Source organism: Syngnathus typhle, linkage group LG7 (assembly GCF_033458585.1).
Source record: "Syngnathus typhle isolate RoL2023-S1 ecotype Sweden linkage group LG7, RoL_Styp_1.0, whole genome shotgun sequence".
In the NCBI taxonomy this organism is placed as follows: domain Eukaryota; kingdom Metazoa; phylum Chordata; class Actinopteri; order Syngnathiformes; family Syngnathidae; genus Syngnathus; species Syngnathus typhle.
The window spans coordinates 4,683,033-4,819,589 of record NC_083744.1 but is presented as its reverse complement, the minus strand read 5'-3'; the positions used below and the strand labels follow the sequence as shown (position 1 = coordinate 4,819,589).

The 136,557-nt window shown below is 42.7% G+C and overlaps 3 protein-coding genes and 4 long non-coding RNA genes across 13 annotated transcripts; 5 read left to right on the top strand and 2 right to left on the bottom strand.

Moving 5' to 3' along the window:
- Window positions 1-2,852: 2,852 nt before the first annotated feature.
- LOC133157082 (uncharacterized) lies at window positions 2,853-7,577 on the top strand. Its single transcript, XR_009714936.1, has 2 exons — window positions 2,853-3,087; window positions 7,094-7,577. It is a non-coding gene; the product is annotated as an uncharacterized LOC133157082 (long non-coding RNA).
- An 18,593-nt stretch (window positions 7,578-26,170) lies between these two features.
- LOC133157084 (uncharacterized) lies at window positions 26,171-28,642 on the top strand. Its single transcript, XR_009714938.1, has 2 exons — window positions 26,171-26,288; window positions 27,001-28,642. It is a non-coding gene; the product is annotated as an uncharacterized LOC133157084 (long non-coding RNA).
- Window positions 28,643-30,125: 1,483 nt separating this feature from the next.
- LOC133157080 (early endosome antigen 1-like) lies at window positions 30,126-43,087 on the top strand. Of its 4 annotated transcripts, none has more exons than XM_061283334.1 (10): window positions 30,126-31,284; window positions 33,280-33,357; window positions 33,447-33,559; window positions 38,024-38,078; window positions 39,326-39,356; window positions 39,461-39,520; window positions 39,636-39,736; window positions 40,615-40,710; window positions 40,786-40,878; window positions 41,914-43,087. In XM_061283334.1, exons 1-10 carry the CDS (start codon window positions 31,261-31,263, stop codon window positions 42,034-42,036), a joined length of 774 nt encoding a protein of 257 aa, XP_061139318.1. In that variant the 5' UTR covers window positions 30,126-31,260; the 3' UTR covers window positions 42,037-43,087. The 4 variants fall into 4 exon arrangements, with proteins under 4 accessions (XP_061139318.1, XP_061139319.1, XP_061139317.1 ...); XM_061283335.1 differs by having other exon boundaries at window positions 30,127-31,284; window positions 40,789-40,878; XM_061283333.1 differs by having other exon boundaries at window positions 30,128-31,284; window positions 40,615-40,878.
- A 3,971-nt stretch (window positions 43,088-47,058) lies between these two features.
- Window positions 47,059-48,295, bottom strand: LOC133157553 (uncharacterized). Its single transcript, XR_009715030.1, has 3 exons — window positions 47,778-48,295; window positions 47,592-47,689; window positions 47,059-47,260 (listed from the first exon to the last, which is right to left on the bottom strand). It is a non-coding gene; the product is annotated as an uncharacterized LOC133157553 (long non-coding RNA).
- Window positions 48,296-49,053: 758 nt separating this feature from the next.
- Window positions 49,054-62,968, bottom strand: LOC133157549 (uncharacterized). 2 transcript variants are annotated; one of them, XM_061284171.1, is made up of 2 exons: window positions 54,290-62,968; window positions 49,054-52,541 (listed from the first exon to the last, which is right to left on the bottom strand). In XM_061284171.1, exon 1 carries the CDS (start codon window positions 62,825-62,827, stop codon window positions 59,735-59,737), a length of 3,093 nt encoding a protein of 1,030 aa, XP_061140155.1. In that variant the 5' UTR covers window positions 62,828-62,968; the 3' UTR covers window positions 49,054-52,541; window positions 54,290-59,734. The 2 variants fall into 2 exon arrangements, with proteins under 2 accessions (XP_061140155.1, XP_061140156.1); XM_061284172.1 differs by having other exon boundaries at window positions 54,569-62,968.
- Window positions 62,969-67,526: 4,558 nt separating this feature from the next.
- LOC133157552 (uncharacterized) lies at window positions 67,527-70,111 on the top strand. The gene is made up of 2 exons (XR_009715029.1): window positions 67,527-67,757; window positions 68,470-70,111. It is a non-coding gene; the product is annotated as an uncharacterized LOC133157552 (long non-coding RNA).
- A 1,475-nt stretch (window positions 70,112-71,586) lies between these two features.
- On the top strand, window positions 71,587-133,346 carry LOC133157551 (early endosome antigen 1-like). Of its 3 annotated transcripts, none has more exons than XM_061284176.1 (10): window positions 71,587-72,753; window positions 74,745-74,822; window positions 74,912-75,024; window positions 79,493-79,547; window positions 80,795-80,825; window positions 80,934-80,993; window positions 81,109-81,209; window positions 82,088-82,183; window positions 82,262-82,351; window positions 132,173-133,346. In XM_061284176.1, the coding sequence occupies exons 1-10, from the start codon at window positions 72,730-72,732 to the stop codon at window positions 132,293-132,295; spliced, it is 771 nt and encodes a 256-aa protein (XP_061140160.1). In that variant the 5' UTR covers window positions 71,587-72,729; the 3' UTR covers window positions 132,296-133,346. The 3 variants fall into 3 exon arrangements, with proteins under 3 accessions (XP_061140160.1, XP_061140159.1, XP_061140158.1); XM_061284175.1 differs by having other exon boundaries at window positions 82,259-82,351; XM_061284174.1 differs by having other exon boundaries at window positions 82,088-82,351.
- The last annotated feature ends 3,211 nt before the right edge of the window (window positions 133,347-136,557 follow it).

Here is a 136,557-nt window from a genome sequence, read left to right as displayed (position 1 = left end):
ACTGTCGCCTTGTGCGACTCCTATGCATGATTGTGTGAAAGTCAAAAATTTAACGTATCCAACTTTCTGACCACCCAAACTCCACTGTGGTGCAAGGAACTTACTATTTTATTGAGTAGGTACAGTGAGCAACCTAGCTTCCTCTTGACTGAATTCACTTTAGTCCAAATGTCCTATTCTAAAATGTATCTAACTCAATTTCTACTTCTTACGCCTGATGAGTCAAAACATCAGATCTCGCTCTTGTTTCTCACCGTTTTAGCCTATTTGTTTTGTCCAATCTGTTCAAACTCTGACCATGATGCTTCTCTCTGTAGCGCTACGCATTATTAAATTTTATCAAATCTCCTCAGTTCTGTCAAACTCAGTGCACAATGAAGCTCCTGTCCACTTTGACTCAAGCCCCACCAAGTTTAGCCACGCCACAGCAAGGAGCGCGATTTGGCCGTCGGCCACTTCATGTCCATATGTCTTCTGCTGCAATTTGGTGTTCTTTTGTTGTTGCTTCAGAGCCAACCCATCCATCACTCTCGACTGAGTCCATTATTCAAATGAGTCAATTTTCAACATTGTGAGTTCCTCCGCTTCTCACTGTCTTTTCTCGTCCCCGAGGATGTCGTCTTTCTTCCAGAGTGTACTTGTCCCCCTACAAGTACAACAACAGTCTTTCTTTGTCCTTGCCAAAGGTCAAAGGTGCCTCAAGGCCAGGCACCGTTTTGTAGACGTCCATGGCTGCAGGCAGAGTCTCGGGATCGAGTTTTCAGGGATCCTGGCACTGGAGAGTGACAAACTGGGACATCAAACTTGTAAGACTATCTCCAAATGTAGCTGCTGCCATCCATTCACTAGTAACGTTTGTTTACCAAACTTCAAATTCTCCTAGTAACAGCGATCTCGTCTTTATATTGTAAGTCCTGCAACTCATCCTATTTTCGAGCTACGTTCTGTCTATAGTTCCTATTTAATGAGACAGTACATTGTCTTCAATATCATTATTTGAAATTAACTCAATAGCTGGTGTATTTCCACCCACTGATATTCAAGCTGGCATTCCTCCGTAACGCTCTCCAGTGATCGCCCTTGACCTCAGTCCCAGCTCGGCCGGCCGGCGAGCAAGCGCTCGGAGTTTCCGGGAACCAACCATTGGGGTGAACTTCCAAATGTCCGACACCTCAAACTCCTCCCGCTGTGCGTCCTTCCTTCCGAAAAAGTGCTCAGTTAACGCGAAGCCGGTGCTCCTTCGCTTTAGCCGTGTTGGGTCCCCGTGGTGGTGGTGGTGGTGCATCAAGCGGTCAGGGCTTTACATTGGCAACCTGCGGATGAAAGAGTGGAGTCGTCCAATCTTTTTACAATCAATATTTGCTCGAAAGTACTGTTAGCAAAAGAATAACAAGAAGTCAAGTCGAGCTAGAGAAGCAGAAGCTAAACACAGCGTGTTCTGTCGTTTTTTTTTCTTCCAAATTTCTCATGAGGGCTCGACACTTAACATGCACTAGTGTGGATAAATTTCTGCTCGCAAACACATTTTTCTCTTTTCCTCTCATTTTTATCTTTCCAAGTCGTTTCTGTTCTGCGGTGCAAATTGTTTTTTTTTTTTTTTTTTTTTTTGTTTATTTAAAGGAAAGGTCGACATGTAACATCAAAGTTTCATGGACTGGCCTGACTCAGTTCAAGAACTGTTTTACAGCAGGTTCCTATAACATTACATACATTTCAATACAATATATACAATATATATATATATATATCTTATTGTTAATGGGTGCAAGTTTGATTTGTTATTAAGAAATATGTGTATAGCCGTTTAAATTGCATAATAGAGGTGGCGGATCTGATTTGAAGGGGTATCTTATTCCAGATTAAAATAGATGTGCGGATAAATGAGTTATGACCAAAATTGTTTTGGTATGCTGGGATTCGGATGAGGTCCTGTGTAACTGAGCGGGTGATGCGGGCCTGTCTTTCATTACGGCCTGGGATGAGTGAATTAACTATAGGTGGGAAAGAATTTATATGTAGTTGATGGAAGAGTTTTATTGCCATGAGAATTGTGTAATTCTGAAAGGTTAGTGCATTGGAGCGTGCAAGTGACTTGCAGTGATGGGTCCAGATTGATAGTCTGCCATGTATTTTGTATGCCCTATTGTATAGTCTGGCTATAGGATCCAGAGTTTCTTTTGTGGTTAGAGACCAAATGGGAAGACAGTATGATAGGTTAGACAGTATGATAGAATGTAGATAAATATTTGAGACATTATGGGTGAGATATGGCCTGATCTTGTTATAGACATACATTTTCTGTTTGAGCTTATTAGTGAGAGTGTTAACATGTTTTTTGTAGGTGAGGTGGGAGTCTAAGTGCACTCCAAGATATTTATATGTGTTTGTGACTACTAGAGTTTGATCGGATAGAGTAATGGGGACAGTTATGGAGATGTTTTTCCTAGGTGAGTGGAAATACATTATTTCAGTTTTTTTTATATTGATCGTCAGATGGTTTACTTTTAGCCAGTCATGTAGGAGCTGGAGATCAGAAGTAAGTTTGGAGTTTATGGTTTCGATGTTCGGATCTGAGATGAAAATAACTGTGTCGTCAGCATATAATATGATTTGAGTTTGTTTGCATATGTTAGGCATGTCATTGATGTACATGATGAATAATAATGGGCCCAGTATGCTGCCCTGGGGGACACCCGTGGGAGATGGTAACGGAGTAGATGTGGCCTGACCAATATTAACAACCTGGATTCTATCCGCGAGGTATGATGAGAGTATAGTTAACGCTGAGGGGGAGAGATGAAAGGAAGCTAGTTTGTTATGGAGTATTTGGTGATTAACTGTGTCAAAGGCTTTGGCCGGACGCCCTCTTCCTTCTCAGCCAGACTCCCAATACTTTTCAGGCTTGGACGATTTTGTTTTCTCCAGCGTGGAACTCATCTCCCTGACTCTAAAGTAAGTTTGAATCTTTTATTACACTGTCGATCTTTTTTTTTTTTTTCACAGTTGGAGTGCCTGGGAGAGCGGAGGCTTCGTGGCCGTTTGTCTGCCGTCGATCATCGGACACAAAGTATGGCTGCGGATCGAGAGGTTTGTGTGGCTTCGTGCACCAACTGCACCCTTCTCTTAGAGAGGTTGTCCCTGCTAGAGGGACGTGTCCGCCAGTTAGAGCAGAATTGCGCGATAACTGTAGATGTGGCGGATACAGACGCGGGCTGTAGTCAGCCCGCTAGCCCAGTTAGCATTAGCCCCAAGCGGCTTGCTAATCGCGATGAGCCAGGTAAGACGCATAGCCGTCCAAAGTCATCTCGGTCTACTGGCCCTCGCACTTTGGTCATAGGTGACTCCATTACCCGAAATATTACGCTTACAAATCCAGCCACGGTAATGTGTATTCCTGGGGGCAGAGCACCCGACATAGAAGCTAATCTTAGGGAGCTGACTCGCAATAGGTCTAGTCAACAGCGTAGTTCCATCAACACTAGCTACTCGGACATAGTGATACACGTCGGCTCCAATGATGTTAGGATGAGGCAGTCGGAGATCACAAAGAGAAACATAGCGAGGACTTGTGATCTCGCTAGAAAGATGAGTCGGCATCGAGTATTTGTCTCTGGCCCCCTGCCTGGGAGAGGCACTGATGAGAGGCTTAGTAGATTAGTCTCCCTTAATCGATGGATGGCTGGGTTCTGTAAGAAGCAGGGACTGTATTTCATAGATAACTGGCCTTCCTTCTGGGGCCGCCCCGACCTGCTGAGGAAGGACGGCCTTCACCCTAACCGTGAAGGCGCCTTCACTCTTTCTAGGAATATAGATTACTGTTTGAGCCACACATGACAGGTCACTTTAGAGCAGGCCGGGTCACAGGTGATTAGACCACCTGTCAGGATGGGTTTGGAGTCTGTTAAGATAAAGTTAACTAGCGCTAGGCTAGACTCCCAGCATGCACATAGCTCCTTGTGTAGACTAGAGCGTGATAGTTTGAATAGTGCGACAGTACACATAAACGCACTTTCTACTGGGGTAGTAGACAAATCCAATCACTCCACCCCGACCGGTTTTGCTGAGGAAACGGTGCCGGTTTCAGATAATTCTACACGTGTAACGAATATTTACTATCAGATTCCCACGGTCGTATCAGCCCACCGCGCTAACAAACATTTGAGAGGTGATGTCAGGCTTAGAGAACACAATCTTACTCGCATTTCGTATAAATATCCTTCGATAAATACGCACCCGGATCGACCAATTACACTTAAACTTGGTTTTATGAATATTAGATCGCTTCATACGAAAGCCATTCTCGTTAATGATCTCATCACAGAACATAATCTAAACGCTTTTGGTCTCTGCGAGACCTGGTTAAAACCTAATGAACTGATGCCGCTTAATGAGGCCTCGCCTCCAAATTTTGTGAGCTCGCATGTGGCGCGTCCTCGAAAAAAGGGTGGGGGTGTCGCCCTCATCTCGAATTCCGAGCTTAGTTTTAGGCCTCGTTCGATCAACGTATTTAAAACATTTGAGGTTCTCATTGTCCGATCCACCGCTTTACCGTCATTTTATCTTGTTGTTATTTACCGTCCACCCGGGGCTTACTCTGGCTTCCTGGATGAATTTTCAGAATTTGTGGCTGATCTAGTAACCAATGCGGATAATATAATTATCATGGGCGATTTCAACATCCACATGAATTTACCGTCAGAGCCACTTACTTCGGCGTTTCAGACTTTAACTGATACCTTTGGTTTTACGCAAGCTGTACAGGCAGCAACGCATAAGAATGGAAATACCATAGATCTGGTATTATCCCGAGGACTTGCAACCTCAAATATAGCAGTACTGCCATACACTACTGTTTTGTCTGATCATTACCTAATAAAGTTTGAAATTCTAGTTCCTTGTCAAAGACAAGAGAGCAATCAGCATTATAGGAGCCGTCATTTCAACTCTATGACTGCAACTGCGCTATCTGAAATACTGTCGCCGGCAACCACTAATTTTCTCACATACGCCGGCTCTATTGATAATCTTACGAATGAATTCAATGCGACATTGTTAAATGCCATTGACTCTGTGGCGCCGTTACGTCTGAAAACTCGCCGTAGAGTGCCTACTCCGTGGTTCACAGATGAAACGCGTACGCTTAAGCAATTATGTAGAAAGCATGAGCGCAGATGGCGTCTAACCAAACTTGAGGTTTTCCATCAGGCATGTCAGGATAGCCTCCTGAAATATAAAGATGCGCTTATCTTAGCAAAAACTCGATATTTTTCGCAAGTTATTAATCTCAATAAAAACAATCCGAAACACCTATTTGATACAGTGGCAAAGCTGACTCTGCGCCAGCCGACCTCCGATAGTTCCTTCCACTCAGCTGATGAGTTCATGAAATTTTTTGCTCAAAAGATTGAATCCATTAGGGATGAGATCAAGAATAGCATTCCAATCGCTCGGTCGAGCACGCCGTTTACCAACGCTGATGATCATGCAACAACCCTCTCAACTTTTAAAAGCGTGTCTCTTGAAAGGCTTACACAAATTGTTAGTGCGGCTAAACAAACAACATGTTTACTCGACCCTCTTCCAGCCAAACTACTTAAAGAATTATTTCAAATTTTAGGACTGTCCGTCTTAAATATAATCAATCTGTCTGTCTCCTCTGGGATAGTGCCAACAGCCTTTAAAACCGCTATCATTAAACCGTTACTTAAGCGACCAAATCTTGACCCGGACTGTCTCAGTAATTATAGGCCAGTTTCAAACCTCCCATTCATAGCAAAACTTCTTGAAAAAGTAGTAGCGCAGCAGCTTATTGATTACATGGTCGCCAATAATCGATACGACACTTTTCAGTCTGGTTTTAGAGCTAATCATTCCACTGAGACAGCACTTGCTAAAGTGACTAATGATCTCCTCGTAGCTATGGATTCAAACATTTCGTCTGTACTGTTACTACTCGATCTTAGTGCTGCCTTCGACACTGTAGACTTCGATATTTTATTAGGGCGTCTTAAAAGTTGTGTTGGTATTTCAGGGTCAGCACTAGGCTGGTTCCATTCCTATCTATCAAACAGGACGCACCGAGTGGTCCATGGCAATGCGTCCTCGGAGCTCTATAATGTTACATGTGGTGTCCCACAGGGATCGGTTCTCGGACCAATTCTTTTTAATATTTATATGATTCCGCTTGGGGACATAATACGTAAATATAATATTAGTTTTCAATGCTATGCGGATGACACCCAATTATATATGCCGTTATCGATGACAGATCCGCGGGATTGTTGTAATCTTGAGAAGTGCCTTGCGGAGATCAAGCAATGGATGTCTCTCAACTTCCTTCGTCTTAACCCAGATAAAACTGAGATGTTGATAATTGGTCCAGCTCGTTATCAACACTTATTCAAGGAAACCGCTATAACTATAGATAACCGTACTATCACTCAAAGCGATACTGTAACTAATCTCGGGGTAATATTTGACCAAACTCTCTCCTTTCAAAAGCACATTAAGAATATAACCAGAATTGCGTTTTTTCACCTTCGTAATATTGCAAAGATTCGTCCGATCCTCTCGACCGGTGATGCGGAAACTATTATACATGCGTTCGTCACGTCGCGCCTGGACTACTGTAATGTACTATTTTCGGGTCTTCCTAAGTCCCGCATCAAAAGTCTACAGTTAGTACAAAATGCCGCTGCAAGGCTGCTCTCTCGGACAAGAAAATTTGATCACATTACCCCAATACTAGCCAACTTACATTGGCTTCCGGTCCATTTAAGATGTGACTTCAAGGTTCTTCTATTAACCTATAAATCGCTGCATGGCTTAGCGCCTTCATATCTCGTCGACCTAGTTGTTCCTTATGTTCCGTCTCGTAACCTTCGTTCGCAAAACGCTACCCTTTTAGCGACACCGAGGGCTAAGAAAATGTCTGCAGGCTCTAGAGCATTTTCTATTCGGGCTCCAGAGCTTTGGAATGCCCTACCAATGGATATTAGGACTGCTACCTCAGTAGAAACATTTAAGACACGTTTAAAGACACATTTCTATGACATGGCCTTTAACTAACCTGTAGTGGCCGATTCGGCTGGAGTTTGTTTTCTCTCCCTCTCCACCCCCTCCCTCCCCCCTCCCCGGCCGGGGAGGTGGTTAGGTGGTACCCATGCTGACAGCGGCTATCTGGATTCTCGTGGCCAATTCAGGATAGGGGAACTGCAGCTCAACCTCCTCGAAGAGCACTGCCAGGACAATTGAGGGCTCCTTTCGGCAGCCCTCTGCTGTGACATGGAGATCCACTTTTTATTTAATTGATTTTCATGTTGTATCATTTGTGCCCTCTCTGCATCCATTTCAACCTGGTGATCCTGAAAGGGGGATCCTTCCATCTGTGGTCCCTTCTCAAGGTTTCTCATTTTCCCCCTGCTAGGGGTTTTTAAGTTTTTCCTTGCCCTTTTGGGAGCTTAAGATCAGGGGATGCTTTGAGAATAATTGTCAATTTCTGTCTATGTGAAGCCCTTTGAGACTGCTTGTGATTTAGGGCTATACAAATAAACTTGACTTGACTTGACTTGACTTTACGGAAATCGACAAAGACTGCTCCTGTGATGTGGCCTTTATTAAGAGAAGTGCGTATATATTCTGTGAGTAGTAGCTGTGCAGATAGTGTAGAACGAGCTGATCGGAAGCCAAATTGTGAGTTGTTGAGAAGGTTGTTTGTTTCAAGATGTTCTATAAGTTGTTTTGACAGGGTTTTTTCTAAAAGTTTTGATATAGGTGGGAGGATTGATATGGGACGGTAGTTGGATAGGGTTGTTCGGTCGTCTGATTTAAATATGGGGGTAATTTTTGCTTTTTTCCACGCAGTCGGAAATATGGAATGTCTTATGCAGAGATTGATTAAATGGAGGATTAGGGGTAGGAAGCTACTGGCATGGGTTTTGTAGAAGTCTGTGTTTAGTTCATATATGTCTTTGGCCTTTGAGTTATTGAGTGAGCTGAGAATACTGGATAACTCTGAGAGCGTAATCTCAGAAAAGGTTAGCTTGTCTGATGAGGGAGTTATAGGTGTGGGTGGAAACGGAGGATCAAAGTGTTCTGTTAGTTCTTTAATAGAGGTGATGAGGTAATTATTAAATGCATTTGCAATCTGTTCCTGATCAGTAGTGAGTGTATTTTGTAAAGATATTTGTATGTTGTTATTTGTATTTTCATAAATTTGCCCAGTGATGGATTTTAGTGTCTGCCAGAGGATTTTGGGGTTCGTGGCGGCCTGAGTGATTTGCTTCTGGAAGTAAGTGGTTTTAGCTTTACTTATCTCTAAGGTGCATTTATTTCTAAGATGTGTGAGAGCTGTTTTATTTTCAATAGTTTTTATTGACCTATACAATTTCAGTGCAGTGGTTTTCTGTGCGATTAGATTGAGAATATCTGAGTTTATCCATGGTAATTTATTCTGTCGTAGACTGAGTTTTCTGGTAGTAGTGTATTTTTTCCGTATGGCTTCTATAAGATTCTGGAAATCTGCTGAGATTTGTTCTGGGTCGGTGAGTCCTAGTTGATTGCTCCAATCAATATTCTTTATTTCGGTTTCATACTGTGGTAGCTTAGATCTTGGTATATTTGAAATAGTGCACTGTTGATGATTTTTCCGAGGTTTCGGGTTTTTCCTAACTGTGTATATGAGACAATGGTCTGATACAGCTACGTGGATGACTCCTGATATGCTATATTTTGCGGGTTGATTAGTGAAGATGAGATCAAGAATAGAGCTGCGAGTGTGACATATTCTAGTTGGTTCTTTTATCAGTTGGTGGAGTCCTAATTTTTCTGCCATGCTTTTTAGCGGTTTGGATGATTTGTCTTTGTAGTCTAGGTTCAAGTCGCCAATTATGATATATTCCTTTGTTTTTATATTTTTTATAATGTTGGATAGATTTTTAATATAATCTGTGGGGTTTGAGTTTGGCGGCCTGTAACTGGCAATAACTGTGATTGCATGTTGGTTGGTAAAGCAGATGACCAGTTGCATTGTTTCAGTTTCTGTTGTGATTGGGGTTACTGTGTGTGCATATAGTTTGTATACTAGTAATAGAATACCACCACCAGGTTTATTTGGCCGGTCTCTTCTGTGTAGTTGATAATTGTCTATGGAGATAAACGAGTCTGGTGTGATTGGAGAAAGCCACGATTCTGTAATAATGAGAAGATGTGGTTTGCCTTGTTCAGTGAGTATTTTTATTTCATCAAGCTTTGATGTGATGCTTCTTGCATTGAGATGGCATATTTTAAAACCTTTAATATTGCTTAATTGGGATATGGTTTGAATTTGTTTTATGTGATACTTATTTTTCCGTTTTGTCATTTGTACGTTATTATGGGTGCTAGATTGGGTGCCGGCATCTATTTGACTGGAATAAGATTGCGTGTTGGGCTGGGAGCGAACTCCAGAGGCATGTAGTTTTGGGCTAGGGTTTAGTGGGATATTTATGAGGTTATTATGATTGGTTAATTGTGCCTGAGATCGATAGCTGGTGGTGGATACTCTAAAGGAAGTGTGGACATGAATTTTTTGCAGTGGAAAGGTAGTGTGTGATAGTGGTGTGGATTTTCCTTTGGTGAAGGTTGGGGGGGTGGAATAAAGGGGCCATGTGTGAGGACTAGCGTGTGGGGAGGCTGAGGGATCTTGGTTAGTCCGAGGTCTGAGGGGAGGTGAACTGTTGTTGTGAGGGAGAGAATGGATCGGACTATCCTCGCGTCACGACTCATGGAGCCAGTCCAGGGATTCCAGAGTGAGCTCCATGGAGAGGTAGAGCAGCCGTGCCCCCGCCTGGTTGAGGTGTAAACCGTCCCTTGCAAAAAGATTGTGCTGTTTCCAGAAGGTTATGAAGTTATTGGTATAGGGGATCTTGTTGGCGGTGCAATGGGCCTGGAGCCAGATGTGTAGATCACGGATCCGACTGAACTGGGTGTCGGTGAATCGTGGGGATGGAAAGGGGCCGGAGATAATGAAGGCCTTACCAGTTGCAGAAACGGTGGAGATGAGTGTGCGAAAATGTTGTGTGAGCGTCTCTGACTGTTGGAGTTTGATGTCATTGGTCCCGATGTGTATGATGACAGTGGAGATCTGTGGACGGTGAGCTGTCAGTTGGGGGATGCGGGTGTTGATGTCGAGGACCTTGGCTCCAGAGAATGAGTGGGTCTCAGCTTTGGGGAGGGAAACGTGGCGTACCATTGAGGATCCAACCACCAGCACAGAGGGGACGCGCGTATGGGTGGGTGGACAGTTTGGTGCCGGCAGGGCTGCGGTCCGTGTCCTGTCAGATTGCTGGTGGCTATGGGCGTGGTGTGGTGGGAGGGGTCGGGGAAGTGAGGGCTTGAAAAGGGGGTGACGGGGAGGGGGTGGGAGGAAAGGTGGTGGGTAGCGGGAGGTTGGGAGGAGAGCTGGTCGACAGTGAGCTGGCCAGTGGCGTGTTGAGGCGTGCGGCAGAGAAGATGGTGGGTAGGGAGGGGTAGGGAGGAGAGCTGGTCTACAGTGAGCTGGCCAGTGGCTTGTTAGGGCACGCGGCAGAGAGGACAATGGGTAGGGAGGGGTAGGGAGGAGAGCTGGCCTGCGTTGAAATGGCCAGGAGTGTGGCTGGAATGGTGGTGGGTAGAAAAGGGTGGGGCGGGGGTTATGGCATCGCCGTGTCTGCCAAGGAGGTGGGTTGTGGATGGTGGATGCTCTGCTGGTTGTCCTGCCGTCAGCGGGCCAGGTTTTGGGGAAGGCTACAGTAGGGGGGACGGGGTTGGCATGGGTGATGGCGGTTGATGAGAGGAAAGGGAGAGTACTCTCGGTACTTCCCAGGGGGGCAGTGGCAGGGAGCGTGGAAGGGCGGAAGCTAAACACAGCGTGTTCTGTCGTTTTTTTTTCTTCCAAATTTCTCATGAGGGCTCGACACTTAACATGCACTAGTGTGGATAAATTTCTGCTCGCAAACACATTTTTCTCTTTTCCTCTCATTTTTATCTTTCCAAGTCGTTTCTGTTCTGCGGTGCAAATTGAATAGACCACAGTCTAGCAAATTTCTTTACACTAAAAGTTTAGCCAATCTTCATCATTTTAACACACATGCACAGCTCTCGCGCGCGTAGGGCAGGTCCCAGCACCAATGATTCGTCACAGGCTGGCCATTTCCTGTGGTCGATCATGAGCTAGTCCCTCCCACGCACACAAGGACAGTACATTCTAATTTTTTTTATTTATCTTCAAGTTGCATTCATTTACCACTTGATTTGCAAATTCTAACTTTAGTGTACACACACAATTTGATCCCTGGTAATTTGTCGTTGGGCATACAAACAGCATTGTCATACTTCTTGCATGGACAGGAGCTCTAATAATCCAAAAAATGTTCCAATAATCTGACAATGACATGTTTTGCTGTCATATGGGCATCTATTCTTTCTTTCTCTGTCTTAGCATGAGGGGTCAAAGGAGAGGAAGCTTGTCATGCTGTAAATATGACTTTTCCTCTGCCTCTTCCTCTGCCCCTTGACTGGCACCGTTTTTTTTTTTTTTCTTTTCTTCTAAAACACTCTCTTGACCAGTGTCCACGTTTCCCACAGTTCCAACAGTTGTCAGAATCTGATGGGGGTTTTGAATTACACGGTGGCCTTCGGCCTTGTTGGTCTCTAACTCTTCCTCTCCCCTTTGGGAACTTTGGAAGAAGATCGCTGTATCTTCATTTAGATCATTATCATCATCTAGATGAAATACATCAGAACATTTGCCTTTTTGGATCACTTTTTCAGCATGCCTGTCCCACTGCATAGTTGTTGTATACAAGTTTTGCACACGAGCGGAATGCCTCTCTTGCTCTTCTGCTTGAGCTGCGGCTGGAGCCGTGGCCGGGACAGTGCGCCTGCGCACTGTGGCCTCATTGTCTTCCGGCCTGACAAACATAGTTGCAGCACTTTTCAACTTTCTGTCTTGTGGATTTATTCTCTTCTCTCTTGTGAAGCTTTCAACCACAGTCTAGCACAATTCAACTCTCTCTCTTTTCTTTTTCCACTTCAGCATGTATTACATACAATCAAGAAATCTACTCGCCATGAACTCATCTCCTTCAAGAGCTAGAGATTTATCGTTCCTTTTTCTCATCTTAATTTTAATTTTCCCAGTGTTTTTTTTCAATCTCTTTTCATTTTCTTTGAGGATCCTCAATGCAGGTTTAAATTGACCTTCTAACAAATTACTAGCCTGTGTTATTGCCGTCGATCAATGCTAGAACTGCTTTTTAGTCAATTTATCCTACCAGTCACACATTCAACCACACAAATTTCTTATCCCTGCCTACGCGAAGTCCTCTTTTAAAAATAAAAGAGCTGCTTCATCCGGATGGGGGATTCTACAACACCCCTTCCTTCCACAAGACTTCTTATCTTCTGTCTTGCCTATTTTTATTCCTGTGCACTTTTACTTTTACGCGTTTCACAACCACACAATCCCACAACTTTAGGGCTTTAACTCACTTGACCCCTGGTTCGTTGCATTTCCGGGTCCCGTCAACCACCTCTGTCAGACGAAGGCAGACCTAAGATGCTGGCCCAGCGAAGAAGTTCTCTTCCCAGGACTTTCTTTTCCAGGTCCTCCTAATGGACGCTGGCTTGTCGACAATGCAGCACGTCTTCCTCCGTCAGTCAGATGGCGGGTATGAGGGTCCCGGGTTTCGGCACCAAAATGTTAGAGTGGTGCTCACTCTAACTTATTTTGCAAGAACCACACGGAGACAAGTTAGTCGTTTTGGGCACCTGCAGGTGGAGAGTTCACTCGTCGCTGTGTTTACAGCGATGCTCGAATGAAGTCTGACTCTCGCTTCCCACAAGAGCATCTTTATTAAGAGAAAAAGGGTGGGGGTGATAGTAGACTGAATAGACAAGTTAAAAAGCCCTTGACCTCTAGATTAGCAGAGCAGGGGATGTTTTACGACATTGTGTAGGATGGAACAAGCTAGGTTATTTATTACTGGTTACATACATTCCGACATAATCATAGATCAAGATAGTTTGGAAAACCCTGACACAGAGTGTAAAAAGAAAAAAGAAAAACGGCTTTTCAAATAAGGCTATGCGGTGAATGAGTGCCACAGTGCATTTTATAGTTGTAGAAATTTAAATAAATGATTTTGCAAACAAATGCCCTTTCTCAGTTTTACATTTGTAGTAGTACAAATTTCCTGAGCCATGTGTCAGTTTTCAAAGTCAAACGTGGCTCTTGGGCACAAAAGGGAGCTTGGGCACAAAAGGGAGCTTAAGATCAGGCGATGCTTTGAGAATAATTGTCAATTTCTGTCTATGTGAAGCCCTTTGAGACTGCTTGTGATTTAGGGCTATACAAATAAACTTGACTTGACTTGACTTGAAAAGGTGTCCCGCCCCTTCTTTGCCTTTCCTGCTGCACTTTGGTCCCATTTGGAAGCATTCTAAGCTTGTCCCAACACGTTGCCTGTCCAACATGGACGGACGGGTGTGACAGCATACTGATAGACTCGAGCCTACTGCGCTTGATAAAAGAAATGCACTTTAAAGGGCATTTTTATTCTTGATTAATAATACAGTATTTGATTGTTGTTGTTGCCACTGTTTGCTTGGTTTCCTGGTGCTCAGTACTGAGAAGTGCTACCTCTCAGAGGAAGTCATAATGCTCAAAGTGCCTTGGTGACAAATTAGCAGAGTATATCGTGTGCTTGAAAGAAAACCAAACTAGTTTTGTGAACTGCGAAGATACAGAGTGAATTAAAATAACCTAAAGTAAACTATAGCTATTAACATTAACATTAGAATCACATCTGAATTAAGTAAAAAATATTATCACTTCAAATGCTCCGTACAATGTATCCCAGAAAATGTGCATCATCTGAATTGGGAATATCTGAGTAACCAAATAAAAAAAGTATTTATCAAAATTGGGGAAAAAAGCTTCATGAATTGCTTGTGAATAAACTATGTACGAATTGCCAATTTTTGATTGTATATTTTTTCACTCATCTCATTCTCAATTATCTCCAAGATGGCAAAAAGAAAAAGTTTTCGGGCGTGCCGAATTGATTTTAAATTTCTCATTTGACATTCACATACAAATGTGTACTAAACGGATTATTTTGAGATGTATTTGGACACGGTTAAATTTGAACGAGATCAACCTTGAATTATATTGCAATTCAAAGTCAAAGTCAAAGTCAGCTTTATTGTCAATCTCTCCACATGTCACAACACACAAAGAGACCGAAATTACGTTTTTCTCTACCCCACGGTGACGAGACACATAACACGATAGACATACATGTACGCGACCCAATACAAAAACAAGAAAGCAAAAATTCCACCAATCAATTAACAGTAATGTACCTAAAAAGCATTTATATTATGGATTTTTTCGGGAAAATGCCTCTGCAATTATTTTACAGCATCAATGCAAACGTCGTCCTACTTTGTCACCCTAATTACATGTAACATTTTTCTTATGCATTGAAGAGCTTTGGATCTTCCGAGTAGTGGGGAATACATGTTGGTGGTGAAATGTGTTGCTGTGTACCAGGGCTGTGGACTCGGTTCGGACTCGGGGACTCGGACTCGGTCGGACTCGGTCATTTTTGCCGGACTCGGACACGGACTCGGACTCAGGGCTGATTTTGACCGAGTCCACCGAGTCCGACAATAAAAAAAAAAAAAAAAAAAAGAGGCAAGACGCAGCCAGAGAGTGTCAGGTTACAGTCAGCGCGGTAGGAGTTGTAAGAAGCAGTAAAAACTCCACCAAACTCGCCGTAATGACCCGTGATATATGTTATATCTGTGGTAGATTGGATCGAGCACTCGGTGCTCGACTGTGTTGGTCTGTCTGTATCGGGAGTCTGGGATGGGTTGACTGAGCGTGGAGTAATGATCGGCTGGTACTGCATCCTTGCCTCCGTGTATTATTGTTGAAACAACCAGTAAGCAACCCACGGGTAGTGACACCACTACAACAGTGTATCAGAGCATAAAGCCACAACATGGTGTCAGAAGACGGAGTCACGGAGTAAGTCAAGGACAGTATTCAACACGTGTTGACCGAACATTAGCGGCAAGCTAACGGGAGCTAACACAGCCGACATGGACCAGTTCAGGCCGCCGTCTCCGCTGATAATCACGGGGAACCTCGCTGAAAACTGGCGCAGGTGGGAGCAGCGTTTCCAGCTCTATATGGTTGCTTCTGGCGCGGTGGATAAAGGTGAGGGGGTTAAAATCGCCATCCTGCTCCACACTGTCGGCGAGGAGGCGCTGGAAGTGTATAATACACTTGCCATTACCCCAGAAGGGGAGGAAGCAACGATGGAGGAAGTTTTGGAGGCATTCAGAGGCTACTGCAGTCCACAAAAGAACGTTGTTTTTGAACGCCATCCGTTTTGGTCACACACGATGTCATCAGGAATATCGGTGGACAGATTCATCACAGAACTACGTCAAAAGAGCAAGGACTGTGAGTTTGGAAGACATGAAGATGACATGATAAGGGATAAATTGGTGTTCAGCATTAGTGATACACATCTGAAAGAGAGACTGTTACGTGATAATGCACTTACTTTACGCAGAGCAATGGAAACATGTAGATCAGCTGAACTCGCCAAGTGACAAATACAAGCGATGCAAGCGTCACCTGTTGTCCATGATGCCTCAGTGGATGCGTTAAATAGAGCAAGAGTGCAAACACGCAGCTGGGACAAGAACAAACCAAGCTACAAGAAGCAGGTAATGACTGTGTGCCGTAAATGCGGAAACAAGCATGAGCCTCGTCAATGCCCAGCTTACGGCGCTGTGTGTCATAGATGTGGAAAAAATAACCACTTTTCAAAGGTGTGTAGGGGTGGCTCTGAGAAAAATAGCCATTATAAGACGAAGACTGTTGTTAGGGAGGATAGTACGCTAGATCTGGGGTGTATATAGTGTACAAGATGGTGTATCGGTCAGAATACAGGAGGCCGCAAAGGACGTTTGGACACAGGGAATGGCCAAAAGGTAGATGGATGGATGGACAGGTTTATTGAGTTTTTTGGTCATGAACTCGGCTTTACGTCGCTTCGACTATGACTAGCGAACTTCAACACCACCATACCGTGAACTGCTCTCTTCCGGACTGCCCTGCTCATGCGCGGAGAAAGCCGCGTCACCCCATGGAGTCACGTGACATGTGGAGCGGGAACACAAGGCAGAGCCGCTGCCAACACAAACATGCACATAGAACAGCACAGCATGCAAACAATGTTACAGCCTTCTGTACAGCCGCCCCCAAATGTGCAGGGCACATTTGCTTCAAATGAAGGCCCATCAGTCTTTATGAGAGTCTTGAGTCACGTCCGATGGGAGGGCTGGTAGCACCACCAGTCGAGGTACTGGTCTGGTGTACACATGCCCTTTAATGTCGACATCAGCTGACCTTATGCGGCCATCGTCACTGCGATGGATCTTCGTCACATGACCAATAGGCCACATGGCACGGGGTAACTGTGGCTCGGTGATCATGACCACTGACTTCTCCAGGAGGTCGGGGGGGGAGGCTTGCCATTTCTGTCTTGTTTGCAATCCCGGTAGGTAATCCCTGATAAATCTTGACCAAAACTGGTCGGCAAGGACTTGAGAGTGCCGCCAGCGCCTTTGGCTCAGGATTTCGCTCTTCGGGTAGACAATCTGGGGGAGTGATCCATCAGGCCGCCCCAGTAGGAGGCTATTGGGGGTCACGGGGTCGACGTCAGACAGGTCAGCGGACACATAGCCCAAAGGTTTTGAGTTGAGAATGGCCTCCACTTCCAACAGGACGGTGGAGAGGACGTCCTCATGGATAGGCTCAGTACCTAGACAGGTGCGGAGTGCAGACTTGACTGCTCGTACTTCTCTCTCCCATACTCCACCAAAGTGAGGGGCTGCTGGGGGGTTGAAGTTGAATTTGATTTTACGTGGAGCGAGTTGACTTTGTAGGGTTGGACACATACTTGTGAAGGCTTCCCGAAGCTCCTTCTCTCCTCCCTTGAAATTGGTCCCGTGGTCTGACCACAGTTCCGAGGGGGTTCCTCTTCTGGCAATGAATCGCCTCAAAGCCATCAGGAAAGCATCAGTGTCCATATTTCGTATGAGGTCCAGATGTACCGCTCTGGTGGTCAAGCACTTGAAGATGAGACCCCAGCGTTTCTCATGGCGTCGTCCAACCTTTACTAACATGGGACCAAAACAGTCTATGCCAGTGGCGTGGAAGGCAGGTTTATGCAACTGGAGGCGTGCGGTTGGGAGGTCAGCCATTTTAGGTATGGAAGGCTTGGCCCGCCAGCGCTGACAATCTGCACAGGAACGTTGATAGCGGCGAACTTCTTCACGGCCGTGAATGATCCAATAGGTCCTCCGCAGCTCTGCAAAGACTCGCTCTGGCCCCGGGTGTTTAAGGTCCTGGTCATATTTCTTTATGAGCAGGCGGGTCACAGGGTGTGAGGCGTCGAGGACGATAGGGTGTGGGGTGACCTCGTTCTGGCCCTCTAGACGGCGTAACCGGCCTCCTACTCTGATTAGTTCGATGGAGGCGTCGATGACTGGCGCTGAGGTAAGGAGTCGACTCGAAGTTTTCACGGGCTTCCCTGCTGACAGCTGAGCACAGTCGTCTGGAAAGGATTGCTTCTGGGCTCGTTGAAGGATGAGTACCTCAGCTTGTCGGTATTCTTCAGCGGTAGGCGAGTAAACCGGAGGGGCCTGGCCATGAAGCTCCCTTGCAGTAGCGTCCATGAGTTCCTGCCAGGTGTTGCATGTCTTGTCTTGTAGAATGGCAATGTCAGGTGAGGTGACGGTGGACCCACAGAAAGCACCTTTCCTTAATTCAGCGGCATCATCAGGTGGAATACAGTTTGGCATTTCTGGCCAGGTGGTTGGACCCTGTAGAAGGAAGGCGGGTCCGTGTGACCATCAATTGGGCTCCAACAGGGATATCAATGTCTTCCCTCTTGTTAGTTCGTCGGCAGGGTTGTTGTCTGAGTCTACATAGCGCCAAACAAAGCCTTCCGTAAGCTCCTGGATCTCAGCTACTCTTGACCCTACAAACACCTTGTATCGACAGGATTGTGAAAGTAGCCAGGTGAGTACGGTGGTAGAGTCAGACCACAATACTGTGCTGTGTACTGGGAGAGCAAGCTCTTTCTTAAGGGTGGAAGCCAACTGCGCTGCTACAAGAGCCGCACACAGCTCAAGGCGAGGTACAGAATGCACACGCTTAGGGGCTATGCGGGAGCGAGCCAGAACAAAGGATAAATGTACCTTACCCTGGTTGTCTTCGGTTCGGAGGAAGGCTACAGCCCCGTAGGCCTTTTCTGAGGCGTCAGGAAAGATGTGCACTTGCCGAGTGGTCCCTTCGCGGGGGCTATCAGCAGGCGCATACGGACGTGGCATGGTAATGTCCGGCAGATGCTTGAGCTCCACCTCCCAACAGGACCAAGCCTGTAGCAGGTCAGGAGGGAGGTTAGGATCGTCCCAACCTCGCTGCTTGTCCCACAGCTGTCTTAGGATGAGCTTGGCGCGAGTGGAGAATGGCAGCAGGTATCCCAATGGATCGTACTGTGAGGCTAGGATTCTATAAATGTTCCTCAAGGTTGGTACATCGTAAGGGACTAACCGCTGCTTGTAGCCTAGGGAGTCTGCCTGCCAGTTCCAGCTGAGGCCCAGGGTCGACTCAAACGGGTTGGACTTATCTTGGGCTAGCCACAGGTCTAGACTGGTGGATCTGAGCTCTGAAGGTAGGTGGCTGAGAACATTTGGGTCGTTGCAAGCCCACTGTCGCAATTCGAAGCCGCCCGAGGCGAGGAGCTCCCTGAGCCGGTCCACCCGACCCTTTGCTTCGCTGGGTGTAGCCACACTCTGCAGGTAGTTGTCGACATAGAAACAGTGCTCCACGGAGAACCTCATGTCATCGTTTGACTTACTGGGATCCTTGACATGGCTTTGCAGGGCGTATGTCGCACAACATGGGCTACAGGTGGTCCCAAAGGGGAGGACCTGCCATTCAAAGATCTTGGGTGGTTGTTCTACCTCTAGGTCTCTCCATAAGAATCTCAGAAGGGGGCGATCCTCAGGGAGGAGACGGACCTGGTGGAACATCCCTTTAATGTCCCCACTGACTGCAATGGGACATTCTCGGAACCTTAATAGGACCGCTAGCAGGGAGGCACCTAGAGTTGGGCCCGGTAGGAGGAACTGATTAAGAGACTGGCCCGAAAATTGATGAGAACAGTTAAAGACGAGGCGGTTCTTCCCGTTATGGGTCACGAGGTGATGGGGGATAAACCAGCTCTCCGTTGATGAGGTGTCCTCGCTAACTTCCTGCACTGCGCCTGACTCGATGAGTTTCCGCATCTCTGCTTGGTATGCTTGTCCCTGCTCAGGGTTCTTAAGGAGGCGTCTCTCAGTGCTGCGCAGCTGGGCCATAACTGATTCTTTCGGTGCTTGCAATAGTGGCATAGCCGCATGGCGTAACAGGGGAGTAGCGTATCTAAGGATGCCACTCACCTCAGTACGTCCTGTCTTCGTCTCCAGCAGGGCTATGGCTTGCTGATCCTGCTTGGATCGTGTCACTTCCCTCTCTGGCCTGTAGGGGACTGTATCCACTTGCCAGAGTCTCTCCACATGCCTGTAGAGATCATCCATGGGTGGTGGAACAGAGGTGAACAGGCATTGAGCTGGGTGAGCCGGCCGCCCCGTCGACTGACACGGGCCCTGCAAGGTCCACCCCAGTCTAGTGTGGACAGCTGCTGGGCTACCATGAGGACCAAGCCTGACAGGCTCGATGGGGGTTATGAGGTGGGGCTGGTCTGAACCTATGAGAAGCAAGGGCTTTACTTCTCGGAAGGTAGGTATAGGGATTCCACGCAGGTGCTTGAACTTCCTCTGTAGGTGGCTAACTGGGTAGCTATGTGGGGCTAGATTAAGATGGCTGGCGGTAAAGGCATCAGTGATCTTAAACATGACATTAGGGTTGGTGGGGGAGGAGACCCGGAATGACACTGTATGGCCATGCAAAACTTGGATGTCCGAGCGCACTGTGCGCAGTGGGAGGTCTTCGGGAGCGCCGTTAAGGGCTAGTGACTTAGCAGCGGTGGGGAGCAGCATAGTCCTCTCAGACCCATCATCCAGTATAGCATAGGTGTCTAACTTCTGACTACCATAGTGCACGTGTACTCGCACCACCTTCAACATGACTCGGTTCCCCACATGTGGTCGGTCAAGGTAGAAGGACTCGGAGGCACAGGTAGTCAGGCAGCTTTCAGCCTTTGGAGGTGAGTCATCCTTAACTTTCTCAGGTCTTATGTTAATCTCGTGGAGAGAGAGAAGGTGCTTGCCTTGACAAAGGTTACAGGGTTTCTTGAGGTCGCACTGAGCGGCGAAGTGTTGACGGGCACAGCGCCAACACCGCTTGTGCTCTTGGATCCACCTTTTCAGCTCGTCTTTGGTGAGCTGGGCTACACCACTACACTGGCTGAGGTAGTGGTCTGTACTCTCACAATAGGCACAGTATACCTTGGACTTGTCTTTCCCTTTGACAGGTTTCTCTTTAACTAGTTTCACTGAGGGCTCCTGGCTACTATGCAGGACTGCTGTTTGCTTAGCCACAGGACGAATGTTCCATTTAGTGCTCTGCTTCTCCTTGGAGCTCCGGCTACTGGTAGGATCGTCAAAGTCCTGACACCATGACTCGTGGCGAAGCCACTCTGACAGGTCCCGCAAGGTGGATGTGGCTCCAGATCGAGTGGGCTGGGAACGGCGGAAATCGGCCCGCTGTTCAGAAGGAAGCTTACTCAGTAGGCGAGCTACGTGAGAGCCACAACTTAGTTCAACTTCTCCTTCGTGGCCCAAGGTCTGGAGGAGACCCACCAGTGATTGTATTTGAAGGGCAAATTTCTGGAACGCCATTGGATCACCCCGCCTGACCTCTGGGCCATCCAGGACGCTGGATATCTTCTTTAGGGCAAGCTGATGAGGTTGACCATATTTGTCATAGAGAGCTGTCATGGTGTCCGTGTAGGGGCTTGGGGAGTTTAGATAGGCGTCAGATATCAGTTTGGCTTCCTCTAACTCAGTGCTTCTCAATTATTTTCTGTTACGCCCCCCCCTAGCAAGAAGAAAACTATTCGCGCCCCCCCTCCCCACCGTGACTATCCTAACTTGTCTTGTAAGTCGTAAAATGTTGCACTGTCGCAAACGTGACAGAAGTAACAATGAGAGCGCCACTGCCCCCTGCTGTAGTAAACGCGCAATTACACTTTATTCTAGTACTGCCAAAAAAAAAGCCTGTTCCCCAGGGTCACACGCGCCCCCCCAGGAATAGCACCGCGCCCCCCAAGGGGGGCGCGCCCCACTATTTGAGAAGCACTGCTCTAACTTAAGATGGTCTACTAGTACCTGATACTTGAAGAGTTCTGTAGCATTGGAGGGGAGGAGGTTCTCCAATGCTATACGTAGCCGGGCAAACTCACTAGGGTCCGGGAAAGTGAACTTGGGAATGGTCGTTGGGGTCCTCTGTACACTGGCTCTGGGAATGGAGGTTGCATGTAAGGGGTGGTTCTGTGAGAGTGTGGCACTTGAAGATGTGATGGACCAGTTGGGGATTCAAGATTCAAGAGTTTTTTATTCGCCATGTTTGAGCGTGCCAAACAAGGAATTTGACTTCGGTAGAGACACACCCTCTGTTCAACATTTAGGTGACTAACAACATTCAGGACATGTGAATAATGGCAAAAACAGTGTAGACAAATTCAAAAAGGTGTGAGGAGCAGGATGTTATTGCACAGTAATGTCTCTGAGACTCTATGAGTGGTGTGAGTTCATCAGAGCAACAGCCTGGGGGAAGAAGCTGTCTCTGTGTCTGCTGGTTTTGGCGTACCGAGCTCTATAACGCCGTCCGGAGGGGAGTAGTTCAAACAGACTGCAACCCGGGTGAGAAGGGTCTGTAGAGATGTTCCTTGCCCGATTCCTGGTCCTGGACAGGTACAAGTCTTGGATAGATGGGAGGTTGATTCCAATGATCTTTTCTGCAGTTCTGATTGTCCGTTGTAGTCTGTGCTTGTCTTGTTTGGAGGCCGATCCAAACCAGACAGTGATGGAGGTGCAGAGGACAGACTGGATGATGGCAGTGTAGAAGGTCTTCAGAAGCTCTCGCGGCAGGTTGAACTTCTTGAGCTGTCTCAGGAAGTACAGCCTCTGCTGGGCCTTCTCCCGGACAGAGTCTATGTGGCCGGTCCATTTCAGGTCCCGAGAGATTGTGGTTCCCAAGAACTTGAAGGTGTCTGTGGAAAGAATAGTATTACTGCGGATAGTGAGGGGTAAAAGTGGTGAAGGGTCTCGCCTGAAATCCACTGTCATCTCCACGGTCTTGAGCGGGTTCAGCTCCAGATGGTTTTGACTGCACCAGTGGACCAGCCGCTCCACCTCCTGTCTGTACGCAGTCTCATCACCGTCCTGGATCAGTCCAATGAGAGTGGTGTCGTCTGCATACTTCAGGAGCTTCACAGGAGAGTCACCTGAGGAGAAATCATTGGTGTAGAGGGAGAAGAGCAGTGGGGAGAGGACGCACCCCTGAGGGGCTCCAGTGTTGGTGGTCCGGGTGTCAGATGTGATGCCCCCCAGCCTCACACGCTGTCTCCTGTTGGTCAGGAAGCTGGTGATCCACTGACAGGTGGAGGCAGGCACCGCAAGCTGGATGAGCTTCTGTTGGGAGGATGTCAGGGGCGATGGTGTTGAACGCCGAGCTGAAGTCCACGAACAGGATCCTGGCGTACGTTCCTGGGGTGTCCAGGTGGTGCAGGATGTAGTGATTCACGCATGCAGGAATGTACCCCTCTCCATCATGGATGCGCTGAAGGTGACAATCAAAGACTTACAACACAGAAAAGTGATAACACCGGTAAATGAACCAACAGAATGGGTGAACGGTCTTGTTGCCAATAAGAAAAAGAACGGGTCGCTGAGGGTGTGTTTGGATCCTTGCAACCTGAATGAGGCAGTCAAGCGCCAGCATTACTCAATTCCTACTCCTGAAGATGTGCGCAGCAGACTGGCTGGAAAATTCATCTTCTCCATCTTGGATGAGAAGGATGGGTACTGGCAGATCAAGCTAGATGAGCCATCATCTAAGCTTTGCACCTTCAACACGCCGTGGGGACGCTTCCGCTTCCTCAGGCTACCATTTGGGATTAAGTCGGCCAGTGAAGTCTTTCAACAGAAGAATTGTGAGACCTTCGGCGACATTCCAGGTGTGTACGTCATAGCAGACGACATCATTATAGCAGCATCATCAGAGCAAGAACATGATGAAATCCTGCAGAAAGTAATGGAGAGAGCAAAGTCTGCCAATGTGAAATTTAACAAAGACAAAATCCAGTTCAAAGTGAACACAGTAAAATATATGGGACACATCATCACGGCAGCAGGACAGAGGGCTGATGCAGGGCTCGAAACTAACGATTGCCCGATTGCCCGGGGCAAGTAGCGATGGCAGACGGGCAAGTAGAATTTTCCTCACTTGCCCGAACTTGCCCTGCCATAATACCATGTTTTCAAGCTGTAAAAAATAATTTCTCGCAACTTCTGCCGCTTCTGGTCCGACATTTTGTTTTCTAGGGAGCGGTTAGTTTCTCGTGTAAGTCTGCAATACATTGATAACGGCAAAGCGCTTCGTAATTAAATGCATGCTCCCTCACCCGTCCCTGGCTCTTCTGCGCCTGCGCACCAGCAGAGCTTGTTTCCGGTTGGCGGATACGAAGGCATATGAAGGCAAAACTTATAGTGTTGTCTTTTTTATTGCAAAAATGTGTCGGGCAAGTAAAAATCCACTCCAAAAAAATTCGGGCAAGTAAAATTTTGTTTCGGGCAAGTAAAATTTTCTCCAACTTGCTACACAGTTACTGGCCAATGAGGGACAATATCAGCATCGTGAATGACATTGTGATGGTCGGAGACAAAATCATAATACCCGAGTGCTTCAAGAGAGTGATTTTGGAGAAGCTGCACCTTGCACACCAAGGCGTGCAGCGTACTAAAGCTAAAGCAAGAAAGGTCCTTTACTGGCCTGGCATGGCACGAGACATAGAGACAATGGTGGAAAAATGTGTGCAGTGCCAGCAGCTACAGCCCAAACACCAGGCTGAGCCACTCATTCCACACCAGGTTCCTGAACTGCCATGGATGAAAGTTGGAGCTGACATCTTCGAGCTGCATGGTCAGTCATACCTGCTGTTGGTGGATTACCTGACAAAATATCCAGAAGTGCTCAACCTGACTGATAAAACAGCTCGCACGGTGATTCAGAAGATGAAGTCTGTCTTTGCCAGACATGGGATTCCTAAGGAGGTAGTGAGTGATCATGTCCCATTCGCCAGCTATGAGATGCAGTCATTTGCAGCTTCATGGGAGTTTAAGCTCACACACTCCAGCCCAGGTTTTCCCTCTTCAAATGGAATGGCGGAGCGGGCCATAAAGACAGTAAAACACGCGCTGAAGAAAGCAGTGCAGACTGGCACTGACCCACATCTAGTGTTGCTGTCGCTGAGAAACACACCGGTGACAGGACTACACCTGACACCTGCACAAATGTTGATGGGTAGAGTCCTGCGCAGCACACTTCCATGTTCCAGTGCTGTGCTGAAACAGTCATCCCCACAGCATATTCTCGAAAGAATACAGGATTTGCAGTCCCGGCAAAAGCAACGCTATGACCAGCGTGCAAAGCAACTGCCAGTGCTGACCCCAGGAGACACGGTACACATGCAGACGCGACGCGGCTGGGAGCCGGCGGTTGTCATCAGGCAGCGAGATGAACCACGCTCCTACACTGTACAGACACCGGCAGGGAGGACACGCAGGAGGAACAGGCGACATCTGAGAAAGATACACCCAAGCCTGTTCAAAGACTCTCACCCTGATAAACATTTGGACTCTGAGTTTCAACATACTCAGGCTACTGCAACAGTGGACTCACCACCACTGGAACCGGTACCACGCAACCCTTGTCCTGTGCCTGTGGACAGCATGCCCACATGCTATACCAGGAGTGGCAGAGCAGTTAGGCGCCCTGCCAGGTACACTGAATGACAAAGTGATGTTGTTACTCAGTGTTAAGAAAGAAAGAGATGGAGAAATTAAAGTGTGGATGTTTTGTGTTTATCGTGAAGTGTTATAAAATGTTATAGGTTTGAAGAAAGAAAAAAAGATTGTTGAAAGCCATTTGGGTTGTTGAAACATGATTTGTTTGTAATTGATATGTGCATGTCGAAATTATGATCAATGTTGATACCAAAGAGTTAAGGTAACCGATGCTAGATAAGCTACTTCTCAGTTGGAAAAGAGGGATGTGGTAGATTGGATCGAGCACTCGGTGCTCGACTGTGTTGGTCTGTCTGTATCGGGAGTCTGGGATGGGTTGACTGAGCATGGAGTAAAGATCGGCTGGTACTGCATCCTTGCCTCCGTGTATTATTGTTGAAACAACCAGTAAGCAACCCACGGGTAGTGACAACACTACAACAGTGTATCAGAGCATAAAGCCACAACAATATCCTTACTATTTTCCAGGTTCTTAGATAGCAAGAATAGGTCGGACAACGACGTGAACGATGACTGCTTTATTCCTTACTCACAGTGCGTTCACAGGGCGTACCACAACAACACAGAATGCGCCCATCCCACTTCGGGGGTTTTTCTACTACGGAATTTGAGTTAGCCCAAAACACACAACATCTCTTATGGAAGTTTATCTGTGCCATCGGATTTTGAATTCGAATTTGTAGCACTGAATTTTTTTACATCCAATTTTTAACACTGAATTTTCTTTTGCGTCTAAATCAGACTTTGAATTTTAAAAGCCATGGAATTTCTAGCACTGAAATTTTTTTTCCTAAGACACTTTTTTCAATGTCTCAAAAAATTCAGTGTAAAAAAATTCAATGTCTTAAAAAATTCAGTGTAAAAAAATTCGACATCTCAAAAAATCCAATGTAAAAAAATTCAATGTCTAAAAAAATTCAGTGTAAAAAAATTCGATGTCTCCAAAAATTCAGTGTAAAAATATTCAGCGCGGACATCCGGGGTAACCAAGGGAGAAGTAATCGATCCCTGTATCAAATCATCCAACGTTCAGCCAATCAAGTTACGCTCCATTGGTCATGTGACGTCGAAACAGGAACGTCGTGAAGTTCAAAAGTGAGCTCCGGTCAGAGCTCAGGATGGCCCAAAACACAAATAATAACGCTTCGGTGAGTGTACTCTTTATTTACCTTTTGTGTTCGTAAAAGTCAGTATTTTATTTACCGGACACCTTAACAGAATTTGTTGAACAATGTCTACACAGGGAACTTTTAATGAAGTGGTGTTCCTTAAAAGTTTGCTAGCTATGAGCTAGCGTTATGTTAGCATGGTTACCATGGTAACATGGCGCTCGGTACTGCGCTCGTTAGTACTCTGTTCCGATGTTATGATGTGGCTGGCAAGAAATATCTGACTCACCGTTTGTTTAACAGCAAACTACTACTAGGTGATTCACTTCACCCACAACATTAAAAGAAGGCACAAATAATTGCATTACAGTATTAACTGTTACTGGTAACAGCTTGGGTCGTGATTGCTCATAAGTTAGCAGCCCCATTCTGCCGTTTGCAAAGTTACATTTTCCGTCCCAATTTACATAATTGCCAGTACTGGACGCTGTCTGATTCTCTCACTCGTGGGGACAGAGGTTGTTTTCCAAGGTTAAGGACAAAGTCCTGATGCCCACTAAAAAATACATTTACAAATGAGCACTTTTCATATGAAAATAAATAATCTCAGCTCTGAACTCACTCCGATACTCATGAGATGTTAACTTACTTGAGACAATAAAAAGAGAACATAAAAATGTTAACAAATCCATGCTTAGTTTGAAATTTCCATAAAATGTGCTCACACAGTGATTTTGTTTTTCTCTCCTAGGAACTCCTGCTTTATCATCTTTTAGAAAGACTTCGCTCTCGATTGGAGCATATTCTGGGACGCATGCCTCTTGATCTGGACTTCTTAGAGTTCACTTGCACACAAGAACTTGTGTTATTAAATGCTGTATCCAGTCAAGTAACTGTTTGTCCAGCTATTCTAGACTCACTGACACAGCTACACAGTCTTATCAATCTGGAAAAAGACAAAAGGGAGCAACACATTGCAGTTGTGCAGTTTGAGCAAGGACCGGCTGGGCGACAAAGAATGGTCATATCCCCAGAGTACCTTAGCAAACCTTTGGAACTTAATCTGTCTGTTCCATGTATAGCTAAACTTTTGGGGATGTCCAGGCGCACAGTATACAGACGCATGGCTGAGTCTGATCTCTCAGTTAAGGCATTATACAGCACTATGACTGATGAAGAGTTAGATCAGTGTGTAAGAGAGATTAAGTCGAGGCAGCCTCACTCTGGATATCGGATGGTGAAGGCCCTTCTGCAAGCCAGAGGACTGAGGGTGCAGTATAACCGCGTCAGAGCCTCCATGCACCGTGTTGACACCACTGGTGTCATAAGCCGCATACAAACCATAAATTAATTCGGTAAATTCTTATCAAGCAATGTTTTTGGCAAAATGCATACATTCAAAGTGTGTTTGTAAAGTATTTGGTAGTTATCAGTATGCTCCATAACACATTTTTTATACTGCTGCTTTCATGTTACTGCATATATATTATTATATATATTATATATTTTAACATCCAATCTTGTCTTACAAGGCTACAGGCCAAATGTCTCACACAAGACCAAATCCTGTATGGCAACTGTAAATACAGGCCAGGATGTCACATTTAAAAGATGTGTAATCCTTGTAATGCCCTGGGATGCGCAGGGTCTCAAAGCAAGTGGAGGCTGTGGGGTATCTATGTATGTAGGAAAACAGAAATAACAAGATTGAAAACAGTTAACCTCAGGGCTGAAATTTCCTGCTCCCTCTTCAGGAAAAAGCAAAGCCACTGTGTCTGGTCTTTGGGTCAACAGTGTCCACATTGGCGTTTCTTTAAGACCTCGTCTCAGCTGCTTAATTTGCCTTGTGACACGTCCTATTACCTGTTAATATTAATAAGACAGAGAGGATAGAACACAAGATTCTTCATCTAAAAGCTTGAAGAGTAACATAGAAAAAGAATAATTCCATTTTAATACATTTATTATGCTTCAATCCTCGAGTGAATGTGGAAATAATACTTTTCTCTTGCAGACTGATACAATTCCTTGTATTTGCAGTATTACAGACCACCCACTATCTTTTATGTTTCAGAGAAAATAACTTGGTACAACTTGGTAAAGTAAATCACCTAGTAGTAGTTTGCTGTTAAACAAACGGTGAGTCAGATATTTCTTGCCAGCCACATCATAACATCGGAACAGAGTACTAATGAGCGCAGTACCGAGCGCCATGTTACCATGGTAACCATGCTAATATAACGCTAGCTCATAGCTAGCAAACTTTTAAGGAACACCACTTCATTAAAAGTTCCCTGTGTAGACATTGTTCAACAAATTCTGTTAAGGTGTCCGGTAAATAAAATACTGACTTTTACGAACACAAAAGGTAAATAAAGAGTACACTCACCGAAGCGTTATTATTTGTGTTTTGGGCCATCCTGAGCTCTGACCGGAGCTCACCTTTGAACTTCACGACGTTCCTGTTTCGACGTCACATGACCAATGGAGCGTAACTTGATTGGCTGAACGTTGGATGATTTGATACAGGGATCGATTACTTCTCCCTTGGTTACCCCGGATGTCCGCGCTGAATATTTTTACACTGAATTTTTGGAGACATCGAATTTTTTTACACTGAATTTTTTTAGACATTGAATTTTTTTACATTGAATTTTTTGAGATGTCGAATTTTTTTACACTGAATTTTTTAAGACATTCAGTCTAAAAAATGTCTTAGGAAAAAAAAATTCAGTGCTAGAAATTCGATGGCTTTTAAAATTCAAAGTCTGATTTAGATGCAAAAAAAATTCAGTGTTAAAAATTGGAGGTAAAAAAATTCAGTGCTACAAATTCGAATTCAAAATCCGATGGCACAGATAAAATGGTCCAGACAATTATGACAATAATATTCCCATGAAACCTTAACTTTGGGTGAGTTTGGACTACGTCAAATTATACCGAATTATAGCGAAAAACCGATGCCGTACGGCGTCGTACGGCGTCACCACTATGTTGTTTTCAATAAAAACATGAAGAACTCACGTTTGCGTCAGTCAATTTTAATTTTTATAAAGGATTCTTCTCATTTGATGTCTTTAAATTCATCCGCGTTCTGCCATTGAAGCGGGGTGCATTCAAAAACCAGTCGTACAGACGGAAACGTTTTGTGATCAAATCTTTCATAACGAGAATGATTTGAGTGAATTGATTTGAATGAATAATTGAGACGAAATTTCAGTTCTGAAGGCTCCTTTTGTCCCAAGCAAAATGACAGATGGTGGGGAGGGGGGATACAAATTGTAAAATCGATTCACTCAAATCATTCTCGTTATGAAAGATTTGATCACAAAACGTGTGTGGCTTTTTCTTAAATGAACACGTTTGACATTGCTATCGTGTCAGCTTTTAATTATATTGCGCTGTCATGTTAAAGCAAATTAATAAATACAACAATATTAATTTGCTTTGAAAATACCTGAGTAATAAAATAAAATGGATGGATGGATGGATGGATGGATGGATGGATGGATGGATGGATGGATGGATGGATGGATGGATGGATGAATGATGATCACAATTAAGTAGAAAGTCTCCTTTGTAATATATACTCCCTGTAGCCTGTACCCAAAAAGAGGAGTTTCTTTGCATCAATGTTTATGCAAAGAGCTCACGTGATTATATTGTTGCGTTTTGGTGAAGTGAATGAGTGTTCCGTCTGTACGACTGGTCTTTGAATGCACCCCGCTTCAATGGCAGAACGCGGATGGCATCAAATGAGAAGAATCCTTTATAAAAAATTAAAATTGACTAACGCAAACGTGAGTTCTTCATGTTTTTATTGAAAACAACATAGTGCTGACGCCTAAAGGGAAATGTACATTCGGCAGTTTGCAAACACATCCGTTAGACACATATAATCATATCAATTTAATTTCTAGTAGTAGTGTGGTCGCTTAATAAGTGGAAAGGAATGTGCAGGCTACATGAATTTGTTTTCTTCAAAGTATTGTGGAACAGGAGGTCCAGAAAGGGAGCATATCTCAAGGCCGATGGGAACGCGAAAAACAACTCGTCTTTGTGGTCCAGACACCTGTGCTGAGCAAGGGAAAACCCAAACGAGGAGGAGATGACCATCGACCATCGACCAATCAGCACACAACCTTTTGCATGTTTGAATATTCATATTGTGTTTCTTTAAAACTGGGCAACCCGGAAGACTGTGTCGTCTTTCTGGTCACGAAGCCACACGGGTTTTTGTGGTAAGGACCCAAGACCCAGGCGCCTGTATTAGCTTGCTTTGTCACGATTAAACAATTGGTAAATTCAGTCTGATTGATCTACTGGTCTTGTCTTTGACAGAACGAACTCGCAAAATTGTTAGGTGCGCCAGTGTGTGGATTAGAACATAGCAATTCTTGTGTTAAGTGTTGATCACAATTTGGAGTCAGATCAATAGCTAAAATCCGTATCCTAACACGCCGTACGACATGGGTTTTTCGCTTTCCAAATAAGGGGTCGTCACTAATTATTTGTGTTTAGATAAATGTCTGAGCTATAATGGTGTAATTAATGATTAAAACTTGAAAGTATCTGTTTATTGTATTCGTTTATATGTTTAATAAAGACAAAGCCATCACAAAACTGTTGTAATTATTTAGATTTTGATCTAAATTAGCCTTGAATAAAGACTAAGCAGTCACATGAATTAACAGAAAAAAATGGACAGCCGGACTCGGACTCATGGCCAAGAGGCCGGACTCGGACTCGGTGCAAAAATCCGACCGAGTCCTCAGCCCTGCTGTGTACTCTCATGTAGTTTGTAGTTCGCCACCAACCAACGATCCACTAGTTCGGTGCGTTTGTATTTCTAGACAGGACTTGTGTAGTCCACTGTACAGTCCCTCCAAGGACCCGCCCCTTCTCTGTTTTTCTCTGCCTGGTCTTGGTCAGGTGTCTGTGGTACAGCGACGCAAACGTTCCGTCTGGGAAACCGATTCAGGTTCGTGTTGGGACAAACGCTGAGAAGGCCATGCTCCGACGGATATTACAAATGGTAAGCTTCCACGACAACATTCCGCGCTATATGAGGTTTAGTGGAGCCAAATATGATTCTTTTTTTTTTATTTAAACGTAGGTCCATCCCTGGTTTATACAGGAGGCGCCCCTTTTAAATCACAACCTGTCGCGGATGGGCGGTGTCATGTGTTCGAGACGACGGTTTACTGACAATGGCGGAAAATAGCACATCCCGCCAAGTCGCGGTCAATATATCAAGCGCTTCTTATGATGGGCGGCAAAAGTTAGCATTTGATGCTAACCCGTTTAAATTGAGGAAGGCTACTTTATTCAGTGGCGTTATCGACAGAGAACGTAAATTTTACAATAAAAAAAACACCGCTGCATAGTTTGGCAGCCTGGAAAAACACGCGAGGGTGTTATATATCAAGATAACATTACTGGCCAGCAAATACACGCACTTTATCTGTTTCCGTTAGCTATACAATGTTGGGTTGATTCATCAACCATTCCTTAAATGCTAATGGCCATTAGCCGGATTCTAACTGATCTTCTTTTTTTTTTTTTTTTGCAGTTTAACCACTTATTTAGTCGTGAATTACCATGCGATAATTTAATACATCTCATTCATTGCAACAGACGACAGTGACGTGACCTTGTTTGTATGGGAGCCGTTTTTTCTTCATAACTCACTGTCGCGTTTATTTGCGAAACATCTGTATATGACACATTCCCATCCGAAACAGTGAAATGTGGCGAAATCTCTGCCCATTCAAGACAGCACCACTTTTACATTTGGCTTCATAAGAGATTAATGTCATCCTCACTGAATGGCATATGAAAGGTTTAAGGTTATTGGCTAAATGGAGCCTATTCTTGGAAAGAAATTTCTCGATCGTTATACAAAAGTAGCGTTCAAGTAACTCCTATATAGGTAAATGTAATGCTTATGTTTGGATGATCAATATTCTTCCCGCCCCCCGCCCCCCCCTTTGCTATGAAGTCAGACTGCAGTTCTGGTTAATGTTTGAAATGAGTGGAAGGGGTGTGTAATGATGCAGATTTACAGCCCTCCTCCACGCCTCCAAGTTCCTACCATATTATGGTCCCACAGTCCTGAGTCCTGACACAGATAAAGAGTTACCTCATGTATCAACTAAATAAAGTGAACGGGCCACATGATGGAGGCGAGACCTTTCTCCAGTAGAGCTGCAATGAGGTGACCCTCCCTGCTTCACAGTACTTCCGAGTGAAGGTGTTACACCGATTGGATCCTGGCCAATGTTCCAGCGCGCAGCCATTAGGAGCATTTGAATAACTGCACCACTTCGAGCTATCTGAACACGTCCTGTCCTGATTCGCGATGTGGGAAGATTTCTGCGCTGAAACCTGATGAGGCTGACGAGGCCATACAAATTAACACTGTTTCGTTTTGTTGTCCGGACCTTGGACTTTCACCCACAGTCTCCCCCCCACTTATGTTCCAATTGATTTGTTCCACAGTATATGCTAAAGCCTTCAAATAACTGTTGCAATATCCCAAATTCTTTAATCATTCCATTTGTCCTCATGTGGCAATCAGAACCGAACAGTTATAAGGACGGTATCTCACCTACCCAACATTAGTTGACAATAATAAGTTTAAAATGCACAAGAGATGAATGAAGAGCCACATTTCTCATCCGTACAACATACAGGACCCGTTGCTGCACCTATTTAATTACCTGCAGGCCAAGCACAGAAGGATAACAATGCAATAGTAGGTTGTAGCTTACAGGTAGGTTACAAATTGTGTTGAACTGCAATGTGCTGTATTAAATTTGTGTCCAATATTACAAACCTCTCAAGCTGGTTTATGTTTCTGCCCAGAAGTTTTTATATAGTTTTTGTACGTTTTTGTCGTTGGCACATGCAATTATACTTACTAGCTCATGCTATGGCAAGTCATAAAGGTCAATATTTAAAGTGATTTAGAAAGCTTACTCTTATTTTCAAGTTTAGCTGATCCCTTTCTGTTTCTCTTGTTTTCCAGATTCCTGGAATAGGAGGCGGTCAGAATGCAGAGTCGGAGCAGCCCACCACAGACGTTAGCCACGAGCAGACCTCTGAGGTAGTTAAATAAATTGTTAGGTTTGTTTTTTTTCCTAATTAGCAAGCCTGGCATAATTAACTTATTATTACATTGGCCTTTGTGTTTAGGGCTTCATCTGTCCTCAATGCATGAAGTCCCACAGCTCAGCAGAGGACTTGTCCAAGCATTATGAGCTGTTCCACGACACTGGAGACCTTCCTGCTCATGTGGCCCCCACTAGGTGGGATTGATTGCTATCCATTACTTCTATACCTCTTATTATATTGGGTGTTTGACTGAGGCCTGGTACACACATAATTGATCAAATCGTTAAAAAAAAAAAAAAAAAATTAAATCTGTGACAGACAACCAAAATAAAGGTAGAACAGCTGTCATTTTGCAATTTTGGTGATGTTGTGTGGTCTGCTGCGATAATCTCAACAGAGAGCACCAGAACCATTAAGATTCTCTATCGCCATTAATCCTGAAACTAAGTCCACTGAGGCGGACATTTTTCATGATGGGAATTGAGAACCAGTTCTTGTTGAGACCTGGTTTCCACTTTCCCAATTCCTTGGAATCGTTTGCTATTTTGCTAGAAATTCCCTTAGCGATTCTAGTCCGCACGAATTACGTCACTACGCACGCTATGCAACATGCATGGCAACGTAGACAATGATGGCACCTGTGAGGTTGAAGCGCTCCAAAGTTTGGTCATATTTTGCTAAGAAGGACAAAAATAGAGCGACGTGCAATACTTGCAATGTTGAAATTTCATCAAAGGGAGGTAATATCTCTAATATGCAAAAGCATTTGTACTAGCATGTCACTAGTGTAACACTATGCGTTTGATCCGCTGCGGAGGGTCAGTCAACAACCTAGCACCAGCAGCAACATTAGCCCGAGCCCGACGTGCAGTTTTACTGCAGGTAACTGACAAACACAGCTTTTCATGCTCGCTCTAGTTCTATAATTGTAAAATCTGTCATGCAAATTGCATCTCATGTTTTATTTTAGATGACGACAAGAGATGCTGACTGGTTCAGACGCCAACAGTACTGTACCTCTAGCTTGTCCGTTCACGGAGGCAGGGAGGATCAAAATGTCTAACGAAAGGACTGATGAATGTCATTGTGCAGCGACAAAGTTTGTAGTGAAAGGCTTGCACCGATTTGCCACTGTAGAAGCCCCTGATTTTCGGTAGGTGATGATTTCTATTGTAGGAGAATGTTTGCATTCTTTACTCTTAGGCTTGTAATGTCATATTTACACAAAGTTGGAATATATAAAACAAAATCATCATAATCATTTGTGCTCCTTTCAGCCCCCCCCCCCCCCCAAATGTGAATCGGTAAGAGAATTGAATCTTTAAACAGAATCGAAAATGAAATCGGAAAAAGCTTATCAATTGTGTGACCAGCTCGGTGGCCTAGCGGAAGAGTGTCCGCCCTGAGACTGGAAGGTTGTGGGTTCAAACCCCGGCCGGCTCATACCAAAGACTGTAAAAATGGGACCCATTGCCTCCCTGCTTGGCACTCAGCATTAAGGGTTGGAATTGGGGGGTTAGATCACCAACTGATTCCCGAGCGCGGCACCGCTGCTGCTCACTGCTCCCCTCTCCCCCAGGGGATGGATTAAAATCACACGGGGATGGGTTAAATGCAGAGGGCAAATTTCACCACACCCAGGTGTGTGTGTGTGTGTGTGTGTGTGTGTGACGATCATTGGGGCTTTAATCTTTAATTCCCATCCCTACTCATGATCTCACAAAAACGGTGGGACTTCTGGATATGCACGAGTATTGGGAACATTGTAAGATGGGGATGTCAATGAGAAAATACTTCTTTTGGGAAACACTTAATGGTGTCTGGGGAACCCACTTTTATTTATAAAAAATTAAAAGAAAAATGTTGCGTACATGTCACTGTTCATCGTCAAATACCCGGCCGGCCGGGGGAGACGTTGGCTTTCTCCACACTCATGTACATTTGTAGTCGTAAATATTGAACACTTTCATCAATTAAGATTGTTAGCCCCAACTTATTATTATTGAGATAAATCCACTGTAAACACATCCTAGACCAGGTGTGGGCAAACTACGGCCCGCGGGCCACATCCGGCCCACGGGACCGTTTAATCCGCCCCGCCAACCCTGAACAAATTGTATTATTAAACTTTTTTTTTTTGTGGTCATTTTGCCTGCAATGACTGCGTTTCCCCGGTAGATGGCGAAGCGCTCGCCTGTGCATTTACTACCGGAAGCCGTGTCAGAAAGCTCGGTGCACACTCACAAGTGCGTGTACGTACTCAGTAGTACGGACATGGCGCACTCTCGCTCTATTCGTATCAGTCCCGAATTTAGAGCGTGGGCTGTGACGACAGCATTCTTGTAATTCGCGCGCTGAGCTTTCAGATACAGTTTTACGCAAACCTTCCCCTGGAATCCTTCCATTAAAATGAGTCGCCCAAAGAAAAGCAAGGTGGACACAGTGCCGAGCGTTTAAAAGAGAGTGGCCAATTTGGCTCTACGTACGCGACGTGACGTTCAGCCACATGAACGCCAACATCAACCCGTCACAGATCGAGGTAAACGGACCAACACCTCGGTTCTCTCCTAAGAATTGCCACAACAAATTTTACTCCAGACTATGACGCACTAGCATAAAAGGGAGACCAACAACACTGTTCCCACTGAAAATGAAGGGGAGGCTCTCAAGTTTGTTGTAAAAAAAACAAAAAACATTTTGAATATGATTTGTACACATAGCAGGGATTGAAACTAGCGACCATTCTCATTTTCAAACAATGCAGGATGCTCAAGGACATTGATACACCACCTGTTTGCGACTAATCTTAACCTGTAAAGTTCTTAAGGCTTACTTTAAGGAAGTGTTTCCCGTTTCCTCACCTCTGTTACCAGGTGTTTGTGAGTTAAAACTCTGCTCTGATTTTCAGATACCCCTCACCGTGTTGCCGTTTTGATTACTTTATTTGGATGTATGCTTTCACCGATTCTTCAAGATCATGATATATTTGGTCAGAATGTTTGCCGTTTGATGTGATCTCATAAGATCTTTCATTAATCTGACCTGCAGGCACTGAAGTGATGGAGACTGTTATTCATAATAACATAAAATACGAGACTGTTATTCATAATAACAGTCTCGTATTTTATGAGAATCACTGATAGCAGGTTTTTAGTGGTTTTTTTTTTTTTTTTTAATGTTGTAAACGCATTTGTTTTCAAAAAGCTTGTTTGGAATATCCATGCTTTACTACCTACTAAAGGCCAAAATCTTTTATGCAATGACCTTTACAGGTCGCTTATATTACTTCACACAAACACTACGTCCATCTGCTCCTGGTTCGGCCCTCCGGTCCAAATTTAGAACCCAGTTCGGCCCGCGAGTCAAAAAGTTTGCCCACCCCTGTCCTAGACAGAAGGACAATCTTATAAAATAGTCAGGCATTTGACGTCCTTGGTCAGGAAGGGGATTAATCGGGACAGCCCGATTGTCTTTGTGTTTACCCAGAAGCCTATTTTATTTGATCGACACTTAGAGAAGTGAAAACCTTACTGTGGTACCTTCACGTAAGTGTGGCCCAAGTCACATAAAAGCTGTCACTCTGTCAATTCTTTTTTTGTGTACGATATGAATTTTTAGCCACAAGTCAGTTTCAGATCGGCCGCTTCCTCAATGAAGTGGGGAAAAATATTGAATTAAAGTGGCGCTTTGAGATACAAGTTTAATTCGCTCACACTTAGTTTGATTCGCTCACACTTGTACATCAAATCCCATTTCCTCATTGAAATGAATAGAACGTCACTCCAGACCAATGGAAAAAAAGTGCAATGTTTTTTGTATAGCACTCTATAATACTTTATTTGATAAACAAGATCGAGTAATCAGTTTGCGCATCATGAGTTAATGCTGCAATCCAACTCGTTCTGCAGCTCCTTCTGGTGTACCGCCTTGGCCACTAGGAGGGAGTATAATACTGTACTGTCATGCTGTATAAGAAGAAGAAGCACTATTCTTTGATTGTATTTACAAAGAACAGTGCTTCCTCATCCTTTACACTGCTATTGCTATAAGTGACTCATGCTGTAATATGAGTCATTTTTCGTACTAGTTGAAGGATTAATGTCTGTGAGTATTGCTATATTATTTGTGTATATGTGTCACTCCACTATTTGTGTTCAAGTATGTAAAGTAAAGAAAGCTTTTTTAAGGCAACGCCACGTGGTTGGTTGAAATGCGATATGTGGAACTTGCTTTGTTAGTCATGTTTACTTTGATTCTAAACTTCAACGGCAAGTAGCATTAATCAGCATGAAGCCTCATTTGTTTTCCAATAATCTTTTACTGTCTCCCAAATTACCTCAGATGACAATTCATAGCCTTGTTGCTCTTTAATCTGCGGATTTTTTGAGATTGGATCAATAGAACCTCTGCAATCCATATTTGGATCCTCATTTGTGTTAATACATGATGGAGCAAGAATCACTTTCACACCGTGGACTGAATTCTTAACAATACATTTACTGATTACCATGATCATCCCCATCAATTATCCTGGGGCTCAATTTGAAGGTACAACCATGACTAATCACAAGTTAATTGCAGCGAAGTTGGACATTTATAGAGCTATAACTATGCCTAGCAGGAATTCTAAACAAAAATGATTCCTGTCTTTAATTTAGGGAAGACCGATCAAGGTTGCGACAAGAGGTCCAGGACCTTCATACATCGGTTAAGGTATGTGCTTTCTTCACATTTCACTTCACTTCAAACTTCACTTTAAACTGCACAGTCATTTGTGTTCATTTAAATATTTATTTGATTCGCTTTTGTCAGGTCTAAATACCATCAGACATTTAACCACACGGTGGAAGGAAGAGGAGAAAAGAACCAGAACAGGTTTACTCGCGAGGAGAACGATAGAGAGAGGAAACTCGGTTACAATCTCAAAATCAAAGTCAAAGTCTGCTTTATTGTCAACATCGTCACATGCCGAGACACACAAAGACATCGAAATTACGTTTTCCCTATCCCCCGGTGACAAATCATATTACACGATATGTCTGAAGACGTATTACAAGTAAACAACGCAATATAAAAAACAAGAAGGCACAATCTCCATCAATTCTGAGTTCTCCCTCCACGTGCTCCTCTATTTAATGTTTTGGTTGCTCTGCTTACAGAGGCGTTGCTACACTAAAGGGAGGGAAGATTGTGTCTGTAGCAACGTTGATTAGCTAAGGAATGTAGTGTGGTGTGAATTAGCACTTCATTGACGGCCCGTGACCCCCGCAGAGTTTGTCCATCTGTTCTTCTCCAGCTGTTGGCCGAGTAGTCCGCGAGTGAGATCAGATAACTTCAATTGCCCCTTTCCTGTGGAACAATGCAACTCAACCTTGGCTAGACTTTATCTACTTAGTAAATTAACACGCAATAAGAATGAGTGACTTGTCCTAAACACTTGAACAAACATTGAGTAAATATGGGATAACTTGTAACAATCTATGAACCAAACCTACAGTTAACTAAAAGGAATGAAGTTTCTTTCAACCAAATAAGAACATTTCGCCTATGCAAATAAGCTCTGCTCATTGTTAGTGAAGGCCTCTTACAGGAACAAAAACACACAGATAACATAAGGACAGGAAGGATACATATATGGCTGACAGGGATCAAAAGACATCCCTGTCACTAAAGAGAAAGAACCTAGATAAAAGGAAAGCCATAAACTCGTAAATGACAAGGCTTTACTTCAATGATTCCAACAGCTTTCTATTTAGGAAGAAAGATGGTTTTCCGGGGAGCTGAAAAAAGAATTAGACAAAGTCCAAGGAGACCTGAAGCAAGTAATTCCTTCAAGATGTTTCACCTTGTGTTAAAGAGGCTTCACTCATTAGAAATGTTGTGAAATAGTTTGTTATCAACACTGTGGGGATGCTTTGTCTTGTGGTATGGTGTCACAATGTTTTCCCTCAATCCCACAGAATGACGGACAGATGAGCTCAGAGGATTCAGGTGGGGCCTGCAAAACACCCACATGTATGCATATGCAAGATGATAACAATGTCACTAATGTGTGTTTCTGCCCCCCCCCCCCCCCCACACACACACACACACAGTACTAGAAATGAAGTTAAAGGGATCTGAGACGGTGGCCCGGCTGGCCGCAGAGATAGTAGGTTAGTGTGTGCAAGGGAATAACGTCCCATCGATGCCCAGTCCATCCACTTGGCTGAGCTTTTATTATATCTTTGCTATATTGATGAACTAAGTTGGTCTTGTGTCAATCTCTAGATATAAAGTCCCGTTATGACAAAGAGAAGAGTTTAAGGGAAGCTGCTGACCAGAAGACTGAGCTGCTTCAGCAAGAGAATGAGAAACTCCAGACTGAACTGGTACAACAAACAATACATCGTTAATATTAGGCGACTCTGGGCATGTGAAAACATTTGAGACACATTTGTGATCAATTTGACTTGACAATAAGTTTGTGCCTATTCTCGATGGTATTAGAATACATGAGCATTGCCCTCATTGAAAAGATCAAGAAAAATGTTGAACGTCGTTGAGCACTTGTCCAAAAATGGCCAGCGCGCATGCACCTATGGATGAACTAGACATGCAGTCTTGTCGGCAAATTATGTCTCGCGCTTGTAAGAATTGAAATCTTTATTTAAGTTATGACTCCACTTGTCAATCATTCGTTAGTTCTTTTAAGCACTGAAGCAGGCTGCAAAAACGTATTACAAAAAAATATCTATTTTGGCATCACGCTCCAACTTAGAATGTTTCACAACCGGTTCCTTTTTGTCTACCTCAAATGGGTAGGGGAAGGGGAGCTTTATGTCAACCTTCAAGACGTCATGTCACACAGACTGCAGTACCTAATCCTATTCATAGCTCCCTTTCTCATTGTAGTGCTACTACAAGAGTCAGCATTTCTGTCCCTGAAAGGAAACGTAAAATTGAGTTGGTGCAGTATTAGTATTTTTTTTTAACCAAGCACCACCACAGACTTGTAGATTAGACACTCTGTCATTCTTTTCGTTCTTCCAGTCTGCTGTCAAACATGTTAAGCAGCAAAACAATGTCTCGTGGTATGAAGGGTTTGATTTGATGGTTGTGGGTGAAGGTTTATGCCTTCACGCACTGTTACCTTTGTAACACTACGATGACCTACGATTGTCAGGAGGATAGATTTGGGGCTAAAATCACGGCGATAATCCTGTCTTGTGGCTATTTTTGTCACCTCCTCTTGCACTCTTCCGAGAAGCAAGCCACAGATGAGCAGGTGGCCACCCTGAGGCGCAAAGTTGACGACACGACGGCAGCCATGCAGGAGCTGGGCCGAGAGAACCAGTCCCTCCGGGTTAGTGAGCCACAGAGCCTACCTTTTCAGAGAAGAGCTGCTTCATATTTGCTGCGTTTGGTTCTTACGATTAAGCAGTCCCAGAGTCTTGCCAGGAAATGGGCAGAGGATCACGAGGTGCGGAACTGCATGACGTGTCACAAAGGCTTCTCTGTCACTGTCAGGAAGGTAAGAAGGAAGTTCAGATAAGTCTGAAGGCCATTCACACGATAACAAGACTCCAACCGGCGGCATTATGACCGATCAGCAGAATAAAATCCAACGGCGTCTGTACTCTAAAAATGCTCCGATACCATGACACACAATCTCGCTCTTTTTTTCTCTTTGCCTTGTCCAAGTGTCAAGTAAACTGCGGTTACATATACGTAGCAACAGTGAAATAAAACTTACTGTTGACAAATTGACACAGATGAAGACAAAGCACATTTTTGGGTATCATTTTGTTAAGTAAATAGGTAAAGGTTTTGTTCGTTTACCAAATGGAGTATAATTTCAGTTCGTTTATTTTTATTTAAAAAAAACATTTTTGTTTTATCTTTCATTCATTGACAAAAATGTTTTGTCAACTTTTGTTTGAGTTATTTCATTTCTTTTCATTACCTATAATAACCTTGACTCTGACTGAAGAAAGGTTTTAGGTTACGAGTGCAATTTATGCAAATGATGTAATCTTGATCAAAGTCAAAAAGTCAAAGTCAGCTTTATTGTCAATCTCTCCACATGTCACAACACACACAGAGACCGAAATTACGTTTTTCTCTATCCCACGGTGACGAGACACATAACACGATAGACGTACAAGTACGCGACACAATATAAAAACAAGAAGGAAAAAATTCAAACAATCAATAGTAAGAGTGATGAATAAATAATAAATAAACAGATAACACAATAAATAAGAGGAGCAAAACGGAGCCAGCAAGCATAGCGCAAAAGTAAAAAACATCATAACATCACCACTCTGATAGATGTTAATTAAAACATGTTAATTTCTGTGGTTTTAATTGTAGTTTTAGGTGTACTCCATCATTCTGAGGAATAAGTATTTTTGATTCTCATGTCATGAGTAATTGAAAATATTCGCCACAGCTGGCATCCTAATGCACATTGTACGCCTCCGCAAACTTCAACCACAAAAATAAACTTGCCGTTATATGAACATTTTCACCCTCTTATTTTGTGTGCATTGTCATTTTCTTGCAGCATCACTGCAGACAGTGCGGAAAGATTTTCTGCGCCGAGTGTTCGTCAAGGAAGGCCTTGATGCCGTTCTCCACAAAACCCGTGCGGGTTTGCGAGACGTGTTTTGAGGAGCTGCAAGGCTGAGTCAACTCTCAAGGCAAAAACATGGGATTTCATGAATCGGTTCATTTTTGTGCAGCTTTTGACACCTTTGATGGCTGATCAGTTACTGCATGTTGCCTTTGTGTGGCAGCCCATTTGTGTGTGCGTGCGCACGTTTATCTGTTGACATTGTTGTATATGATGACCAAAGAATGTGAGGAGAGGAAAAACTCAAGTTTCATGTTTCAGTTAAATCATCTTGTCAAGTTCAGTTCTTAACACAGCACTGCACGCCGTGGCTGACATTCTTTTATCGTGCCACATTTCTATTGTGCGTGTTAATGTCTTTAAAAGAGGTGGTGCTTGTTTTTTTTCATGTTCTTTTGTTTGCGAGTGTGGGTTAAGTGTCAGGATGCACATTGCACGACCTGCAGACTTTAATGCTCAATTTATGTCTCGCGCTTGTAAGAATTGAAATCTTTATTTAAGTTATGACTCCACTTGTCAATCATTCGTTAGTTCTTTTAAGCACTGAAGCAGGCTGCAAAAACGTATTACAAAAAATGTATATTTTGGCATCACGCTCCAACTTAGAATATTTCACAACCGGTTCCTTTTTGTCTACCTCAAATGGGTAGGGGAAGGGGAGCTTTATGTCAACCTTCAAGACGTCATGTCATATAGACTGCAGTACCTAATCCTATTCATAGCTCCCTTTCTCATTGTAGTGCTACTACAAGAGTCAGCATTTCTGTCCCTGAAAGGAAACGTCAAATTGAGCTGGTGCAGTATTAGTATTTTTTTTTAACCAAGCACCACCACAGACTTGTAGATTAGACACTCTGTCATTCTTTTCGTTCTTCCAGTCTGCTGTCAAACATGTTAAGCAGCAAAACAATGTCTCGTGGTATGAAGGGTTTGATTTGATGGTTGTGGGTGAAGGTTTATGCCTTCACGCACTGTTACCTTTGTTTAGGTGGGCCAACATGTATTAAATAGTGATAAGAAATATTTTGTAATGCACACTCACTTGAATCAGTTCATTTTCTAATTCCTGGCAATGAAAAACGTAAATAAAACATTCATAATTCTGTCATGTTTCCACTCTGAATTCTTACATTGTGTTAGGAACGTCGTATAGTGTACATATTTTTTAACCTAAGATATTTTTCCCACATGAGGTAATTCCATAGTACACAAAGAAGTGGGAAGAGACATGTTTTATAACTCCCACCATTAACATGGTTTATACCTTGCACAACTCATTTGGGAGGGAAAAAGAGCGCACACCCACTTACTTTGTACAAAAGACATTGAGGTAAACTGAGAAGCATTCCTATTCATCCACACCAAGAATAATGACAAATTTACCAGGAATTGATCTGGTACTCATTGTTGTAAATCTGAATATTTTTCTGTTTTCACTGTCTTTGTAGTTGTATCATTGTTTTTCTTATACGTTAGCACTTTGTTGAAACAAACTGGTTGCATAAAGTTGTATTGTAAAATAAAGTCAATTATTAAATTCCATCCATCCATCCATCCATCCATCCATCCATCCATCCATCTTCTTCCGCTTATCCGGGGTCGGGTCGCGGAGGCAGCAGCTTCAGGAGGGACTCCCAGACTTCCCTCTCCCCAGCCACTTCATCTAACTCATCCCGGGGGATCCCAAGGCGTTCCCAGGCCAGCTGAGAGACATAGTCTCTCCAGCGCGTCCTGGGTCGTCCCCGGGGTCTCCTACCGGTGGGACATGCCCGGAACACCTCCCCAGGGAGGCGTCCAGGAGGCATCCTGATGAGATGCCCGAGCCACCTCATCTGGCTCCTCTCAACGTGGAGGAGTAGCGACTCTACTCCGAGTCTCTCCCGGATGACCGAAATTCTCACCCTATCTCTAAGGGAGAGCCCGGTCATCCTGCGGAGAAAACTCATTTCGGCCGCTTGTATCCGGGATCTCGTTCTTTCGGTCACGACCCATAGCTCGTGACCATAGGTGAGGGTAGGAGCGTAAATCGACCGCTAAATTGAGAGCTTTGCCTTTTGGCTCAGTTCTCTCTTTACCACGACGGATCGGTACAGAGTCCGCATTACTGCCGACGCTGCACTGATCCGCCTGTCGATCTCGCGCTCCATCCTCCCCTCACTCGTGAACAAGACCCCAAGATACTTAAACTCCTCCACTTGGGGCAGGATCTCATCCCCGATCCGGAGAGGGCATTCCACCCTTTTCCGATCGAGGACCATGGACTCGGATTTGGAGGTGCTGACCCTCATCCCAACCGCTTCGCACTCGGCTGCAAACCGCTCCAGTGAGAGCTGGAGATCACAGCCTGAAGAAGCCAACAGCACCACGTCGTCTGCAAAAAGCAGAGACGCGATGCTGAGGTCCCCAAACCGGACACCCTCAACGGCTTGGCTGCGCCTAGAAATTCTGTCCATAAAAATTATAAACAGAATCGGTGACAAAGGGCAGCCTTGGCGGAGTCCAACCCTCACTGGGAACGAATCCGACTTACTCCCGGAAATGCGGACCAAACTCTGGCATCGGTGATACAGGGACCGAACCGCCCTTATCAGTTGGCTCGGTACCCCGTACTCCCGAAGCACCCCCCACAGGACCTCCCGAGGGACACGGTCGAACGCCTTCTCCAAGTCCACAAAACACATGTGGACTGGTTGGGCGAACTCCCATGCACCCTCGAGGATCCTGCTGAGGGTGAAGAGCTGGTCCACTGTTCCACGGCCAGGACGAAAGCCACACTGTTCCTCCTGAATCCGAGGTTCGACCTCCCGACGGACCCTCCTCTCCAGCACCCCTGAATAGACCTTACCAGGGAGGCTGAGGAGTGTAATTCCCCTGTAATTGGAACACACCATCCGGTCCCCCTTCTTAAAGAGGGGAACCACCACCCCAGTCTGCCAATCCAGAGGCACTGTCCCCAATGTCCACGCGATGCTGTAGAGACGTGTCAGCCATGACAGCCCCACAGCATCCAGAGCCCTTAAGAAATCCGGGCGGATCTCATCCACCCCCGGGGCCTTGCCACCGAGGAGTTTTTTAACTACCTTAGTGACTTCAACCCCAGAGATTGGAGAGTCCGCCTCAGAGTCCCCAGGCCCTGCCTCCACAATGGAAGGCGTGTCGGTGGAATTGAGGAGGTCTTCGAAGTATTCTCCCCACCGACACACGACGTCCCGAGTCGAGGTCAGCAGCACGCCATCTCCACTGTAAACAGTGTTGACGTTGCACTGCTTCCCCCTCCTGAGACGCCGGATGGTGGACCAGAATTTCCTCGAAGCCGTCCGGAAGTCATTCTCCATGGCCTCGCCAAACTCCTCCCACGCCCGGGTTTTTGCCTCAGCAACCGCCGAAGCCGCGTTCCGCTTGGCCATCCGGTACCTGTCAGCTGCCTCGGGAGTCCCGCAGGCCAAAACGGCCCGATAGGACTCCTTCTTCAGCTTGACGGCATCCCTTACCGCCGGTGTCCACCAGCGGGTTCGGGGATTGCCGCCACGACAGGCACCAATGACCTTACGGCCACAGCTCCGGTCGGCCGCCTCAACAATGGAGGCGCGGAACAAGGTCCTCTCGGACTCAATGTCCCCCGCCTCCCCCGGGACGTGGGAAAAGTTCTGCCGGAGGTGGGAGTTGAAGCTCTTCCTGACAGGGGATTCCGCCAGACGTTCCCAGCAGACCCTCACAGAACGTTTGGGTCTGCCAGGTCGGACCGGCATCTTCCCCCACCATCGGAGCCAACCCACCACCAGGTGGTGATCAGTTGACAGCTCCGCCCCTCTCTTCGCCCGAGTGTCCAAAACATGCGGCCGCAAATCCGATGACACGACTACAAAGTCGATCATCGAACTGCGGCCTAGGGTGTCCTGGTGCCAAGTGCACACATGGACACCCTTATGTTTGAACATGGTGTTCATTATAGAAAATCCGTGTCGAGCACAGAAGTCCAATAATAGAACACCGCTCGGGTTCAGATCGGGGGGGCCGTTCCTCCCAATCACGCCCTTCCAGGTCTCACTGTCATTGCCCACGTGAGCATTGAAGTCACCCAGTAGAACGATGGAGTCCCCAGAAGGAGCGCTCTCCAGCACCTCCTCCAGGGACTCCAAAAAGGGTGGGTACTCTGAACTGCCGTTTGGTGCATAGACACAAACAACAGTCAGGACCCGTCCCCCCACCCGAAGGCGGAGGGAGGCTACCCTCTCGTTCACCGGGGTGAACCCCAATGTGCAGGCGCCCAGCCGGGGGGCAATAAGTATACCCACACCTGCTCGACGCCTCTCACCGTGGGCAACTCCAGAGTGGAAGAGAGTCCAGCCCCTCTCGAGAGGGCTTGTACCGGAACCCAAACTGTGCGTGGAGGCAAGTCCGACTATATCTAGTCGGAACTTTTCTGCCTCGCACACCAGCTCGGGTTCCTTTCCAGCCAGAGAGGTGACATTCCATGTCCCAAGAGCCAGCTTCTGCAGCCGGGGATCAGACCGCCAAGGTCCCTGCCTTTGGCCGCCGCCCAGCTTGCAATGCACCCGACCCCTTTGGCCCCTCCCACAGGTGGTGAGCCCATGGGAAGGGGAACCCATGTTTCTTTTTCGGGCTGGCCCCTTCCATGGGGCCCGGCCACCAGACGCTCGCCTTCGAGCCCCGCCTCCAGGCCTGGCTCCAGAGGGGGGCCCCGGTGACCCGCGTCCGGGCGAGGGAAAACGTGGTTCAATAATTGTTTGCATCATAAGGGGTAATGTGAGCCGTGCTTTGTCTGGCCCCTCACCTAGGACCCGTTTGCCATGGGCATGAAGCCCCAGACAACATGGCTCCTAGGATCATAGGGGCACGCAAACCCCTCCACCACGATAAGGTGACGACTCACGGAGGGGAAATTATTAAATTAACAAGTTAAGTTAAAAAGTTAAGTAAATTAATGAGTAAATTAGGTCAATTCAAAAACACCCAATGTGATCCCATACCTTTTTATATAAAGAGAAACACTGTACCAAAATGTATTACATGTCCAAAGTTTTATTGGTAGACTACTACAGCAGAGTATGAATGCTAGTGGAATCATAGTCATTGGTGACACGGAAGAGTGAAGTGCCGGCGCACAACTGGGCATGTGCAATGGCATCTCGTGTAGCGGGACATTTCAGATCTGAGAAGATTCCAACCACAGTGAATCGTTTTTTACTCGTGGCTGCCGAGAGTCCAGCTTAAGCAGGGCCGATACGGCCTCCTCTATCTTCGATAGCCATGCTCTCTGGAAAACAGACACACCCTAGTAGCACTCATACTTTTCCTTTTGAATACAAAGTCAGGAAGAATAAAGCTTTACTAAAGGGTACCGTCCAGTTTTACAGTAATTACTGAAACAAACATTCATCTATACTATCATCGGTGCAGTGACTGACAGCCAGGTAGCATAAATAGCACAGTAATTTATCCAAAGTATGCACAGATGAAGCTGAGCTGGCAAAGGGAGTCAAAACGATGTCAACAAATCTCCCGAAATAGTGTGTTGATGAATACAAATTGACAGAATGAAGAGAGTCTAGCTCGTAATTGGAATCAATAAATATAAAGAAATTTACCTTGGAAGACTCGGACACAGCCTGAAGGACAAACGCACCAATACACTGCTGGTAGCGGTTGTGGTGCGTGATTATAAAAGAATGAGGCAGCCCTGATGCTTTGGGAAAAAAAAAAAAAAAATTCAACAATGAAATTATGTAAACCTCACAAGAAGTGCAGATGCATATCAACACTCTTGTTATTACTTGAGGCATTGAGCTGATCGATGTTCCTGAGCCGGAGTCGGTCCAGAGAGATGGGCTGGTCAAGAACCGTGAAGGTGCACCCTTCCTGGAGGCACAGAGGAAGTTCACAAGGAGCAAAAGCGACAGCAGGAGTTGGAGAACAACTACAGGTTTGTATGGGGCAAAGGCCAAGAGGAGTCCCAGTCTTCCAGCGACTCGGATGACGTGGATTTGTGAGCTAGCATGGCTAGATAGATAGATAGATAGATAGATAGATAGATAGATAGATAGATAGATAGATAGATAGATAGATAGATAGATAGATAGATAGATAGATAGATAGATAGATAGATAGATAGATAGATAGATAGATAGATAGATAGATAGATAGATAGATAGATAGATAGATAGATAGATAGATAGATAGATAGATAGATAGATAGATAGATAGATAGATAGATAGATAGATAGATAGATAGATAGATAGATAGATAGATAGATAGATAGATAGATAGATAGATACGACAGCCGTCCGTTCGGCAGCACCAACCTCGGGAATGAAGGCCCGCTTGGCCCACTCCCACACAGGCAGCCACACCAGTGCGTCTCTCAGTTGCTTGACCTTCTGATAGTTGTCCAACCATTTCACCTTTCCCTCCAGGTCACCTTAGAGGGAAGACAATGTTACTATTCGTAGTACATAATTACCTTCTTCTACTAGTAACAGGGTTCCAATTACACGGGAGGTTCCCACAAAGGTTACTTGAGCTGTCGCAAAGAAAAAAAACCTCATCGATTTCTTGGCCTTTTGTGCAAGAATCTTTCGCCAAATGAAGGAGCAGCCGAAATGCAAAGGAGAAGAAAATGTATTAGAAGTGATGCGAAGCAAGGCTCCAGCAATAGCTTATGTCCCCTCGCCAAAGTTGCTCTTTTTAAACTTGTCATGATGGATTGTTTATGACTTTTCAAGCATGAGTAAGCAATGTAAGACAAGCAGGTGAATTTGAGATCCAGATTCCAGTAGATGGTGCTAATGCTGCGCTTCAAATTTAGATGAGTGGGTGAATTCTGCCTTGTCCCGTCGATTATGAAAGAAAGGAAATGCAACAAATCTGATACTAGGCCTCTCACACTCCAACAGACCATGTACTGAACAATGTATAGTACAAAGAGAGTATGAGATGCGGTAGTTAGCAGCCAGTGTGCTTTGTGATCCTAAGAGAATGAAATAATGACGAACAGAGTGTTAGAGTGGTGCTCACTCTAACTTATTTTGCAAGAACCACACGGAGACAAGTTAGTCGTTTTGGGCACCTGCAGGTGGAGAGTTCACTCGTCGCTGTGTTTACAGCGATGGTCGAATGAAGTCTGACTCTCGCTTCCCACAAGAGCATCTTTATTAAGAGAAAAAGGGTGGGGGTGATAGTAGACTGAATAGACAAGTTAAAAAGCCCTTGACCTCTCGATTAGCAGAGCAGGGGATGTTTTACGACATTGTGTAGGATGAAACAAGCTAGGTTATTTATTACTGGTTACATACATTCCAACATAATCATAGATCAAGATAGTTTGGAAAACACTGACATATCCCTCCTGTTTTATCATATGATTATGTGAACCCGATCAACCAAACACAAGGAAGAAAATATAAAGAAGAACAGTAAAAATAATAAAACTAATAACAAAAAAAAAGATCAATAAAAAACTGAGACGACAGCGGACGTGCTGGGGAACGTGTAGGGTGAAACATGACAAAAACAACCAATGATAGCAATAACTTCCAGCGAAGAAGAGGTTTTCCCTCAATACTCCAGTTCAAACTTATTGTGTGATCTAAAAACCTGCTGGCCGATGTTAAATCGCAGGAAAAGTCTCACACGGTCCCTCTGCCTTAGGCGACCAGAATGCTATCAATAAGAAAATATAAATAAAGCCACGATCCGTTCCGAATGAAGTAGGACCCGTCCAATGGTACAGCCATGTTGGCAGGAGAGCCCTTACACCTTGAAATGGCTCTCCCATCCTGGCACACAGCGGTGATGTCCAAAGCTCCCATCCAGTTCCCTCCTGGAGAGCAGTTGTCGTGAATGCATCCGTGGGTCTTGTTTTCTTGGATGAAACACGTGTAGTCCATTCCAGGTAGCGTCCTGGTTTAGGCCACTTGTGGCATCTGTCGTCCTCCAACAGTCACATTGGGATTAATCCAAAATAGTTTGATCACAGATTCATTCCTGCGAGTCCAGGGCGGTAGGAGTAGCGTCACTGACCGACAGTACGGTGTTGATATCAATCTCCTCCCATGGATGCCATACATTTCGCTTCAGTGACATTCATTGCTCTGGCCTCCAAGTGAACTTGTGTGGAGCAAGGGGAGTTTTTGAACACACATATAACATCCCACCTGTGTGTGCGCTCTCACAGTGACCTTCACATACCGGTACCAAACGTTGGTTTCGTATGGGTTTCTGGGGTCTCATGACCAGTCCTCAAAGTTCTCATCGTGTGACCATCGTTTCCCACGGTCAACATTATCACTTGGTCTGTTCAGATGTGTCCATAGACCATAGCATGCTCCAACCACAACGCAGCAGAGGATCCACCTGGCATGTGGAGCCCCGTTGCTACTAAGATGACAGGAACACCGAGACATACCCCCGCCTAGCGGAGTTGGGATCGTTGTTCGCAGACTTTGCCACCGTCCCGAAATGAGGGGTCCAGCACTCCTTGTAGCTTGCAGTGGCTAAGGTGAATCCAGCTGGGTCGTTCAGCGATCTTCACTGCGGTGGGGGTAGTCAGCAAGACTTGGAATGGTCCCTCCCACCATGGCTGGCCCAGTTCTTTCCTTTGATGACCCTGATGTAGACCCAGTCTCCTGGATTGATGGGGTTGTCGACCTGTGAGGAGGAAAGATCAGGCGGCAGTAAATTTGCATTGGACATATCTTTCGGTTTGAGGGACCTGATCATATAATCTGCCAAGGACTGTTCTTCATCTGCCCTTTGCAACTCTTGTAGTCAATTGTAATGCCCTTTTTAACGAGGCAGATAGGAGTGTTTGAAAGAAGAGTTTGAGCACTTCCTAATGATTCCTCCTAACCAAAGACCGTTTATGACAGGGGCTTTCCCATTTATTGCCTCCTGTCTTAAAGGAGATTCCCTTATCCATGCCGTCTTCTTCCTAACACGTTCGCACCCACACAGGTTGTGTACATAAACGCACACACACCGAGCGCGCACCCAAGGCTCAGACAAACGACAACAGCCTGACACAACTTTACAGAGATTACGCACGAACACAGACCACAGACAAAGGGATTCTATACATCTCTCATGTAGCTTCTTTTGATAGAACCTCCTATTGGTAACTGTATAGCGGACTGTTCTGCATATAATCCCTTACTCAACTCCCTTGCTTCTACTTTTCCATGTCGGTGCAGTCGTAAGTGATCCCTATGACAGTCATTGTCTTGTTAACTGTCGCCTTGTGCGACTCCTATGCATGATTGTGTGAAAGTCAAAAATTTAACGTATCCAACTTTCTGACCACCCAAACTCCACTGTGGTGCAACGAACTTACTATTTTATTGAGTAGGTACAGTGAGCAACCTAGCTTCCTCTTGACTGAATTCACTTTAGTCCAAATGTCCTATTCTAAAATGTATCTAACTCAATTTCTACTTCTTACGCCTGATGAGTCAATCCATCAGATCTCGCTCTTGTTTCTCACCGTTTTAGCCTATTTGTTTTGTCCAATCTGTTCAAACTCTGACCATGATGCTTCTCTCTGTAGCGCTACGCATTATTAAATTTTATCAAATCTCCTCAGTTCTGTCAAACTCAGTGCACAATGAAGCTCCTGTCCACTTTGACTCAAGCCCCACCAAGTTTAGCCACGCCACAGCAAGGAGCGCGATTTGGCCGTCGGCCACTTCATGTCCATATGTCTTCTGCTGCAATTTGGTGTTCTTTTGTTGTTGCTTCAGAGCCAACCCATCCATCACTCTCGACTGAGTCCATTATTCAAATGAGTCCATTTTCAACATTGTGAGTTCCTCCGCTTCTCACTGTCTTTTCTCGTCCCCGAGGATGTCGTCTTTCTTCCAGAGTGTACTTGTCCCCCTACAAGTACAACAACAGTCTTTCTTTGTCCTTGCCAAAGGTCAAAGGTGCCTCAAGGCCAGGCACCGTTTTGTAGACGTCCATGGCTGCAGGCAGAGTCTCGGGATCGAGTTTTCAGGGATCCTGGCACTGGAGAGTGACAAACTGGGACATCAAACTTGTAAGACTATCTCCAAATGTAGCTGCTGCCATCCATTCACTAGTAACGTTTGTTTACCAAACTTCAAATTCTCCTAGTAACAGCGATCTCGTCTTTATATTGTAAGTCCTGCAACTCATCCTATTTTCGAGCTACGTTCTGTCTATAGTTCCTATTTAATGAGACAGTACATTGTCTTCAGTATCATTATTTGAAATTAACTCAATAGCTGGTGTATTTCCACCCACTGATATTCAAGCTGGCATTCCTCCGTAACGCTCTCCAGTGATCGCCCTTGACCTCAGTCCCAGCTCGGCCGGCCGGCGAGCAAGCGCTCGGAGTTTCCGGGAACCAACCATTGGGGTGAACTTCCAAATGTCCGACACCTCAAACTCCTCCCGCTGTGCGTCCTTCCTTCCGAAAAAGTGCTCAGTTAACGCGAAGCCGGTGCTCCTTCGCTTTAGCCGTGTTGGGTCCCCGTGGTGGTGGTGGTGGTGCATCAAGCGGTCAGGGCTTTACATGGGCAACCTGCGGATGAAAGAGTGGAGTCGTCCAATCTTTTTACAATCAATATTTGCTCGAAAGTACTGTTAGCAAAAGAATAACAAGAAGTCAAGTCGAGCTAGAGAAGCAGAAGCTAAACACAGCGTGTTCTGTCGTTTTTTTTTCTTCCAAATTTCTCATGAGGGCTCGACACTTAACATGCACTAGTGTGGCTGCTCGCAAACACATTTTTCTCTTTTCCTCTCATTTTTATCTTTCCAAGTCGTTTCTGTTCTGCGGTGCAAATTGAATAGACCACAGTCTAGCAAATTTCTTTACACTAAAGGTTTAGCCAATCTTCATCATTTTAACACACATGCACAGCTCTCGCGCGCGTAGGGCAGGTCCCAGCACCAATGATTCGTCACAGGCTGGCCATTTCCTGTGGTCGATCATGAGCTAGTCCCTCCCACGCACACAAGGACAGTACATTCTAATTTTTTTTATTTATCTTCAAGTTGCATTCATTTACCACTTGATTTGCAAATTCTAACTTTAGTGTACACACACAATTTGATCCCTGGTAATTTGTCGTTGGGCATACAAACAGCATTGTCATACTTCTTGCATGGACAGGAGCTCTAATAATCCAAAAAATGTTCCAATAATCTGACAATGACATGTTTTGCTGTCATATGGGCATCTATTCTTTCTTTCTCTGTCTTAGCATGAGGGGTCAAAGGAGAGGAAGCTTGTCATGCTGTAAATATGACTTTTCCTCTGCCTCTTCCTCTGCCCCTTGACTGGCACCGTTTTTTTTTCTTTTCTTCTAAAACACTCTCTTGACCAGTGTCCACGTTTCCCACAGTTCCAACAGTTGTCAGAATCTGATGGGGGTTTTGAATTACACGGTGGCCTTCGGCCTTGTTGGTCTCTAACTCTTCCTCTCCCCTTTGGGAACTTTGGAAGAAGATCGCTGTATCTTCATTGAGATCATTATCATCATCTAGATGAAATACATCAGAACATTTGCCTTTTTGGATCACTTTTTCAGCATGCCTGTCCCACTGCATAGTTGTTGTATACAAGTTTTGCACACGAGCGGAATGCCTCTCTTGCTCTTCTGCTTGAGCTGCGGCTGGAGCCGTGGCCGGGACAGTGCGCCTGCGCACTGTGGCCTCATTGTCTTCCGGCCTGACAAACATAGTCGCAGCACTTTTCAACTTTCTGTCTTGTGGATTTATTCTCTTCTCTCTTGTGAAGCTTTCAACCACAGTCTAGCACAATTCAACTCTCTCTCTTTTCTTTTTCCACTTCAGCATGTATTACATACAATCAAGAAATCTACTCGCCATGAACTCATCTCCTTCAAGTGAACTCATCTCCTTCAAGAGCTAGAGATTTATCGTTCCTTTTTCTCATCTTAATTTTAATTTTCCCAGTGTTTTTTTTCAATCTCTTTTCATTTTCTTTGAGGATCCTCAATGCAGGTTTAAATTGACCTTCTAACAAATTACTAGCCTGTGTTATTGCCGTCGATCAATGCTAGAACTGCTTTTTAGTCAATTTATCCTACCAGTCACACATTCAACCACACAAATTTCTTATCCCTGCCTACGCGAAGTCCTCTTTTAAAAATAAAAGAGCTGCTTCATCCGGATGGGGGATTCTACAACACCCCTTCCTTCCACAAGACTTCTTATCTTCTGTCTTGCCTATTTTTATTCCTGTGCACTTTTACTTTTACGCGTTTCACAACCACACAATCCCACAACTTTAGGGCTTTAACTCACTTGACCCCTGGTTCGTTGCATTTCCGGGTCCCGTCAACCACCTCTGTCAGACGAAGGCAGACCTAAGATGCTGGCCCAGCGAAGAAGTTCTCTTCCCAGGACTTTCTTTTCCAGGTCCTCCTAATGGACGCTGGCTTGTCGACAATGCAGCACGTCTTCCTCCGTCAGTCAGATGGCGGGTATGAGGGTCCCGGGTTTCGGCACCAAAATGTTAGAGTGGTGCTCACTCTAACTTATTTTGCAAGAACCACACGGAGACAAGTTAGTCGTTTTGGGCACCTGCAGGTGGAGAGTTCACTCGTCGCTGTGTTTACAGCGATGCTCGAATGAAGTCTGACTCTCGCTTCCCACAAGAGCATCTTTATTAAGAGAAAAAGGGTGGGGGTGATAGTAGACTGAATAGACAAGTTAAAAAGCCCTTGACCTCTAGATTAGCAGAGCAGGGGATGTTTTACGACATTGTGTAGGATGGAACAAGCTAGGTTATTTATTACTGGTTACATACATTCCGACATAATCATAGATCAAGATAGTTTGGAAAACCCTGACACAGAGTGTAAAAAGAAAAAAGAAAAACGGCTTTTCAAATAAGGCTATGCGGTGAATGAGTGCCACAGTGCATTTTATAGTTGTAGAAATTTAAATAAATGATTTTGCAAACAAATGCCCTTTCTCAGTTTTACATTTGTAGTAGTACAAATTTCCTGAGCCATGTGTCAGTTTTCAAAGTCAAACGTGGCTCTTGGGCACAAAAGGGAGCTTGGGCACAAAAGGGAGCTTAAGATCAGGCGATGCTTTGAGAATAATTGTCAATTTCTGTCTATGTGAAGCCCTTTGAGACTGCTTGTGATTTAGGGCTATACAAATAAACTTGACTTGACTTGACTTGAAAAGGTGTCCCGCCCCTTCTTTGCCTTTCCTGCTGCACTTTGGTCCCATTTGGAAGCATTCTAAGCTTGTCCCAACACGTTGCCTGTCCAACATGGACGGACGGGTGTGACAGCATACTGATAGACTCGAGCCTACTGCGCTTGATAAAAGAAATGCACTTTAAAGGGCATTTTTATTCTTGATTAATAATACAGTATTTGATTGTTGTTGTTGCCACTGTTTGCTTGGTTTCCTGGTGCTCAGTACTGAGAAGTGCTACCTCTCAGAGGAAGTCATAATGCTCAAAGTGCCTTGGTGACAAATTAGCAGAGTATATCGTGTGCTTGAAAGAAAACCAAACTAGTTTTGTGAACTGCGAAGATACAGAGTGAATTAAAATAACCTAAAGTAAACTATAGCTATTAACATTAACATTAGAATCACATCTGAATTAAGTAAAAAATATTATCACTTCAAATGCTCCGTACAATGTATCCCAGAAAATGTGCATCATCTGAATTGGGAATATCTGAGTAACCAAATAAAAAAAGTATTTATCAAAATTGGGGAAAAAAGCTTCATGAATTGCTTGTGAATAAACTATGTACGAATTGCCAATTTTTGATTGTATATTTTTTCACTCATCTCATTCTCAATTATCTCCAAGATGGCAAAAAGAAAAAGTTTTCGGGCGTGCCGAATTGATTTTAAATTTCTCATTTGACATTCACATACAAATGTGTACTAAACGGATTATTTTGAGATGTATTTGGACACGGTTAAATTTGAACGAGATCAACCTTGAATTATATTGCAATTCAAAGTCAAAGTCAAAGTCAGCTTTATTGTCAATCTCTCCACATGTCACAACACACAAAGAGACCGAAATTACGTTTTTCTCTACCCCACGGTGACGAGACACATAACACGATAGACATACATGTACGCGACCCAATACAAAAACAAGAAAGCAAAAATTCCACCAATCAATTAACAGTAATGTACCTAAAAAGCATTTATTTTATGGATTTTTTCGGGAAAATGCCTCTGCAATTATTTTACAGCATCAATGCAAACGTCGTCCTACTTTGTCACCCTAATTACATGTAACATTTTTCTTATGCATTGAAGAGCTTTGGATCTTCCGAGTAGTGGGGAATACATGTTGGTGGTGAAATGTGTTGCTGTGTACCAGGGCTGTGGACTCGGTTCGGACTCGGGGACTCGGACTCGGTCGGACTCGGTCATTTTTGCCGGACTCGGACACGGACTCGGACTCAGGGCTGATTTTGACCGAGTCCACCGAGTCCGACAATAAAAAAAAAAAAAAAAAAAAGAGGCAAGACGCAGCCAGAGAGTGTCAGGTTACAGTCAGCGCGGTAGGAGTTGTAAGAAGCAGTAAAAACTCCACCAAACTCGCCGTAATGACCCGTGATATATGTTATATCTGTGGTAGATTGGATCGAGCACTCGGTGCTCGACTGTGTTGGTCTGTCTGTATCGGGAGTCTGGGATGGGTTGACTGAGCGTGGAGTAAAGATCGGCTGGTACTGCATCCTTGCCTCCGTGTATTATTGTTGAAACAACCAGTAAGCAACCCACGGGTAGTGACACCACTACAACAGTGTATCAGAGCATAAAGCCACAACATGGTGTCAGAAGACGGAGTCACGGAGTAAGTCAAGGACAGTATTCAACACGTGTTGACCGAACATTAGCGGCAAGCTAACGGGAGCTAACACAGCCGACATGGACCAGTTCAGGCCGCCGTCTCCGCTGATAATCACGGGGAACCTCGCTGAAAACTGGCGCAGGTGGGAGCAGCGTTTCCAGCTCTATATGGTTGCTTCTGGCGCAGTGGATAAAGGTGAGGGGGTTAAAATCGCCATCCTGCTCCACACTGTCGGCGAGGAGGCGCTGGAAGTGTATAATACACTTGCCATTACCCCAGAAGGGGAGGAAGCAACGATGGAGGAAGTTTTGGAGGCATTCAGAGGCTACTGCAGTCCACAAAAGAACGTTGTTTTTGAACGCCATCCGTTTTGGTCACACACGATGTCATCAGGAATATCGGTGGACAGATTCATCACAGAACTACGTCAAAAGAGCAAGGACTGTGAGTTTGGAAGACATGAAGATGACATGATAAGGGATAAATTGGTGTTCAGCATTAGTGATACACATCTGAAAGAGAGACTGTTACGTGATAATGCACTTACTTTACGCAGAGCAATGGAAACATGTAGATCAGCTGAACTCGCCAAGTGACAAATACAAGCGATGCAAGCGTCACCTGTTGTCCATGATGCCTCAGTGGATGCGTTAAATAGAGCAAGAGTGCAAACACGCAGCTGGGACAAGAACAAACCAAGCTACAAGAAGCAGGTAATGACTGTGTGCCGTAAATGCGGAAACAAGCATGAGCCTCGTCAATGCCCAGCTTACGGCGCTGTGTGTCATAGATGTGGAAAAAATAACCACTTTTCAAAGGTGTGTAGGGGTGGCTCTGAGAAAAATAGCCATTATAAGACGAAGACTGTTGTTAGGGAGGATAGTACGCTAGATCTGGGGTGTATATAGTGTACAAGATGGTGTATCGGTCAGAATACAGGAGGCCGCAAAGGACGTTTGGACACAGGGAATGGCCAAAAGGTAGATGGATGGATGGACAGGTTTATTGAGTTTTTTGGTCATGAACTCGGCTTTACGTCGCTTCGACTATGACTAGCGAACTTCAACACCACCATACCGTGAACTGCTCTCTTCCGGACTGCCCTGCTCATGCGCGGAGAATGCCGCGTCACCCCATGGAGTCACGTGACATGTGGAGCGGGAACACAAGGCAGAGCCGCTGCCAACACAAACATGCACATAGAACAGCACAGCATGCAAACAATGTTACAGCCTTCTGTACAGCCGCCCCCAAATGTGCAGGGCACATTTGCTTCAAATGAAGGCCCATCAGTCTTTATGAGAGTCTTGAGTCACGTCCGATGGGAGGGCTGGTAGCACCACCAGTCGAGGTACTGGTCTGGTGTACACATGCCCTTTAATGTCGACATCAGCTGACCTTATGCGGCCATCGTCACTGCGATGGATCTTCGTCACATGACCAATAGGCCACATGGCACGGGGTAACTGTGGCTCGGTGATCATGACCACTGACTTCTCCAGGAGGTCGGGGGGGGAGGCTTGCCATTTCTGTCTTGTTTGCAATCCCGGTAGGTAATCCCTGATAAATCTTGACCAAAACTGGTCGGCAAGGACTTGAGAGTGCCGCCAGCGCCTTTGGCTCAGGATTTCGCTCTTCGGGTAGACAATCTGGGGGAGTGATCCATCAGGCCGCCCCAGTAGGAGGCTATTGGGGGTCACGGGGTCGACGTCAGACAGGTCAGCGGACACATAGCCCAAAGGTTTTGAGTTGAGAATGGCCTCCACTTCCAACAGGACGGTGGAGAGGACGTCCTCATGGATAGGCTCAGTACCTAGACAGGTGCGGAGTGCAGACTTGACTGCTCGTACTTCTCTCTCCCATACTCCACCAAAGTGAGGGGCTGCTGGGGGGTTGAAGTTGAATTTGATTTTACGTGGAGCGAGTTGACTTTGTAGGGTTGGACACATACTTGTGAAGGCTTCCCGAAGCTCCTTCTCTCCTCCCTTGAAATTGGTCCCGTGGTCTGACCACAGTTCCGAGGGGGTTCCTCTTCTGGCAATGAATCGCCTCAAAGCCATCAGGAAAGCATCAGTGTCCATATTTCGTATGAGGTCCAGATGTACCGCTCTGGTGGTCAAGCACTTGAAGATGAGACCCCAGCGTTTCTCATGGCGTCGTCCAACCTTTACTAACATGGGACCGAAACAGTCTATGCCAGTGGCGTGGAAGGCAGGTTTATGCAACTGGAGGCGTGCGGTTGGGAGGTCAGCCATTTTAGGTATGGTATTGGCCCGCCAGCGCTGACAATCTGCACAGGAACGTTGATAGCGGCGAACTGCTTCACGGCCGTGAATGATCCAATAGGTCCTCCGCAGCTCTGCAAAGACTCGCTCTGGCCCCGGGTGTTTAAGGTCCTGGTCATATTTCTTTATGAGCAGGCGGGTCACAGGGTGTGAGGCGTCGAGGACGATAGGGTGTGGGGTGACCTCGTTCTGGCCCTCTAGACGGCGTAACCGGCCTCCTACTCTGATTAGTTCGATGGAGGCGTCGATGACTGGCGCTGAGATAAGGAGTCGACTCGAAGTTTTCACGGGCTTCCCTGCTGACAGCTGAGCACAGTCGTCTGGAAAGGATTGCTTCTGGGCTCGTTGAAGGATGAGTACCTCAGCTTGTCGGTATTCTTCAGCGGTAGGCGAGTAAACCGGAGGGGCCTGGCCATGAAGCTCCCTTGCAGTAGCGTCCATGAGTTCCTGCCAGGTGTTGCATGTCTTGTCTTGTAGAATGGCAATGTCAGGTGAGGTGACGGTGGACCCACAGAAAGCACCTTCCCTTAATTCAGCGGCATCATCAGGTGGAATACAGTTTGGCATTTCTGGCCAGGTGGTTGGACCCTGTAGAAGGAAGGCGGGTCCGTGTGACCATCAATTGGGCTCCAACAGGGATATCAATGTCTTCCCTCTTGTTAGTTCGTCGGCAGGGTTGTTGTCTGAGTCTACATAGCGCCAAACAAAGCCTTCCGTAAGCTCCTGGATCTCAGCTACTCTTGACCCTACAAACACCTTGTATCGACAGGATTGTGAAAGTAGCCAGGTGAGTACGGTGGTAGAGTCAGACCACAATACTGTGCTGTGTACTGGGAGAGCAAGCTCTTTCTTAAGGGTGGAAGCCAACTGCGCTGCTACAAGAGCCGCACACAGCTCAAGGCGAGGTACAGAATGCACACGCTTAGGGGCTATGCGGGAGCGAGCCAGAACAAAGGATAAATGTACCTTACCCTGGTTGTCTTCGGTTCGGAGGAAGGCTACAGCCCCGTAGGCCTTTTCTGAGGCGTCAGGAAAGATGTGCACTTGCCGAGTGGTCCCTTCGCGGGGGCTATCAGCAGGCGCATACGGACGTGGCATGGTAATGTCCGGCAGATGCTTGAGCTCCACCTCCCAACAGGACCAAGCCTGTAGCAGGTCAGGAGGGAGGTTAGGATCGTCCCAACCTCGCTGCTTGTCCCACAGCTGTCTTAGGATGAGCTTGGCGCGAGTGGAGAATGGCAGCAGGTATCCCAATGGATCGTACTGTGAGGCTAGGATTCTATAAATGTTCCTCAAGGTTGGTACATCGTAAGGGACTAACCGCTGCTTGTAGCCTAGGGAGTCTGCCTGCCAGTTCCAGCTGAGGCCCAGGGTCGACTCAAACGGGTTGGACTTATCTTGGGCTAGCCACAGGTCTAGACTGGTGGATCTGAGCTCTGAAGGTAGGTGGCTGAGAACATTTGGGTCGTTGCAAGCCCACTGTCGCAATTCGAAGCCGCCCGAGGCGAGGAGCTCCCTGAGCCGGTCCACCCGACCCTTTGCTTCGCTGGGTGTAGCCACACTCTGCAGGTAGTTGTCGACATAGAAACAGTGCTCCACGGAGAACCTCATGTCATCGTTTGACTTACTGGGATCCTTGACATGGCTTTGCAGGGCGTATGTCGCACAACATGGGCTACAGGTGGTCCCAAAGGGGAGGACCTGCCATTCAAAGATCTTGGGTGGTTGTTCTACCTCTAGGTCTCTCCATAAGAATCTCAGAAGGGGGCGATCCTCAGGGAGGAGACGGACCTGGTGGAACATCCCTTTAATGTCCCCACTGACTGCAATGGGACATTCTCGGAACCTTAATAGGACCGCTAGCAGGGAGGCACCTAGAGTTGGGCCCGGTAGGAGGAACTGATTAAGAGACTGGCCCGAAAATTGATGAGAACAGTTAAAGACGAGGCGGTTCTTCCCGTTATGGGTCACGAGGTGATGGGGGATAAACCAGCTCTCCGTTGATGAGGTGTCCTCGCTAACTTCCTGCACTGCGCCTGACTCGATGAGTTTCCGCATCTCTGCTTGGTATGCTTGTCCCTGCTCAGGGTTCTTAAGGAGGCGTCTCTCAGTGCTGCGCAGCTGGGCCATAACTGATTCTTTCGGTGCTTGCAATAGTGGCATAGCCGCATGGCGTAACAGGGGAGTAGCGTATCTAAGGATGCCACTCACCTCGGTACGTCCTGTCTTCGTCTCCAGCAGGGCTATGGCTTGCTGATCCTGCTTGGATCGTGTCACTTCCCTCTCTGGCCTGTAGGGGACTGTATCCACTTGCCAGAGTCTCTCCACATGCCTGTAGAGATCATCCATGGGTGGTGGAACAGAGGTGAACAGGCATTGAGCTGGGTGAGCCGGCCGCCCCGTCGACTGACACGGGCCCTGCAAGGTCCACCCCAGTCTAGTGTGGACAGCTGCTGGGCTACCATGAGGACCAAGCCTGACAGGCTCGATGGGGGTTATGAGGTGGGGCTGGTCTGAACCTATGAGAAGCAAGGGCTTTACTTCTCGGAAGGTAGGTATAGGGATTCCACGCAGGTGCTTGAACTTCCTCTGTAGGTGGCTAACTGGGTAGCTATGTGGGGCTAGATTAAGATGGCTGGCGGTAAAGGCATCAGTGATCTTAAACATGACATTAGGGTTGGTGGGGGAGGAGACCCGGAATGACACTGTATGGCCATGCAAAACTTGGATGTCCGAGCGCACTGTGCGCAGTGGGAGGTCTTCGGGAGCGCCGTTAAGGGCTAGTGACTTAGCAGCGGTGGGGAGCAGCATAGTCCTCTCAGACCCATCATCCAGTATAGCATAGGTGTCTAACTTCTGACTACCATAGTGCACGTGTACTCGCACCACCTTCAACATGACTCGGTTCCCCACATGTGGTCGGTCAAGGTAGAAGGACTCGGAGGCACAGGTAGTCAGGCAGCTTTCAGCCTTTGGAGGTGAGTCATCCTTAACTTTCTCAGGTCTTATGTTAATCTCGTGGAGAGAGAGAAGGTGCTTGCCTTGACAAAGGTTACAGGGTTTCTTGAGGTCGCACTGAGCGGCGAAGTGTTGACGGGCACAGCGCCAACACCGCTTGTGCTCTTGGATCCACCTTTTCAGCTCGTCTTTGGTGAGCTGGGCTACACCACTACACTGGCTGAGGTAGTGGTCTGTACTCTCACAATAGGCACAGTATACCTTGGACTTGTCTTTCCCTTTGACAGGTTTCTCTTTAACTAGTTTCACTGAGGGCTCCTGGCTACTATGCAGGACTGCTGTTTGCTTAGCCACAGGACGAATGTTCCATTTAGTGCTCTGCTTCTCCTTGGAGCTCCGGCTACTGGTAGGATCGTCAAAGTCCTGACACCATGACTCGTGGCGAAGCCACTCTGACAGGTCCCGCAAGGTGGATGTGGCTCCAGATCGAGTGGGCTGGGAACGGCGGAAATCGGCCCGCTGTTCAGAAGGAAGCTTACTCAGTAGGCGAGCTACGTGAGAGCCAATACTTAGTTCAACTTCTCCTTCGTGGCCCAAGGTCTGGAGGAGACCCACCAGTGATTGTATTTGAAGGGCAAATTTCTGGAACGCCATTGGATCACCCCGCCTGACCTCTGGGCCATCCAGGACGCTGGATATCTTCTTTAGGGCAAGCTGATGAGGTTGACCATATTTGTCATAGAGAGCTGTCATGGTGTCCGTGTAGGGGCTTGGGGAGTTTAGATAGGTGTCAGATATCAGTTTGGCTTCCTCTAACTTAAGATGGTCTACTAGTACCTGATACTTGAAGAGTTCTGTAGCATTGGAGGGGAGGAGGTTCTCCAATGCTATACGTAGCCGGGCAAACTCACTAGGGTCCGGGAAAGTGAACTTGGGAATGGTCGTTGGGGTCCTCTGTACACTGGCTCTGGGAATGGAGGTTGCATGTAAGGGGTGGTTCTGTGAGAGTGTGGCACTTGAAGATGTGATGGACCAGTTGGGGATTCAAGATTCAAGAGTTTTTTATTCGCCATGTTTGAGCGTGCCAAACAAGGAATTTGACTTCGGTAGAGACACACCCTCTGTTCAACATTTAGGTGACTAACAACATTCAGGACATGTGAATAATGGCAAAAACAGTGTAGACAAATTCAAAAAGGTGTGAGGAGCAGGATGTTATTGCACAGTAATGTCTCTGAGACTCTATGAGTGGTGTGAGTTCATCAGAGCAACAGCCTGGGGGAAGAAGCTGTCTCTGTGTCTGCTGGTTTTGGCGTACCGAGCTCTATAACGCCGTCCGGAGGGGAGTAGTTCAAACAGACTGCAACCCGGGTGAGAAGGGTCTGTAGAGATGTTCCTTGCCCGATTCCTGGTCCTGGACAGGTACAAGTCTTGGATAGATGGGAGGTTGATTCCAATGATCTTTTCTGCAGTTCTGATTGTCCGTTGTAGTCTGTGCTTGTCTTGTTTGGAGGCCGATCCAAACCAGACAGTGATGGAGGTGCAGAGGACAGACTGGATGATGGCAGTGTAGAAGGTCTTCAGAAGCTCTCGCGGCAGGTTGAACTTCTTGAGCTGTCTCAGGAAGTACAGCCTCTGCTGGGCCTTCTCCCGGACAGAGTCTATGTGGCCGGTCCATTTCAGGTCCCGAGAGATTGTGGTTCCCAAGAACTTGAAGGTGTCTGTGGAAAGAATAGTATTACTGCGGATAGTGAGGGGTAAAAGTGGTGAAGGGTCTCGCCTGAAATCCACTGTCATCTCCACGGTCTTGAGCGGGTTCAGCTCCAGATGGTTTTGACTGCACCAGTGGACCAGCCGCTCCACCTCCTGTCTGTACGCAGTCTCATCACCGTCCTGGATCAGTCCAATGAGAGTGGTGTCGTCTGCATACTTCAGGAGCTTCACAGGAGAGTCACCTGAGGAGAAATCATTGGTGTAGAGGGAGAAGAGCAGTGGGGAGAGGACGCACCCCTGAGGGGCTCCAGTGTTGGTGGTCCGGGTGTCAGATGTGATGCCCCCCAGCCTCACACGCTGTCTCCTGTTGGTCAGGAAGCTGGTGATCCACTGACAGGTGGAGGCAGGCACCGCAAGCTGGATGAGCTTCTGTTGGGAGGATGTCAGGGGCGATGGTGTTGAACGCCGAGCTGAAGTCCACGAACAGGATCCTGGCGTACGTTCCTGGGGTGTCCAGGTGGTGCAGGATGTAGTGATTCACGCATGCAGGAATGTACCCCTCTCCATCATGGATGCGCTGAAGGTGACAATCAAAGACTTACAACACAGAAAAGTGATAACACCGGTAAATGAACCAACAGAATGGGTGAACGGTCTTGTTGCCAATAAGAAAAAGAACGGGTCGCTGAGGGTGTGTTTGGATCCTTGCAACCTGAATGAGGCAGTCAAGCGCCAGCATTACTCAATTCCTACTCCTGAAGATGTGCGCAGCAGACTGGCTGGAAAATCCATCTTCTCCATCTTGGATGAGAAGGATGGGTACTGGCAGATCAAGCTAGATGAGCCATCATCTAAGCTTTGCACCTTCAACACGCCGTGGGGACGCTTCCGCTTCCTCAGGCTACCATTTGGGATTAAGTCGGCCAGTGAAGTCTTTCAACAGAAGAATTGTGAGACCTTCGGCGACATTCCAGGTGTGTACGTCATAGCAGACGACATCATTATAGCAGCATCATCAGAGCAAGAACATGATGAAATCCTGCAGAAAGTAATGGAGAGAGCAAAGTCTGCCAATGTGAAATTTAACAAAGACAAAATCCAGTTCAAAGTGAACACAGTAAAATATATGGGACACATCATCACGGCAGCAGGACAGAGGGCTGATGCAGGGCTCGAAACTAACGATTGCCCGATTGCCCGGGGCAAGTAGCGATGGCAGACGGGCAAGTAGAATTTTCCTCACTTGCCCGAACTTGCCCTGCCATAATACCATGTTTTCAAGCTGTAAAAAATAATTTCTCGCAACTTCTGCCGCTTCTGGTCCGACATTTTGTTTTCTAGGGAGCGGTTAGTTTCTCGTGTAAGTCTGCAATACATTGATAACGGCAAAGCGCTTCGTAATTAAATGCATGCTCCCTCACCCGTCCCTGGCTCTTCTGCGCCTGCGCACCAGCAGAGCTTGTTTCCGGTTGGCGGATACGAAGGCATATGAAGGCAAAACTTATAGTGTTGTCTTTTTTATTGCAAAAATGTGTCGGGCAAGTAAAAATCCACTCCAAAAAAATTCGGGCAAGTAAAATTTTGTTTCGGGCAAGTAAAATTTTCTCCAACTTGCTACACAGTTACTGGCCAATGAGGGACAATATCAGCATCGTGAATGACATTGTGATGGTCGGAGACAAAATCATAATACCCGAGTGCTTCAAGAGAGTGATTTTGGAGAAGCTGCACCTTGCACACCAAGGCGTGCAGCGTACTAAAGCTAAAGCAAGAAAGGTCCTTTACTGGCCTGGCATGGCACGAGACATAGAGACAATGGTGGAAAAATGTGTGCAGTGCCAGCAGCTACAGCCCAAACACCAGGCTGAGCCACTCATTCCACACCAGGTTCCTGAACTGCCATGGATGAAAGTTGGAGCTGACATCTTCGAGCTGCATGGTCAGTCATACCTGCTGTTGGTGGATTACCTGACAAAATATCCAGAAGTGCTCAACCTGACTGATAAAACAGCTCGCACGGTGATTCAGAAGATGAAGTCTGTCTTTGCCAGACATGGGATTCCTAAGGAGGTAGTGAGTGATCATGTCCCATTCGCCAGCTATGAGATGCAGTCATTTGCAGCTTCATGGGAGTTTAAGCTCACACACTCCAGCCCAGGTTTTCCCTCTTCAAATGGAATGGCGGAGCGGGCCATAAAGACAGTAAAACACGCGCTGAAGAAAGCAGTGCAGACTGGCACTGACCCACATCTAGTGTTGCTGTCGCTGAGAAACACACCGGTGACAGGACTACACCTGACACCTGCACAAATGTTGATGGGTAGAGTCCTGCGCAGCACACTTCCATGTTCCAGTGCTGTGCTGAAACAGTCATCCCCACAGCATATTCTCGAAAGAATACAGGATTTGCAGTCCCGGCAAAAGCAACGCTATGACCAGCGTGCAAAGCAACTGCCAGTGCTGACCCCAGGAGACACGGTACACATGCAGACGCGACGCGGCTGGGAGCCGGCGGTTGTCATCAGGCAGCGAGATGAACCACGCTCCTACACTGTACAGACACCGGCAGGGAGGACACGCAGGAGGAACAGGCGACATCTGAGAAAGATACACCCAAGCCTGTTCAAAGACTCTCACCCTGATAAACATTTGGACTCTGAGTTTCAACATACTCAGGCTACTGCAACAGTGGACTCACCACCACTGGAACCGGTACCACGCAACCCTTGTCCTGTGCCTGTGGACAGCATGCCCACATGCTATACCAGGAGTGGCAGAGCAGTTAGGCGCCCTGCCAGGTACACTGAATGACAAAGTGATGTTGTTACTCAGTGTTAAGAAAGAAAGAGATGGAGAAATTAAAGTGTGGATGTTTTGTGTTTATCGTGAAGTGTTATAAAATGTTATAGGTTTGAAGAAAGAAAAAAAGATTGTTGAAAGCCATTTGGGTTGTTGAAACATGATTTGTTTGTAATTGATATGTGCATGTCGAAATTATGATCAATGTTGATACCAAAGAGTTAAGGTAACCGATGCTAGATAAGCTACTTCTCAGTTGGAAAAGAGGGATGTGGTAGATTGGATCGAGCACTCGGTGCTCGACTGTGTTGGTCTGTCTGTATCGGGAGTCTGGGATGGGTTGACTGAGCATGGAGTAAAGATCGGCTGGTACTGCATCCTTGCCTCCGTGTATTATTGTTGAAACAACCAGTAAGCAACCCACGGGTAGTGACAACACTACAACAGTGTATCAGAGCATAAAGCCACAACAATATCCTTACTATTTTCCAGGTTCTTAGATAGCAAGAATAGGTCGGACAACGACGTGAACGATGACTGCTTTATTCCTTACTCACAGTGCGTTCACAGGGCGTACCACAACAACACAGAATGCGCCCATCCCACTTCGGGGGTTTTTCTACTACGGAATTTGAGTTAGCCCAAAACACACAACATCTCTTATGGAAGTTTATCTGTGCCATCGGATTTTGAATTCGAATTTGTAGCACTGAATTTTTTTACATCCAATTTTTAACACTGAATTTTCTTTTGCGTCTAAATCAGACTTTGAATTTTAAAAGCCATGGAATTTCTAGCACTGAATTTTTTTTTCCTAAGACACTTTTTTCAATGTCTCAAAAAATTCAGTGTAAAAAATTCAATGTCTTAAAAAATTCAGTGTAAAAAAATTCGACATCTCAAAAAATCCAATGTAAAAAAATTCAATGTCTAAAAAAATTCAGTGTAAAAAAATTCGATGTCTCCAAAAATTCAGTGTAAAAATATTCAGCGCGGACATCCGGGGTAACCAAGGGAGAAGTAATCGATCCCTGTATCAAATCATCCAACGTTCAGCCAATCAAGTTACGCTCCATTGGTCATGTGACGTCGAAACAGGAACGTCGTGAAGTTCAAAAGTGAGCTCCGGTCAGAGCTCAGGATGGCCCAAAACACAAATAATAACGCTTCGGTGAGTGTACTCTTTATTTACCTTTTGTGTTCGTAAAAGTCAGTATTTTATTTACCGGACACCTTAACAGAATTTGTTGAACAATGTCTACACAGGGAACTTTTAATGAAGTGGTGTTCCTTAAAAGTTTGCTAGCTATGAGCTAGCGTTATGTTAGCATGGTTACCATGGTAACATGGCGCTCGGTACTGCGCTCGTTAGTACTCTGTTCCGATGTTATGATGTGGCTGGCAAGAAATATCTGACTCACCGTTTGTTTAACAGCAAACTACTACTAGGTGATTCACTTCACCCACAACATTAAAAGAAGGCACAAATAATTGCATTACAGTATTAACTGTTACTGGTAACAGCTTGGGTCGTGATTGCTCATAAGTTAGCAGCCCCATTCTGCCGTTTGCAAAGTTACATTTTCCGTCCCAATTTACATAATTGCCAGTACTGGACGCTGTCTGATTCTCTCACTCGTGGGGACAGAGGTTGTTTTCCAAGGTTAAGGACAAAGTCCTGATGCCCACTAAAAAATACATTTACAAATGAGCATTTTTCATATGAAAATAAATAATCTCAGCTCTGAACTCACTCCGATACTCATGAGATGTTAACTTACTTGAGACAATAAAAAGAGAACATAAAAATGTTAACAAATCCATGCTTAGTTTGAAATTTCCATAAAATGTGCTCACACAGTGATTTTGTTTTTCTCTCCTAGGAACTCCTGCTTTATCATCTTTTAGAAAGACTTCGCTCTCGATTGGAGCATATTCTGGGACGCATGCCTCTTGATCTGGACTTCTTAGAGTTCACTTGCACACAAGAACTTGTGTTATTAAATGCTGTATCCAGTCAAGTAACTGTTTGTCCAGCTATTCTAGACTCACTGACACAGCTACACAGTCTTATCAATCTGGAAAAAGACAAAAGGGAGCAACACATTGCAGTTGTGCAGTTTGAGCAAGGACCGGCTGGGCGACAAAGAATGGTCATATCCCCAGAGTACCTTAGCAAACCTTTGGAACTTAATCTGTCTGTTCCATGTATAGCTAAACTTTTGGGGATGTCCAGGCGCACAGTATACAGACGCATGGCTGAGTCTGATCTCTCAGTTAAGGCATTATACAGCACTATGACTGATGAAGAGTTAGATCAGTGTGTAAGAGAGATTAAGTCGAGGCAGCCTCACTCTGGATATCGGATGGTGAAGGCCCTTCTGCAAGCCAGAGGACTGAGGGTGCAGTATAACCGCGTCAGAGCCTCCATGCACCGTGTTGACACCACTGGTGTCATAAGCCGCATACAAACCATAAATTAATTCGGTAAATTCTTATCAAGCAATGTTTTTGGCAAAATGCATACATTCAAAGTGTGTTTGTAAAGTATTTGGTAGTTATCAGTATGCTCCATAACACATTTTTTATACTGCTGCTTTCATGTTACTGCATATATATTATTATATATATTATATATTTTAACATCCAATCTTGTCTTACAAGGCTACAGGCCAAATGTCTCACACAAGACCAAATCCTGTATGGCAACTGTAAATACAGGCCAGGATGTCACATTTAAAAGATGTGTAATCCTTGTAATGCCCTGGGATGCGCAGGGTCTCAAAGCAAGTGGAGGCTGTGGGGTATCTATGTATGTAGGAAAACAGAAATAACAAGATTGAAAACAGTTAACCTCAGGGCTGAAATTTCCTGCTCCCTCTTCAGGAAAAAGCAAAGCCACTGTGTCTGGTCTTTGGGTCAACAGTGTCCACATTGGCGTTTCTTTAAGACCTCGTCTCAGCTGCTTAATTTGCCTTGTGACACGTCCTATTACCTGTTAATATTAATAAGACAGAGAGGATAGAACACAAGATTCTTCATCTAAAAGCTTGAAGAGTAACATAGAAAAAGAATAATTCCATTTTAATACATTTATTATGCTTCAATCCTCGAGTGAATGTGGAAATAATACTTTTCTCTTGCAGACTGATACAATTCCTTGTATTTGCAGTATTACAGACCACCCACTATCTTTTATGTTTCAGAGAAAATAACTTGGTACAACTTGGTAAAGTAAATCACCTAGTAGTAGTTTGCTGTTAAACAAACGGTGAGTCAGATATTTCTTGCCAGCCACATCATAACATCGGAACAGAGTACTAAAGAGCGCAGTACCGAGCGCCATGTTACCATGGTAAACATGCTAATATAACGCTAGCTCATAGCTAGCAAACTTTTAAGGAACACCACTTCATTAAAAGTTCCCTGTGTAGACATTGTTCAACAAATTCTGTTAAGGTGTCCGGTAAATAAAATACTGACTTTTACGAACACAAAAGGTAAATAAAGAGTACACTCACCGAAGCGTTATTATTTGTGTTTTGGGCCATCCTGAGCTCTGACCGGAGCTCACCTTTGAACTTCACGACGTTCCTGTTTCGACGTCACATGACCAATGGAGCGTAACTTGATTGGCTGAACGTTGGATGATTTGATACAGGGATCGATTACTTCTCCCTTGGTTACCCCGGATGTCCGCGCTGAATATTTTTACACTGAATTTTTGGAGACATCGAATTTTTTTACACTGAATTTTTTTAGACATTGAATTTTTTTACATTGAATTTTTTGAGATGTCGAATTTTTTTACACTGAATTTTTTAAGACATTCAGTCTAAAAAATGTCTTAGGAAAAAAAAATTCAGTGCTAGAAATTCGATGGCTTTTAAAATTCAAAGTCTGATTTAGATGCAAAAAAAATTCAGTGTTAAAAATTGGAGGTAAAAAAATTCAGTGCTACAAATTCGAATTCAAAATCCGATGGCACAGATAAAATGGTCCAGACAATTATGACAATAATATTCCCATGAAACCTTAACTTTGGGTGAGTTTGGACTACGTCAAATTATACCGAATTATAGCGAAAAACCGATGCCGTACGGCGTCGTACGGCGTCACCACTATGTTGTTTTCAATAAAAACATGAAGAACTCACGTTTGCGTCAGTCAATTTTAATTTTTATAAAGGATTCTTCTCATTTGATGTCTTTAAATTCATCCGCGTTCTGCCATTGAAGCGGGGTGCATTCAAAAACCAGTCGTACAGACGGAAACGTTTTGTGATCAAATCTTTCATAACGAGAATGATTTGAGTGAATTGATTTGAATGAATAATTGAGACGAAATTTCAGTTCTGAAGGCTCCTTTTGTCCCAAGCAAAATGACAGATGGTGGGGAGGGGGGATACAAATTGTAAAATCGATTCACTCAAATCATTCTCGTTATGAAAGATTTGATCACAAAACGTGTGTGGCTTTTTCTTAAATGAACACGTTTGACATTGCTATCGTGTCAGCTTTTAATTATATTGCGCTGTCATGTTAAAGCAAATTAATAAATACAACAATATTAATTTGCTTTGAAAATACCTGAGTAATAAAATAAAATGGATGGATGGATGGATGGATGGATGGATGGATGGATGGATGGATGGATGGATGGATGGATGGATGGATGAATGATGATCACAATTAAGTAGAAAGTCTCCTTTGTAATATATACTCCCTGTAGCCTGTACCCAAAAAGAGGAGTTTCTTTGCATCAATGTTTATGCAAAGAGCTCACGTGATTATATTGTTGCGTTTTGGTGAAGTGAATGAGTGTTCCGTCTGTACGACTGGTCTTTGAATGCACCCCGCTTCAATGGCAGAACGCGGATGGCATCAAATGAGAAGAATCCTTTATAAAAAATTAAAATTGACTAACGCAAACGTGAGTTCTTCATGTTTTTATTGAAAACAACATAGTGCTGACGCCTAAAGGGAAATGTACATTCGGCAGTTTGCAAACACATCCGTTAGACACATATAATCATATCAATTTAATTTCTAGTAGTAGTGTGGTCGCTTAATAAGTGGAAAGGAATGTGCAGGCTACATGAATTTGTTTTCTTCAAAGTATTGTGGAACAGGAGGTCCAGAAAGGGAGCATATCTCAAGGCCGATGGGAACGCGAAAAACAACTCGTCTTTGTGGTCCAGACACCTGTGCTGAGCAAGGGAAAACCCAAACGAGGAGGAGATGACCATCGACCATCGACCAATCAGCACACAACCTTTTGCATGTTTGAATATTCATATTGTGTTTCTTTAAAACTGGGCAACCCGGAAGACTGTGTCGTCTTTCTGGTCACGAAGCCACACGGGTTTTTGTGGTAAGGACCCAAGACCCAGGCGCCTGTATTAGCTTGCTTTGTCACGATTAAACAATTGGTAAATTCAGTCTGATTGATCTACTGGTCTTGTCTTTGACAGAACGAACTCGCAAAATTGTTAGGTGCGCCAGTGTGTGGATTAGAACATAGCAATTCTTGTGTTAAGTGTTGATCACAATTTGGAGTCAGATCAATAGCTAAAATCCGTATCCTAACACGCCGTACGACATGGGTTTTTCGCTTTCCAAATAAGGGGTCGTCACTAATTATTTGTGTTTAGATAAATGTCTGAGCTATAATGGTGTAATTAATGATTAAAACTTGAAAGTATCTGTTTATTGTATTCGTTTATATGTTTAATAAAGACAAAGCCATCACAAAACTGTTGTAATTATTTAGATTTTGATCTAAATTAGCCTTGAATAAAGACTAAGCAGTCACATGAATTAACAGAAAAAAATGGACAGCCGGACTCGGACTCATGGCCAAGAGGCCGGACTCGGACTCGGTGCAAAAATCCGACCGAGTCCTCAGCCCTGCTGTGTACTCTCATGTAGTTTGTAGTTCGCCACCAACCAACGATCCACTAGTTCGGTGCGTTTGTATTTCTAGACAGGACTTGTGTAGTCCACTGTACAGTCCCTCCAAGGACCCGCCCCTTCTCTGTTTTTCTCTGCCTGGTCTTGGTCAGGTGTCTGTGGTACAGCGACGCAAACGTTCCGTCTGGGAAACCGATTCAGGTTCGTGTTGGGACAAACGCTGAGAAGGCCATGCTCAGACGGAATTTACAAATGGTAAGCTTCCACGACAACATTCCGCGCTATATGAGGTTTAGTGGAGCCAAATATGATTTTTTTTTTTTTTAAACGTAGGCCCATCCCTGGTTTATACAGGAGGCGCCCCTTTTAAATCACAACCTGTCGCGGATGGGCGGTGTCATGTGTTCGAGACGACGGTTTACTGACAATGGCGGAAAATAGCACATCCCGCCAAGTCGCGGTCAATATATCAAGCGCTTCTTATGATGGGCGGCAAAAGTTAGCATTTGATGCTAACCCGTTTAAATTGAGGAAGGCTACTTTATTCAGTGGCGTTATCGACAGAGAACGTAAATTTTACAATAAAAAAAACACCGCTGCATAGTTTGGCAGCCTGGAAAAACACGCGAGGGTGTTATATATCAAGATAACATTACTGGCCAGCAAATACACGCACTTTATCTGTTTCCGTTAGCTATACAATGTTGGGTTGATTCATCAACCATTCCTTAAATGCTAATGGCCATTAGCCGGATTCTAACTGATCTTCTTTTTTTTTTTTTTTGCAGTTTAACCACTTATTTAGTCGTGAATTACCATGCGATAATTTAATACATCTCATTCATTGCAACAGACGACAGTGACGTGACCTTGTTTGTATGGGAGCCGTTTTTTCTTCATAACTCACTGTCGCGTTTATTTGCGAAACATCTGTATATGACACATTCCCATCCGAAACAGTGAAATGTGGCGAAATCTCTGCCCATTCAAGACAGCACCACTTTTACATTTGGCTTCATAAGAGATTAATGTCATCCTCACTGAATGGCATATGAAAGGTTTAAGGTTATTGGCTAAATGGAGCCTATTCTTGGAAAGAAATTTCTCGATCGTTATACAAAAGTAGCGTTCAAGTAACTCCTATATAGGTAAATGTAATGCTTATGTTTGGATGATCAATATTCTTCCCGCCCCCCGCCCCCCCCTTTGCTATGAAGTCAGACTGCAGTTCTGGTTAATGTTTGAAATGAGTGGAAGGGGTGTGTAATGATGCAGATTTACAGCCCTCCTCCACGCCTCCAAGTTCCTACCATATTATGGTCCCACAGTCCTGAGTCCTGACACAGATAAAGAGTTACCTCATGTATCAACTAAATAAAGTGAACGGGCCACATGATGGAGGCGAGACCTTTCTCCAGTAGAGCTGCAATGAGGTGACCCTCCCTGCTTCACAGTACTTCCGAGTGAAGGTGTTACACCGATTGGATCCTGGCCAATGTTCCAGCGCGCAGCCATTAGGAGCATTTGAATAACTGCACCACTTCGAGCTATCTGAACACGTCCTGTCCTGATTCGCGATGTGGGAAGATTTCTGCGCTGAAACCTGATGAGGCTGACGAGGCCATACAAATTAACACTGTTTCGTTTTGTTGTCCGGACCTTGGACTTTCACCCACAGTCTCCCCCCCACTTATGTTCCAATTGATTTGTTCCACAGTATATGCTAAAGCCTTCAAATAACTGTTGCAATATCCCAAATTCTTTAATCATTCCATTTGTCCTCATGTGGCAATCAGAACCGAACAGTTATAAGGACGGTATCTCACCTACCCAACATTAGTTGACAATAATAAGTTTAAAATGCACAAGAGATGAATGAAGAGCCACATTTCTCATCCGTACAACATACAGGACCCGTTGCTGCACCTATTTAATTACCTGCAGGCCAAGCACAGAAGGATAACAATGCAATAGTAGGTTGTAGCTTACAGGTAGGTTACAAATTGTGTTGAACTGCAATGTGCTGTATTAAATTTGTGTCCAATATTACAAACCTCTCAAGCTGGTTTATGTTTCTGCCCAGAAGTTTTTATATAGTTTTTGTACGTTTTTGTCGTTGGCACATGCAATTATACTTACTAGCTCATGCTATGGCAAGTCATAAAGGTCAATATTTAAAGTGATTTAGAAAGCTTACTCTTATTTTCAAGTTTAGCTGATCCCTTTCTGTTTCTCTTGTTTTCCAGATTCCTGGAATAGGAGGCGGTCAGAATGCAGAGTCGGAGCAGCCCACCACAGACGTTAGCCACGAGCAGACCTCTGAGGTAGTTAAATAAATTGTTAGGTTTGTTTTTTTTCCTAATTAGCAAGCCTGGCATAATTAACTTATTATTACATTGGCCTTTGTGTTTAGGGCTTCATCTGTCCTCAATGCATGAAGTCCCACAGCTCAGCAGAGGACTTGTCCAAGCATTATGAGCTGTTCCACGACACTGGAGACCTTCCTGCTCATGTGGCCCCCACTAGGTGGGATTGATTGCTATCCATTACTTCTATACCTCTTATTATATTGGGTGTTTGACTGAGGCCTGGTACACACATAATTGATCAAATCGTTAAAAAAAAAAAAAAAAATTAAATCTGTGACAGACAACCAAAATAAAGGTAGAACAGCTGTCATTTTGCAATTTTGGTGATGTTGTGTGGTCTGCTGCGATAATCTCAACAGAGAGCACCAGAACCATTAAGATTCTCTATCGCCATTAATCCTGAAACTAAGTCCACTGAGGCGGACATTTTTCATGATGGGAATTGAGAACCAGTTCTTGTTGAGACCTGGTTTCCACTTTCCCAATTCCTTGGAATCGTTTGCTATTTTGCTAGAAATTCCCTTAGCGATTCTAGTCCGCACGAATTACGTCACTACGCACGCTATGCAACATGCATGGCAACGTAGACAATGATGGCACCTGTGAGGTTGAAGCGCTCCAAAGTTTGGTCATATTTTGCTAAGAAGGACAAAAATAGAGCGACGTGCAATACTTGCAATGTTGAAATTTCATCAAAGGGAGGTAATATCTCTAATATGCAAAAGCATTTGTACTAGCATGTCACTAGTGTAACACTATGCGTTTGATCCGCTGCGGAGGGTCAGTCAACAACCTAGCACCAGCAGCAACATTAGCCCGAGCCCGACGTGCAGTTTTACTGCAGGTAACTGACAAACACAGCTTTTCATGCTCGCTCTAGTTCTATAATTGTAAAATCTGTCATGCAAATTGCATCTCATGTTTTATTTTAGATGACGACAAGAGATGCTGACTGGTTCAGACGCCAACAGTACTGTACCTCTAGCTTGTCCGTTCACGGAGGCAGGGAGGATCAAAATGTCTAACGAAAGGACTGATGAATGTCATTGTGCAGCGACAAAGTTTGTAGTGAAAGGCTTGCACCGATTTGCCACTGTAGAAGCCCCTGATTTTCGGTAGGTGATGATTTCTATTGTAGGAGAATGTTTGCATTCTTTACTCTTAGGCTTGTAATGTCATATTTACACAAAGTTGGAATATATAAAACAAAATCATCATAATCATTTGTGCTCCTTTCAGCCCCCCCCCCCCCCCCCCCCAAATGTGAATCGGTAAGAGAATTGAATCTTTAAACAGAATCGAAAATGAAATCGGAAAAAGCTTATCAATTGTGTGACCAGCTCGGTGGCCTAGCGGAAGAGTGTCCGCCCTGAGACTGGAAGGTTGTGGGTTCAAACCCCGGCCGGCTCATACCAAAGACTGTAAAAATGGGACCCATTGCCTCCCTGCTTGGCACTCAGCATTAAGGGTTGGAATTGGGGGGTTAGATCACCAACTGATTCCCGAGCGCGGCACCGCTGCTGCTCACTGCTCCCCTCTCCCCCAGGGGATGGATTAAAATCACACGGGGATGGGTTAAATGCAGAGGGCAAATTTCACCACACCCAGGTGTGTGTGTGTGTGTGTGTGTGTGTGTGACGATCATTGGGGCTTTAATCTTTAATTCCCATCCCTACTCATGATCTCACAAAAACGGTGGGACTTCTGGATATGCACGAGTATTGGGAACATTGTAAGATGGGGATGTCAATGAGAAAATACTTCTTTTGGGAAACACTTAATGGTGTCTGGGGAACCCACTTTTATTTATAAAAAATTAAAAGAAAAATGTTGCGTACATGTCACTGTTCATCGTCAAATACCCGGCCGGCCGGGGGAGACGTTGGCTTTCTCCACACTCATGTACATTTGTAGTCGTAAATATTGAACACTTTCATCAATTAAGATTGTTAGCCCCAACTTATTATTATTGAGATAAATCCACTGTAAACACATCCTAGACCAGGTGTGGGCAAACTACGGCCCGCGGGCCACATCCGGCCCACGGGACCGTTTAATCCGCCCCGCCAACCCTGAACAAATTGTATTATTAAACTTTTTTTTTTTGTGGTCATTTTGCCTGCAATGACTGCGTTTCCCCGGTAGATGGCGAAGCGCTCGCCTGTGCATTTACTACCGGAAGCCGTGTCAGAAAGCTCGGTGCACACTCACAAGTGCGTGTACGTACTCAGTAGTACGGACATGGCGCACTCTCGCTCTATTCGTATCAGTCCCGAATTTAGAGCGTGGGCTGTGACGACAGCATTCTTGTAATTCGCGCGCTGAGCTTTCAGATACAGTTTTACGCAAACCTTCCCCTGGAATCCTTCCATTAAAATGAGTCGCCCAAAGAAAAGCAAGGTGGACACAGTGCCGAGCGTTTAAAAGAGAGTGGCCAATTTGGCTCTACGTACGCGACGTGACGTTCAGCCACATGAACGCCAACATCAACCCGTCACAGATCGAGGTAAACGGACCAACACCTCGGTTCTCTCCTAAGAATTGCCACAACAAATTTTACTCCAGACTATGACGCACTAGCATAAAAGGGAGACCAACAACACTGTTCCCACTGAAAATGAAGGGGAGGCTCTCAAGTTTGTTGTAAAAAAAACAAAAAACATTTTGAATATGATTTGTACACATAGCAGGGATTGAAACTAGCGACCATTCTCATTTTCAAACAATGCAGGATGCTCAAGGACATTGATACACCACCTGTTTGCGACTAATCTTAACCTGTAAAGTTCTTAAGGCTTACTTTAAGGAAGTGTTTCCCGTTTCCTCACCTCTGTTACCAGGTGTTTGTGAGTTAAAACTCTGCTCTGATTTTCAGATACCCCTCACCGTGTTGCCGTTTTGATTACTTTATTTGGATGTATGCTTTCACCGATTCTTCAAGATCATGATATATTTGGTCAGAATGTTTGCCGTTTGATGTGATCTCATGAGATCTTTCATTAATCTGACCTGCAGGCACTGAAGTGATGGAGACTGTTATTCATAATAACATAAAATACGAGACTGTTATTCATAATAACAGTCTCGTATTTTATGAGAATCACTGATAGCAGGTTTTTAGTGTTTTTTTTTTTTTTTTTTAATGTTGTAAACGCATTTGTTTTCAAAAAGCTTGTTTGGAATATCCATGCTTTACTACCTACTAAAGGCCAAAATCTTTTATGCAATGACCTTTACAGGTCGCTTATATTACTTCACACAAACACTACGTCCATCTGCTCCTGGTTCGGCCCTCCGGTCCAAATTTAGAACCCAGTTCGGCCCGCGAGTCAAAAAGTTTGCCCACCCCTGTCCTAGACAGAAGGACAATCTTATAAAATAGTCAGGCATTTGACGTCCTTGGTCAGGAAGGGGATTAATCGGGACAGCCCGATTGTCTTTGTGTTTACCCAGAAGCCTATTTTATTTGATCGACACTTAGAGAAGTGAAAACCTTACTGTGGTACCTTCACGTAAGTGTGGCCCAAGTCACATAAAAGCTGTCACTCTGTCAATTCTTTTTTTGTGTACGATATGAATTTTTAGCCACAAGTCAGTTTCAGATCGGCCGCTTCCTCAATGAAGTGGGGAAAAATATTGAATTAAAGTGGCGCTTTGAGATACAAGTTTAATTCGCTCACACTTAGTTTGATTCGCTCACACTTGTACATCAAATCCCATTTCCTCATTGAAATGAATAGAACGTCACTCCAGACCAATGGAAAAAAAGTGCAATGTTTTTTGTATAGCACTCTATAATACTTTATTTGATAAACAAGATCGAGTAATCAGTTTGCGCATCATGAGTTAATGCTGCAATCCAACTCGTTCTGCAGCTCCTTCTGGTGTACCGCCTTGGCCACTAGGAGGGAGTATAATACTGTACTGTCATGCTGTATAAGAAGAAGAAGCACTATTCTTTGATTGTATTTACAAAGAACAGTGCTTCCTCATCCTTTACACTGCTATTGCTATAAGTGACTCATGCTGTAATATGAGTCATTTTTCGTACTAGTTGAAGGATTAATGTCTGTGAGTATTGCTATATTATTTGTGTATATGTGTCACTCCACTATTTGTGTTCAAGTATGTAAAGTAAAGAAAGCTTTTTTAAGGCAACGCCACGTGGTTGGTTGAAATGCGATATGTGGAACTTGCTTTGTTAGTCATGTTTACTTTGATTCTAAACTTCAACGGCAAGTAGCATTAATCAGCATGAAGCCTCATTTGTTTTCCAATAATCTTTTACTGTCTCCCAAATTACCTCAGATGACAATTCATAGCCTTGTTGCTCTTTAATCTGCGGATTTTTTGAGATTGGATCAATAGAACCTCTGCAATCCATATTTGGATCCTCATTTGTGTTAATACATGATGGAGCAAGAATCACTTTCACACCGTGGACTGAATTCTTAACAATACATTTACTGATTACCATGATCATCCCCATCAATTATCCTGGGGCTCAATTTGAAGGTACAACCATGACTAATCACAAGTTAATTGCAGCGAAGTTGGACATTTATAGAGCTATAACTATGCCTAGCAGGAATTCTAAACAAAAATGATTCCTGTCTTTAATTTAGGGAAGACCGATCAAGGTTGCGACAAGAGGTCCAGGACCTTCATACATCGGTTAAGGTATGTGCTTTCTTCACATTTCACTTCACTTCAAACTTCACTTTAAACTGCACAGTCATTTGTGTTCATTTAAATATTTATTTGATTCGCTTTTGTCAGGTCTAAATACCATCAGACATTTAACCACACGGTGGAAGGAAGAGGAGAAAAGAACCAGAACAGGTTTACTCGCGAGGAGAACGATAGAGAGAGGAAACTCGGTTACAATCTCAAAATCAAAGTCAAAGTCTGCTTTATTGTCAACATCGTCACATGCCGAGACACACAAAGACATCGAAATTACGTTTTCCCTATCCCCCGGTGACAAATCATATTACACGATATGTCTGAAGACGTATTACAAGTAAACAACGCAATATAAAAAACAAGAAGGCACAATCTCCATCAATTCTGAGTTCTCCCTCCACGTGCTCCTCTATTTAATGTTTTGGTTGCTCTGCTTACAGAGGCGTTGCTACACTAAAGGGAGGGAAGATTGTGTCTGTAGCAACGTTGATTAGCTAAGGAATGTAGTGTGGTGTGAATTAGCACTTCATTGACGGCCCGTGACCCCCGCAGAGTTTGTCCATCTGTTCTTCTCCAGCTGTTGGCCGAGTAGTCCGCGAGTGAGATCAGATAACTTCAATTGCCCCTTTCCTGTGGAACAATGCAACTCAACCTTGGCTAGACTTTATCTACTTAGTAAATTAACACGCAATAAGAATGAGTGACTTGTCCTAAACACTTGAACAAACATTGAGTAAATATGGGATAACTTGTAACAATCTATGAACCAAACCTACAGTTAACTAAAAGGAATGAAGTTTCTTTCAACCAAATAAGAACATTTCGCCTATGCAAATAAGCTCTGCTCATTGTTAGTGAAGGCCTCTTACAGGAACAAAAACACACAGATAACATAAGGACAGGAAGGATACATATATGGCTGACAGGGATCAAAAGACATCCCTGTCACTAAAGAGAAAGAACCTAGATAAAAGGAAAGCCATAAACTCGTAAATGACAAGGCTTTACTTCAATGATTCCAACAGCTTTCTATTTAGGAAGAAAGATGGTTTTCCGGGGAGCTGAAAAAAGAATTAGACAAAGTCCAAGGAGACCTGAAGCAAGTAATTCCTTCAAGATGTTTCACCTTGTGTTAAAGAGGCTTCACTCATTAGAAATGTTGTGAAATAGTTTGTTATCAACACTGTGGGGATGCTTTGTCTTGTGGTATGGTGTCACAATGTTTTCCCTCAATCCCACAGAATGACGGACAGATGAGCTCAGAGGATTCAGGTGGGGCCTGCAAAACACCCACATGTATGCATATGCAAGATGATAACAATGTCACTAATGTGTGTTTCTGCCCCCCCCCCCCCCACACACACACACACACACACACAGTACTAGAAATGAAGTTAAAGGGATCTGAGACGGTGGCCCGGCTGGCCGCAGAGATAGTAGGTTAGTGTGTGCAAGGGAATAACGTCCCATCGATGCCCAGTCCATCCACTTGGCTGAGCTTTTATTATATCTTTGCTATATTGATGAACTAAGTTGGTCTTGTGTCAATCTCTAGATATAAAGTCCCGTTATGACAAAGAGAAGAGTTTAAGGGAAGCTGCTGACCAGAAGACTGAGCTGCTTCAGCAAGAGAATGAGAAACTCCAGACTGAACTGGTACAACAAACAATACATCGTTAATATTAGGCGACTCTGGGCATGTGAAAACATTTGAGACACATTTGTGATCAATTTGACTTGACAATAAGTTTGTGCCTATTCTCGATGGTATTAGAATACATGAGCATTGCCCTCATTGAAAAGATCAAGAAAAATGTTGAACGTCGTTGAGCACTTGTCCAAAAATGGCCAGCGCGCATGCACCTATGGATGAACTAGACATGCAGTCTTGTCGGCAAATTATGTCTCGCGCTTGTAAGAATTGAAATCTTTATTTAAGTTATGACTCCACTTGTCAATCATTCGTTAGTTCTTTTAAGCACTGAAGCAGGCTGCAAAAACGTATTACAAAAAAATATCTATTTTGGCATCACGCTCCAACTTAGAATGTTTCACAACCGGTTCCTTTTTGTCTACCTCAAATGGGTAGGGGAAGGGGAGCTTTATGTCAACCTTCAAGACGTCATGTCACACAGACTGCAGTACCTAATCCTATTCATAGCTCCCTTTCTCATTGTAGTGCTACTACAAGAGTCAGCATTTCTGTCCCTGAAAGGAAACGTAAAATTGAGTTGGTGCAGTATTAGTATTTTTTTTTAACCAAGCACCACCACAGACTTGTAGATTAGACACTCTGTCATTCTTTTCGTTCTTCCAGTCTGCTGTCAAACATGTTAAGCAGCAAAACAATGTCTCGTGGTATGAAGGGTTTGATTTGATGGTTGTGGGTGAAGGTTTATGCCTTCACGCACTGTTACCTTTGTAACACTACGATGACCTACGATTGTCAGGAGGATAGATTTGGGGCTAAAATCACGGCGATAATCCTGTCTTGTGGCTATTTTTGTCACCTCCTCTTGCACTCTTCCGAGAAGCAAGCCACAGATGAGCAGGTGGCCACCCTGAGGCGCAAAGTTGACGACACGACGGCAGCCATGCAGGAGCTGGGCCGAGAGAACCAGTCCCTCCGGGTTAGTGAGCCACAGAGCCTACCTTTTCAGAGAAGAGCTGCTTCATATTTGCTGCGTTTGGTTCTTACGATTAAGCAGTCCCAGAGTCTTGCCAGGAAATGGGCAGAGGATCACGAGGTGCGGAACTGCATGACGTGTCACAAAGGCTTCTCTGTCACTGTCAGGAAGGTAAGAAGGAAGTTCAGATAAGTCTGAAGGCCATTCACACGATAACAAGACTCCAACCGGCGGCATTATGACCGATCAGCAGAATAAAATCCAACGGCGTCTGTACTCTAAAAATGCTCCGATACCATGACACACAATCTCGCTCTTTTTTTCTCTTTGCCTTGTCCAAGTGTCAAGTAAACTGCGGTTACATATACGTAGCAACAGTGAAATAAAACTTACTGTTGACAAATTGACACAGATGAAGACAAAGCACATTTTTGGGTATCATTTTGTTAAGTAAATAGGTAAAGGTTTTGTTCGTTTACCAAATGGAGTATAATTTCAGTTCGTTTATTTTTATTTAAAAAAAACATTTTTGTTTTATCTTTCATTCATTGACAAAAATGTTTTGTCAACTTTTGTTTGAGTTATTTCATTTCTTTTCATTACCTATAATAACCTTGACTCTGACTGAAGAAAGGTTTTAGGTTACGAGTGCAATTTATGCAAATGATGTAATCTTGATCAAAGTCAAAAAGTCAAAGTCAGCTTTATTGTCAATCTCTCCACATGTCACAACACACACAGAGACCGAAATTACGTTTTTCTCTATCCCACGGTGACGAGACACATAACACGATAGACGTACAAGTACGCGACACAATATAAAAACAAGAAGGAAAAAATTCAAACAATCAATAGTAAGAGTGATGAATAAATAATAAATAAACAGATAACACAATAAACTAGAATTTTGCAATTTCTGGAGAAATTGCGTGTGAAGGCGAAATGTATGAATAACTTTTTCGGGGAATGCTGCCGAACGATGTTAAAACGTGTTGAATTACTTGAGAAATGTAGAATATTTGGAGAATTTGTAGTGAATTTCAAAATTGAAAGTCTGGAATATTTGGTAAGTGGGAAGTTGTGGAATAGGTAGGCAAAAGATGTACAGTTGAAAGTTGGAACGGGTTGAATCAGTTAAAAAATGTAGAAGTTAGAGCAAATGTTGAATCCCCATAGAGAATGAATGGGAAAATAAAAAAAAGCAATTGCGCCAAAATCTTTCTAAATTTGGAACAAAACAAAAAAAAACAGCCTCAGGAGGTTCACTTTTGGGGTAAAAATGTTGAAACGGGTTAAATCGGACAAAAAACGAAGACGTTAGCGCAAATGTAGCTATTTGGGGCACTTAGTGTTGAAATAAGGTCACTTCCGGCGTGCTTCGGGTCATTTCCGGTCTAATTTGGGTCACTTCCGGTTTATTTGGGACACTTCCGGTTTAATATAGGTCACTTCCGGTTTAGCTGAGGTCACTTCCGGTGTATTTGGGGTCACTTCCGGTCTTAAAAGGTCACTTCCGGTTCATTTGGGGTCACTTCCGGTTTGATTTGGGGTCACTTCCGGTTTACCAGACGTCACTTCCGGTCTATTTGGGGTCACTTCCGGTTTATTTGGGTCACTTCCGGTTTAATTTGGGTCACTTCCGGTTCGTCTGAGGTCACTTCCGGTTTATCAGGGGTCATTTCCGGTCTAAAAAGGTCACTTCCGGTACATTTGGGGTCACTTCCGGTTTGATTTGGGGTCACTTCCGGTTTACCTGAGGTCACTTCCGGTCTATTTGGGGTCACTTTCGGTTTGATTTGGGGCACTTCCGGTTCATTCTGGGTTCATTGGTGGCACTTCAGGGTCATCCAAGATGGCCGCCACACTGGAATTGGGGGTCAAGGGTTGAATTGTGTAAGCATAGTGGAAGTGGGGGTGAATGGGAGTGAATGTGGGAAGAATAAGGTGAATTAAGTGAATAAATTTGGAATGGGTTGAATCGGTTGAAAAATGTAGAAATGAGAAGGGAAAAAGGAATTGGGTGTGAATTTCAAAATAAAAGATGTGAAGTTTTTGGTAAGTGGGAAGTTGTGGAATAGGTAGAAAAATGATGAACAGTTGAAAGTTGGAATGGGTTGAATCGGTTGAAAAATGTAGAAATGAGAAGGGAAAAAGGAATTGTGTGGGAATTTCAAAATAAAAGATGTGAAGTTTTTGGGACGTGGGAAGTTGTGGAATAGGTAGAAAAATGATGAACAGTTGAAAGTTGGAATGGGTTGAATCGGTTGAAAAATGTAGAAATGAGAAGGAGAAAAGGAAATATTGGAGAATTGGGTGTGAATTTCAAAATAAAAGATGTGAAGTTTTTGGTAAGTGGGAAGTTGTGGAATAGGTAGAAAAATGATGAACAATTGAAAGTTGGAATGGGTTGAATCGGTTGAAAAATGTAGAAATGAGAAGGGAAAAGGAATTGGGTGTGAATTTCAAAATAAAAGATGTGAAGCTTTTGGTAAGTGGGAAGTTGTGGAATCAGTAGAAAAATAATGAACAGTTGAAAGTTGGAATGGGTTGAATCGGTTGAAAAATGTAGAAATTAGAGTAGAAAAACGAAATTTTAGAGAATTTTGGTTGAATTTCAAAATAAAAGAGGTGAAGTTTTTGGTAAGTGGGACGTTGTGGAATAGGTAGGCAAAAGATGAACAGTTGAAAGTTGGAACGAGTTGAATCGGTTGAAAAATGTAGAAGTTAGAGGTGAAAAACGAAATTTCGTGAAAATTTGTCGGAATTTTTAACGTGAAAACGTGAAATTTTCGAATTTGGGAATTTTGGGAATGTCGAGAATCCTTCCGAATGTGATTAGAATGTGCTGAATGATGTGAATTTCAAATTGGAACGACGTAAATGTGAAATGTCGAATGTGCCATTAAGAATGAATGGGGAAAAATTTGTCGGAATTTTGGGAATTTTGCGGAATCGGAAAATTTTCGGAACGAGCAAAATACAAGCGCTCGTCGCGTGAATATTTGGAATACGTGAAAAGTGGAATGGAGTGAATCGGATGAATTATGTGGAAGATGAAACGTGTCAAAAAAGTGTGGAGAAACGTAGAGAATAATAATAACTAGAATTTTGCAATTTCTGGAGAAATTGCGTGTGAAGGCGAAATGTATGAATAACTTCTTCGGGGAATGCTGCCGAACGATGTTGAAACGTGTTGAATTACTTGAGAAATGTAGAATATTTGGAGAATTTGTGGTGAATTTCAAAATTGAAAGTTTGGAATATTTGGTAAGTGGGAAGTTGCGGAATAGGTAGGCAAAAGATGAACAGTTGAAAGTTGGAATGGGTTGAATCGGTAGAAAAATGTAGAAGTTAGAGTAGAAAAACGAAATTTTGGAGAATTTGGTTGAATTTTAAATTTGGAATTGTTGGTAAGTGGGAAGTTGTGGAATAGGTAGGCAAAAGATGAACAGTTGAAAGTTGGAACGGGTTGAATCAGTTAAAAAATGTAGAAGTTAGAGCAAATGTTGAATCCCCATAGAGAATGAATGGGAAAATAAAAAAAAGCAATTGCGCCAAAATCTTTCTAGATTTGGGACAAAACCAAAAAAAACGGCCTCAGGAGGTTCACTTTTGGGGTAAAAATGTTGAAACGGGTTAAATCGGACAAAAAACGAAGACGTTAGCGCAAATGTAGCTATTTGGGGCACTTAGTGTTGAAATAAGGTCACTTCCGGCTTGATTCGGGTCATTTCCGGTCTAATTTGGGTCACTTCCGGTTTATTTGGGTCACTTCCGGTTTAAAACAGGTCACTTCCGGTTTAGCTGAGGTCACTTCCGGTTTATTTGGGGTCATTTCCGGTCTAAAAAGGTCAATTCCGGTTCATTTGGGGTCACTTCCGGTTTGATTTGGGGTCACTTCCGGTTTACCAGAGGTCACTTCCGGTCTATTTGGGGTCACTTCCGGTCTATCTGGGGTCACTTCCGGTTTATTTGGGTCACTTCCGGTTTAATTTGGGTCACTTCCGGTTCGTCTGAGGTCACTTCCGGTTTATTAGGGGTCATTTCCGGTCTAAAAAGGTCACTTCCGGTACATTTGGGGTCACTTCCGGTTTGATTTGGGGTCACTTCCGGTTTACCTGAGGTCACTTCCGGTCTATTTGGGGTCACTTTCGGTTTGATTTTGGGCACTTCCGGTTCATTCTGGGTTCATTGGTGGCACTTCAGGGTCATCCAAGATGGCCGCCACACTGGAATTGGGGGTCAAGGGTTGAATTGTGTAAGCATAGTGGAAGTGGGGGTGAATGGGAGTGAATGTGGGAAGAATAAGGTGAATTAAGTGAATAAATTTGGAATGGGTTGAATCGGTTGAAAAATGTAGAAATGAGAAGGGAAAAAGGAATTGGGTGTGAATTTCAAAATAAAAGATGTGAAGTTTTTGGTAAGTGGGAAGTTGTGGAATAGGTAGAAAAATGATGAACAGTTGAAAGTTGGAATGGGTTGAATCGGTTGAAAAATGTAGAAATGAGAAGGGAAAAAGGAATTGGGTGGGAATTTCAAAATAAAAGATGTGAAGTTTTTGGGACGTGGGAAGTTGTGGAATAGGTAGAAAAATGATGAACAGTTGAAAGTTGGAATGGGTTGAATCGGTTGAAAAATGTAGAAATGAGAAGGAGAAAAGGAAATATTGGAGAATTGGGTGTGAATTTCAAAATAAAAGATGTGAAGTTTTTGGTAAGTGGGAAGTTGTGGAATAGGTAGAAAAATGATGAACAATTGAAAGTTGGAATGGGTTGAATCGGTTGAAAAATGTAGAAATGAGAAGGGAAAAGGAATTGGGTGTGAATTTCAAAATAAAAGATGTGAAGCTTTTGGTAAGTGGGAAGTTGTGGAATCAGTAGAAAAATAATGAACAGTTGAAAGTTGGAATGGGTTGAATCGGTTGAAAAATGTAGAAATTAGAGTAGAAAAACGAAATTTTAGAGAATTTTGGTTGAATTTCAAAATAAAAGAGGTGAAGTTTTTGGTAAGTGGGACGTTGTGGAATAGGTAGGCAAAAGATGAACAGTTGAAAGTTGGAACGAGTTGAATCGGTTGAAAAATGTAGAAGTTAGAGGTGAAAAACGAAATTTCGTGAAAATTTGTCTGAATTTTTAACGTGAAAACGTGAAATTTTCGAATTTGGGAATTTTGGGAATGTCGAGAATCCTTCCGAATGTGATTAGAATGTGCTGAATGATGTGAATTTCAAATTGGAACGACGTAAATGTGAAATGTCGAATGTGCCATTAAGAATGAATGGGGAAAAATTTGTCGGAATTTTGGGAATTTTGCGGAATCGGAAAATTTTCGGAACGAGAAAAATACAAGCGCTCGTCGCGTGAATATTTGGAATACGTGAAAAGTGGAATGGAGTGAATCGGATGAATTATGTGGAAGATGAAACGTGTCAAAAAAGTGTGGAGAAACGTAGAGAATAATAATAACTAGAATTGCAATTTCTGGAGAAATTGCGTGTGAAGGCGAAATGTATGAATAACTTTTTCGGGGAATGCTGCCGAACGATGTTGAAACGTGTTGAATTACTTGAGAAATGTAGAATATTTGGAGAATTTGTGGTGAATTTCAAAATTGAAAGTTTGGAATATTTGGTAAGTGGGAAGTTGTGGAATAGGTAGGCAAAAGATGAACAGCTGAAAGTTGGAATGGGTTGAAAAATGTAGAAATTAGAGTAAAAAACGAAATTTGGGAGAATTTGGTTGAATTTCAAATTTCGAATTTTTGGTAAGTGGGAAATTGTGGAATAGGTAGGCAAAAGATGTACAGTTGAAAGTTGGAACGGGTTGAATCAGTTAAAAAATGTAGAAGTTAGAGCAAATGTTGAATCCCCATAGAGAATGAATGGGAAAATAAGAAAAAGCAATTGCGCCAAAATCTTTCTAAATTTGGAACAAAACAAAAAAAACGGCCTCAGGAGGTTCACTTTTGGGGTAAAAATGTTGAAACGGGTTAAATCGGACAATAAATGAAGACGTTAGCGCAAATGTAGCTATTTGGGGCACTTAGTGTTGAAATAAGGTCACTTCCGGCTTGATTCGGGTCATTTCCGGTCTAATTTGGGTCACTTCCGGTTTATTTGGGTCACTTCCGGTTTAAAACAGGCCACTTCCGGTTTAGCTGAGGTCACTTCCGGTCTAAAAAGGTCACTTCCGGTTCATTTGTGGTCACTTCCGGTTTGGTTTGGGGTCACTTCCGGTTTACCAGAGGTCACTTCCGGTCTATTTGGGGTCACTTCCGGTCTATTTGGGGTCACTTCCGGTTTATTTGGGTCACTTCCGGTTTAATTAGGGTCACTTCCGGTTCGTCTGAGGTCACTTCCGGTTTATTAGGGGTCATTTCCGGTCTAAAAAGGTCACTTCCGGTACATTTGGGGTCACTTCCGGTTTGATTTGGGGTCACTTCCGGTTTACCTGAGGTCACTTCCGGTCTATTTGGGGTCACTTTCGGTTTGATTTTGGGCACTTCCGGTTCATTCTGGGTTCATTGGTGGCACTTCAGGGTCATCCAAGATGGCCGCCACACTGGAATTGGGGGTCAAGGGTTGAATTGTGTAAGCATAGTGGAAGTGGGGGTGAATGGGAGTGAATGTGGGAAGAATAAGGTGAATTAAGTGAATAAATTTGGAATGGGTTGAATCGGTTGAAAAATGTAGAAATGAGAAGGGAAAAAGGAATTGGGTGTGAATTTCAAAATAAAAGATGTGAAGTTTTTGGTAAGTGGGAAGTTGTGGAATAGGTAGAAAAATGATGAACAGTTGAAAGTTGGAATGGGTTGAATCGGTTGAAAAATGTAGAAATGAGAAGGGAAAAAGGAATTGGGTGGGAATTTCAAAATAAAAGATGTGAAGTTTTTGGGACGTGGGAAGTTGTGGAATAGGTAGAAAAATGATGAACAGTTGAAAGTTGGAATGGGTTGAATCGGTTGAAAAATGTAGAAATGAGAAGGAGAAAAGGAAATATTGGAGAATTGGGTGTGAATTTCAAAATAAAAGATGTGAAGTTTTTGGTAAGTGGGAAGTTGTGGAATAGGTAGAAAAATGATGAACAATTGAAAGTTGGAATGGGTTGAATCGGTTGAAAAATGTAGAAATGAGAAGGGAAAAGGAATTGGGTGTGAATTTCAAAATAAAAGATGTGAAGCTTTTGGTAAGTGGGAAGTTGTGGAATCAGTAGAAAAATAATGAACAGTTGAAAGTTGGAATGGGTTGAATCGGTTGAAAAATGTAGAAATTAGAGTAGAAAAACGAAATTTTAGAGAATTTTGGTTGAATTTCAAAATAAAAGAGGTGAAGTTTTTGGTAAGTGGGACGTTGTGGAATAGGTAGGCAAAAGATGAACAGTTGAAAGTTGGAACGAGTTGAATCGGTTGAAAAATGTAGAAGTTAGAGGTGAAAAACGAAATTTCGTGAAAATTTGTCGGAATTTTTAACGTGAAAACGTGAAATTTTCGAATTTGGGAATTTTGGGAATGTCGAGAATCCTTCCGAATGTGATTAGAATGTGCTGAATGATGTGAATTTCAAATTGGAACGACGTAAATGTGAAATGTCGAATGTGCCATTAAGAATGAATGGGGAAAAATTTGTCGGAATTTTGGGAATTTTGCGGAATCGGAAAATTTTCGGAACGAGCAAAATACAAGCGCTCGTCGCGTGAATATTTGGAATACGTGAAAAGTGGAATGGAGTGAATCGGATGAATTATGTGGAAGATGAAACGTGTCAAAAAAGTGTGGAGAAACGTAGAGAATAATAATAATAACTAGAATTTTGCAATTTCTGGAGAAATTGCGTGTGAAGGCGAAATGTATGAATAACTTTTTCGGGGAATGCTGCCGAACGATGTTGAAACGTGTTGAATTACTTGAGAAATGTAGAATATTTGGAGAATTTGTGGTGAATTTCAAAATGGAAAGTTTGGAATATTTGGTAAGTGGGAAGTTGTGGAATAGGTAGGCAAAAGATGAACAGTTGAAAGTTGGAATGGGTTGAAAAATGTAGAAATTAGAGTAAAAAAACAAAATTTTGGAGAATTTGGTTGAATTTCAAATTTCGAATTTTTGGTAAGTGGGAAGTTGTGGAATAGGTAGGCAAAAGATGTACAGTTGAAAGTTGGAACGGGTTGAATCAGTTAAAAAATGTAGAAGTTAGAGCAAATGTTGAATCCCCATAGAGAATGAATGGGAAAATAAAAAAAAGCAATTGCGCCAAAATCTTTCTAAATTCCGAACAAAACAAAAAAAAACAGCCTCAGGAGGTTCACTTTTGGGGTAAAAATGTTGAAACGGGTTAAATCGGACAAAAAACGAAGACGTTAGCGCAAATGTAGCTATTTGGGGCACTTAGTGTTAAAATAAGGTCACTTACGGCTTGCTTCGGGTCATTTCCGGTCTAATTTGGGTCACTTCCGGTTTATTTGGGACACTTCCGGTTTAATATAGGTCACTTCCGGTTTAGCTGAGGTCACTTCCGGTTTATTTGGGGTCACTTCCGGTCTAAAAAGGTCACTTCCGGTTCATTTAGGGTCACTTCCGGTTTGATTTGGGGTCACTTCCGGTTTACCAGAGGTCACTTCCGGTCTATTTGGGGTCACTTCCGGTCTATTTGGGGTCACTTCCGGTTTATTTGGGTCACTTCCGGTTTAATTTGGGTCACTTCCGGTTCGTCTGAGGTCACTTCCGGTTTATTAGGGGTCATTTCCGGTCTAAAAAGGTCACTTCCGGTACATTTGGGGTCACTTCCGGTTTGATTTGGGGTCACTTCCGGTTTACCTGAGGTCACTTCCGGTCTATTTGGGGTCACTTTCGGTTTGATTTGGGGCACTTCCGGTTCATTCTGGGTTCATTGGTGGCACTTCAGGGTCATCCAAGATGGCCGCCACACTGGAATTGGGGGTCAAGGGTTGAATTGTGTAAGCATAGTGGAAGTGGGGGTGAATGGGAGTGAATGTGGGAAGAATAAGGTGAATTAAGTGAATACATTTGGAATGGGTTGAATCGGTTGAAAAATGTAGAAATGAGAAGGGAAAAAGGAATTGGGTGTGAATTTCAAAATAAAAGATGTGAAGTTTTTGGTAAGTGGGAAGTTGTGGAATAGGTAGAAAAATGATGAACAGTTGAAAGTTGGAATGGGTTGAATCGGTTGAAAAATGTAGAAATGAGAAGGGAAAAAGGAATTGGGTGTGAATTTCAAAATAAAAGATGTGAAGTATTTGGGAAGTTGTGGAATAGGTAGAACAATGATGAACAGTTGAAAGTTGGAATGGGTTGAATCGGTTGAAAAATGTAGAAATGAGAAGGGAAAAGGAAATTGGGTGTGAATTTCAAAATAAAAGATGTGAAGTTTTTGGTAAGTGGGAAGTTGTGGAATAGGTAGAAAAATGATGAACAGTTGAAAGTTGGAATGGGTTGAATCGGTTGAAAAATGTAGAAATGAGAAGGGAAAAGGAATTGGGTGTGAATTTCAAAATAAAAGATGTGAAGTTTTTGGTAAGTGGGAAGTTGTGGAATCAGTAGAAAAATAATGAACAGTTGAAAGTTGGAATGGGTTGAATCGGTTGAAAAATGTAGAAATTAGAGTAGAAAAACGAAATTTTAGAGAATTTTGGTTGAATTTCAAAATAAAAGATGTGAAGTTTTTGGTAAGTGGGACGTTGTGGAATAGGTAGGCAAAAGATGAACAGTTGAAAGTTGGAACGAGTTGAATCGGTTGAAAAATGTAGAAGTTAGAGGTGAAAAACGAAATTTTGTGAAAATTTGTCGGAATTTTTAACGTGAAAACGTGAAATTTTCGAATTTGGGAATTTTGGGAATGTCGAGAATCCTTCCGAATGTGATTAGAATGTGCTGAATGATGTGAATTTCAAATTGGAACGACGTAAATGTGAAATGTCGAATGTGCCATTAAGAATGAATGGGGAAAAATTTGTCGGAATTTTGGGAATTTTGCGGAATCGGAAAATTTTCGGAACGAGAAAAATACAAGCGCTCGTCGCGTGAATATTTGGAATACGTGAAAAGTGGAATGGAGTGAATCGGATGAATTATGTGGAAGATGAAACGTGTCAAAAAAGTGTGGAGAATAAAAGAGAATAATAATAACTAGAATTGCAATTTCGGAAGAAATTGCGTGTGAAGGCGAAGGCAGATCTTAAGTTACAAACGTTAAGCGTTAAAAATGATGAGCGGGAAGAATACAAAGGGAAAATAGATAATTGTGAAATAAATGGGAAAATGTTACAAATACATGTTACAAAAAGGTACAAATGATAAGCGTTAAAAATGAAACGTTACAAATGTTACAAAAAAGGTACAAATGATAAGCGTTGAAAATGATAAGGGGGAAGAATAAAGAGTAAAATAATTTATGACTCCCAATGTGGGAATCGAACCCACTACAGGAAACTGGCTCGGGTTGACATTTCCATTGTGTTTCCGACTGAGCTAATGAGGATCCTTCCTTCTTGCTGGTTGAATTTGGTTAATGTAATGAATGTGTTTGTTGAATGCGAATGCGTAATCAAAGTGGTGGAAATTGCTTAATGTAATTAATGTTGAATGCGAATGACAAAAGTTACAAATGATAACCGTTGAAAATGATAACCGGGAAGGATAAAGAGTAAAATAAACAATGACGCCCAATGTGGGAATCGAACTGACGCGGGTTTTGATACCACTCGGGAATGATGCTCGTGTACTGGAATCACTTGTGTTTCCCACGAGCTAATTGAGTCCCTTACTATGTCGTGGTTGCAATTGGTTAATGTAATGAATGTGTTTGTTGAATGCGAATACGTAATCAAAGTGGTGGAAATTGCTTAATGTAATGAATGTTGAATGCGAATGTTAGTTACAAATGATAAGCGTTGAAAATGATAAGCGGGAAGAATAAAGAGTAAAATAATTAATGACGCCCAATGTGGGAATCGAACCCACTACAGGAAACTGGCTCGGGTTGACATTGCCATTAAGAATGAATGGGGAAATAAAAGGCACAAATTTGCTAATTACTTAAAAACGGTAAATGTTATGAACGCGAAAAATACTGGCAAGCGTGCCATGAATTTTTGGAACGTTTGAAAGGTTGAACGAGGTGAATCGGTTGAAGCATGTGGGAGTAGTTAGATGTCAAAAAAGTGGGAGGAATAAGTTGTTTAATAATAAAGTACACTAGAATTGCAATTTCGGAAGAAATTGCGTGTGAAGGCGAAGGCAGATGTTAATTTACAAACGTTAAGCGTTAAAAATGATGAGCGGGAAGAATAGAAAGGGAAAATAAATTATTGTGAAATAAATGGGAAAATGTTACAAATACATGTTACAAAAAGGTACAAATGATAAGCGTTAAAAATGAAATGTTATAAATGTTACAAAAAAGGTACAAATGATAAGCGTTGAAAATGATAAGGGGAAGGATAAAGAGTAAAATAAATAATGACGCCCAATGTGGGAATCGAACTGACGCGGGTTTTGATACCACTCGGGAAAGATGCTCGTGTACTGGAATCACTTGTGTTTCCCACGAGCTAATTGTGTCCCTGTCTACATACTGGTTGAATTTGGTTAATGTAATGAATGTGTTTGTTGAATGCGAATACGTAATCAAAGTGGTGGAAATTGCTTAATGTAATGAATGTTGAATGCGAATGTTAGTTACAAATGATAAGCGTTGAAAATGATAAGCGGGAAGAATAAAGAGTAAAATAATTAATGACGCCCAATGTGGGAATCGAACCCACTACAGGAAACTGGCTCGGGTTGACATTGCCATTAAGAATGAATGGGGAAATAAAAGGCACAAATTTGCTAATTACTTAAAAACGGTAAATGTTATGAACGCGAAAAATACTGGCAAGCGTGCCATGAATTTTTGGAACGTGTGAAAGGTTGAACGAGGTGAATCGGTTGAAGCATGTGGGAGTAGTTAGATGTCAAAAAAGTGGGAGGAATAAGTTGTTTAATAATAAAGTACAATATCAATGTGTGAAGGCCTTCGCCTTCACACAAATATCAATGTGTGAAGGCCTTCGCCTTCACACAACTAGAATTTTGCAATTTCTGGAGAAATTGCGTGTGAAGGCGAAATGTATGAATAACTTTTTCGGGGAATGCTGCCGAACGATGTTGAAACGTGTTGAATTACTTGAGAAATGTAGAATATTTGGAGAATTTGTGGTGAATTTCAAAATTGAAAGTTTGGAATATTTGGTAAGTGGGAAGTTGTGGAATAGGTAGGCAAAAGATGAACAGTTGAAAGTTGGAATGGGTTGAATCGGTAGAAAAATGTAGAAGTTAGAGTAGAAAAACGAAATTTTGGAGAATTTGGTTGAATTTTAAATTTGGAATTGTTGGTAAGTGGGAAGTTGTGGAAAAGGTAGGCAAAAGATGAACAGTTGAAAGTTGGAACGGGTTGAATCAGTTAAAAAATGTAGAAGTTAGAGCAAATGTTGAATCCCCATAGAGAATGAATGGGAAAATAAAAAAAAGCAATTGCGCCAAAATCTTTCTAAATTTGGAACAAAACCAAAAAAAACGGCCTCAGGAGGTTCACTTTTGGGGTAAAAATGTTGAAACGGGTTAAATCGGACAAAAAACGAAGACGTTAGCGCAAATGTAGCTATTTGGGGCACTTTGTGTTGAAATAAGGTCACTTCTGGCTTGATTCGGGTCATTTCCGGTCTAATTTGGGTCACTTCCGGTTTATTTGGGTCACTTCCGGTTTAAAACAGGTCACTTCCGGTTTAGCTGAGGTCACTTCCGGTTTATTTGGGGTCACTTCCGGTCTAAAAAGGTCACTTCCGGTTCATTTTGGGTCACTTCCGGTTTGATTTGGGGTCACTTCCGGTTTACCAGAGGTCACTTCCGGTCTATAAGGGGTCACTTCCGGTTTGATTTGGGTCACTTCCGGTTTATTTGGGTCACTTCCGGTTTAATTTGGGTCACTTCCGGTTCGTCTGAGGTCACTTCCGGTCTATTTGGGGTCATTTCCGGTCTAAAAGGGTCACTTCCGGTACATTTGGGGTCACTTCCGGTTTGATTTGGGGTCACTTCCGGTTTACCAGAGGTAACTTCCGGTCTATTTGGGGTCACTTTCGGTTTGATTTGGGGCACTTCCGGTTCATTTTGGGTTCATTGGGGGCACTTGAGGGTCAATCCAAGATGGCCGCCACACTGGAATTGGGGGTCAAGGGTTGAATGTGTAAGCGTAGTGGAAGTGGGGGTGAATGGGAGTGAATGTGGGAAGCATAAGGTCAATGCATTTGGAATGGGTTGAATCGGTCGAAAAATGTAGAAATTAGAGTAGAAAAACGAAATTTTAGAGAATTTTGGTTGAATTTCAAATTTGAGAATTTGGAATTTTTGGTAAGTGGGAAGTTGTGGAATAGGTAGGCAAAAGATGAACAGTTGAAAGTTGGAATGGGTTGAATCGGTTGAAAAATGTAGAAATTAGAGTGGAATAAAGGAATTTGAGAGAATTTTGGTTGAATTTCAAATTTGAAAATTTGGAATTTTTGGTAAGTGGGAAGTTGTGGAATAGGTAGGCAAAAGATGAACAGTTGAAAGTTGGAATGGGTTGAATCGGTTGAAAAATGTAGAAGTTAGAGGTGAAACACGAAATTTTGTGAAATGTCGAATGTGCCATTAAGAATGGATGGGGAAAAAATTGTCGGAATTTTGGGAATTTTGCGGAATCGGAAAATTTTCGGAATGAGAAAAATACAAGCGCTCATGTCGTGAATATTTGGAATACGTGAAAAGTGGAATGGAGTGAATCGGATGAATTTTGTGGAAGAAGAAGCGGGACAAAAAAGTGGCGGGAATAAAATAGAATAATAATAATAACTAGAATTTTGCAATTTCTGGAGAAATTGCGTGTGAAGGCGAAATGTATGAATAACTTTTTCGGGGAATGCTGCCGAACGATGTTGAAACGTGTTGAATTACTTGAGAAATGTAGAATATTTGGAGAATTTGTGGTGAATTTCAAAATTGAAAGTTTGGAATATTTGGTAAGTGGGAAGTTGTGGAATAGGTAGGCAGAAGATGAACAGCTGAAAGTTGGAATGGGTTGAATCGGTTGAAAAATGTAGAAATTAGAGTAGAAAAACGAAATTTTGGAGAATTTGGTTGAATTTCGAATTTGGAATTTTTGGTAAGTGGGAAGTTGTGGAATAGGCAGGCAAAAGATGTACAGTTGAAAGTTGGAACGGGTTGAATCAGTTGAAAAATATAGAAGTTAGAGCAAATGTTGAATCCCCATAGAGAATGAATGGGAAAATAAAAAAAGCAATTGCGCCAAAATCTTTCTAAATTTGGAAAAAAAACAAAAAACGGCCTCAAGAGGTTCACTTTTGGGGTAAAAATGTTGAAACGGGTTAAATCGGACAAAAAACGAAAAAGTTAGCAATTGTAGCTATTTGGGGCACTTAGTGTTGAAATAAGGTCACTTCCGGTTTGATTCGGGTCATTTCCGGTCTAATTTGGGTCACTTCCGGTTTATTTGGGTCACTTCCGGTTTAAAACAGGTCACTTCCGGTTTAGCTGAGGTCACTTCTGGTTTATTTGGGGTCACTTCCGGTCTAAAAAGGTCACTTCCGGTTCATTTGTGGTCACTTCCGGTTTGATTTGGGGTCACTTCCGGTTTACCAGAGGTCACTTCCGGTCTATTTGGGGTCACTTCCGGTCTATTTGGGGTCACTTCCGGTTTATTTGGGTCACTTCCGGTTTAATTTGGGTCACTTCCGGTTCGTCTGAGGTCACTTCCGGTTTATTAGGGGTCATTTCCGGTCTAAAAAGGTCACTTCCGGTACATTTGGGGTCACTTCCGGTTTGATTTGGGGTCACTTCCGGTTTACCTGAGGTCACTTCCGGTCTATTTGGGGTCACTTTCGGTTTGATTTGGGGCACTTCCGGTTCATTCTGGGTTCATTGGTGGCACTTCAGGGTCATCCAAGATGGCCGCCACACTGGAATTGGGGGTCAAGGGTTGAATTGTGTAAGCATAGTGGAAGTGGGGGTGAATGGGAGTGAATGTGGTAAGCATAAGATGAATAAAGGGAATAAATGTGGAATGGGTTGAATCGGTCGAAAAATGTAGAAATTAGAGTGGAAAAACGAAATTTTGGAGAATTTGGTTGAATTTCAAATGTGAAAGTTCGGAATTTTTGGTAAGTGGGAAGTTGTGGAATAGGTAGGCAAAAGATGAACAGTTGAAAGTTGGAATGGGTTGAATCGGTTGAAAAATGTAGAAATTAGAGTGGAAAAACTGAATTTTGGAGAATTTTGGTTGAATTTCAAATTTGAAAATTTGGAATTTTTGGTAAGTGGGAAGTTGTGGAATAGGTAGGCAAAAGATGAACAGTTGAAAGTTGGAATGGGTTGAATCGGTTGAAAAATGTAAAAATTAGAGTAGAAAAACAGAATTTGAGAGAATTTTGGTTGAATTTCAAATTTGAAAATTTGGAATTTTTGGTAAGTGGGAAGTTGTGGAATAGGTAGGCAAAAGATGAACAGTTGAAAGTTGGAATGGGTTGAATCGGTTGAAAAATGTAGAAGTTAGAGGTGAAAAACGAAATTTTGTGAAATGTGGAATGTGCCATTAAGAATGGATGGGGAAAAATTTGTCGGAATTTTGGGAATTTTGCGGAATCGGAAAATTTTCGGAATGAGAAAAATACAAGCGCTCATGTCGTGAATATTTGGAATACGTGAAAAGTGGAATGGAGTGAATCGGATGAATTTTGTGGAAGAAGAAGCGGGACAAAAAAGTGGCGGGAATAAAATAGAATAATAATAATAACTAGAATTTTGCAATTTCTGGAGAAATTGCGTGTGAAGGCGAAATGTATGAATAACTTTTTCGGGGAATGCTGCCGAACGATGTTGAAACGTGTTGAATTACTTGAGAAATGTAGAATATTTGGAGAATTTGTGGTGAATTTCAAATTTGAAAGTTTGGAATTTTTGGTAAGTGGGAAGTTGTGGAATAGGTAGGCAAAAGATGAACAGTTGAAAGTTGGAATGGGTTGAATCGGTTGAAAAATGTAGAAATTAGAGTAGAAAAACGAAATTTTGGAGAATTTGGTTGAATTTCGAATTTGGAATTTTTGGTAAGTGGGAAGTTGTGGAATAGGTAGGCAAAAGATGTACAGTTGAAAGTTGGAACGAGTTGAGTCAGTTAAAAAATGTAGAAGTTAGAGCAAATGTTGAACCCCCATAGAGAATGAATGGGAAAATAAAAAAAAGCAATTGCGCCAAAATCTTTCTAAATTTGGAACAAAACCAAAAAAAACGGCCTCAGGAGGTTCACTTTTGGGGTAAAACTGTTGAAACGGGTTAAATCGGACAGAAAACGAAGACGTTAGCGCAAATGTAGCTATTTGGGGCACTTAGTGTTGAAATAAGGTCACTTCCGGCTTGATTCGGGTCATTTCCGGTCTTATTAGGGTCACTTCCGGTTTATTTGGGTCACTTCCGGTTTAAAAAAGGTCACTTCCGGTTTAGCTGAGGTCACTTCCGGTTTATTAGGGGTCATTTCCGGTCTAAAAAGGTCACTTCCGGTACATTTGGGGTCACTTCCGGTTTGATTTGGGGTCACTTCCGGTTTACCTGAGGTCACTTCCGGTCTTTTTGGGGTCACTTCCGGTCTATTTGGGGTCACTTCCGGTTTATTTGGGTCACTTCCGGTTTAAAACAGGTCACTTCCGGTTTAGCTGAGGTCACTTCCGGTTTATTTGGGGTCATTTCCGGGCTAAAAAGGTCACTTCCGGTTCATTTTGGGTCACTTCCGGTTTGATTTGGGGTCACTTCCGGTTTACCTGAGGTCACTTCCGGTCTTTTTGGGGTCACTTCCGGTCTATTTGGGGTCACTTCCGGTTTATTTGGGTCACTTCCGGTTTAATTTGGGTCACTTCCGGTTCGTCTGAGGTCACTTCCGGTTTATTCGGGGTCATTTCCGGTCTAGAAAGGTCACTTCCGGTACATTTGGGGTCACTTCCGGTTTGATTTGGGGTCACTTCCGGTTTACCTGAGGTCACTTCCGGTCTATTTGGGGTCACTTTCGGTTTGATTTGGGGCACTTCCGGTTCATTTTGGGTTCATTGGGGGCACTTGAGGGTCAATCCAAGATGGCCGCCACACTGGAATTGGGGGTCAAGGGTTGAATGTGTAAGCGTAGTGGAAGTGGGGGTGAATGGGAGTGAATGTGGGAAGCATAAGGTGAATGCATTTGGAATGGGTTGAATCGGTCGAAAAATGTAGAAATTAGAGTAGAAAAACAAAATTGTAGAGAATTTTGGTTGAATTTCAAATTTGAGAATTTGGAATTTTTGGTAAGTGGGAAGTTGTGGAATAGGTAGGCAAAAGATGAACAGTTGAAAGTTGGAACGGGTTGAATCGGTTGAAAAATGTAGAAATTAGAGTGGAATAACAGAATTTGAGAGAATTTTGGTTGAATTTCAAATTTGAAAATTTGGAATTTTTGGTAAGTGGGAAGTTGTGGAATAGGTAGGCAAAAGATGAACAGTTGAAAGTTGGAATGGGTTGAATCGGTTGAAAAATGTAGAAGTTAGAGGTGAAAAACGAAATTTTGTGAAATGTCGAATGTGCCATTAAGAATGGATGGGGAAAAATTTGTCGGAATTTTGGGAATTTTGCGGAATCGGAAAATTTTCGGAATGAGAAAAATACAAGCCACCCTTTCCTGAATATTTGGAATACGTGAAAAGTGGAATGGAGTGAATCGGATGAATTATGTGAAAGATGAAACGGGACAAAAAAGTGAGGAGAATAAAATAGAAGAATAATAATAATAATAATAATAACTAGAATTTTGCAATTTCTGGAGAAATTGCGTGTGAAGGCGAAATGTATGAATAACTTTTTCGGGGAATGCTGCCGAACGATGTTGAAACGTGTTGAATTACTTGAGAAATGTAGAATATTTGGAGAATTTGTGGTGAATTTCAAAATTGAAAGTTTGGAATATTTGGTAAGTGGGAAGTTGTGGAATAGGTAGGCAAAAGATGAACAGTTGAAAGTTGGAATGGGTTGAATCGGTTGAAAAAAGTAGAAATTAGAGTAGAAAAACGAAATTTTGGAGAATTTGGTTGAATTTCAAATTTGGAATTTTTGGTAAGTGGGAAGTTGTGGAATAGGTAGGCAAAAGATGTACAGTTGAAAGTTGGAACGGGTTGAATCAGTTAAAAAATGTAGAAGTTAGAGCAAATGTTGAATCCCCATAGAGAATGAATGGGAAAATAAAAAAAAGAAATTGCGCCTAAATCTTTCTAAATTTGGAACAAAACAAAAAAAACGGCCTCAGGAGGTTCACTTTTGGGGTAAAAATGTTGAAACGGGTTAAATCCGACAAAAAACGAAAAAGTTAGCGCAAATGTAGCTATTTGGGCCACTCAGTGTTGAAATAAGGTCACTTCCGGTTTGATTCGGGTCACTTCCGGTCTAGTTTGGGTCACTTCCGGTTTATTTGGGTCACTTCCGGTTTAAAACAGGTCACTTCCGGTTTAGCTGAGGTCACTTCCGGTTTATTTGGGGTCATTTCCGGTCTAAAAAGGTCACTTCCGGTTCATTTGGGGTCACTTCCGGTTTGATTTGGGGTCACTTCCGGTTTACCAGAAGTCACTTCTGGTCTATTTGGGGTCACTTCCGGTCTATTTGGGGTCACTTCCGGTTTATTTGGACCACTTCCGGTTTAATTTGGGTCACTTCCGGTTCGTCTGAGGTCACTTCCGGTTTATTAGGGGTCATTTCCGGTCTAAAAAGGTCACTTCCGGTACATTTGGGGTCACTTCCGGTTTGATTTGGGGTCACTTCCGGTTTACCTGAGGTCACTTCCGGTCTAATTGGGGTCACTTCCGGTCTATTTGGGGCACTTCCGGTTCATTCTGGGTTCATTGGTGGCACTTCAGGGTCATCCAAGATGGCCGCCACACTGGAATTGGGGGTCAAGGGTTGAATTGTGTAAGCATAGTGGAAGTGGGGGTGAATGGGAGTGAATGTGGGAAGCATAGTGGAAGTGGGGGTGAATGGGAGTGAATGTGGGAAGCATAAGGTGAATAAGGGGAATAAATGTGGAATGGGTTGAATCGGTCGAAAAATGTAGAAATTAGAGTAGAAAAACGAAATTTTAGAGAATTTTGGTTGAATTTCAAATTTGAGAATTTGGAATTTTTGGTAAGTGGGAAGTTGTGGAATAGGTAGGCAAAAGATGAACAGTTGAAAGTTGGAATGGGTTGAATCGGTTGAAAAATGTAGAAAGTAGAGTGGAATAACGGAATTTTAGAGAATTTTGGTTGAATTTCAAATTTGAAAATTTGGAATTTTTGGTAAGTGGGAAGTTGTGGAATAGGTAGGCAAAAAATGAACAGTTGAAAGTTGGAATGGGTTGAATCGGTTGAAAAATGTAGAAGTTAGAGGTGAAAAACGAAATTTTGTGAAATGTCGAATGTGCCATTAAGAATGGATGGGGAAAAATTTGTCGGAATTTTGGGAATTTTGCGGAATCGGAAAATTTTCGGAATGAGAAAAATACAAGCCACCCTTTCCTGAATATTTGGAATACGTGAAAAGTGGAATGGAGTGAATCGGATGAATTTTGTGAAAGAAGAAGCGGGACAGAAAAGTGAGGAGAATAAAATAGAAGAATAATAATAATAATAATAATAATAAAGTGAATGGAGTAGAATAACATATGTGTGAAGGCCTTCGCCTTCACACAATAAAGTAAATGGAGTAGAATAACATATGTGTGAAGGCCATCGCCTTCACACAACTAGAATTGCAATTTCGGAAGAAATTGCGTGTGAAGGCGAAGGCAGATGTTAAGTTACAAACGTTAAGCGTTAAAAATGATGAGCGGGAAGAATACAAAGGGAAAATAGATAATTGTGAAATAAATGGGAAAATGTTACAAATACATGTTACAAAAAGGTACAAATGATAAGCGTTAAAAATGAAACGTTACAAATGTTACAAAAAAGGTACAAATGATAAGCGTTGAAAATGATAAGGGGGAAGAATAAAGAGTAAAATAATTTATGACTCCCAATGTGGGAATCGAACCCACTACAGGAAACTGGCTCGGGTCGACATTTCCATTGTGTTTCCGACTGAGCTAATGAGGATCCTTCCTTCTTGCTGGTTGAATTTGGTTAATGTAATGAATGTGTTTGTTGAATGCGAATGCGTAATCAAAGTGGTGGAAATTGCTTAATGTAATGAATGTTGAATGCGAATGACAAAAGTTACAAATGATAACCGTTGAAAATGATAACCGGGAAGGATAAAGAGTAAAATAAATAATGACGCCCAATGTGGGAATCGAACTGACGCGGGTTTTGATACCACTCGGGAATGATGCTCGTGTACTGGAATCACTTGTGTTTCCCACGAGCTAATTGAGTCCCTTACTATGTCGTGGTTGCAATTGGTTAATGTAATGAATGTGTTTGTTGAATGCGAATACGTAATCAAAGTGGTGGAAATTGCTTAATGTAATGAATGTTGAATGCGAATGTTAGTTACAAATGATAAGCGTTGAAAATGATAAGCGGGAAGAATAAAGAGTAAAATAATTAATGACGCCCAATGTGGGAATCGAACCCACTACAGGAAACTGGCTCGGGTTGACATTGCCATTAAGAATGAATGGGGAAATAAAAGGCACAAATTTGCTAATTACTTAAAAACGGTAAATGTTATGAACGCGAAAAATACTGGCAAGCGTGCCATGAATTTTTGGAACGTGTGAAAGGTTGAACGAGGTGAATCGGTTGAAGCATGTGGGAGTAGTTAGATGTCAAAAAAGTGGGAGGAATAAGTTGTTTAATAATAAAGTACAATATCAATGTGTGAAGGCCTTCGCCTTCACACAACTAGAATTTTGCAATTTCTGGAGAAATTGCGTGTGAAGGCGAAATGTACGAATAACTTTTTCGGGGAATGCTGCCGAACGATGTTGAAACGTGTTGAATTACTTGAGAAATGTAGAATATTTGGAGAATTTGTGGTGAATTTCAAAATTGAAAGTTTGGAATATTTGGTAAGTGGGAAGTTGTGGAATAGGTAGGCAAAAGATGAACAGTTGAAAGTTGGAATGGGTTGAATCGGTAGAAAAATGTAGAAGTTAGAGTAGAAAAACGAAATTTTGGAGAATTTGGTTGAATTTTAAATTTGGAATTGTTGGTAAGTGGGAAGTTGTGGAAAAGGTAGGCAAAAGATGAACAGTTGAAAGTTGGAACGGGTTGAATCAGTTAAAAAATGTAGAAGTTAGAGCAAATGTTGAATCCCCATAGAGAATGAATGGGAAAATAAAAAAAAGCAATTGCGCCAAAATCTTTCTAAATTTGGAACAAAACCAAAAAAAACGGCCTCAGGAGGTTCACTTTTGGGGTAAAAATGTTGAAACGGGTTAAATCGGACAAAAAACGAAGACGTTAGCGCAAATGTAGCTATTTGGGGCACTTAGTGTTGAAATAAGGTCACTTCCGGCTTGACTCGGGTCATTTCCGGTCTAATTTGGGTCACTTCCGGTTTATTTGGGTCACTTCCGGTTTAAAACAGGTCACTTCCGGTTTATTAGGGGTCATTTCCGGTCTAAAAGGGTAACTTCCGGTTCATTTGGGGTCACTTCCGGTTTGATTTGGGGTCACTTCCGGTTTACCAGAGGTCACTTCCGGTCTATTTGGGGTCACTTCCGGTCTATTTGGGGTCACTTCCGGTTTATTTGGGTCACTTCCGGTTTAAAACAGGTCACTTCCGGTTTAGCTGAGGTCACTTCCGGTTTATTTGGGGTCATTTCCGGTCTAAAAAGGTAACTTCCGGTTCATTTTGGGTTACTTCCGGTTTGATTTGGGGTCACTTCCGGTTTACCAGAGGTCACTTCCGGTCTATTTGGGGTCACTTCCGGTTTATTTGGGTCACTTCCGGTTTAATTTGGGTCACTTCCGGTTCGTCTGAGGTCACTTCCGGTTTATTAGGGGTCATTTCCGGTCTAAAAAGGTCACTTCCGGTACATTTGGGGTCACTTCCGGTTTGATTTGGGGTCACTTCCGGTTTACCTGAGGTCACTTCCGGTCTATTTGGGGTCACTTTCGGTTTGATTTGGGGCACTTCCGGTTCATTCTGGGTTCATTGGTGGCACTTCAGGGTCATCCAAGATGGCCGCCACACTGGAATTGGGGGTCAAGGGTTGAATTGTGTAAGCATAGTGGAAGTGGGGGTGAATGGGAGTGAATGTGGGAAGAATAAGGTGAATTAAGTGAATAAATTTGGAATGGGTTGAATCGGTTGAAAAATGTAGAAATGAGAAGGGAAAAAGGAATTGGGTGTGAATTTCAAAATAAAAGATGTGAAGTTTTTGGTAAGTGGGAAGTTGTGGAATAGGTAGAAAAATGATGAACAGTTGAAAGTTGGAATGGGTTGAATCGGTTGAAAAATGTAGAAATGAGAAGGGAAAAAGGAATTGGGTGGGAATTTCAAAATAAAAGATGTGAAGTTTTTGGGACGTGGGAAGTTGTGGAATAGGTAGAAAAATGATGAACAGTTGAAAGTTGGAACGGGTTGAATCGGTTGAAAAATGTAGAAATTAGAGTGGAATAACGGAATTTGAGAGAATTTTGGTTGAATTTCAAATTTGAAAATTTGGAATTTTTGGTAAGTGGGAAGTTGTGGAATAGGTAGGCAAAAGATGAACAGTTGAAAGTTGGAATGGGTTGAATCGGTTGAAAAATGTAGAAGTTAGAGGTGAAAAACGAAATTTTGTGAAATGTCGAATGTGCCATTAAGAATGGATGGGGAAAAATTTGTCGGAATTTTGGGAATTTTGCGGAATCGGAAAATTTTCGGAATGAGAAAAATACAAGCACCCCTTTCCTGAATATTTGGAATACGTGAAAAGTGGAATGGAGTGAATCGGATGAATTATGTGAAAGATGAAACGGGACAAAAAAGTGAGGAGAATAAAATAGAAGAATAATAATAACTAGAATTGCAATTTCGGAAGAAATTGCGTGTGAAGGCGAAGGCAGATGTTAATTTAGAAACGTTAAGCGTTAAAAATGATGAGCGGGAAGAATGAAAAGGGAAAGAAATAATTGTGAAATAAATGGGAAAATGTTACAAATACATGTTACAAAAAGGTACAAATGATAAGCGTTAAAAATGAAATGTTACAAATGTTACAAAAAAGGTACAAATGATAAGCGTTGAAAATGATAAGGGGAAGGATAAAGAGTAAAATATATAATGACGCCCAATGTGGGAATCGAACTGACGCGGGATTTGATACCACTCGGGAAAGATGCTCGTGTACTGGAATCACTTGTGTTTCCCACGAGCTAATTGTGTCCCTGTCTACATACTGGTTGAATTTGGTTAATGTAATGAATGTGTTTGTTGAATGCGAATACGTAATCAAAGTGGTGGAAATTGCTTAATGTAATGAATGTTGAATGCGAATGTTAGTTACAAATGATAAGCGTTGAAAATGATAAGCGGGAAGAATAAAGAGTAAAATAATTAATGACGCCCAATGTGGGAATCGAACCCACTACAGGAAACTGGCTTGGGTTGACATTGCCATTAAGAATGAATGGGGAAATAAAAGGCACAAATTTGCTAATTACTTAAAAACGGTAAATGTTATGAAGGGGAAAAAAGGTGGCAAGCTTGCCATGAATTTTTGGAACGTGTGAAAGTTTGAACGAGGTGAATCGGTTGAAGCATGTGGGAGTAGTTAGATGTCAAAAAAGTGGGAGGAATAAGTTGTTTAATAATAAGAATAAAAAAAACTAGAATTGCAATTTCGGAAGAAATTGCGTGTGAAGGCGAAGGCAGATGTTAATTTAGAAACGTTAAGCGTTAAAAATGATGAGCGGGAAGAATGAAAAGGGAAAGAAATAGTTGTGAAATAAATGGGAAAATGTTACAAATACATGTTACAAAAAGGTACAAATGATAAGCGTTAAAAATGAAATGTTACAAATGTTACAAAAAAGGTACAAATGATAAGCGTTGAAAATGATAACCGGGAAGGATAAAGAGTAAAATAATTTATGACGCCCAATGTGGGATTTGAACCCACTACAGGACACTGGCTCGGGTTGACATTGCCATGGTGTTTCCGATTGAGCTAATGAGGCTTCTTCCTTCATGCTGGTTGAATCTGGTTAATGTAATGAATGTGTTTGTTGAATGCGAATGCGTAATCAAAGTGGTGGAAATTGCTTAATGTAATGAATGTTGAATGCGAATGACAAAAGTTACAAATGATAACCGTTGAAAATGATAACCGGGAAGGATAAAGAGTAAATTAAATAATGACGCCCAATGTGGGAATCGAACTGACGCGGGTTTTGATACCACTCGGGAAAGATGCTCGTGTACTGGAATCACTTGTATTTCCCACAAGCTAATTGTGTCCCTGTCTACATACTGGTTGAAATTGGTTAATGTAATGAATGTGTTTGTTGAATGCGAATACGTAATCAAAGTGGTGGAAATTGCTTAATGTAATGAATGTTGAATGCGAATGTTAGTTACAAATGATAAGCGTTGAAAATGATAAGCGGGAAGAATAAAGAGTAAAATAATTAATGACGCCCAATGTGGGAATCGAACCCACTACAGGAAACTGGCTCGGGTTGACATTGCCATTAAGAATGAATGGGGAAATAAAAGGCACAAATTTGCTAATTACTTAAAAACGGTAAATGTTATGAACGCGAAAAATACTGGCAAGCGTGCCATGAATTTTTGGAACGTGTGAAAGGTTGAACGAGGTGAATCGGTTGAAGCATGTGGGAGTAGTTAGATGTCAAAAAAGTGGGAGGAATAAGTTGTTTAATAATAAAGTACAATATCAATGTGTGAAGGCCTTCGCCTTCACACAATAATAATAATAAAGTAGAATAACAATGTGTGAAGGCCTTCGCCTTCACACAACTAGAATTTTGCAATTTCTGGAGAAATTGCGTGTGAAGGCGAAATGTATGAATAACTTTTTCGGGGAATGCTGCCGAACGATGTTGAAACGTGTTGAATTACTTGAGAAATGTAGAATATTTGGAGAATTTGTGGTGAATTTCAAAATGAAAGTTTGGAATATTTGTTAAGTGGGAAGTTGTGGAATAGGTAGGCAAAAGATGAACAGTTGAAAGTTGGAATGGGTTGAATCGGTTGAAAAATGTAGAAATTAGAGTAGAAAAACGAAATTTTAGAGAATTTGGTTGAATTTCAAATTTGGAATTTTTGGTAAATGGGAAGTTGTGGAATAGGTAGGCAAAAGATGTACAGTTGAAAGTTGGAATGGGTTGAATCAGTTAAAAAATGTAGAAGTTAGAGCAAATGTTGAATCCCCACAGAGAATGAATGGGAAAATAAAAAAAAGCAATCGCGCCAAAATCTTTCTAAATTTGGAACAAAACCAAAAAAAACGGCCTCAAGAGGTTCACTTTTGGGGTAAAAATGTTGAAACGAGTTAAATCGGACATAAAACGAAAAAGTTAGCGCAAATGTAGCTATTTGGGGCACTTAGTGTTGAAATAAGGTCACTTCCGGTTTGATTAGGGTCATTTCCGGTCTAATTTGGGCCACTTCCGGTTTATTTGGGTCACTTCCGGTTTAAAACAGGTCACTTCCGGTTTAGCTGAGGTCACTTCCGGTTTATTTGGGGTCATTTCCGGTCTAAAAAGGTCACTTCCAGTTCATTTGGGGTCACTTCCGGTTTGATTTGGGGTCACTTCCGGTTTACCAGAGGTCACTTCCGGTCTATGTGGGGTCACTTCCGGTCTATTTGGGGCACTTCCGGTTCATTTTGGGTTCATTGGGGGCACTTGAGGGTCAATCCAAGATGGCCGCCACACTGGAATTGGGGGTCAAGGGTTGAATGTGTAAGCGTAGTGGAAGTGGGGGTGAATGGGAGTGAATGTGGGAAGCATAAGGTGAATGCATTTGGAATGGGTTGAATCGGTCGAAAAATGTAGAAATTAGAGTAGAAAAACGAAATTTTAGAGAATTTTGGTTGAATTTCAAATTTGAGAATTTGGAATTTTTGGTAAGTGGGAAGTTGTGGAATAGGTAGGCAAAAAAAGAACAGTTGAAAGTTGGAATGGGTTGAATCGGTTGAAAAATGTAGAAATTAGAGTGGAATAACGGAATTTGAGAGAATTTTGGTTGAATTTCAAATTTGAAAATTTGGAATTTTTGGTAAGTGGGAAGTTGTGGAATAGGTAGGCAAAAGATGAACAGTTGAAAGTTGGAATGGGTTGAATCGGTTGAAAAATGTAGAAGTTAGAGGTGAAAAACGAAATTTTGTGAAATGTCGAATGTGCCATTAAGAATGGATGGGGAAAAATTTGTCGGAATTTTGGGAATTTTGCGGAATCGGAAAATTTTCGGAATGAGAAAAATACAAGCCACCCTTTCCTGAATATTTGGAATACGTGAAAAGTGGAATGGAGTGAATCGGATGAATTATGTGAAAGATGAAACGGGACAAAAAAGTGAGGAGAATAAAATAGAAGAATAACTAGAATTTTGCAATTTCTGGAGAAATTGCGTGTGAAGGCGAAATGTACGAATAACTTTTTCGGGGAATGCTGCCGAACGATGTTGAAACGTGTTGAATTACTTGAGAAATGTAGAATATTTGGAGAATTTGTGGTGAATTTCAAAATTGAAAGTTTGGAATATTTGGTAAGTGGGAAGTTGTGGAATAGGTAGGCAAAAGATGAACAGTTGAAAGTTGGAATGGGTTGAATCGGTAGAAAAATGTAGAAGTTAGAGTAGAAAAACGAAATTTTGGAGAATTTGGTTGAATTTTAAATTTGGAATTGTTGGTAAGTGGGAAGTTGTGGAAAAGGTAGGCAAAAGATGAACAGTTGAAAGTTGGAACGGGTTGAATCAGTTAAAAAATGTAGAAGTTAGAGCAAATGTTGAATCCCCATAGAGAATGAATGGGAAAATAAAAAAAAGCAATTGCGCCAAAATCTTTCTAAATTTGGAACAAAACCAAAAAAAACGGCCTCAGGAGGTTCACTTTTGGGGTAAAAATGTTGAAACGGGTTAAATCGGACAAAAAACGAAGACGTTAGCGCAAATGTAGCTATTTGGGGCACTTAGTGTTGAAATAAGGTCACTTCCGGCTTGACTCGGGTCATTTCCGGTCTAATTTGGGTCACTTCCGGTTTATTTGGGTCACTTCCGGTTTAAAACAGGTCACTTCCGGTTTATTAGGGGTCATTTCCGGTCTAAAAGGGTAACTTCCGGTTCATTTGGGGTCACTTCCGGTTTGATTTGGGGTCACTTCCGGTTTACCAGAGGTCACTTCCGGTCTATTTGGGGTCACTTCCGGTCTATTTGGGGTCACTTCCGGTTTATTTGGGTCACTTCCGGTTTAAAACAGGTCACTTCCGGTTTAGCTGAGGTCACTTCCGGTTTATTTGGGGTCATTTCCGGTCTAAAAAGGTAACTTCCGGTTCATTTTGGGTTACTTCCGGTTTGATTTGGGGTCACTTCCGGTTTACCAGAGGTCACTTCCGGTCTATTTGGGGTCACTTCCGGTCTATTTGGGGTCACTTCCGGTTTATTTGGGTCACTTCCGGTTTAATTTGGGTCACTTCCGGTTCGTCTGAGGTCACTTCCGGTTTATTAGGGGTCATTTCCGGTCTAAAAAGGTCACTTCCGGTACATTTGGGGTCACTTCCGGTTTGATTTGGGGTCACTTCCGGTTTACCTGAGGTCACTTCCGGTCTATTTGGGGTCACTTTCGGTTTGATTTGGGGCACTTCCGGTTCATTCTGGGTTCATTGGTGGCACTTCAGGGTCATCCAAGATGGCCGCCACACTGGAATTGGGGGTCAAGGGTTGAATTGTGTAAGCATAGTGGAAGTGGGGGTGAATGGGAGTGAATGTGGGAAGAATAAGGTGAATTAAGTGAATAAATTTGGAATGGGTTGAATCGGTTGAAAAATGTAGAAATGAGAAGGGAAAAAGGAATTGGGTGTGAATTTCAAAATAAAAGATGTGAAGTTTTTGGTAAGTGGGAAGTTGTGGAATAGGTAGAAAAATGATGAACAGTTGAAAGTTGGAATGGGTTGAATCGGTTGAAAAATGTAGAAATGAGAAGGGAAAAAGGAATTGGGTGGGAATTTCAAAATAAAAGATGTGAAGTTTTTGGGACGTGGGAAGTTGTGGAATAGGTAGAAAAATGATGAACAGTTGAAAGTTGGAACGGGTTGAATCGGTTGAAAAATGTAGAAATTAGAGTGGAATAACGGAATTTGAGAGAATTTTGGTTGAATTTCAAATTTGAAAATTTGGAATTTTTGGTAAGTGGGAAGTTGTGGAATAGGTAGGCAAAAGATGAACAGTTGAAAGTTGGAATGGGTTGAATCGGTTGAAAAATGTAGAAGTTAGAGGTGAAAAACGAAATTTTGTGAAATGTCGAATGTGCCATTAAGAATGGATGGGGAAAAATTTGTCGGAATTTTGGGAATTTTGCGGAATCGGAAAATTTTCGGAATGAGAAAAATACAAGCACCCCTTTCCTGAATATTTGGAATACGTGAAAAGTGGAATGGAGTGAATCGGATGAATTATGTGAAAGATGAAACGGGACAAAAAAGTGAGGAGAATAAAATAGAAGAATAATAATAACTAGAATTTTGCAATTTCTGGAGAAATTGCGTGTGAAGGCGAAATGTATGAATAACTTTTTCGGGGAATGCTGCCGAACGATGTTGAAACGTGTTGAATTACTTGAGAAATGTAGAATATTTGGAGAATTTGTGGTGAATTTCAAAATTGAAAGTTTGGAATATTTGGTAAGTGGGAAGTTGTGGAATAGGTAGGCAAAAGATGAACAGTTGAAAGTTGGAATGGGTTGAATCGGTTGAAAAATGTAGAAATTCGAGTAGAAAAACGAAATTTTGGAGAATTTGGTTGAATTTCGAATTTGGAATTTTTGGTAAGTGGGAAGTTGTGGAATAGGTAGGCAAAAGATGTACAGTTGAAAGTTGGAACGGGTTGAATCAGTTAAAAAATGTAGAAGTTAGAGCAAATGTTGAATCCCCATAGAGAATGAATGGGAAAATAAAAAAAGCAATTGCGCCAAAATCTTTCTAAATTTGGAAAAAAAAACAAAAAACGGCCTCAAGAGGTTCACTTTTGGGGTAAAAATGTTGAAACGGGTTAAATCGGACAAAAAACGAAAAAGTTAGCGCAATTGTAGCTATTTGGGGCACTTAGTGTTGAAATAAGGTCACTTCTGGGTTGATTCGGGTCATTTCCGGTCTAATGTGGGTCACTTCCGGTTTATTTGGGTCACTTCCGGTTTAAAACAGGTCACTTCCGGTTTAGCTGAGGTCACTTCCGGTTTATTTGGGGTCATTTCCGGTCTAAAATGGTCACTTCCGGTTCATTTGGGGTCACTTCCGGTTTGATTTGGGGTCACTTCCGGTTTACCTGAGGTCACTTCCGGTCTATTTGGGGTCACTTTCGGTTTGATTTGGGCCACTTCCGGTTCATTTTGGGTTCATTGGGGGCACTAGAGGGTCAATCCAAGATGGCCGCCACACTGGAATTGGGGGTCAAGGGTTGAATGTGTAAGCGTAGTGGAAGTGGGGGTGAATGGGAGTGAATGTGGGAAGCATAAGGTGAATGCATTTGGAATGGGTTGAATCGGTCGAAAAATGTAGAAATTACAGTAGAAAAACGAAATTTTAGAGAATTTTGGTTGAATTTCAAATTTGAGAATTTGGAATTTTTGGTAAGTGGGAAGTTGTGTAGGCAAAAGATGAACAGTTGAAAGTTGGAACGGGTTGAATCGGTTGAAAAATGTAGAAATTAGAGTGGAATAACGGAATTTGAGAGAATTTTGGTTGAATTTCAAATTTGAAAATTTGGAATTTTTGGTAAGTGGGAAGTTGTGGAATAGGTAGGCAAAAGATGAACAGTTGAAAGTTGGAATGGGTTGAATCGGTTGAAAAATGTAGAAGTTAGAGGTGAAAAACCAAATTTTGTGAAATGTCGAATGTGCCATTAAGAATGGATGGGGAAAAATTTGTCGGAATTTTGGGAATTTTGCGGAATCGGAAAATTTTCGGAATGAGAAAAATACAAGCCACCCTTTCCTGAATATTTGGAATACGTGAAAAGTGGAATGGAGTGAATCGGATGAATTTTGTGAAAGAAGAAGCGGGACAAAAAAGTGAGGAGAATAAAATATAATAATAACTAGAATTTTGCAATTTCTGGAGAAATTGCGTGTGAAGGCGAAATGTATGAATAACTTTTTCGGGGAATGCTGCCGAACGATGTTGAAACGTGTTGAATTACTTGAGAAATGTAGAATATTTGGAGAATTTGTGGTGAATTTCAAAATAAAAGATGTGAAGTTTTTGGTAAGTTGTGGAATAGGTAGAAAAATGATGAACAGTTGAAAGTTGGAATGGGTTGAATCGGTTGAAAAATGTAGAAATGAGAAGGGAAAAAGGAATTGGGTGTGAATTTCAAAATAAAAGATGTGAAGGTTTTGGGAAGTTGTGGAATAGGTCGAAAAATGATGAACAGTTGAAAGTTGGAATGGGTTGAATCGGTTGAAAAATGTAGAAATGAGAAGGGAAAAGGGAATTGGGTGTGAATTTCAAAATAAAAGATGTGAAGTTTTTGGTAAGTGGGAAGTTGTGGAATAGGTAGAAAAATGATGAACAGTTGAAAGTTGGAATGGGTTGAATCGGTTGAAAAATGTAGAAATGAGAAGGGAAAAGGGAATTGGGTGTGAATTTCAAAATAAAAGATGTGAAGTTTTTGGTAAGTGGGAAGTTGTGGAATAGGTAGAAAAATGATGAACAGTTGAAAGTTGGAATGGGTTGAATCGGTTGAAAAATGTAGAAATGAGAAGGGAAAAGGGAATTGAGTGTGAATTTCAAAATAAAAGATGTGAAGTTTTTGGTAAGTGGGAAGTTGTGGAATAGGTAGAAAAATGATGAACAGTTGAAAGTTGGAATGGGTTGAATCGGTTGAAAAATGTAGAAATGAGAAGGGAAAAGGGAATTGGGTGTGAATTTCAAAATAAAAGATGTGAAAATTTTTGGTAAGTGGGAAGTTGTGGAATAGGTAGAAAAATGATGAACAGTTGAAAGTTGGAATGGGTTGAATCGGTTGAAAAATGTAGAAATGAGAAGGGAAAAGGGAATTGGGTGTGAATTTCAAAATAAAAGATGTGAAGTTTTTGGTAAGTGGGAAGTTGTGGAATAGGTAGAAAAATGATGAACAGTTGAAAGTTGGAATGGGTTGAATCGGTTGAAAAATGTAGAAATGAGAAGGGAAAAGGGAATTGAGTGTGAATTTCAAAATAAAAGATGTGAAGTTTTTGGTAAGTGGGAAGTTGTGGAATAGGTAGAAAAATGATGAACAGTTGAAAGTTGGAATGGGTTGAATCGGTTGAAAAATGTAGAAATGAGAAGGGAAAAGGGAATTGGGTGTGAATTTCAAAATAAAAGATGTGAAGTTTTTGGTAAGTGGGAAGTTGTGGAATAGGTAGAAAAATGATGAACAGTTGAAAGTTGGAATGGGTTGAATCGGTTGAAAAATGTAGAAATGAGAAGGGAAAAAGGAATTGGGTGTGAATTTCAAAATAAAAGATGTGAAGTATTTGGGAAGTTGTGGAATAGGTAGAAAAATGATGAACAGTAGAAAGTTGGAATGGGTTGAATCGGTTGAAAAATGTAGAAATTAGAGTACAAAAACGGAATTTGAGAGAATTTTGGTTGAATTTCAAAATAAAAGATGTGAAGTTTTTGGTAAGTGGGAAGTTGTGGAATAGGTAGAAAAATGATGAACAGTTGAAAGTTGGAATGGGTTGAATCGGTTGAAAAATGTAGAAATGAGAAGGGAAAAGGAAATTGGGTGTGAATTTCAAAATAAAAGATGTGAAGTTTTTGGTTAGTGGGAAGTTGTGGAATAGGTAGAAAAATGATGAACAGTTGAAAGTTAGAATGGGTTGAATCGGTTGAAAAATGTAGAAATGAGAAGGGAAAAGGAATTGGGTGTGAATTTCAAAATAAAAGATGTGAAGCTTTTGGTAAGTGGGAAGTTGTGGAATCGGTAGAAAAGTAATGAACAGTTGAAAGTTGGAATGGGTTGAATCGGTTGAAAAATGTAGAAATTAGAGTGGAAAAACGAAATTTTAGAGACTTTTGGTTGAATTTCAAAATAAAAGATGTGAAGTTTTTGGGAAGTGGGACGTTGTGGAATAGGTAGGCAAAAGATGAACAGTTGAAAGTTGGAACGAGTTGAATCGGTTGAAAAATGTAGAAGTTAGAGCTGAAAAACGAAATTTTGTGAAAATTTGTCGGAATTTTTAACGTGAAAACGTGAAATTTTTGAATTTGGGAATTTTGGGAATGTCGAGAATCCTTCCGAATGTGATTAGAATGTGCTGAATGATGTGAATTTCAAATTGGAACGACGTAAACGTGAAATGTCGAATGTGCCATTAAGAATGAATGGGGAAAAATTTGTCGGAATTTGGGGAATTTTGCGGAATCGGAAAATGTTCGGAATGAGAAAAATACAAGCCACCCTTTCCTGAATATTTGGAATACGTGAAAAGTGGAATGGAGTGAATCGGGTGAATTTTGTGAAAGAAGAAGCGGGACAAAAAAGTGAGGAGAATAAAATATAATAATAATAATAATAAAGTGAATGGAGTAGAATAACATAAGTGTGAAGGCCTTCGCCTTCACACAATAATAATAAAGTGAAAAAAGTAGAATAACATATGTGTGAAGGCCTTCGCCTTCACACAACTAGAATTTTGCAATTTCTGGAGAAATTGCGTGTGAAGGCGAAATGTATGAATAACTTTTTCGGGGAATGCTGCCGAACGATGTTGAAACGTGTTGAATTACTTGAGAAATGTAGAATATTTGGAGAATTTGTGGTGAATTTCAAAATTGAAAGTTTGGAATATTTGGTAAGTGGGAAGTTGTGGAATAGGTAGGCAAAAGATGAACAGTTGAAAGTTGGAATGGGTTGAATCGGTTGAAAAATGTAGAAGTTAGAGTAGAAAAACGAAATTTTGGAGAATTTGGTTGAATTTTAAATTTGGAATTGTTGGTAAGTGGGAAGTTGTGGAATAGGTAGGCAAAAGATGAACAGTTGAAAGTTGGAACGGGTTGAATCAGTTAAAAAATGTAGAAGTTAGAGCAAATGTTGAATCCCCATAGAGAATGAATGGGAAAATAAAAAAAAGCAATTGCGCCAAAATCTTTCTAAATTTGGAACAAAACCCAAAGAAACGGCCTCAGGAGGTTCACTTTTGGGGTAAAAATGTTGAAACGGGTTAAATCGGACAAAAAACGAAGACGTTAGCGCAAATGTAGCTATTTGGGGCACTTAGTGTTGAAATAAGGTCACTTCCGGCTTGATTCGGGTCATTTCCGGTCTAATTTGGGTCACTTCCGGTTTATTTGGGTCACTTCCGGTTTAAAACAGGTCACTTCCGGTTTAGCTGAGGTCACTTCCGGTTTATTTGGGGTCATTTCCGGTCGAAAAAGGTCACTTCCGGTTCATTTGTGGTCACTTCCGGTTTGATTTGGGGTCACTTCCGGTTTACCAGAGGTCACTTCCGGTCTATTTGGGGTCACTTCCGGTCTATTTGGGGTCACTTCCGGTTTATTTGGGTCACTTCCGGTTTAATTTGGGTCACTTCCGGTTCATCTGAGGTCACTTCCGGTTTATTAAGGGTCATTTCCGGTCTAAAAAGGTCACTTCCGGTACATTTGGGGTCACTTCCGGTTTGATTTGGGGTCACTTCCGGTTTACCTGAGGTCACTTCCGGTCTATTTGGGGTCACTTTCGGTTTGATTTGGGGCACTTCCGGTTCATTTTGGGTTCATTGGGGGCACTTGAGGGTCAATCCAAGATGGCCGCCACACTGGAATTGGGGGTCAAGGGTTGAATGTGTAAGCGTAGTGGAAGTGGGGGTGAATGGGAGTGAATGTGGGAAGCATAAGGTCAATGCATTTGGAATGGGTTGAATCGGTCGAAAAATGTAGAAATTAGAGTAGAAAAACGAAATTTTAGAGAATTTTGGTTGAATTTCAAATTTGAGAATTTGGAATTTTTGGTAAGTGGGAAGTTGTGGAATAGGTAGGCAAAAGATGAACAGTTGAAAGTTGGAACGGGTTGAATCGGTTGAAAAATGTAGAAATTAGAGTGGAATAACGGAATTTGAGAGAATTTTGGTTGAATTTCAAATTTGAAAATTTGGAATTTTTGGTAAGTGAGAAGTTGTGGAATAGGTAGGCAAAAGATGAACAGTTGAAAGTTGGAATGGGTTGAATCGGTTGAAAAATGTAGAAGTTAGAGGTGAAACACGAAATTTTGTGAAATGTCGAATGTGCCATTAAGAATGGATGGGGAAAAATTTGTCGGAATTTTGGGAATTTTGCGGAATCGGAAAATTTTCAGAATGAGAAAAATACAAGCGCTCATGTCGTGAATATTTGGAATACGTGAAAAGTGGAATGGAGTGAATCGGATGAATTATGCGGAAGATGAAACTGGACAAAAAAGTGTGGAGAATAAAAGAGAATAATAATAATAACTAGAATTTTGCAATTTCTGGAGAAATTGCGTGTGAAGGCGAAATGTATGAATAACTTTTTCGGGGAATGCTGCCGAACGATGTTGAAACGTGTTGAATTACTTGAGAAATGTAGAATATTTGGAGAATTTGTGGTGAATTTCAAAATTGAAAGTTTGGAATATTTGGTAAGTGGGAAGTTGTGGAATAGGTAGGCAAAAGATGAACAGTTGAAAGTTGGAATGGGTTGAATCGGTTGAAAAAAGTAGAAATTAGAGTAGAAAAACGAAATTTTGGAGAATTTGGTTGAATTTCAAATTTGGAATTTTTGGTAAGTGGGAAGTTGTGGAATAGGTAGGCAAAAGATGTACAGTTGAAAGTTGGAACGGGTTGAATCAGTTAAAAAATGTAGAAGTTAGAGCAAATGTTGAATCCCCATAGAGAATGAATGGGAAAATAAAAAAAAGAAATTGCGCCTAAATCTTTCTAAATTTGGAACAAAACAAAAAAAACGGCCTCAGGAGGTTCACTTTTGGGGTAAAAATGTTGAAACGGGTTAAATCCGACAAAAAACGAAAAAGTTAGCGCAAATGTAGCTATTTGGGCCACTCAGTGTTGAAATAAGGTCACTTCCGGTTTGATTCGGGTCACTTCCGGTCTAGTTTGGGTCACTTCCGGTTTATTTGGGTCACTTCCGGTTTAAAACAGGTCACTTCCGGTTTAGCTGAGGTCACTTCCGGTTTATTTGGGGTCATTTCCGGTCTAAAAAGGTCACTTCCGGTTCATTTGGGGTCACTTCCGGTTTGATTTGGGGTCACTTCCGGTTTACCAGAAGTCACTTCTGGTCTATTTGGGGTCACTTCCGGTCTATTTGGGGTCACTTCCGGTTTATTTGGACCACTTCCGGTTTAATTTGGGTCACTTCCGGTTCGTCTGAGGTCACTTCCGGTTTATTAGGGGTCATTTCCGGTCTAAAAAGGTCACTTCCGGTACATTTGGGGTCACTTCCGGTTTGATTTGGGGTCACTTCCGGTTTACCTGAGGTCACTTCCGGTCTAATTGGGGTCACTTCCGGTCTATTTGGGGCACTTCCGGTTCATTCTGGGTTCATTGGTGGCACTTCAGGGTCATCCAAGATGGCCGCCACACTGGAATTGGGGGTCAAGGGTTGAATTGTGTAAGCATAGTGGAAGTGGGGGTGAATGGGAGTGAATGTGGGAAGCATAGTGGAAGTGGGGGTGAATGGGAGTGAATGTGGGAAGCATAAGGTGAATAAGGGGAATAAATGTGGAATGGGTTGAATCGGTCGAAAAATGTAGAAATTAGAGTAGAAAAACGAAATTTTAGAGAATTTTGGTTGAATTTCAAATTTGAGAATTTGGAATTTTTGGTAAGTGGGAAGTTGTGGAATAGGTAGGCAAAAGATGAACAGTTGAAAGTTGGAATGGGTTGAATCGGTTGAAAAATGTAGAAAGTAGAGTGGAATAACGGAATTTTAGAGAATTTTGGTTGAATTTCAAATTTGAAAATTTGGAATTTTTGGTAAGTGGGAAGTTGTGGAATAGGTAGGCAAAAAATGAACAGTTGAAAGTTGGAATGGGTTGAATCGGTTGAAAAATGTAGAAGTTAGAGGTGAAAAACGAAATTTTGTGAAATGTCGAATGTGCCATTAAGAATGGATGGGGAAAAATTTGTCGGAATTTTGGGAATTTTGCGGAATCGGAAAATTTTCGGAATGAGAAAAATACAAGCCACCCTTTCCTGAATATTTGGAATACGTGAAAAGTGGAATGGAGTGAATCGGATGAATTATGTGAAAGATGAAACGGGACAAAAAAGTGAGGAGAATAAAATATAATAATAATAATAACTAGAATTTTGCAATTTCTGGAGAAATTGCGTGTGAAGGCGAAATGTATGAATAACTTTTTCGGGGAATGCTGCCGAACGATGTTGAAACGTGTTGAATTACTTGAGAAATGTAGAATATTTGGAGAATTTGTGGTGAATTTCAAAATTGAAAGTTTGGAATATTTGGTAAGTGGGAAGTTGTGGAATAGGTAGGCAAAAGATGAACAGTTGAAAGTTGGAATGGGTTGAATCGGTTGAAAAATGTAGAAATTAGAGTAGAAAAACGAAATTTTGGAGAAATTGGTTGAATTTCGAATTTTTGGTAAGTGGGAAGTTGTGGAATAGGTAGGCAAAAGATGTACAGTTGAAAGTTGGAACGGGTTGAATCAGTTAAAAAATGTAGAAGTTAGAGCAAATGTTGAATCCCCATAGAGAATGAATGGGAAAATAAAAAAAAGCAATTGCGCCAAAATCTTTCTAAATTTGGAACAAAACAAAAAAAAACAGCCTCAGGAGGTTCACTTTTGGGGTAAAAATGTTGAAACGGGTTAAATCGGACAAAAAACGAAGACATTAGAGCAAATGTAGCTATTTGGGGCACTTAGTGTTGAAATAAGGTCCTTTCCGGCTTGATTCGGGTCATTTCCGGTCTAATTTGGGCCACTTCCGGTTTATTTGGGACACTTCCGGTTTAATACAGGTCACTTCCGGTTTAGCTGAGGTCACTTCCGGTTTATTTGGGGTCACTTCCGGTCTAAAAAGGTCACTTCCGGTTCATTTGGGGTCACTTCCGGTTTGATTTGGGGTCACTTCCGGTTTACCAGAGGTCACTTCCGGTCTATTTGGGGTCACTTCCGGTTTATTTGGGTCACTTCCGGTTTAATTTGGGTCACTTCCGGTTCGTCTGAGGTCACTTCCGGTTTATTAGGGGTCATTTCCGGTCTAAAAAGGTCACTTCCGGTACATTTGGGGTCACTTCCGGTTTGATTTGGGGTCACTTCCGGTTTACCTGAGGTCACTTCCGGTCTATTTGGGGTCACTTTCGGTTTGATTTGGGCCACTTCCGGTTCATTCTGGGTTCATTGGTGGCACTTCAGGGTCATCCAAGATGGCCGCCACACTGGAATTGGGGGTCAAGGGTTGAATTGTGTAAGCATAGTGGAAGTGGGGGTGAATGGGAGTGAATGTGGGAAGAATAAGGTGAATTAAGTGAATAAATTTGGAATGGGTTGAATCGGTTGAAAAATGTAGAAATGAGAAGGGAAAAAGGAATTGGGTGTGAATTTCAAAATAAAAGATGTGAAGTTTTTGGTAAGTGGGAAGTTGTGGAATAGGTAGAAAAATGATGAACAGTTGAAAGTTGGAATGGGTTGAATCGGTTGAAAAATGTAGAAATGAGAAGGGAAAAAGGAATTGGGTGTGAATTTCAAAATAAAAGATGTGAAGTTTTTGGTAAGTGGGAAGTTGTGGAATAGGTAGAAAAATGATGAACAGTTGAAAGTTGGAATGGGTTGAATCGGTTGAAAAATGTAGAAATGAGAAGGAGAAACGGAAATATTGGAGAATTGGGTGTGAATTTCAAAATAAAAGATGTGAAGTTTTTGGTAAGTGGGAAGTTGTGGAATAGGTAGAAAAATGATGAACAGTTGAAAGTTGGAATGGGTTGAATCGGTTGAAAAATGTAGAAATGAGAAGGGAAAAGGAATTGGGTGTGAATTTCAAAATAAAAGATGTGAAGCTTTTGGTAAGTGGGAAGTTGTGGAATCAGTAGAAAAATAATGAACAGTTGAAAGTTGGAATGGGTTGAATCGGTTGAAAAATGTAGAAATTAGAGTAGAAAAACGAAATTTTAGAGAATTTTGGTTGAATTTCAAAATAAAAGATGTGAAGTTTTTGGTAAGTGGGACGTTGTGGAATAGGTAGGCAAAAGATGAACAGTTGAAAGTTGGAACGAGTTGAATCGGTTGAAAAATGTAGAAGTTAGAGGTGAAAAACGAAATTTTGTGAAAATTTGTCGGAATTTTTAACGTGAAAACGTGAAATTTTCGAATTTGGGAATTTTGGGAATGTCGAGAATCCTTCCGAATGTGATTAGAATGTGCTGAATGATGTGAATTTCAAATTGGAACGACGTAAATGTGAAATGTCGAATGTGCCATTAAGAATGAATGGGGAAAAATTTGTCGGAATTTTGGGAATTTTGCGGAATCGGAAAATTTTCGGAACGAGCAAAATACAAGCGCTCGTCGCGTGAATATTTGGAATACGTGAAAAGTGGAATGGAGTGAATCGGATGAATTATGTGGAAGATGAAACGTGTCAAAAAAGTGTGGAGAAACGTAGAGAATAATAATAACTAGAATTTTGCAATTTCTGGAGAAGTTGCGTGTGAAGGCGAAATGTATGAATAACTTTTTCGGGGAATGCTGCCGAACGATGTTGAAACGTGTTGAATTACTTGAGAAATGTAGAATATTTGGAGAATTTGTGGTGAATTTCAAAATTGAAAGTTTGGAATATTTGGTAAGTGGGAAGTTGTGGAATAGGTAGGCAAAAGATGAACAGCTGAAAGTTGGAATGGGTTGAAAAATGTAGAAATTAGAGTAAAAAACGAAATTTGGGAGAATTTGGTTGAATTTCAAATTTCGAATTTTTGGTAAGTGGGAAATTGTGGAATAGGTAGGCAAAAGATGTACAGTTGAAAGTTGGAACGGGTTGAATCAGTTAAAAAATGTAGAAGTTAGAGCAAATGTTGAATCCCCATAGAGAATGAATGGGAAAATAAGAAAAAGCAATTGCGCCAAAATCTTTCTAAATTTGGAACAAAACAAAAAAAACGGCCTCAGGAGGTTCACTTTTGGGATAAAAATGTTGAAACGGGTTAAATCGGACAATAAACGAAGACGTTAGCGCAAATGTAGCTATTTGGGGCACTTAGTGTTGAAATAAGGTCACTTCCGGCTTGATTCGGGTCATTTCCGGTCTAATTTGGGTCACTTCCGGTTTATTTGGGTCACTTCCGGTTTAAAACAGGCCACTTCCGGTTTAGCTGAGGTCACTTCCGGTTTATTTGGGGTCACTTCCGGTCTAAAAAGGTCACTTCCGGTTCATTTGTGGTCACTTCCGGTTTGATTTGGGGTCACTTCCGGTTTACCAGAGGTCACTTCCGGTCTATTTGGGGTCACTTCCGGTCTATTTGGGGTCACTTCCGGTTTATTTGGGTCACTTCCGGTTCGTCTGAGGTCACTTCCGGTTTATAAGGGGTCATTTCCGGTCTAAAAAGGTCACTTCCGGTACATTTGGGGTCACTTCCGGTTTGATTTGGGGTCACTTCCGGTTTACCTGAGGTCACTTCCGGTCTATTTGGGGTCACTTCCGGTTTAATTTGGGTCACTTCCGGTTCGTCTGAGGTCACTTCCGGTTTATTAGGGGTCATTTCCGGTCTAAAAAGGTCACTTCCGGTACATTTGGGGTCACTTCCGGTTTGATTTGGGGTCACTTCCGGTTTACCTGAGGTCACTTCCGGTCTATTTGGGGTCACTTTCGGTTTGATTTGGGCCACTTCCGGTTCATTCTGGGTTCATTGGTGGCACTTCAGGGTCATCCAAGATGGCCGCCACACTGGAATTGGGGGTCAAGGGTTGAATTGTGTAAGCATAGTGGAAGTGGGGGTGAATGGGAGTGAATGTGGGAAGAATAAGGTGAATTAAGTGAATAAATTTGGAATGGGTTGAATCTGTTGAAAAATGTAGAAATGAGAAGGGAAAAAGGAATTGGGTGTGAATTTCAAAATAAAAGATGTGAAGTTTTTGGTAAGTGGGAAGTTGTGGAATAGGTAGAAAAATGATGAACAGTTGAAAGTTGGAATGGGTTGAATCGGTTGAAAAATGTAGAAATGAGAAGGAGAAACGGAAATATTGGAGAATTGGGTGTGAATTTCAAAATAAAAGATGTGAAGTTTTTGGTAAGTGGGAAGTTGTGGAATAGGTAGAAAAATGATGAACAGTTGAAAGTTGGAATGGGTTGAATCGGTTGAAAAATGTAGAAATGAGAAGGGAAAAGGAATTGGGTGTGAATTTCAAAATAAAAGATGTGAAGCTTTTGGTAAGTGGGAAGTTGTGGAATCAGTAGAAAAATAATGAACAGTTGAAAGTTGGAATGGGTTGAATCGGTTGAAAAATGTAGAAATTAGAGTAGAAAAACGAAATTTTAGAGAATTTTGGTTGAATTTCAAAATAAAAGATGTGAAGTTTTTGGTAAGTGGGACGTTGTGGAATAGGTAGGCAAAAGATGAACAGTTGAAAGTTGGAACGAGTTGAATCGGTTGAAAAATGTAGAAGTTAGAGGTGAAAAACGAAATTTTGTGAAAATTTGTCGGAATTTTTAACGTGAAAACGTGAAATTTTCGAATTTGGGAATTTTGGGAATGTCGAGAATCCTTCCGAATGTGATTAGAATGTGCTGAATGATGTGAATTTCAAATTGGAACGACGTAAATGTGAAATGTCGAATGTGCCATTAAGAATGAATGGGGAAAAATTTGTCGGAATTTTGGGAATTTTGCGGAATCGGAAAATTTTCGGAACGAGCAAAATACAAGCGCTCGTCGCGTGAATATTTGGAATACGTGAAAAGTGGAATGGAGTGAATCGGATGAATTATGTGGAAGATGAAACGTGTCAAAAAAGTGTGGAGAAACGTAGAGAATAATAATAATAACTAGAATTGCAATTTCGGAAGAAATTGCGTGTGAAGGCGAAGGCAGATGTTAAGTTACAAACGTTAAGCGTTAAAAATGATGAGCGGGAAGAATACAAAGGGAAAATAGATAATTGTGAAATAAATGGGAAAATGTTACAAATACATGTTACAAAAAGGTACAAATGATAAGCGTTAAAAATGAAACGTTACAAATGTTACAAAAAAGGTACAAATGATAAGCGTTGAAAATGATAAGGGGGAAGAATAAAGAGTAAAATAATTTATGACTCCCAATGTGGGAATCGAACCCACTACAGGAAACTGGCTCGGGTTGACATTTCCATTGTGTTTCCGACTGAGCTAACGAGGATCCTTCCTTCTTGCTGGTTGAATTTGGTTAATGTAATGAATGTGTTTGTTGAATGCAAATGCGTAATCAAAGTGGTGGAAATTGCTTAATGTAATGAATGTTGAATGCGAATGACAAAAGTTACAAATGATAACCGTTGAAAATGATAACCGGGAAGGATAAAGAGTAAAATAAATAATGACGCCCAATGTGGGAATCGAACTGACGCGGGTTTTGATACCACTCGGGAATGATGCTCGTGTACTGGAATCACTTGTGTTTCCCACGAGCTAATTGAGTCCCTTACTATGTCGTGGTTGCAATTGGTTAATGTAATGAATGTGTTTGTTGAATGCGAATACGTAATCAAAGTGGTGGAAATTGCTTAATGTAATGAATGTTGAATGCGAATGTTAGTTTTAAATGATAAGCGTTGAAAATGATAAGCGGGAAGAATAAAGAGTAAAATAATTAATGACGCCCAATGTGGGAATCGAACCCACTACAGGAAACTGGCTCGGGTTGACATTGCCATTAAGAATGAATGGGGAAATAAAAGGCACAAATTTGCTAATTACTTAAAAACGGTAAATGTTATGAACGCGAAAAATACTGGCAAGCGTGCCATGAATCTTTGGAACGTGTGAAAGGTTGAACGAGGTGAATCGGTTGAAGCATGTGGGAGTAGTTAGATGTCAAAAAAGTGGGAGGAATAAGTTGTTTAATAATAAAGTACAATATCAATGTGTGAAGGCCTTCGCCTTCACACAATAATAATAGAGAATGGTGTAGAATAACATATGTGTGAAGGCCTTCGCCTTCACACAATAACTAGAATTTTGCAATTTCTGGAGAAATTGCGTGTGAAGGCGAAATGTATGAATAACTTCTTCGGGGAATGCTGCCGAACGATGTTGAAACGTGTTGAATTACTTGAGAAATGTAGAATATTTGGAGAATTTGTGGCGAATTTCAAAATAAAAGATGTGAAGTTTTTGGTAAGTGGGAAGTTGTGGAATAGGTCGAAAAATGATGAACAGTTGAAAGTTGGAATGGGTTGAATCGGTTGAAAAATGTAGAAATGAGAAGGGAAAAAGGAATTGGGTGTGAATTTCAAAATAAAAGATGTGAAGGTTTTGGGAAGTTGTGGAATAGGTCGAAAAATGATGAACAGTTGAAAGTTGGAATGGGTTGAATCGGTTGAAAAATGTAGAAATGAGAAGGGAAAAGGGAATTGGGTGTGAATTTCAAAATAAAAGATGTGAAGTTTTTGGTAAGTGGGAAGTTGTGGAATAGGTAGAAAAATGATGAACAGTTGAAAGTTGGAATGGGTTGAATCGGTTGAAAAATGTAGAAATGAGAAGGGAAAAGTGAATTGGGTGTGAATTTCAAAATAAAAGATGTGAAGTTTTTGGTAAGTGGGAAGTTGTGGAATAGGTAGAAAAATGATGAACAGTTGAAAGTTGGAATGGGTTGAATCGGTTGAAAAATGTAGAAATGAGAAGGGAAAAGGAAATTGAGTGTGAATTTCAAAATAAAAGATGTGAAGTTTTTGGTAAGTGGGAAGTTGTGGAATAGGTAGAAAAATGATGAACAGTTGAAAGTTGGAATGGGTTGAATCGGTTGAAAAATGTAGAAATTAGAGTACAAAAACGGAATTTGAGAGAATTTTGGTTGAATTTCAAAATAAAAGATGTGAAGTTTTTGGTAAGTGGGAAGTTGTGGAATAGGTAGAAAAATGATGAACAGTTGAAAGTTGGAATGGGTTGAATCGGTTGAAAAATGTAGAAATGAGAAGGGAAAAGGAAATTGGGTGTGAATTTCAAAATAAAAGATGTGAAGTTTTTGGTAAGTGGGAAGTTGTGGAATAGGTAGAAAAATGATGAACAGTTGAAAGTTGGAATGGGTTGAATCGGTTGAAAAATGTAGAAATGAGAAGGGAAAAGGGAATTGGGTGTGAATTTCAAAATAAAAGATGTGAAGTTTTTGGTAAATGGGAAGTTGTGGAATAGGTCGAAAAATGATGAACAGTTGAAAGTTGGAATGGGTTGAATCGGTTGAAAAATGTAGAAATGAGAAGGGAAAGGGAATTGGGTGTGAATTTCAAAATAAAAGATGTGAAGCTTTTGGTAAGTGGGAAGTTGTGGAATCGGTAGAAAAATAATGAACAGTTGAAAGTTGGAATGGGTTGAATCGGTTGAAAAATGTAGAAATTAGAGTAGAAAAACGAAATTTTAGAGAATTTTGGTTGAATTTCAAAATAAAAGATGTGAAGTTTTTGGTAAGTGGGACGTTGTGGAATAGGTAGGCAAAGGATGAACAGTTGAAAGTTTGAACGAGTTGAATCGGTTGAAAAATGTAGAAGTTAGAGGTGAAAAACGAAATTTTGTGAAAATTTGTCGGAATTTTTAACGTGAAAACTTGAAATTTTCGAATTTGGGAATTTTGGGAATGTCGAGAATCCTTCCGAATGTGATTAGAATGTGTTGAATGATGTGAATTTGAAATTGGAACGACGTAAATGTGAAATGTAGAATGTGCCATTAAGAATGAATGGGGAAAAATTTGTCGGAATTTTGGGAATTTTGCGGAATCGGTAAATTTTCGGAATGAGAAAAATGGAAGCGCTCGTCGCGTGAATATTTGGAATACGTGAAAAGTGGAATGGAGTGAATCGGATGAATTATGTGGAAGATGAAACGTGTCGAAAAAGTGTGGAGAATAAAATAGAAGAATAATAATAATAATAACTAGAATTTTGCAATTTCTGGAGAAATTGCGTGTGAAGGCGAAATGTATGAATAACTTTTTCGGGGAATGCTGCCGAACGATGTTGAAACGTGTTGAATTACTTGAGAAATGTAGAATATTTGGAGAATTTGTGGTGAATTTCAAAATTGAAAGTTTGGAATATTTGGTAAGTGGGAAGTTGTGGAATAGGTAGGCAAAAGATGAACAGCTGAAAGTTGGAATGGGTTGAAAAATGTAGAAATTAGAGTAAAAAACGAAATTTGGGAGAATTTGGTTGAATTTCAAATTTCGAATTTTTGGTAAGTGGGAAATTGTGGAATAGGTAGGCAAAAGATGTACAGTTGAAAGTTGGAACGGGTTGAATCAGTTAAAAAATGTAGAAGTTAGAGCAAATGTTGAATCCCCATAGAGAATGAATGGGAAAATAAGAAAAAGCAATTGCGCCAAAATCTTTCTAAATTTGGAACAAAACAAAAAAAACGGCCTCAGGAGGTTCACTTTTGGGATAAAAATGTTGAAACGGGTTAAATCGGACAATAAACGAAGACGTTAGCGCAAATGTAGCTATTTGGGGCACTTAGTGTTGAAATAAGGTCACTTCCGGCTTGATTCGGGTCATTTCCGGTCTAATTTGGGTCACTTCCGGTTTATTTGGGTCACTTCCGGTTTAAAACAGGCCACTTCCGGTTTAGCTGAGGTCACTTCCGGTTTATTTGGGGTCACTTCCGGTCTAAAAAGGTCACTTCCGGTTCATTTGTGGTCACTTCCGGTTTGATTTGGGGTCACTTCCGGTTTACCAGAGGTCACTTCCGGTCTATTTGGGGTCACTTCCGGTCTATTTGGGGTCACTTCCGGTTTATTTGGGTCACTTCCGGTTCGTCTGAGGTCACTTCCGGTTTATTTGGGGTCACTTCCGGTCTAAAAAGGTCACTTCCGGTTCATTTGTGGTCACTTCCGGTTTGATTTGGGGTCACTTCCGGTTTACCAGAGGTCACTTCCGGTCTATTTGGGGTCACTTCCGGTCTATTTGGGGTCACTTCCGGTTTATTTGGGTCACTTCCGGTTCGTCTGAGGTCACTTCCGGTTTATAAGGGGTCATTTCCGGTCTAAAAAGGTCACTTCCGGTACATTTGGGGTCACTTCCGGTTTGATTTGGGGTCACTTCCGGTTTACCTGAGGTCACTTCCGGTCTATTTGGGGTCACTTCCGGTTTAATTTGGGTCACTTCCGGTTCGTCTGAGGTCACTTCCGGTTTATAAGGGGTCATTTCCGGTCTAAAAAGGTCACTTCCGGTACATTTGGGGTCACTTCCGGTTTGATTTGGGGTCACTTCCGGTTTACCTGAGGTCACTTCCGGTCTATTTGGGGTCACTTCCGGTTTAATTTGGGTCACTTCCGGTTCGTCTGAGGTCACTTCCGGTTTATTAGGGGTCATTTCCGGTCTAAAAAGGTCACTTCCGGTACATTTGGGGTCACTTCCGGTTTGATTTGGGGTCACTTCCGGTTTACCTGAGGTCACTTCCGGTCTATTTGGGGTCACTTTCGGTTTGATTTGGGCCACTTCCGGTTCATTCTGGGTTCATTGGTGGCACTTCAGGGTCATCCAAGATGGCCGCCACACTGGAATTGGGGGTCAAGGGTTGAATTGTGTAAGCATAGTGGAAGTGGGGGTGAATGGGAGTGAATGTGGGAAGAATAAGGTGAATTAAGTGAATAAATTTGGAATGGGTTGAATCTGTTGAAAAATGTAGAAATGAGAAGGGAAAAAGGAATTGGGTGTGAATTTCAAAATAAAAGATGTGAAGTTTTTGGTAAGTGGGAAGTTGTGGAATAGGTAGAAAAATGATGAACAGTTGAAAGTTGGAATGGGTTGAATCGGTTGAAAAATGTAGAAATGAGAAGGAGAAACGGAAATATTGGAGAATTGGGTGTGAATTTCAAAATAAAAGATGTGAAGTTTTTGGTAAGTGGGAAGTTGTGGAATAGGTAGAAAAATGATGAACAGTTGAAAGTTGGAATGGGTTGAATCGGTTGAAAAATGTAGAAATGAGAAGGGAAAAGGAATTGGGTGTGAATTTCAAAATAAAAGATGTGAAGCTTTTGGTAAGTGGGAAGTTGTGGAATCAGTAGAAAAATAATGAACAGTTGAAAGTTGGAATGGGTTGAATCGGTTGAAAAATGTAGAAATTAGAGTAGAAAAACGAAATTTTAGAGAATTTTGGTTGAATTTCAAAATAAAAGATGTGAAGTTTTTGGTAAGTGGGACGTTGTGGAATAGGTAGGCAAAAGATGAACAGTTGAAAGTTGGAACGAGTTGAATCGGTTGAAAAATGTAGAAGTTAGAGGTGAAAAACGAAATTTTGTGAAAATTTGTCGGAATTTTTAACGTGAAAACGTGAAATTTTCGAATTTGGGAATTTTGGGAATGTCGAGAATCCTTCCGAATGTGATTAGAATGTGCTGAATGATGTGAATTTCAAATTGGAACGACGTAAATGTGAAATGTCGAATGTGCCATTAAGAATGAATGGGGAAAAATTTGTCGGAATTTTGGGAATTTTGCGGAATCGGAAAATTTTCGGAACGAGCAAAATACAAGCGCTCGTCGCGTGAATATTTGGAATACGTGAAAAGTGGAATGGAGTGAATCGGATGAATTATGTGGAAGATGAAACGTGTCAAAAAAGTGTGGAGAAACGTAGAGAATAATAATAACTAGAATTTTGCAATTTCTGGAGAAATTGCGTGTGAAGGCGAAATGTATGAATAACTTTTTCGGGGAATGCTGCCGAACGATGTTGAAACGTGTTGAATTACTTGAGAAATGTAGAATATTTGGAGAATTTGTGGTGAATTTCAAAATTGAAAGTTTGGAATATTTGGTAAGTGGGAAGTTGTGGAATAGGTAGGCAAAAGATGAACAGTTGAAAGTTGGAATGGGTTGAATCGGTAGAAAAATGTAGAAGTTAGAGTAGAAAAACGAAATTTTGGAGAATTTGGTTGAATTTTAAATTTGGAATTGTTGGTAAGTGGGAAGTTGTGGAATAGGTAGGCAAAAGATGAACAGTTGAAAGTTGGAACGGGTTGAATCAGTTAAAAAATGTAGAAGTTAGAGCAAATGTTGAATCCCCATAGAGAATGAATGGGAAAATAAAAAAAAGCAATTGCGCCAAAATCTTTCTAAATTTGGAACAAAACCAAAAAAAACGGCCTCAGGAGGTTCACTTTTGGGGTAAAAATGTTGAAACGGGTTAAATCGGACAAAAAACGAAGACGTTAGCGCAAATGTAGCTATTTGGGGCACTTTGTGTTGAAATAAGGTCACTTCTGGCTTGATTCGGGTCATTTCCGGTCTAATTTGGGTCACTTCCGGTTTATTTGGGTCACTTCCGGTTTAAAACAGGTCACTTCCGGTTTAGCTGAGGTCACTTCCGGTTTATTAGGGGTCATTTCCGGTCTAAAAAGGTCACTTCCGGTTCATTTGGGGTCACTTCCGGTTTGATTTGGGGTCACTTCCGGTTTACCAGAGGTCACTTCCGGTCTATTTGGGGTCACTTCCGGTCTATTTGGGGTCACTTCCGGTTTATTTGGGTCACTTCCGGTTTAATTTGGGTCACTTCCGGTTCGTCTGAGGTCACTTCCGGTTTATTAGGGGTCATTTCCGGTCTAAAAAGGTCACTTCCGGTACATTTGGGGTCACTTCCGGTTTGATTTGGGATCACTTCCGGTTTACCTGAGGTCACTTCCGGTCTACTTGGGGTCACTTTCGGTTTGATCTGGGGCACTTCCGGTTCATTTTGGGTTCATTGGGGGCACTTGAGGGTCAATCCAAGATGGCCGCCACACTGGAATTGGGGGTCAAGGGTTGAATGTGTAGGCGTAGTGGAAGTGGGGGTGAATGGGAGTGAATGTGGGAAGCATAAGGTGAATGCATTTGGAATGGGTTGAATCGGTTGAAAAATGTAGAAATTAGAGTGGAATAACGGAATTTGAGAGAATTTTGGTTGAATTTCAAATTTGAGAATTTGGAATTTTTGGTAAGTGGGAAGTTGTGGAATAGGTAGGCAAAAGATGAACAGTTGAAAGTTGGAATGGGTTGAATCGGTTGAAAAATGTAGAAGTTAGAGGTGAAACACGAAATTTTGTGAAATGTGGAATGTGCCATTAAGAATGGATGGGGAAAAATTTGTCGGAATTTTGGGAATCTTGCGGAATCGGAAAATTTTCGGAATGAGAAAAATACAAGCGCTCATGTCGTGAATATTTGGAATACGTGAAAAGTGGAATGGAGTGAATCGGATGAATTTTGTGGAAGAAGAAGCGGGACAAAAAAGTGGCGGGAATAAAATAGAATAATAATAATAATAATAATAATAATAATAATAAAGTAAATGGAGTAGAATAACATATGTGTGAAGGCCTTCGCCTTCACACAATAATAATAATAGAGAATGGTGTAGAATAACATATGTGTGAAGGCCTTCGCCTTCACACAATAATAGAGAATGGTGTAGAATAACATATGTGTGAAGGCCTTCGCCTTCACACAATAATAATAGAGAATGGTGTAGAATAACATATGTGTGAAGGCCTTCGCCTTCACACAATAATAATAAAGTGAATGGAGTAGAATAACATATGTGTGAAGGCCTTCGCCTTCACACAATAATAGAGAATGGTGTAGAATAACATATGTGTGAAGGCCTTCGCCTTCACACAATAAAGTAAATGGAGTAGAATAACATATGTGTGAAGGCCTTCGCCTTCACACAATAAAGTAAATGGAGTAGAATAACATATGTGTGAAGGCCTTCGCCTTCACACAATAATAATAATAAAGTAAATGGAGTAGAATAACATATGTGTGAAGGCCTTCGCCTTCACACAATAATAAAGTAAATGGAGTAGAATAACATATGTGTGAAGGCCTTCGCCTTCACACAATAATAGAGAATGGTGTAGAATAACATATGTGTGAAGGCCTTCGCCTTCACACAATAATAGAGAATGGTGTAGAATAACATATGTGTGAAGGCCTTCGCCTTCACACAATAATAATAATAATAGAGAATGGTGTAGAATAACATATGTGTGAAGGCCTTCGCCTTCACACAATAATAGAGAATGGTGTAGAATAACATATGTGTGAAGGCCTTCGCCTTCACACAATAATAATAGAGAATGGTGTAGAATAACATATGTGTGAAGGCCTTCGCCTTCACACAATAATAGAGAATGGTGTAGAATAACATATGTGTGAAGGCCTTCGCCTTCACACAATAATAGAGAATGGTGTAGAATAACATATGTGTGAAGGCCTTCGCCTTCACACAATAATAGAGAATGGTGTAGAATAACATATGTGTGAAGGCCTTCGCCTTCACACAATAAGAGGAGCAAAACGGAGCCAGCAAGCATAGCGCAAAAGTAAAAAACATCATAACATCACCACTCTGATAGATGTTAATTAAAACATGTTAATTTCTGTGGTTTTAATTGTAGTTTTAGGTGTACTCCATCATTCTGAGGAATAAGTATTTTTGATTCTCATGTCATGAGTAATTGAAAATATTCGCCACAGCTGGCATCCTAATGCACATTGTACGCCTCCGCAAACTTCAACCACAAAAATAAACTTGCCGTTATATGAACATTTTCACCCTCTTATTTTGTGTGCATTGTCATTTTCTTGCAGCATCACTGCAGACAGTGCGGAAAGATTTTCTGCGCCGAGTGTTCGTCAAGGAAGGCCTTGATGCCGTTCTCCACAAAACCCGTGCGGGTTTGCGAGACGTGTTTTGAGGAGCTGCAAGGCTGAGTCAACTCTCAAGGCAAAAACATGGGATTTCATGAATCGGTTCATTTTTGTGCAGCTTTTGACACCTCTGATGGCTGATCAGTTACTGCATGTTGCCTTTGTGTGGCAGCCCATTTGTGTGTGCGTGCGCACGTTTATCTGTTGACATTGTTGTATATGATGACCAAAGAATGTGAGGAGAGGAAAAACTCAAGTTTCATGTTTCAGTTAAATCATCTTGTCAAGTTCAGTTCTTAACACAGCACTGCACGCCGTGGCTGACATTCTTTTATCGTGCCACATTTCTATTGTGCGTGTTAATGTCTTTAAAAGAGGTGGTGCTTGTTTTTTTTCATGTTCTTTTGTTTGCGAGTGTGGGTTAAGTGTCAGGATGCACATTGCACGACCTGCAGACTTTAATGCTCAATTTATGTCTCGCGCTTGTAAGAATTGAAATCTTTATTTAAGTTATGACTCCACTTGTCAATCATTCGTTAGTTCTTTTAAGCACTGAAGCAGGCTGCAAAAACGTATTACAAAAAATGTATATTTTGGCATCACGCTCCAACTTAGAATATTTCACAACCGGTTCCTTTTTGTCTACCTCAAATGGGTAGGGGAAGGGGAGCTTTATGTCAACCTTCAAGACGTCATGTCATATAGACTGCAGTACCTAATCCTATTCATAGCTCCCTTTCTCATTGTAGTGCTACTACAAGAGTCAGCATTTCTGTCCCTGAAAGGAAACGTCAAATTGAGCTGGTGCAGTATTAGTATTTTTTTTTAACCAAGCACCACCACAGACTTGTAGATTAGACACTCTGTCATTCTTTTCGTTCTTCCAGTCTGCTGTCAAACATGTTAAGCAGCAAAACAATGTCTCGTGGTATGAAGGGTTTGATTTGATGGTTGTGGGTGAAGGTTTATGCCTTCACGCACTGTTACCTTTGTTTAGGTGGGCCAACATGTATTAAATAGTGATAAGAAATATTTTGTAATGCACACTCACTTGAATCAGTTCATTTTCTAATTCCTGGCAATGAAAAACGTAAATAAAACATTCATAATTCTGTCATGTTTCCACTCTGAATTCTTACATTGTGTTAGGAACGTCGTATAGTGTACATATTTTTTAACCTAAGATATTTTTCCCACATGAGGTAATTCCATAGTACACAAAGAAGTGGGAAGAGACATGTTTTATAACTCCCACCATTAACATGGTTTATACCTTGCACAACTCATTTGGGAGGGAAAAAGAGCGCACACCCACTTACTTTGTACAAAAGACATTGAGGTAAACTGAGAAGCATTCCTATTCATCCACACCAAGAATAATGACAAATTTACCAGGAATTGATCTGGTACTCATTGTTGTAAATCTGAATATTTTTCTGTTTTCACTGTCTTTGTAGTTGTATCATTGTTTTTCTTATACGTTAGCACTTTGTTGAAACAAACTGGTTGCATAAAGTTGTATTGTAAAATAAAGTCAATTATTAAATTCCATCCATCCATCCATCCATCCATCCATCCATCCATCCATCTTCTTCCGCTTATCCGGGGTCGGGTCGCGGAGGCAGCAGCTTCAGGAGGGACTCCCAGACTTCCCTCTCCCCAGCCACTTCATCTAACTCATCCCGGGGGATCCCAAGGCGTTCCCAGGCCAGCTGAGAGACATAGTCTCTCCAGCGCGTCCTGGGTCGTCCCCGGGGTCTCCTACCGGTGGGACATGCCCGGAACACCTCCCCAGGGAGGCGTCCAGGAGGCATCCTGATGAGATGCCCGAGCCACCTCATCTGGCTCCTCTCAACGTGGAGGAGTAGCGACTCTACTCCGAGTCTCTCCCGGATGACCGAAATTCTCACCCTATCTCTAAGGGAGAGCCCGGTCATCCTGCGGAGAAAACTCATTTCGGCCGCTTGTATCCGGGATCTCGTTCTTTCGGTCACGACCCATAGCTCGTGACCATAGGTGAGGGTAGGAGCGTAAATCGACCGCTAAATTGAGAGCTTTGCCTTTTGGCTCAGTTCTCTCTTTACCACGACGGATCGGTACAGAGTCCGCATTACTGCCGACGCTGCACTGATCCGCCTGTCGATCTCGCGCTCCATCCTCCCCTCACTCGTGAACAAGACCCCAAGATACTTAAACTCCTCCACTTGGGGCAGGATCTCATCCCCGATCCGGAGAGGGCATTCCACCCTTTTTCGATCGAGGACCATGGACTCGGATTTGGAGGTGCTGACCCTCATCCCAACCGCTTCGCACTCGGCTGCAAACCGCTCCAGTGAGAGCTGGAGATCACAGCCTGAAGAAGCCAACAGCACCACGTCGTCTGCAAAAAGCAGAGACGCGATGCTGAGGTCCCCAAACCGGACACCCTCAACGGCTCGGCTGCGCCTAGAAATTCTGTCCATAAAAATTATAAACAGAATCGGTGACAAAGGGCAGCCTTGGCGGAGTCCAACCCTCACTGGGAACGAATCCGACTTACTCCCGGAAATGCGGACCAAACTCTGGCATCGGTGATACAGGGACCGAACCGCCCTTATCAGTTGGCTCGGTACCCCGTACTCCCGAAGCACCCCCCACAGGACCTCCCGAGGGACACGGTCGAACGCCTTCTCCAAGTCCACAAAACACATGTGGACTGGTTGGGCGAACTCCCATGCACCCTCGAGGATCCTGCTGAGGGTGAAGAGCTGGTCCACTGTTCCACGGCCAGGACGAAAGCCACACTGTTCCTCCTGAATCCGAGGTTCGACCTCCCGACGGACCCTCCTCTCCAGCACCCCTGAATAGACCTTACCAGGGAGGCTGAGGAGTGTAATTCCCCTGTAATTGGAACACACCATCCGGTCCCCCTTCTTAAAGAGGGGAACCACCACCCCAGTCTGCCAATCCAGAGGCACTGTCCCCAATGTCCACGCGATGCTGTAGAGACGTGTCAGCCATGACAGCCCCACAGCATCCAGAGCCCTTAAGAAATCCGGGCGGATCTCATCCACCCCCGGGGCCTTGCCACCGAGGAGTTTTTTAACTACCTTAGTGACTTCAACCCCAGAGATTGGAGAGTCCGCCTCAGAGTCCCCAGGCCCTGCCTCCACAATGGAAGGCGTGTCGGTGGAATTGAGGAGGTCTTCGAAGTATTCTCCCCACCGACACACGACGTCCCGAGTCGAGGTCAGCAGCACGCCATCTCCACTGTAAACAGTGTTGACGTTGCACTGCTTCCCCCTCCTGAGACGCCGGATGGTGGACCAGAATTTCCTCGAAGCCGTCCGGAAGTCATTCTCCATGGCCTCGCCAAACTCCTCCCACGCCCGGGTTTTTGCCTCAGCAACCGCCGAAGCCGCGTTCCGCTTGGCCATCCGGTACCTGTCAGCTGCCTCGGGAGTCCCGCAGGCCAAAACGGCCCGATAGGACTCCTTCTTCAGCTTGACGGCATCCCTTACCGCCGGTGTCCACCAGCGGGTTCGGGGATTGCCGCCACGACAGGCACCAATGACCTTACGGCCACAGCTCCGGTCGGCCGCCTCAACAATGGAGGCGCGGAACAAGGTCCTCTCGGACTCAATGTCCCCCGCCTCCCCCGGGACGTGGGAAAAGTTCTGCCGGAGGTGGGAGTTGAAGCTCTTCCTGACAGGGGATTCCGCCAGACGTTCCCAGCAGACCCTCACAGAACGTTTGGGTCTGCCAGGTCGGACCGGCATCTTCCCCCACCATCGGAGCCAACCCACCACCAGGTGGTGATCAGTTGACAGCTCCGCCCCTCTCTTCGCCCGAGTGTCCAAAACATGCGGCCGCAAATCCGATGACACGACTACAAAGTCGATCATCGAACTGCGGCCTAGGGTGTCCTGGTGCCAAGTGCACACATGGACACCCTTATGTTTGAACATGGTGTTCATTATAGAAAATCCGTGTCGAGCACAGAAGTCCAATAATAGAACACCGCTCGGGTTCAGATCGGGGGGGCCGTTCCTCCCAATCACGCCCTTCCAGGTCTCACTGTCATTGCCCACGTGAGCATTGAAGTCACCCAGTAGAACGATGGAGTCCCCAGAAGGAGCGCTCTCCAGCACCTCCTCCAGGGACTCCAAAAAGGGTGGGTACTCTGAACTGCCGTTTGGTGCATAGACACAAACAACAGTCAGGACCCGTCCCCCCACCCGAAGGCGGAGGGAGGCTACCCTCTCGTTCACCGGGGTGAACCCCAATGTGCAGGCGCCCAGCCGGGGGGCAATAAGTATACCCACACCTGCTCGACGCCTCTCACC

What these genes read in the sequence shown, in the direction of transcription:
- LOC133157080 (XM_061283333.1), top strand. Translation starts at nt 31,261, where the DNA reads ATGCTCCGACGGATATTACAAATG. An exon ending in TCCGACGGATATTACAAATG is followed by an intron (nt 31,285 to 33,279) that starts GTAAGCTTCCAC and finishes CTTGTTTTCCAG; the next exon opens with ATTCCTGGAATAGGAGGCGG. An exon ending in GCTCATGTGGCCCCCACTAG is followed by an intron (nt 33,560 to 38,023) that starts GTGGGATTGATT and finishes TCTTTAATTTAG; the next exon opens with GGAAGACCGATCAAGGTTGC.
- LOC133157549 (XM_061284171.1), bottom strand. Translation starts at nt 62,827, where the DNA reads ATGACAGCTCTCTATGACAAATATGGTCAACCTCATCAGCTTGCCCTA.
- LOC133157551 (XM_061284174.1), top strand. Translation starts at nt 72,730, where the DNA reads ATGCTCAGACGGAATTTACAAATG. An exon ending in GCCACGAGCAGACCTCTGAG is followed by an intron (nt 74,823 to 74,911) that starts GTAGTTAAATAA and finishes CTTTGTGTTTAG; the next exon opens with GGCTTCATCTGTCCTCAATG. An exon ending in ACCTTCATACATCGGTTAAG is followed by an intron (nt 79,548 to 80,794) that starts GTATGTGCTTTC and finishes TCAATCCCACAG; the next exon opens with AATGACGGACAGATGAGCTC.